The sequence below is a fragment of the Cetorhinus maximus genome, chromosome 14, assembly GCF_964194155.1.
Source record: "Cetorhinus maximus chromosome 14, sCetMax3.hap1.1, whole genome shotgun sequence".
NCBI classification, from domain to species: domain Eukaryota; kingdom Metazoa; phylum Chordata; class Chondrichthyes; order Lamniformes; family Cetorhinidae; genus Cetorhinus; species Cetorhinus maximus.
The window spans coordinates 79,847,486-79,969,381 of record NC_135892.1 but is presented as its reverse complement, the minus strand read 5'-3'; the positions used below and the strand labels follow the sequence as shown (position 1 = coordinate 79,969,381).

General features: G+C 43.5%; 1 protein-coding gene across 2 annotated transcripts; it reads right to left on the bottom strand.

The window, feature by feature from the left end:
• Positions 1 to 1,182: 1,182 nt before the first annotated feature.
• LOC144689765 (extracellular tyrosine-protein kinase PKDCC-like) lies at positions 1,183 to 78,271 on the bottom strand. Of its 2 annotated transcripts, XM_078557145.1 has the most exons (7): positions 77,387 to 78,271; positions 64,574 to 64,696; positions 62,366 to 62,637; positions 58,622 to 58,701; positions 54,978 to 55,085; positions 21,958 to 22,131; positions 20,657 to 20,785 (listed from the first exon to the last, which is right to left on the bottom strand). In XM_078557145.1, the coding sequence occupies exons 1-7, from the start codon at positions 78,113 to 78,115 to the stop codon at positions 20,700 to 20,702; spliced, it is 1,572 nt and encodes a 523-aa protein (XP_078413271.1). In that variant the 5' UTR covers positions 78,116 to 78,271; the 3' UTR covers positions 20,657 to 20,699. The 2 variants fall into 2 exon arrangements, with proteins under 2 accessions (XP_078413272.1, XP_078413271.1); XM_078557146.1 differs by lacking the exons at positions 20,657 to 20,785; positions 21,958 to 22,131 and adding an exon at positions 1,183 to 1,713.
• Between the last annotated feature and the right edge of the window lie 43,625 nt (positions 78,272 to 121,896).

The window sequence follows — 121,896 nt, the reverse complement described above, 5'->3', positions numbered from 1 at the left end:
CCTGGCTTGATGTTAGTAAGGAGGACTTTGTGGGGTCAACAGGATTGGGTTTGCCGTTGTCATTTCTGGTACCTAAGTTGATGCCGAGTGGTCCGCCTGGTTTCATTCATAGTGGTTGGATACAACTGAGTGGCTTGCTAAGCCATTTCAAGGGGCATTTAAGAGTCAACCACATTGCTGTGGGGCTGGAGTCACGTGTAGGCCAGACCAGGTAAGGATGGCAGATTTCCTTCCCTAAAGGGCATTGTGAACCAGATGGGTTTTTACCACAATCGACAATAGTTTCATGGTCATCATTAGATTTTTATTGACTTTCAGATTCCACCACCTGCCATGGTGGGATTTGAACCCGGGTCCCCAGTGTATTACCTTGGTCTCTAGATTACTAGTCCACCACTATGCCAAAAGCAAAATACTGCGCATGCGTGAAATCTGAAATAAAACAAAAAGTGTTGGAAAAGCTCAGTGGGTCTTGTAGCATCTGTGGAGAGAGAAACAGAGTTAACGTTTCCACTATGCTACCGCCTCCCGCAAATTGGGCTAACTTTACAACAGAATTATGCTACCTCCAGGCAAATTTGAAATGGTAGTAGTATAGCTCACACCTTCTGCTTTTTATATTGAAATAGGTTCTCAAGGCATCAGACAGCTGGTGGGCTGAAAAATGTTTACATTCCCTTTTTAGGGCAATTTAACCTGCACATTCCTGTGACAGGCGTGTGTCACAAACCAGTGACGTACTGCGGATGCAGGGAGATTTGAAGGATTACAGTCGGAGTCTCTGCCAGTTCAGATAAGATTAGAGAGACTGATGTTCTGCTGGCAGAAGGGACCACACCAAAAGGGACGGTAAAGGGTGACAACAGTTTATAAAATAAGAAGTCAAGTGCTGACTTTTGCTTTGAGGCTGCTTAGGTGAACAGTAGATAAAATAGGTAAATTATGGGGTGAAACAATGCAGCGGAGGAATTCTCACAAAGCCTTTTTTTTTTCAGCTGGTGCCAGCCAATACCCCTGAGGTTCCAAAAAGTAAAGGTGTGGTCAGTTATTTGAAACTTTTGTTTTAAGGTGGAGAGGAAAGTCTGGGAATGGAGTACATTTTGTTTATAGTAAACAGCAATGTCTATCTGAAAAACAAAGTAACATCCAGGCATTATTATTAGATCAATATTGTTTTTTATTGCTTCACACGTACTTGCTACTTCAGGATTTCTTTCCTATTATGGATGTTGATGTGAAACTATTGATAGGGAGGAGTCTTCTGGAACCACTCCAATCACTTCAAGGGAGGGAGTGCCTTTCAGGCCTGTCTGAGAATGCCTGGCACCCCGATAAAACATGTGTTGGGTAAATTGCATACTTCATTGGTAATATCTTTTCCTGTGGTTGGGTGGATCAGGATCCAGGCTGGCCTAATATTGCAGCCTCCATTAAATTGAAGGAGACACTCAGAGAAAAGCAGACAGTTCCTCCTCATCAATGTATTTTATAAGCAGTATTGAGATAACATCATTAGCGACTGGGAGAAGTCACTGCGTCTGACAGTGCAAGGAAGTTGAGTTAACAGGAAAACTTAAGATGACAATGCTTATATCATCCCCATGTTAAAGACTGGGATCAGTGCTGACATTAAAACAACTCCCTCACGCTCAATACAGATCCGACCCAGTAACTGCTTCAGGGCAGTTTCACTGATAACATCAGCAGCACTCACTGTTGAGATAAAAGGAAATTCTTTTTAAATTGACTGAAATAATCAGGAAGGAACAAAAGAATCTTCATAACCATTAGCTTTGATAGCAAGTCCTAATCTTAGTTGGCACTTCTCACTAAACTTTTAATTTTAAAAAGAGACATTTTGAAGAGATTACGGACACCTAACCCTCAAATTTCCAGAGTCTGGGCAAATCAAGGCAAGGAAATTTCTCTTCCACCTTACACCAACTAACATGGCCATGCAGCACTGATCACAGCACAGTTGCTCTTGCTAGACAGGACGTATTTCGATAGTCTTAAATTGAGGCTTAGGATAAACAACATTTATAACGGCATCAATGTTGAAGAACATCCAGAAATGTATACATTAAATAGCACTCAATAACCAGAAATCTTGTTATTTCTCCTTTGCTTCGTAGAACCATACAGCACAGAAGGATACCCTTTGACCCATTAGGCCCGTGCCAGCGCTCAGGTGAAACTATCCACTTAGTCCCACTTCCTTTTTCTTTCCCCATTGCCCAGCAATTTTTTTCTTTTCAAGCATTTATCCAATTTCCATTTGAAAGTTATTACTAAATCTGCTTCCACCCTTTCAGGCACAACAGTCCGGATCATAACAATTCGCTGCCTTAAGTTTTTCTTCCTCCTCGTTCTTCTGCCAATTACTTTACATCTGTAAAGGATGAGGTGCCATAGAAGCTAAGTGCCTCATAACTGCAGGAAGAGATCTCCTAGCTCTTGCCATTATCCAGAGATCAACTTACAGAAGATGGCGTAATGCAGTGACCTCCTCTCATGCGAAATGGAGGCACTGTAGACAGGACTCCCTGGACATTCCCAGACAGCAGGGACATGGTTGATTGTAAGCATAGGCTCATGGGCTTGTCAGGACAAAAACTTCATTCACCTGCATTTGCACCTGAAGCTGTTGAGTCCTTCCAAATTATTTTTCTTCATCCAGTTCATGCAGTGCCATGAAAATACCGAACTGGGTCCCTATCCTGCCAACTTACTTAGCTGCAACCTGTACTGAAACAGTAATTGCCTGGATGCCAAGAAAATATATCTTAGCAAAATAAAGACTGAGACGTTAAAGTCACAAATATGGAGAAAACAAAATGAGAGATGCTGAACGCATAAGCAGAGAAATGATCATTCCAAAAGGAAGGCAGACTTCAATATTCAATCAAACAACCGCAAACTAGCTTTAAAAATCACAACTACTCAAGACAGGCTATTATTCCTGCTGCACCCACTTTAGATGGGTAAGTAGCATACTCAGGCTGTTTGTTAAAAACAGAATATTCCCCCGCCCCTCCAAAAAATCTAGCCCCACTAATAGTCTCTGGTGTATAGTACTCACCATGCAGAAAAACATGCAAAATTGCAAAATATTTGTCCAATTCAGTTCCTTTCCCCCAAAAGGAACAATTTTCTTTTAAAAGAAATAACTGCAAAAAAAGACCCAGAGAAAGGTCTCATATATAATAATAATTAGGTTCCGGGGCCAGTAACTCAGAGGTCATGAGCTTAAATGTCACCATGGCAAGTTGTGAAATTGATTTCAATAACTCTCACAAGTTATCAGGAAACACCTGGATAAATGATTATCTAAGGTGCTGGATCATTGTAGAAATCCAAATTGTTCAATAATGCCCTTCATGGGGGGAGACACTTTGACTTGGTCTCAGGTGGAATATTCTCACCTTCACCCTTGCTGGAACAATGGGGTCATTTTCAAATCTGGAAGCCGACACACCGAATTGGGCAGCTGGATGCTTTTCTTTCCCAAAGCAAACTGATTGTCAACTCACTTCCATGTTCCCCAACCAATTAAAGTGGGGTGGGGAGGTGGGGGTGTGTGGAGTGGGGTTGGTGGGGGGAGGTGTGGGGGTGGTGGGGGGAGGTGATGGGGGTGGAGTTGGGTGGGTGGTGCGTGGGTGACACGCCCATTCTGGCAAAGGAAGAATTTCTAATTAACGCCGCCACACCATGGGTTACAATGACTCACCAGCATTTGGATTTCTGAGGCTGCAGCAACCACAGGTATGGAGAGGAGGCCCAGAAAGCCTGCTCTCTGGGTCTCTCACTGTGAGTCCTGCTGTGGATTCTGAGGGGCCGCAGTGTGATGATCTCTTCCAAGGATGGGAGCTGGAGGACCACCTCTCCAACCAAACAAGTGTGGACGCAAGTTGGCAAGGAAGTCAGCAGCAGAAATATCATCCCTAGGAGACAATGCACCAAGAGGCTTCAGAACCTTAGAAGGGCATGCCAGGTGAGTGGTGTAACACTCTTTCGTACCAAGATACACATTCTGACTTGCCCCGCATTCTCCTGCACAGCATGCCTCATCAACACACCTTGCAGCTCCACTCATTCCTCTCTCTCCAGGCAACTCATATCACCATCTGAACAAACTCATACTCACCCTCAGCCTTAGCCCCCTCACATCCATGCTGCATAGTCACCCTTCACAAATGGTGTCCTTTCCTCCTCACTACACAAGCCATCATGAACACGCACACCTCTCTGCTTTCCGTGCTTGCAGGAGGAGCAAGCACACAGAGTGAAAGGCAGAGGCCTCGTGCTGGTGGGTGGTGGTGGCCCTCCAGTGACAGGCACCTTGTCAGCTAATAGCAATATGTGCCCACCTGTTCCATTGGGAAGGGGGTCTTGTTTCAGGAGGCTGCAGATATCAGCAGCAACCTGCCATGAAAGCCTAAGCCTCCTGAAGCACCGATTCTCACACATGTTGAAAGAAATGATCCTCTGCCTATAGACCTTGTGTTGGGGGCCTCGCCTTCTTCCAGCTGTATCTCAGTGTCCATCCCCTCTGCCCTGGAGATGCATGCAGCTGAGGGCAAGGCCCAAGCTGGCGCTGCAGCTGCTGTTGGTCCTGCTGCTGCTGGATCTGTTGACAGCAGTGTGGCCCCTGCTCTTGCCCCTCAACATAAGCTGCTCTCATGCCATGTTGAAGGCTGGCGGCAAAGAAGTGCAGCTGAAGCTTAGTGAAGTATTAGACAGGTGAAGTGCCTTCCAAGAAGTTGGCAATCACCTGTCATGCAGTGAAAGCACTGTCTGAAAGAAGAAGTACTTTGAACAGCAGTCTCTCAAAGGCCATGACTGGAACTCTTCAATGTAACTGCTCAAAGCCTTCCCAGCCTGTCATTTGCACTGAAGAAACTTTTCCTCTGTGCACTTGCTTCAGTGAAAGCTGGCAAAGTGTAAAGAGGTTAAGAAGCAAGTCCCCAGGTTGGAAAATCCAGGATTGAGGGGTTAAAATAGATCTTAATTGCTTTCTTAACTACCTCAAACACTTTTTCATTACTTACCCCTGCTTGCCTTCAATCCTGATCCAGGGAAGGCGAAAGAGGAGTTTGAGATCCCCACCAAACTTCAATTTCCTGGACTTCTCCATCCTGCACATGTCACAACCCACCTCCACTGGGCTCGGAAAATTCTGTCCACTATTTCAGTTCCCTAATATCTGGTTGACATTTAATTCTCCTTAAAGTAAGCCACTGACCCATATTTTAACTTACAGCGGGTTTCCAATAGAAAGCTGTGTCAGTGAGTTAGCTGCTCGGGTTTTTAACTGGCGAACCCCATTTAAATTGTGCCAAGTGGCATTGTACCCGTTCCATGCAGGAAACTGGTGGACAGATGTCACCCATTGACAGCAGGTAGAAGTGGTGAGAACTGCTGCAGGGCCATCCCACAACAGTCCTGCTATTGGAAGGGGATGGATTCATGGCAAGGGAGGCCTAAACTTTCCTTGTGGAGCACACCTTCTCCTCTGGGCCCCACAAGGAAAGTAAACATGTATGAAAGCTTAGCTTTTTGGGTTCTTACCTCTTCCCTGGTCCGTTGTCCTAGCGGCAGACTTACTGTGGCTTTCCATTCAGGCCGCTTAGTGAAAATAGCAATCACTGGGACCTGACATGCAAATGTTAAAATGGCTTTGGGAAGGAGAATTTACCCCCTGCTCAGGAGACTAGGTGAAAATTAAAACCTGTTAGCTCTAGGATGAATAAGTAACTTTGGCAATTTTAATATCAGCCCCATTTAGTTATACATCATTTGCTACCAAATAGAATCATAAGGGAACAATCAGTGGAACTATTGTATTGACCAAGGTATTGAATCAGGATAAGACTTGGTCAAGCACAGAGTACCCTGTAAAGTACTCTTCACAGGAACTGTGCAATAGTAACTCCTGTGAGTGTTATCATGGACATACATGTTTGCAAGCAGTGAATCAGCGAGAACAAAATGAAGTAGGCTACTTCCTGACATTGGTTCCATCACCACCTGACTGAGGCTCAATCTAACATCTAGCCAGTGTCCGAGTTGAGAGAACTGTCCCATACACTAGGCAAGTAGTAGCCTCACATAATCATACTCAGAATCATATCAATCAAGCATCATCCATCATCACCATCCCTGGGTATGTCCTGCGCCACCAGCAGGAGATGCACATGAGCGCACAGTTGCATTGAGTCAGGTGATCATGGACATGTGAGTCCTCAACTTGCCAAAAGCTTTTCAAAAGCAATTTGCAGGGAGTACGGAGAACTATATGGCCAGCACACATCATAAACTAATAACTCAGCTTTCAAGCGCATTTCTCATCTCTTCTTTCTACAGAGACATCTGATACATTGATGCTTTACAGAAAATCTCATGAAGATTTCTATGAAAATGGTGGATTCTTGCCCAGTAATGTTTTGCAACCAACCTAAAAAACAGTTAGTGCCTTGAAATGCTATGGTAATGTTGTAAAGCCTTGTATCCCGCAGTGGTACTAACCCAAAGTTTCCAATATGACACAGTACACCAACATGCAATTAGAGGCATTGACAGATTATCAGACATCCTAATATATTCATGAATCCTGCAATTTGCAGAAGTTTTTTCAACGGCGAGCAGTTCAAGTAGAAACTTAAGTGTGTACAAGACTACTCTTATTTTCTCACCTGAAATATGGGCATTTAAAACATTCCTGAAAATCTTGGGGTTCATGAATGAATCGAGTTTTGGTACTGATAGGTTAAGCATCCATACACCAGGTACGTAAGTGAAAAAAGCTGCAAGCATTTGGCATTTTGCTGTTACAAAAATTCCTTTAAACTCTGAAATAAAACTAGAAAATGACTAATGCATAAATTTATCACATGGTGTGGCTTAGGGAGAGCCATTCAATTGTCGTCTGTGCTGAATTAATTGATTTCTTTGGGGCATTGCGTTTAACTTGGTGCCCCTGGCCTAGTTCCTGCTCCTGATCACTATCCAGGGAATCCTGCTTATTGAGCTTGTGAGTGGACATTGGGTGAGTACAGGATCATGTGACGTCCTCTAAGGTTGCACATCCTGTCAACCTTTACTGTTTTAGGTGTCCACATGAAGTCTGGCCGAATTGTATCCCTGGAAAGGTATAGAGAGGAGAAGAGGAATGTCAGAAGAACATATCAGCCAGATCTTTTTAATTTTCAACAAATTGTTTGTGGAATTGCTGTATGCTTGCTACTAAAGCTTCTCAATTATGTATGAGACGTTAGAATCTCCCTAGAGGATTAAGGCAAGAAGATGAAAGCAGATGCTTACTTTTTCAATCAGCTAGTAGTCTAAGGGGTGGCTCCACTCTGCAATTTCTCTGACTTCATAACAGAAGATAAAAAACTCTTACAGTTGTGTTCCAGACAGGTAATAGCACTTTGCGCAAGTGACTAATGGAGAGATACATGTTTAATTCGTTGTGGAAACATCAGTTTTTGTGACTGCTAAGACTGCAAGTTGGAGAACATAAACTGAAGTCTAGATTAGATATTGCCAACAAATTACATAATGAAACCATTAGCTTTCTTTAGTGATGGGCATCTATCCAACTTGGCTGAAAGTTTGAGAACACTAAGCTCCTGGATACCTACAACAAATAATTCAAGCTGACATTTTTCTCTATTCAGCACTCTAGTCATCATCAAGTATTTCATTTCCTAAATCCCTGGCACAACAGAGCTTTCATTTATATTTTGACGACTAATGGATCTCTTATTAAAAATCTGTGCTTTACAGACAGTAACACTCATGGCTTTGATCTTGTGTCAGTACTGAGTTAGCTGATTTCAATTAGGTCAGTAGAACGGACACTACAATTAGCATCAGAGCTCCTTGGCTAAGGAGGAGAAAGTGGTTGAGGATTCTTGATTGCTATCCAGTGACATTTGCTGGAAAATGTATATTTGGATATTGGAATCTAGATTATGCGCTTTTTTTCATTCATTTGTGGGATATGGGCATGGTTAGCAAGGCTAACATTTATTGCCCATCCCGAATGGCCCTTGAGAGGGTGGTGGTGAGCCACCATCTTGAATTATTGCAGTCCATGTTTTGTGGGAATGCCCACAGTGCTGTTACGGAGGGAATTCAAGGACCTCAGGAGGAGACCGAGATGGATCATCCACTGGCTAAAGATGGTTGCATATGCTTTGGCCTTGTCTTTTGCACTGACATACTGGACTGCACCATCATAAATGTTAGGGGTGTTTATGGAGCCTCCTTCTTCCATCAGTTGTTTAAATGGCCACCATCATGGCTGGATGTGGCAGGACTGCTGAGTTTTGATCTGTAGTCTTGTGTTGTAGCTTCTCCAGATTGTGACCTCATTTTTAGGTATGCCCATTGCTGCTCCTGGAATTCCCTCCAACGCTCCTCATTGAACCAGAGTTGGTGCCCAAGCTTGATGGAAGTGGTAGTATGATGTTTATGTCAGACTATAGGCTTACAGACTGAGGTTGAATACAATTCTGCTGCTGCTAAAGGTCCACAGCGTCTCATGGATGCCTAGATTTAAGCCTCTAGATTTGTTCTCAATTCATCTATTTTAACACAATGGTAGTGCCACACAATAGGATGAGCTTAAAATTGGTCTTTGCCTCCACAAGGACTGTCTGGTAGTCACTCCTACCAATATTGCCTTGGACAGATGCATCTGTGACAGATAGGTTGATGAAGTAGGTTTTTCTCTCTTATTGGTTCTCTCATCACCTACCGCAGGCCCAGTCTTGCAACTATGTCCTTCAGGACCCAGCCAGCAGTAATGCTACTGAGCCACTCTTGATGATGAACATTGAAGTTCCCGCCCTGAGTATGTTCCATGCCATTGCTACCCTCAGCGCTTCTTCCAAGTGGTGTTCAACATAGTGGAACATTGATTCATCAGCTGAGGGGAGGCAGTAAGTGGTAATCAGCAAGAGATTTCCTTGCCCTTATTTGACATTATGCCATGGAACTTCCTGGTCTGGGGTCAATGTTGAGGACTCCTAGAGCCACTTCCTTCCTGAATGTGTACCACTGTGCTACCACCTCTGGAGGATCTGCCCTGATGGTGAGACAGGACATAACCAGGGATAATGATGGAGGATTCTCAGACATTGTAAGGCATTATAGTCAGTATGGCTATGTCAGATTTTTGTTTGACTAGTCTGTGGGACAGTTCTCCCAATTTTGGCCCCCAGATGTTAGTGAGGAGGACTTTACAGGGTCAACTGAGCAGGGTGTGTTGCTGTTGTTTCCAATGCCAGATGGTCCATCTGATGTTATTCTTACTTAACTTTTTGGTAGCAGTTTGAAACAAGTGAGTGGTTTGCGAAGCCATTTCAGAGAGCAGTTAAGAGTCAACTATATTTCTGTGTGCCTAATGTCACAGAGTGGTCAGACCAGGCATAATGGTCGATTTCCTTCCCTGAAGGCCATTCGTGAAGCAAATGGGTTTTCATGGCAATCTGGCAGTTTCATGGTCTTCATTGTTTACTCCAGAATTGGAAGTTAATTGAATTTAAATTTCACTAACTGCCATAGTGGGATCTGAACTCTTCTATCTGGAGCATTTCTGGATCATTAGTGTTCAGCAACATTACCACTTTTCTACCATTCCCCACATCAGGAAAAACTGGAATGGAAAAATGTCAAGAGTTTGATTTGTACCTGCTCACTGGAAGAAGGCTGATCCCGTCAGATTTTCTGAAGCCCACCCAATTTGAATAATTTTTTAAAAATTCTTTTCATGGGATGTGGGTGTCGCTGGCTAGGCCAGCATTTATTGCCCATCCCTAATTGCCATTGAGAAGGTGGTGGTGAACTGCCTTCTTGAACCGCTGCAGTCCCTGTGGTGTGGGTACACCCACAGTGCTGTTAGGGAGGGAGTGCCAGGATTTTGACCCAGTGACAGTGAAGGAATGGTGATATATTTCCAAGTCAGGATGGTGAGTGACTTGGAGGGCAGCTTGCAGAGGGTGGTGTTCCCATCTGTCTGCTGCCCTTGTCCTTCTAGTTGGTGGAAGTCACAGGTTTGGAAGGTTCTGTCGAAGGAATCAATGCAATGCAATGCATTTGTAGATAATACATACTGTTACCACTGTGTGTTGTGTTACATTATGCCTTTAAGGGATATGAGCACGACATCACTAGAAGGGAACTGTGTTATGCGATCCTGCCTTAGTTTTACATTTACTTTGCGTTCTGATGTCTTCAAGCTTTATGCCTATGTATGTCTGTTCTCATGTGCCTATTCTTAAAAAATGAGCCCACTATCTGTTTATCCAATCCCTTATAAGTAATTGGTGCCTTGTGTCTTGTACAGTAAGCCCAAGATATATTATTATAATAACATGACACATAGGTGGTGGAGGGAGTGAATGTTTAAGGCGATGGGTGGGGTGCCAAGCAAATGGGTTGCTTCACCTTGGATGCTGTTGAGCTTCTTGAGTGTTGTTGGAGCTGCACTCATCCAGGCAAGTGGAGAGCATTCCATCACACTCATGGCTTGTGCCTTGTAGATGGTAGACAGGCTCTGGGGGGGTCAGAAGGTGAGGTGCCACTGCAGAATTCCCAGCCTCTGACCAGTTCTTGTAGCCACAGTTTTTATATGACTGATCCAGTTCAGTTTCTGGTCAATGGTAATCCCTAGGATGTTGATAGTGGGGGATTCAGTGATGATAATACCAATGAATGTCAAGGGGAGGTGGTTGGATTCTTTCTTGTTGGAGATGGTCATTGCTTGGTACTTGTGTGGTGTGAATGTTACTTGCCACTTATCAGCTCAGGCCTGAATGTTGTCCAGGTCTTGCTGCATATGGATACGGACTGCTTCAATATCTGAGGAGTCGTGAATGGTGCTGAACATTGTGCAATCATCAGTGAACATCCCCACTTCTGACCTTATAATGGAGGGAAAGTCATTGATGAAGCAGTTGAAGATAACTAGTTGTTTGGTAGTACAGAACTTGAGTATTGCTGAAAAAAGAGACAGTTTTTGTCAAAGTTTTTCGTCTTGCACTCATTAGGGCAATTTGCAAGAAAATGCTAATGTTGGGGGAAACAATATACATATTTATACTGTATGAGAAGACAGTGTTGATTGGTTGTGCAAGTGGACTCTGATTGGAAGAGGCATTGCCAGTGTGATGCTAAGTATGTAGGCCAAACGTCCCAAAGACTGGTGAATTGTATCAAACAGCATGTCCCTTCCACTGTTCACAATGGGCAAGGTACAGACCATGCCCAACCAGCCCGTGTTTGCTAAACTCAGAACACAGTGTCCAGCATTAGATATGATTCTGCGATTGGACAACATTTGCTAAATAATCCTCGATGTGCTAAGAATTATGCTGTTAACCAATTTAAGATTGTCAGTCAGGCTCTCAATGTGGCACATTTATGTGTACTGGAAGCTGCATTTATTAATACACGGGTCCCTATTCTTTGCAGACAGAAAGAACAAGCACGCACATTGTGCCTGTTTTAGCTAAACAAAACAAGCAACAGCCTTTCACTGACAAATTTCCCAGGGCAATGTCTTGACCAATCAGAATCAAGTTGCCTGGTTTAAATTTCATACAATGCTTGGCAGTTAACCATCAGTCAAATCAGCTGGTGCATTCCCCATGGCAATGGCTCCACCAATCAGAGTCCACTTGCCAACCAATCAGCACTCTCTTCTCATACAGTAAAAATTGTTGTTTCCCCTGACATTGGTATTTTCTTGTGAATTGTCCTGATGAGTGCCAGACGAAAAGCTTTGACAAAAAAAACTCTCTCTTTTCAGCAGTACTCAATTGAAGATGGTTGAGCCTCGGGTGCTACCCTGAGGAAGTCCTGCAGTCATGTCCTGGGACTGAGATGATTGACCTCCAACAACCACAACCATCATCCTTTGTGATACGTATGACTCCAACCAGTGGAGAGATTTCCCCCTAATTACCATTGACTTCAGTTTTGCTCAAGCTCCTTAATGTCACATTCAGTCAAATGCTGCCTTGATGCCAAGGGCAGTCAGTCTTGCTTCATCTCTTGAGTTCAGCTCTCTTGTTCAGGTTTGGACCAAGAGGTCAGGAGCTGAATGGCTCTGATGAAACCCAAACTGAGTGTCAGTTATTGCTGACTAAGTGCCGCTTGATAGCACTGTTGATGACAACGTCCCCTTTGCTGATGATCTGGAGTAAACTGGAAGTAATTGGCCAAGTTGGATTTGTCCTGCTTTTTGTGGGCAGGACATACCTGGGATATTTTCCACCTTGCCGGTTAGGTGCCAGTGCTGTACCTGTACTGGAACAACTTGGCTATAGTCATGGCTAGTTCTGGAGCACAAGTCTTCAGTACTATTGCTGGAATATTGTCAGGGCCCACAGCCTTTGCAGTATCAAGTGTCTTCTGTTTCTTGACATCATGTGGAGTGAACCATATTGCCTGAAGACTGGAATCTGTGATGCTGGAGACATCTGGAGGAAGCCAAGATGTATCATCCACTCAGCACTTTTGGCTGAAGATGGTTGCAAATGCTTCAGTTTTATCTGTTGCTCTGATTTGCTGACCCCCATCCCCCGCCCCCGTATCATTGAGGATGGAGATATTTGTGGATCTCCTCCTCCTGTTGATTGTTTAATTGCCCCCCACCATTCACAACTGGCTGTAGCAGGACTGCAGAGTTTAGATCTAATCTGTTGGTGTGGAATCACGTAGCTGTCTACTGCATGCTCTTTCAGCTGTTTGGCAAGCATGTGGGTGTTGTAGCTCTAGTGTTACAGCTTCACCAGGTTGACACCTCATTTTTAGGTATACCTGGTGCTGCACCTACCATTCCCTCCTGCACTCTTCATTGAAGCAGGGTTGATGGTAATGGCAGAGTGGGGGATGTGTCGGACAACCAAGTTGTGGCTGAATACAATTCTGCTGCTGCTGCTGGCCCACTGTACCTCAGGGATGCACAGTTTGAGTTGCTCAAGACCTATCCCACAACACAATGGAGGGTATCCTCAAAATGGGACTTTGTCTGCATGAGGCCTGTGCAGCGGACACTCCTCCAGGGACAGATGATTCTGCAACAGGTAGATTGGTAAGGATTAGGTCAAATTGGCTTTTTCCTCTTGGTCCCCTCACCACCTGCCACAGACCCAGTCTAGTAACTATGTCCTTCAGGACTCGGTCACTCTGTCAGTACCCAGGGTGCATTCTGTACCGTTGCCCCCCTCAATGCTTCTTCCAAGTGGTGTTCAACATGGAGGAGCACTGATTCATCAGCTGAGGGAGGGCAGTAGGTGGTAATCAGCAGGAGGTTTCCTTGCCCATGTTTGATCTGATTCCATGCGACTTCAAGGGGCCCAGAGTCAATGTTTAGGACCCCCAGGACAACTCCCTCCCGATTGTATACCACTGTGCCACCACCTCTACTGGGTCTGTACTGTCGGTTGGACAGGACATACCCAGGGTTGGCGATGGTGGTGTCTGGGAAATTGTCTCAACACGTTTGAAAATTGACTGAATCCCATTATAAGGTATGATTCAGTGAACATTACTATGTCAGGCTGTTGCTTGACTAGTCTGTGGGACAGCTGTCCTGATTTTGGCACAAGCCGCCAGACGTTAATAAGGAGGAATTTGCAGGGTTGACAGAGCTGGGTTTGCTGTTGTCATTTCTGGTGCCTTGGTGGTGCATCCTTTTTGACTTTGTAGTGGCTTGCTGGGCCATTTAAGCACCAACCACATTGCTGTGGGTCTGGAGTCACATGTAGGCCAAACCCATAAGGACAGCAGATTTCTTTCCCTAAAGGACATTAGTGAAGCAGATGGGTATTTATGACAATAGACAATGGTTTCATGGTTTTAATTTAGCTTTTATTTAGTTTAAAATAGCTTTTAATTCCAGATTTATTAAATAATTAAATTTAAATTTGTCCAGTTGCCATGGTGCAATTTGACCCTGTGTCCCCAAAGCATTAGTCTGAGCCTCTGCATTACTAGTCCAGTGAGATTAACACTATGCCACCGCCACCTTCTTGACTAATGGTAATTAACATCCTGTATCAAGGACATAGGGTGCTCATTACTATTTCTCAATTTGACTTTGATATTGTTAGGTTCACCACTGAGTCTGTGGAAGTATTTTTCCAGAGAGACAGAAGCTATTGACACCTAAAGTCACAAGCCCACAAGGAGATCAGCACAGTAAGAGTGGAAGGATTTGGCCAGGGAAACCAGTGCCAACTCCAAAACTCTGTGTCAACTTAGTGCCAGGAAGAGTTTAATAACCTTGCCAAGGGTGGCAAGGTAGAATGAGCCAGCTACATCCTTCAAGACTGTACAAACGATTGTTTGCCATTTACAATCATCTCTCCCTCACCATATTAAGGCCCTTGAATGACATGCCAAAAACATCCATGAGGTTATACGATGCTCCTTATACTTCTGGCTGTCACCTGCAAAAGTATTCTTCCACTCGCATCCTTACATGATTTTAGCCCTCTGAAGCATCATGTGGCGTGTAATTGTTTGGTTCATCACCCCATTACAGGCTGCATGCAGACATCTGGGTTTGACTGCATTTTGGCCAGAAGTCATTCTCACCTTTTGGAATATGTTCTTTGGAGAAGACCACCCATAACAGCTGACAAAAATTGGTAATAGGCAGTGAACCTCTAAACTGCTGCCTACTCATCCCAAAAAAGAGGAAACAGCAGAGCACTTGGGAGTGTGGCCATAGTGGGAGAGCCAGATGGAGAGCTAGCAAGGCAAGTGCCAGCTGCAGATTTGTAATAATATTCTGCCTCACTTTTTTCTCATCCTATTGCACTGAACACTGAATAATGTAACAAAAACCTCAAGTTACTCGCATTACTGAAAGTGACCCATGAGCTCTTCTCTCGGCATTTTGGCCTATTTTCTTTGTCGAGATGTGTTTGAGGAAATGGAGAAGATTCAGGCCCCTGTGCATCTGGCCCTGTCGGCACTTCAGTGTATGTTTCATCACTCACTCACCCCTCTTTCAAGCACTAACTCCGAGACATTTGAGGAATAGGAGAATGTGTCAGAGGGGAATATATTAAATTAAACAGGCATGAATGAGTAGGAACAGCTGTCAGTGGAAGGTATTGAGGAAGACATTGCTAATTGGAATGTTTTCCCCCAATGGAAGACTAATTCTCACAGATCTGCTTTTAAAACGAGTATTAAACTCACATGTAAGTACTGAGGAACATTCTAGACAGTGTGAATAAGTGGTACAGTCCACCACCTGTATGAATAGTACCATGGTGTATGCTTTGGAGTATGTGGAAGCCTCCATCAGATCTTCACTGAAATTCTGTAAACCAGAAACCCAACAGTTATCTTGCTCAATGGATGCCTTAGGGGCCTGGGGCATCAAACTGGGGAGAATTATCTGTCTGGCCCCAGAGTGAATCACACTAGAATACACTTACCTGACTTTACTGATCTCATTAATATTATTAGGCCCTCTTTTCCATGGACAAATGGCCATGGGAAATCTCCTAACAGTATGAGTGTTGTGGCAAAAGTTAACACAGATGATGTTGCTTTCTCTCATGATTGCAGTACCCCAACTAACCTCCACTGACCCCACCCCCGCCCCATACCTATATGTTTCTGAAATAGTCAAGCTGGCCATGGAGGTGTACAAGTGGTATAGAATTCAGCAAGTCCTTCTTTCCATGAGACAGGGCCATCTCAGTTCCAAGAGCCTCATTAAAGATCACAAGAGAGCCATTTCCTGGATTGCTACTATTCCTGTAGTACTGAGTGGAAGACAAGATTACGTTTAAGAGTTCACAGCGGTACCAAGGCAAAACATGGTGATAACAAAGTATAAGGTATGCACACTATTTTTTTTTTATTAAAACTATGGCTCCGTTGTATTTGTTCTTGGCAAGGTTGAAAGATTTCTTTTATCCAGGAATGGGATTTGTGTATTTTGCAGCGTGCGTGGAAATTTCTATCCGTGAGGGCATGTCATTGATGGGAAGGAGAGAAGATCAACACAGGACTGTTGATGGAGAGCTTATACGCCATAGTGAGCATGAGGTTTCCTATATTTTTGTTCATGAATGCCCTTTCAGGGGACTAAAGGCTATCCTTCATAATATCTTCCATTTACTGCTCTTGCTCATAGAATGATAGAATAATAAAGCACAGAAGGAGGATATTTGGCCCATCATCTTTGTGCTGGCTCCTTAAAAGTACCACTTTCCTGCCATTTCCCCATAACCCTGCAAAATGTTCTCCTGGTTTTTATCCAATTCCTCTTTTGAAAATTCTTATCGAACCTGCTTCCATTGCCCTTTCAAGCAGCACATTCCAGATTGTAACAACTTGCTATGCAAAAATAAATTCTCCTAACTTTGCTTCTTGTTCTTTTGCCAATTACTTTAAAAAGCTCCTTAGGTTGGTCGAAGTGCCTCTGCTTTATCTCCTGGAGGTCCATTGGGTTGGTGCCATGTATTCCCACTGCTGCTTCACAAGCCTGGCTTCCCACTGCTGCTCCTCCTTTTTCTTCAGGAAGAAGGAGTAGAGATGATGACCCAAGGAGATACCGATTGCAGCTTCTTTTCGGAGGGAGAGCTGGGATATGAGTTATAGCCCCACAGCAAGTGATAATAATTCAGTGCAGAGTGGTTGCATTGAAAAGAAAGGTAAAAAAAAATTTGTAAAGCTTTCAAAGATCTGTGCTTGGCTTGTTAAAGTAGATGGTGACTATGCCCAACGCGCAGCACCCACCCCCCCCTCCCCCGCACCCCTCAATGATTCCCTAGTTTTCACTCCGGCATCACATAAAGCCTGAGGCGTTAAAATGGGGTCACATTGGGAAAAAGTTTGTAAAGCACTAGCCTAGTGATCATTATTTTACAATCATAATCGCTGCTGAGCACAAATGCGGTACAAATGATCAAAGACGGAATGCATGATGTTAGTAAGTCAGCAAGTCATTCCACCTTCATTCAAATGCTGGAAATGACAGTGGAAACTTGATGAGAAGAAAGGAGTCAAGGGTCCGGTGTAATGGTCCCTGTGTCCATGTGAAAATCAGGCAATACTTGGCAGAAAATCCAGGCTGAGTGAGTGCAAAATCTGGACAGCCCACAACACCTCGTGGAAGAATGAGCCTCCAAAACCTAAGGGGAAGATTTTCCCCTCGTCGGGAGGGCGCGGGAACGGCTGCACAACAGTCCGCCGCCCGCGATCAGGCCCCGACCGCGATTTCACGCTGGCTGGCCAATTAACGGCCAGCCAGTGTGAATCGCACGCTGAAACGCTCAGCGTTGCCTAGGTGGGGGGTGAGGAGGGCAAGCGCGGAAGTTGGCACATGCGCATGGATGCACTCAGTGAAAGCTCTCCGTAGGCACAGAGCTGCCTCAGGGAGCTGAAGAGTTTTCACATTAAAAATAAAGTTTTCAAAAAAAAAGGAAAACATGTCCTGTCATGCGACTCTGTTACATGAGCAGGGACATGTTGAAAACGAGTTCTAAAAATTTTTATTTTATTTTTAATTGACATCGGAAACCTCATCGCGTCCATGGATGAGGTTTCCTCAAAAATCCAAAGGCCACTTGGCCTATTCACCCACCCGACAACTGTAAGGTTGGACAGGCAGGGAAAAATTCTATTTAATTAATTGACTGATGGCCTTAACAACTCTCATAATTGTCGGCAGGTGAGCTGCTGACTCCCTCGCGTGCCCGCCGACCGAAATATCACACAAGTGCGCGATGACATCAGGACGCTCGCCCAACGTCATCGCGCGCTATTTCCCACTCATGCTTGTTAGGCACGTGCCCGCAGGCCAAGCTGAAAATCCAGGCCTAAATGTTTTTGGTTCCCGTGTGAAGAGTGATTGGGCAAGATATTAAAAAGGCCCTTATCCCTTTGGGAACTCTATTGCAGTACGTACAAGTGTTGTCAGAAGATGGGGAAAACAGGAGGCGGGGGGTGTCAAGGGGAGAAATGTAATGGGCCGTGTAAACATCTTGTTCAACATTTCGATGAACGAGCATTCTAGTGCTGCCCTCCCCTCAACAACTCCAACCCCCTCACCTCAAAGCAGAATTCGCAAAATTTCCTTCTCCAGCCCTTATTAGCGAAATGGGAATTTTTATTCTGTAGCTAAAGACATTTTTAAACATCAAAGATTACCTTCCACAATACAGAGATGTCAACGTGGACTGTGTATTAAAAAAATGCCAGTAGCATTCAGAAGTTTGAGGAAATGGATACTAAATCACCCTGTGTTCCTATTCCTATCATCCCATTGTCCTACAGTCACTTTTCATCAATGGCTGCTGGTTTTGTACTGAGTAAATATCATTCAGCTGCTTTTTATTTTCAGATTTGTTTATCTTGTGCTCTGGGTCAGCCATTCAGCAGACCCTGGATCTTCTTTCAGAGCAAGGGTTAGAGCTTCTCAGGTCTGAAGTAGAATGAATGGATGTGTTTGGAAAGGCAAAAGGGCAGGTCAGCCTGTTTGAACCTCACAGTGAGGATAGAGTAACAAGCAATCCATCACACCTGCCCCATACAACATGGGCATTTCTTTAATGTGAAGCACTGTCCATCTGTTAACTGGCTTAAACACATTATTTGTCTTACAAATTTATCTATTTCAACGAGCAGTTTGGGATGCTGGAACCCTGCTTCTTTCCCCTCCCCCATATTTTAAAAGGCTTTGATGGACTGTGCTGTGTTCTAGTCTAATCAAGTGTGTAATCAAAAATAATTTTGTCCTGGCTACACACAGACCTCACCACACGAAGCACAGCCTTTGTAGATCGGATTCTGCGCTCGTCAGACTGAACAGGTCTGTCACACTTTAGCTTTATGGGATCCACAACACAACATGCCACCAGCAGCCCCAGCTTACCAGCTGCTCCCAAATCACACAAGCAACCCTCACAGAGCATAGGTAGCAATCTGCGAAGTTTCAACTTGCAGTGATAAGAGTGAAAATGTCATTGCCTCATAACAACGCAACATTTCCCCACTGCGTGACTGCATGGTACCCCACAGTTCCCCATGCAACTTCCACTCCCTGAATACCACCACCTCCCATCCCACCTCTGCCCCCATCCCTTGCCTAGTTGTGGCTCCCACACCACACGAAGAAAGTCATTCCAGATGTGGCTCTCAGGCCAACTTATTCTGCTGCAACTGGGGAAAATAAAAGCTGCTGAGAAGCATAACATCTGCCCCTGAGAGGTCCCAGGCCGCAGTACTCACACAGGAACCCACACTCGCACTCAACAAAAGACGCTTGATTTTCACTTCATCAAGTTTAATGCTGTTTTAATACAAAAAATAAATAAATGTTTACTAAAAATATGTATATCACATTTAAAAAAATATTAGAGGTGATTTTCTGACTTTATGCTCTCAGTGGAAAGCTTCACCCATATCAGAAATTCAGGCATGATGCCTTGAAACAATAACCAGAAAACCATGCACAGTGCACACCTCAATTTCCAATATGAGCTCTGATGGGCAATATTCCCTCACTGAAATGCAAAGTTAGAAAATGACCCGTTGGAGCCAGAAAGGATCATGACAGATGTCATTGCATCAATAATACTTTCACTGAAAGCAAATAAGCAAGACAAACTTTGTCCATCAAAAGAAAATAAATTTTAAAATACACCTGATCAGTTGCCACTTTTTCTTGGTGTATACTATTACTTTAATTTTCTCACATTTTTCGGTTCCCCTTCTCTGCTCATGTTACTGAACAGCACTGAATTGATAAACATTGGTATTGTCAAAATAACGAAAGACTTGTGTCATTAGGTAACAGGTTAGTGAAGTGAATGGCAAAAGTTGTGCCTTGGAATTAAATATGAGGAGTATTAGAAGAAACTGGTTAATGCCTCAGTTAAAATAGCAGAAAAAAAGAATTTCATCTGAACGTGTTAATATTCCAGGGGCCTATCTCCGAGGGATAGATTTCAAACCTGAGATTCCCTGAGGTTTTGGGGGGGAAAATTTGGAATGGAGGGTCCACTTCCCCATTGCCCACATACATTCCCCTATCCACTATGAGGAATAGCATCAATGGAAATCTGAGAACAAGACTGCGCAGGAAGCAACTGTGTAGCAAGTAGCATAGGGGAAGGAAAGACAATACAAAGGGAATAAAAACGAGGGCAAATAAAACGCTCTTGTTACGTTCCAATATTGAAAATGCCAGGAGCTCAGTGTGACTGAATTCATTTCTGTATCCTGACATATGGGAAATTGTTATTATTCGTACATTAACATTTTCAAAATGCCCTCTTCATCTACTTTAAGCAATGCCTTATAGGCTGGCCTATTTCATACAGCATCCTGAGATGGTTTTTCTGCTTGCTCAGTGACAAGAGAAGTGGAGGGGATTTCCAGACCGAATAATGTCTAAACAAAATGACAGCGACCTTGCATTAGAAAGCCACATCCACGTGTGGAGTTTTTCTTCGGTTCACTTTCCCCACCCTCGCGGTATTGCACGTTTTCCAGGTGATCCTGATCACCTCTCTTTCATCCCATCTCATGACACTTTAGTGAGAAAAACACACAAGCAGCAGTGCAGGGGCACTTAATCCCACGGTGGGCCTTGCTTTTTAATCCCTGCCCGGGTCGCTTGTGCTCTTGAGTGTCCAAAGCTCCTCTGGTGCTCAGCCTGTCACTTTCACAAATGTTATCTTCTCCGCAGCAGGAACCATGCGATTCGAGCTGGTTTTGAAGAAAACAAGATGCCGTCCTGTGAATGGAAGAGAAGAGATATCTGGTCATAATTTCACTCAAGTGAGAAAACAAATTCTGAACTGCTGGAATCCCACTCGCGCTTGTTTCAGTAAAGGTAGTCAAATATGCCAAATGATGAGTTTCCTTCACCTGTCCACTTTAATTAGACGGGACTTTATTTTCAAAACTTCCTGTTAAATTACAGAAGCAGCGTATTATGCTGACAGACACGCACCCATTACAGTCACTGCTACGCTGGTTATCCTTCTGCAGCTCATAGAAGTAATTAAAGCCATCTTTCAGTAGAGTGTCATTTGCAGATTTCATCAGTGCCTGGTGTTTTCACACTCTGACCTCGTACAAGCTGAACTGAGCTCCCACTCGCATTCTCCAACAGCTGGACTTGATCCCAGCCTGTGCTGGCAGTGATCACTGATGCATGCATCAAGATATGACAAGGAATGATAGATCAGTGGTTCATGCAGCTCACCATTGGAATGCACATTGTGGCTTGCTGTGACTTTCTTTTTAACTAAACTCCCTTCCTCCTCTATGCCATCCAATCATACTGCACAGCACTTTTTCTTTAGAGGTCTTCTTTATTTTTAAAACAGTCCCTTCATTTAAGGGTTTTCTTAAAGCCTGTCTACATACATATTTTAAAAAATAACTCATAAAACTCGCATCCTGTTTGAATTTGGATGCTCTACAATTTGGAAAAGTGATTACTCTCATTCTGGGGTTCCTCGAGTACTCTAAATATTGTTATTACACTGTTGGAAACATGCCTTAAATTAAGATTGTCATGGTGCTGTGCATTTTCTCATTTAAATGCAATAAAACCATATCAGTGTGACAAATAGACATGGCAATGCTGGGATCCCCCTGGGAGTTGGTGCAGTAAGGTTTATCTTCCACTTTGAATAACAATCTTCAGCAAGACTGAGGAAGAATATGAGCAAGGCCACCATTTTATCTTGTTTATGAAAAGACAAATAGAATAGAAAACTTTGGTTAAGACTCGGAATCTCAGTAATAAAAACCCCATTCGCGAATATTGTCAGGAAGGTACACCTAGCTCTGACCAGGCCAATATTCTCACTAAATTTGCCCCAATATGGCGAGTTTTTCACCCACCCATTGTCATCATACTGGATCGGATTTTGTCTGGACCAGAATAAGGTTTACCTGTCCAAGTTGTCTGATTGGTTAGAACAAAAGCATGGCACTGGGAATGATTGTCACATATCTCCATGGCCTCATGAAGATCATAGACGGACAGCAGGCAGCCTTCGTGGTGGTAAGATGGCCAACACCTATAGTTTTCATCTGGTACAGCAACATTGGCTAATTGTTTGTATTCTGCAAACCAAGCAAATAAATGATGTTAGCATCATTAATCTATGAACCAAACCAAACTGCATGAAACTGGAGGAGCAAATCTTGGTTTTCAAGCATGAACAGTGTGTGTGTTAGGTATCCACTCATGTCAAAAACAAGCTGCATCATGGAGATTAATTGATCTTATTCACCACCCTCTTATTTTATTGTCCTTCTCCCTATTCCTATAAATCCTATTAACACTTGCCTCCATGACTGTGTCTTGCTTTCTTGTGTTCTCCAGCAAGAGAAATGCCATAAGTCATGAGGACAGTTCACATGCCAAAGATTGGCAATTCCTAGGAGGTCGCTATTGTCCTTCATGATACTCCCATGGTCTGGAGGAGAGCTAGTCGGCCTGGTAAAATTCCATATCAGAGAAGAGTGCAAAAACGCTCTAACAACCAGCTAATCAATGATCAAGTGGTCTATTTGTTATAAACAAATTACCCGTGAGATTACATTAAATACACTTTCATGTATCATGGAGTCCAGGCACAATCTCAGCCTTGATCAGGGCACAATCCTTTATGCCACTAGAATTCCATTCACTTTGTCTTTGGTCTATTTTCCAGCAATGATGCAAGTGTCCACCTCAAACATCCTGGCACTCTATTTAAATATTAATTGAAGGTTTGGAATGCCCAGTTCCCACCATTCTGACATGTAGGACATCAGATGTAGATCGTGCCCCATGTAAGGTGAGCACCCAGGGTTGCTGCACAAGGTTATTAAATAGCACAATGTGGAAAGATACAGTAAAGCTGAGGTAATTGTATTTTCAGCCATTTTTTGGCCTTTTTTATCATCTTCCACTCATGCCACCCAACCCCCTCACCCCACCCCCACCTCTGCCATTGAGCCTTTGTGTCAACTGTTGTACGTTTTGTTTCCATTACTGGCACCAATTTCTTGCCCAATGGGAATTCCTTCATCAGGCATAGTTAGAAGATAAGCACCAACACGGATGTCAAACAATTTAAGCCGTTTGCTGATACCTGCACCATGCCCCTATCCCCACCCACACACTCACAACCACCTCCCCCCCCACCGCAACCCACACCACCCTCCCCTCAGCCCCAGGTATCTCCAGACACAACATACCACCCTTTAGCTGAGAATCCTTTTCCGATAGGAAGCTGGTATGGCGAACTTGGTGGCATCACTAAGCTATGTGAATGCCTGGCTAACTGTACTATCAGATTCTTCTACAATTTTTCATGTTGTTAATATCACAGGAAGAAAGGCGCCATGCAAACGTGAACAACACCAATGTAGCATGATTTCATTGGGCATAATCAACCTGGATTTATGAATGGGAAATCATGGGCAGAATATTACGCTCGGTGTGTGGGCGCGTGCCCGACACGCCTGAGCATAAAATGACGCGCGATGATGGCGGCCGAGAGTCCCGATATCATCGCGCAGTCTCGTGATATTTCATTCGGTGGGCACGCGCCAGAGTCAGCTGCACGCCCGCCGACAATTGAAAGGCCTATTAACGCCATTAAGAAGCTAATTAAGTTCAAATTTACGCTGCCCGTCCAACCTAACGGTTGGCGGGCAGGCAAAAAGGACAAGCGGCCTTTACATTTTTTTAGGAAACCTCATCCACGGGCGGTTCACGTGCTGAAAGATTGGCAATTCCTAGGAGGTCGCTCATAAAGCAAATAAACATCAAACAAAAAATTTATTTTTGAATTAAAAGCACGTCCCAGCTCATGTGACAAAGGGGACATGTTTTATGGCAACTTTATTTCCTTTGTTTCTTTTTTAAACAGCGGCTCCGTGCCTCAGGGAGATTGAAGCACTCTTTCGCGCGCATGCGCGTGCCATCGCACTAGGCCCACTCACACTCCTCCCCCCGCCCGCACAGTCAATGCTCAGCACTGCCACTCACGTTCCACGCTGGGCGGGCCTTAATTGTCCCGTCAGCGTGAAATCACAATGCGGAGCCGATCGCAGGCTGCAGTCAGCTTCCTGAGCACCCCCGCCAAGGGCAAAATCCTGTCCCATGTTTGACAAACCTGTTGGAGTTTTTTGAGGATATTGCTAATAGAATTGATAAAGGGGAGTTAGTGGATGGAGTGGACTTGGATTTTCTGAAGGCTTTCGATAAAGTTTGGTAGGAGGAACAGATGTGCAGAGCATTTCTTAAATAGTGAAACATAGAAACATAGAAAATAGAAGCAGGAGTAGGTCATTCGGCCCTTCGAGCCTGCTCTGCCATTCAATATGATCATTGCTGATCCTCTATCTCAATGCCATTCTCCTGCTCTCTCCCCATACCCCTTAATTGTAAAATTCTTCAGCTCCCTGAGGCAGCTCTGTGCCTTCAGTGCACGCTGCCCCACACATGCGCAGACTTTAGCGCTTGCACTCCTCTTGCCCTCCACCTCGGCAGCACTGAGGTTCTCAGTGAGTGTTTCACACAGGCTGGCCATTAATTGACCAGCCAGCTTGAAAACGCAGTCGGCGCACGATTGCAGGTGGCGGTCCATTCCCCGGCTGCTCCCGGGCTCGCCCGCCACGCTCGCCCAACGAAGGGAAAATCCTGCTCAAGATGTTGGACATACTAGGAACTCCCTTCCTAATAGCACTGTGAGTGTACCTACATCACATGGTTCAAGAAGGTAGCTGACCACCGCCTTTTCAAGGGTAGTTAGGGATGGACAACAAATGCTGGTCTAGCCAGCAATGCCCACATCCCATGAAAGAATTTTAAAAATACTGCACACAAACAGGTTATTCATCCTGACCATTTCATGTTGGCGTTTATGCTCCACTGGAGCCTCCTCCCATCTTTTTTTATCTAAATCTATCATCGTAACTGTAATAATCTTGGAGTGCAGGACTGGTTTCTCGTAAGAAACAGTGAGCTTTATTTACAGACTCCCAGATGAGGCTACTTGCTTGTTCCAAGACCAAGGTTAAAAAGCTCCACCCCTAAGACTCCCCACGCTTAGGGCTGATTGGTCTATACAGTCACATGGTCTCCATAACAGTAAAAAAGGGTTTAACTTACAATCATTACAGTGACCATCCATTCACTTATTCTTTATGTACTTACCTGGCTTCCTCTTAAAGCATCTGAACTATTTGCTTCAACCACTTCTCATGGTATCAAGTTCCACATTTTCATCACTCTTTTGATAAAAAAGTTTCTTCCGAATTCCCGATTGGATTTCTTGGTGACTGTCATAAATTGATGGCCTCTATTTGTGCTCTTCCCTATAGTGGAAACGTTCTCCCTGCATCCTCTCCATCACAAACTTGCACAATTTTAAAAGCCTTTATCAGGTTACCCGCAGCCTTCTTTTTTCAAGAGAAAAGAGACCCAGGCTGTCAATCCTTTCCTGATATGTATACCCAAGGCATTTCTGTACATTTTCTCTGCAGCCTCTCCAGTGCCTCTATATCCTTTTCATAATATGGTGACCCTGGCAGACGTCATGCTTATTTTGAGGAACTGACAATGATGATGGTAGCAACCAAAACTGAATGCAGTACTCTATGTGAGATCTAACCAAAGTTCAACACAAGTTTAGGATAATTTCCCTACTTTTCAATTCTACCCCTCTAGAAATAAAGCCAAATGCTTGGTTTCCTTTTTTTTTAAACAGTCTTGCTGACCTGTGGCGCAACTTTTAGTGATTGGTATATTTGGTCTTCTGAGACCTCTTTGTTCCTCTATCCCACCTAGACTTGCACCTTCCAAGTTATAAGTGACCTCCTTACTCTTCATACCAAAACGTGCTACCTCACATTTATCTGTGTTGAACTTCATTTGCCAATTATTTGATCATTCTGTAAGCTTATTAATGTCCTCCTGTAGTTTTTTTCAGTCTTCCTCAGTAACACCACCCAACCGCCCCCAATTTGGTGTAATCTGTAAATTCAGAAATTGTGTTTTTGATTCCAAAGTCCAAATCGTTAATGTAACGTATGAACAGCTGTGGTCCCAGCACCAAACCTTGTGGATGAACACTTTCCACATTCTGCCACTCTGAATAACTAGCCTCTATGCCCAGTCTCCATTTTTTTTACAGAGCCAGCTAGAAATCCATGCTGCCACTTGTCCTCTGACTCTGCATTCTCTGACCTTTTCATTTGTCTAATATGGGGCACATTATCGAAGGCCTTTTGAAAACCGAGATAAATGTTTTTGTTGATGTTGTTTCATGACATGACTGGACATGACCTGGGCTTGCAGTAATTTGTAGCCTGGACTACCCGAGTATGACAAAATGCTATTTTTAAATGAGATTTTGTTGAAATGTACTTCTTTGGAATGTTGCTTTAATCTCAGTGTAGTGCTTCTGCTAATCAGATACAAAGTCAGAAGGTTAAGATGAACTGCAACAAATAATTACAATTATAGTTGCGTTTTTTTTACCTCCTAGTTATTTATAATTATAAGAGCAAGTACTATATTCATTCTTGCATGTGATTCTGATCTACCATCAAATAGTGCCATACTATCACAGATCAGGACATGGAAAGATTAAATATCTGTAATTACCTGCTATAACCAATGGCTCTTTGAACTTGGAGGCCTGGTCTGATTTTGATTTCAAAAGAATGTTAATTGCCTTGCCTTTATCACTCAATGAATTTTATTGAAATTTCTTTATCCCTTTTTAGTGAGTAGAGTAGCAATTTTGGAACATAGGAATACAGAAGCAGGAATAAGACCATTCAGCCCCTTGAGTCTGCTCCATATTTCAATTAGATTATGGCTGATCTGTATCTTAATTTCATTTACCACCTTAACTCCAAATCAATTTACCTGACAGAAAAAGAATTTACTGTTAAGCATTTAGCGTAAACAATTTGCAGTCTAAATAGAATTTTTTCACATGAACTTGAGTTGAAAACAATTTTACAGCAACAGGAATTGCTGAATTTTCCTAAACAGGAACTACAGTACACCCAACAGTATAATAAGCTTACTCATCACAAACCCCTAAGTTAATGGTATATTTTGGGGTGATCCATATTCTTCCTTGATCTTCTCTTTTCTAGGTGCACTCTCTAATATTATTAAGGTTCCATGATGCCAGTAGTCTTTATGAACTTACAGCAAAAGGAGGCCATTTGGCCTGTCCTGCCTGTGCTGGTACCTTATTCAAGTGGCTTTTTTTTTCATGTGTGAGTTTCAACAGTGTTTTCATGTCAAGCAAAACTGCCACAATTAGACAAATGGAAAGTGGGAGATTTTCAGATGAGAGCCATTTATGTGAGACAGTGAGGCCTGCATTTTCATCTTCAAGGCAGGCAGTAGCAGTTAAGAAAATTCCAAGCTCGGCCCGCAAAGGTAGGATCTTCATTGCCGGGGCAGGTGCGGGCTGCAATTGGGCCAGCCCACCCAGGAAGAAGTTCGGAGGCAGCCACAGGGGCTGCTGGGTGCAGAGGTGGGCTGTCAAAAGACTTGCCTTGGCGCCATGGGACTTTGTCCCAATTAGAATAAAAACACAAAGGCCCTCCAGCCCTCACATCCCCTCACCTTCCAAACACTCCCCATGCCCCGTCCATGCCACTTCATGCCCCTCACCCAACCCCTGTGGTCCCTCATGTCCTCTATGCCATGCTCTACCCTTCCAACCACCCCCTATGGTCCCTCATACACCAATGCAAAACAATGACACTTTCATGCTAATTGACACACTGTCTAGAACCAATGAACCCTAAAGTGTATATGGGACAGCTTTTTCCGGTCGGCGAGCGGGGGGCGGGGACCGCTCAACGACGTGTAAAACGATGTCGGGCGTGCGTACCGACGTCACCCCGCGTCATTTAGATTTTCAGTTCGGCGGGCACGCAGCAGAGTTGGCTGTGCGCCCACTGACCTGTCAATGGCCTATTAAGGCCATTAAAAAAGTAATTGAAATGATTAATGGACCTGCCCGTCCAACCTTAAGGTTGGCGGGCAGGCAAAGAGCCCAGCTGGCCTTCCGAAAAAGCATGAAACCTCATCCATGGGCGGGTTGAGGTTTCATGAAGGATTTAAAAATTTCAGAAAATTTTTAAATAAAAGTAATGGATATGTCCCAGCTCATGTGACAATGTCACATGAGGAAACATGTCAGGAAAATTTTTTCTACCCTTTAAAAGATTTTGAAACTTCCACCGATCTCCCTGAGGTGGCGCTTTGCACGAAAGAGCGCACTCCCGGCTTAGGGAATCACCCCTGCCCACACAGGGAGCGCTCAGAGCTTCCGAGCAGACGTCACGCTGGGCGGGCCTTAATTGGTGTGCCCCCGACCGGGACGCCGATCGGGAACCCACCCACCCGCGCCCACTCCCGCACATCCCCCACAACAGGGGTAAAATGGTGCCCATGGTCTCTGAAAAAAAACTTTGGGGAAAATCTTTCTTATGGCAGGCGGGCTGGGTGGGAGCGGAGCTGAATGCCGCCCACGATCGGCTGCGTGCCGCCATTTTATGCAGGCGGGCCAATTAAGGCCCGCCCAGCGTAACGTGCGGCCAGTAGCGCTCAGCACGGAGCTGCCTTGGGGAGATTGAATAGGGAATAAAACATTTTAATAAATGATGTAAAAATGTATTTAAATATGTCCCCTCATGTGACAGTGTCACATGAGTTGGGACATGTTTGTGAAGTTGGGAAAAATTATTTATTTATTTTATAAAAGCTTCAGGAAACCTCATCCCGCCCATGGATGAGGTTTCCTGAAAAACGCGAAGGCCGCTTGGGCTTTTTGGCTGCCCACCAACCTTAAGGTTGGATGGGCAGTGTTCTCAACTAGTTTAATTACTTTCTTAATGGCCTTAATAGGCCGTTGACATTTCGGCAGGCGTGCAGCCGACTCCGGCGCCCGCCCACCGAACGAAATATCGAGGTGATGCATAATGACATCAGGACGTACGCCCAATGTCATCGCATGTCACTTTTCACGTTGGCATGTTGGGCCTACCCCTGCATGCCGACAGGAAGATTCAGACCTTTAAAAAAGTAATTCATTCATAACTTTCTCCTATGTTAAAGAAGTAATTTCACTAAAAGCTAATAAAAGTGTCAATCTCCATCCAGATCTTTTAAGGTATCAAGCACAAAACCCACAAACCTTTGAAATCACTTAATGCTGTGTAAACAAGCACTGATAAATTGACAGTATAGATCAGAGAAACAATGATTTTTCTGGGTGCAAGTGTTTTAGTACTCTAATGGTTGTCTGGGCTCTCAGCCAAGGACACATAATACATAGGAGAAAGTTATGAATGAATTACTTTTTTTAAAGCTTTTTTTATATATCCCACTATATACTATAGGGTTCATTGCTTATAGACAGTGTATAGTGGGTAAATGGGTGTGGAAGTGGCATAGGGGGCATGAGTAGCCATAGGGGGCAGGTGGAAGGGTACAGCTTGGCTCAGGTGGCAAGAGGGGCCATAGGGATGGGTCGAAGAGCAGAACTTAGCATAGGGGGCATGAGGAGTCATGGGGATGCGTGGAAGGACAGAGCTTGGCAAAGAGGGCATGAGGGACCATAGGGGTTGGCGGGAGGGCAGCGCTTGGCATAGGGGTTTGAGGAGGCCCTTTTTAACTGACTTTTCAAAAGATACCCTCATGCAGACTAGGGATCACAACTCCTCTGAAGGTTCATGAACTACGACTCTTTAAAAACCTGACCCGAATCCATGAAAATTTTGGAGGAGTAGGAAATGCCTATCTCTGCAATGGAGACGACTAGGTTGGGAGTGCCAGATGTGGGCTTCTAACAGGGACAAGCTTACATCCTTTAAACTCCTGAATATCAGACAGCCCAGGAATGAGGTTGGGAGTCCCAGATTTTTTTAAAGGGCTTCCAAATCATCACAACTCAGTGAAAATCCAGGCCTACGAGTTGCCCTAAAAACATATACGTGGCTAAAAGCAGTAAAATGCCTCTGTCACATATGCTGCAGGCATCCACCAAATGGCATTAACCTACTCTTTTACCCCATTCTCTTTTCCTTCCCCACTCTTCTTTCATTCTCTCTCATGCTCTCTTCATACCAACTGGCAGCAGAATTTGTGAATGGGTTCTATTGCTTTCACCAACTGGAAGGCAAGAACAATATTGAGATACACTGGCACAGTTAATGCTGAGGACACGATCCTGAAACAGGGGGGCAGGAGATTGTAATCTCACACGTGAAACCCCTGCCAAATGTGGGAAAGTTTCTAGGTCTGTAACTAGGGCCAGGTTTTTTGCGAAGGCAGTGGCACCACCTGTTGGATGAAAAGTTGGGGGCGTGCCCACCTCCACTGGCCTGGGAAGCCATGACCGTAATGTAATGATCCTCAGGTAGTTAACTGCCTGAGGTTGTGGCCTCGGCCCCCATGTGGGAGAATACCTCCAAGAGCTGTTGACAAATCACATGGCCAGCGCAGCTCCCCAATCCCAGTCAGTTCCCGATGAGGAGCCATGGAAGAGGCCGGATAACCAGCTAAGTGGGGCGGCTTCACCAGGGCGAGTAAAGCAGGCTCTTGCGAGGTAGGGGAGGGGGTGACCAGCAGAGGTAAACATGCTTGAGTGACCCTTTCCACTGGGAGGTGGTGGAGGGATGGAATCCTTCATGGGGCACAGGGTGCCCAAACAGAAAGGATACCCCTACCCCAACCCTGAAGCCAGGCCACCAGGGTTTACCTGGTGGCTTCACTACTTGGTGCAGGTATCCCTTGCCACTGGCAAAATACCAACAACAGTAGGAGTCTTTTCATTGGCAATTAAGGGTCTTAATTGGCTCAAGGGCACAAGACTCTTACCCCGCCACTGATAAAATCTCAGCAGAGGCAGATAGGTGAAAGATACGGCAACCCCACCATGCCACTAGATTTTACACCACCCCTCCTTCCCACTCTGCTCTCTGTCAACCTACTCCTGCGGGAGTGGGAGGGTGGTGTTGGGAAGGGGGGATGCATAAAATTCCAGCCTAGGTTTTCCTTCCAAATAATTTGGACTGTAAAGAGACACACAACATAGTGGGCTAATTGAAAACAGATGTATTAGTATATTGTGGTGATTTTCAAGCGTGTTTGAAAAAGAAAACTGGCTGTAGCCTGTCCAGGCTAGAATGGAAATTCTTCCTTTCGTTATTTAGTGAAGCATGCTCTTTAGTAAAGCAGTGCTGACTTGCCACGTGCAACTTAAATGGACAACTAACAGATTTATAGCCATGCGACCAGGCCGGTCACATTAGTTATTGGCAAACAGATGTTTTGTACTGTCAGTTCAATGCCATTAAATAGGGTTCAAAGTATTAAAAGATGAACTTTTAAAATTTGACTAAAGAAAAAAGCAGTTAACCGCTTGCCCACTGAACTTCATAGAAGATGTATTTCCTCTTATAAAAAATTGTTGATTAGCTGTATATCCTTGATAAATATACCACCTAGGAAGTTCTTGTGAAAGTTTAGTTCCTGGCAAAGTCAGTAAAACCCTGCCTAGGAAACCCAGTGTTTGACAGCAATGCAAAATGATATATAGATCAGATTTGACATATCTTCTGCTTGGCAGTGTGATATCTCTATTTACTTCCCAATTTGTCAACACTTTCTAAAGGCAGTGAATTGTGCTAGTTCATACAGGTTACACAGTGCTGCAGCATCTTGCCCAGGTGGCCATTCTCTATGTATGAACGGCTTAGCCGGGATTTTCCGGTCCCGCCTGTGGTGGGAATCGTCGCGGGCGGGGCGGAAACTTTGACAGACCAGCCAAAGGTCCCTTGACTTTTGGGCGGGAATTTCCGGTCCCACAGCGAGCGGGACCAGAAAGTCCCGGCAGTATGAACGGACTATACTTCCTCACAGATTCTCTAGACCCTGTTCACACGCAATATCCATGGATAAGTATTTACTGGACAGTGACCAGGACGGTAAACCTTAGTTGATCTTAGTCCTTCCCAACACAGGGGTGTTAAGGAGAAATATAGCAACTCTAACACCACCAACAAGCTCAGCAGAACAAGTATTAGGCCTTGAACCTTCCTAATTTGAGTGACTAAGTATAATATCAGGTGACGAACCTATGTAGTATGCCATTATTGGCAGAGCATATCAAGTTACTTTTCGTTACACATTTTTATATGCACCATTGTATCTAAACACAATAAAAGTGTTTATAAGATACAATTACATGGGACAGAAATTTTCCCTTGTCGGGTGGGCTTGGTGGGGGTGGGCGGGGGCAGTTAGGAAACCGACCGCCGCCCAATTAAGGCCCGCCCAGCGTGAAACATGTGCTCAGCGCTGCCTGTGCAGGCGGGTGGGGGAGGGCGAGTGGGGGAGGGCGAGCGGGGAGAGCAGGAATTTTGAGTATGCGCATGAGTGCACGCTTCATAATCTCCCTGAGGCACAGAGCTGCCTCAGGGGGATGGATGAAGCATTTTCAAAAAATAAATAAAGAAATAAATAATGTAATAAAACATGTCCCCACATGCGACTCTGTCACATGAGCAGGGACATGTTATTAATTAAATTTTAAATATTTTATTTGCTTTAGGGAACCTCATCCCGCCCGTGGATGAGGTTTCCCAAAAAGTAGAAAGGCCGCTTGGCTATTTTGCCTGCCCACCAACCGTAAGGTTGGGCGGGCAGTGAAAAATTTAATTTAATAACCTTGTTAATGGCTAAAAATTTTGCCCATGGTAACACACCCCCTTAAACTGTTGCTAATGGTATTAAGAATAACAGCAGCCCAATCACAAGCATTTTCACTTCGCTAAGTTAACTCAGCTTCTCTTTTTTCTAATGTGCACATAGTGGCAGCATTGTGACACAGTGGTTTAAAAGCACAACATGCTTTGGACATTTGCTCAAGCACAGTGGTATTTCTGGCAGTTCAGATTTGGGCCATACCAGTGGAAGGAGGTATCAGCTGGAGGCCAGGCGCTTACTTAGAGGAATGGAAAGTAATTGCTTCATCGTAATCCATGCCCTTGGTCATTTTTGTACAAAACTAAAGACCTGCATGTCAATCTCCCACCTCCACAACACAGGGACATTTCACTGACCCCGTGCTCCCAGAATAACGACAGGAATCTGAACAACATTTTCAGAGATAAAATGAGAAACCGGGGAAATATTCTGAAATAGAAATTAGAAATGTGTGAAATATGCTGTTGAGACCAAAACATTAATTTGCCTTTACTTTTTCAAAAGCTGACTGACCTGCTGTGCACTCTCAGTATTTTGTGTATTTATTTCTTCAGAATTCAATTTGCTCTGCAACTAATGATGCTTTCGTAAATCAAGCAGCAGATTGAAAGCAAGTTTCTCAAAAGCATGCACCAAAGAAAGGGACAATATGACATGTTTAACACACTTCAGCAGTCAAGTGTTTAAATGTCTAATCAATGACTTTTCAATTATTCACAAGCAGGAAAAAGGTGTTTTTGAGCCCTTCAACCATCTCAAAACAAAATGTAAGAAAATGGCAATAACTGCAACTTCAAAAGTTCCTTTATGATTCACTGCACAAAGCTCTATCTATTAAATCTACAGAAAGCCGACATACTTCTGAAAAAGATGTTGCAGATAAATGTGGTTCAGCAAATTCAATATCCATTACTCTGTGAGGTGCATGTCTCTGTTCTATTCAGTTCTCACAGAAAGAATGCAGCTTTTAATAAGTAGCATCCATTCAACTGAACTATTTCTAAATCAAATCCTAAACACTGAGTTTGATTGTTGCTGTTAGAGCTGGACTGGCGTCTTCTGCCCCTCCCCCCAAATCAGAAACGCAAAACTATTTTGCTTTTTTTTTCTCCCCCTTCACATGAATGGTGCAGAGGCTTTTAATTAACAAAACGTTTCTTGCTCTGTTTGACAAAAAAGGTTTCTTGATGGGATTCTAAGAAAGGAGTACATGAAGCATGTCGGTTTGATACTTGCCCAGTTCTTCTGGCCTGCCCTATACTGCACCCTTGGCTGCCATTCAGTCTCGCTTTCCCTTCATGAACTCCCTCTATTCTATGTGGTTCAAGGGAAAAAAAAATGTGTCCTGTCTCTCAACTCCCCAGCTGCCTCTGAACTTTTAAGCTAAGCCATGCAGCAGCAAATTAAAATAATCACTAATGAAGATTTTTTTTATTTGCAGCTGTATGTGGACTCCACCTTTTAACCTTCCTATGTTGTTTGAAGTCTTCTGTCGAACTACATTCTCAGCAACAAGTATCCTTATAATGTCACATTCATATTACCAGAATGACTTCCACTTGAAATGATTTCTATGGCAACTTTGGCTGCTGCTGTATGCAATATGCCCCATTTACGTCACGGCTGATTAAATAGCGGTAGCACCAAACAATAATCACAATTTTAATTTCTTGTCGTGAGTCCTCCGCTAATGGCTGGGATGATCAATACTAGCCACTGAAAATAAAACTAATTTGCTGCTGGCCAGAGAGGGGACTGAACAATTAAACAGCCTATGGACATGAAACAACATGGTGAATTGCATCCTATAATCAACAAAAACAATTTATATTTGTATAGCACCTTTAACATAATAAAATGTCGCAAAGCATTTCACAGGAGCATTATAACACAAAATATGGTGGAGGTAATTCTGATGTTGCTTGGGTGCCACTGTTGTTCTGAGAGCTTCTATCAACAACAGGAGCTGGGTTGAGATGACTCAAACTTATTCCTTTCTCTTCCCAATTCTCTCCTGTTTTGAAAGCATTTACTTGCGGGGAATATGATTTAGCAGCTACCCTGCTACCTTATCCAAGTGATCAATGCTCAAATGTTCTCATAATGAGTACTATCAAGTTATTGGACTGTGAAAAGTATCATTGATCCACATACAAACACTTTTGGGCAGTGGTGATTACATAGTGATCATGAATGAGAACGTGACTCACCAGCTAATTATATCCGTTATACCCATCAGCAAACTGACTGAGATCAGTTCGCTCAACAAACTCCCAAGACTGAACTGAAACTTCCTGGTTCATGTGACTCAGAATCATTCCAGGTGGCACATTACTCCAATTGAAAGAGCTTTAAAATTGATTTTGTGCAAGACCCTCACAGTTGCCAGTGAGTGGAGGTTTCATCCCTCTGATCTGAGCCAAACCTAAATGCAGGTCTCAAAGGTGCTAGGGCAGCAGACTAACCTACTGACCCACATGGGCATCCTGGAGCCTATTTATTCAGCCATGCTGAAATTGCTTTCTTGTCAATCCTCATTGTGGCAGCTGAATTGACAGATCAGAAGAATGGTACACTTGAACCCGGGTCATCAGATTTTGTTGTATCAGTTAGTTGTTAGGTTGATAAAAGCCTTCACAAAGAGGCCAGGAAGCCACTGCTAAAAGCAACTTCCTCTCATAGTCCTTAAAATATTGGCACCAAGTTTCAGAGGTAGGCATCCAAATTTCAATTAAAGTAGTCATCGAGAATCACAGCAATTCCCTACATGCATTTCATACATCCAGATTCCAGAATTGAGAAGCTTACAAAAAACATTATGCTGATCACTTTGCATCAGACACAAGAAAGCCAATTCGTAGCTTCAAGATAGCAAGAACAAAGTCAGTCAAAAGTTGATTAAAGGGCTCTGTATAAAGTAAAATCAAATCAAGTCTCAGATGTTCTGAAGGAGCTTGATTTGGAGCCATGACAGTATCTCCAAACCTACAGAGCAGCTCCTATCACAGTCCTGCTTGTAGAACACAGCCACTTTCCCAATAACTCAATTGGTACAGGTAGTGCATAGTTCAGCCATACAGACCAGTCAGTGTGTGCTAAACTAGCTGAGCTCAGCCAAAGTGGCAGTAGAGACATCACAATTAAAATGGTCTTGGCTCATATCATATCTTAACACAATCGCCCTGAGAAAGGAGGAAAGAAAACAGGCAAGAAGGAGATGGCACTCAAGAAAGGATACATTTATTCATTAAACTGCCCACTCCATCATTAAAAATGATTTACAGTTAGCATTCTTAAAGGTTTCTCAATGGGGATTATTGTTCAAACAGGCACAAATAAATGAGTTGCACAACTCTAGTTATAAATAATTTAGTGTGAGCCATTTTTTAAAAGGTCTTTCATCACTAGATGGTCTGATCACTAAGACACATTTCAGAGCATGTCTCAAAGCTCTGGTGCAGGCATCGCTGCAAAGAAGCAGGAAGTTCCATGAAGCCAGGTGTTTTCCCTAATGGGAGGGAGGGAAAACTGAAAGCAGAATCATCCTAAATTTGCTGTTACAGAGCAAACAGTGGCTTGTTTCAGAGGGGCATTGCTGCTGTTTGGAAAGCTGGACACTCAGTCACCTTTTTGAATTTGGTGTGATGCGGAAAGGCTCCACTGGGGCTAGAGATGTAAATCACATTTAAAAAGGAATTCTTCAAAAAAAAGGTGCTTCCAAATTATACCCAGAGACTATTGCTGATCATTTGCTTATGCGGTAGACTATCATAACTAAAGCCACTATTTACAACCTTTCACATGTGTGAAAGCACTTCTGCACCACATGGTAATGCAATTTCCCAACACTTTCATCATCATTTACTGCACTTCCCTGCACATTGTCAGTCAGCATGCCTTCCCTTTGCATTTAAACTGTTTACACGGAGCTACTTGAGGTTGCTATTAGACTGGCCTTCCAAATCACATTAAAGTGGTAACATGTGTTACATGGAGTGCTAGAGTCCACAGCTGGCCAGGTAAATGGCAAAGGGAAACTAAGATTTAAATACAGGAGATATTATCATGTGAAAACTGCCTATAGTTACTCCATAGTAAAACACAGTACATATATTACACTATTATTAGTCTGCTACTTCAACTTGCACAGTTACTAATTTCATTAATTTAAAATGGATAATTATCTGTAATGATTATATTTCATACCCTGTACATTAGATAAAATAGCCTTTATTTGACAGGTGCCCATCCACATGCCTCAGTGATTATTTCAAAACATCCTACTTTTGATTCTGATACTTAACCTATTGATTGGCTGAGCTACATAGACCAACAAAGTGGGTGCTGAATTTGCTGACCTCAGTAAGGGATGGGGGTAGGAATATTACAAATAGCACAGCGTTCTTAGCTTAGGCAGAGGAAGCTAGCCAGGGATCCTGCTCTTCATCACAATCCAGCAACTCCTGTTGAAAGCACACATATGCTGATCTTCTTGCAGTGAAGACAGCAGTGTGTGCATGTAGCCCACTCCTGAGCTCTCATGGATTCTCCTATAACCAGCAAGGGGTTAAGCAGGCATGAATCTCAGTCCAGATTTCCTCCCACAGCCACTAAGAGATGCCACAGCTTTACTTGATGCATCCGTTTTCATCACAATCGAAGCCTGTTTGTGTCCTGCAGTAATGCTGCATAGTGCCTTTTTTTATAGACAGTAGCTTGTTTCCTGCAATGAGTAAAAATTTCCTGCAGTCCTTCAAAGTGATGCTGTCCAGGTTCATGGACGAGGACAGCAATTCCATTATAAAGGGTAAGTTTGCAGTTTAAATAGGTCTTTTTTTAAGTTGCCAAGTAGAGGTGACACTGAGTTGTCCCAGTGACACCAGACAGAAACATTACGACAAGTGCTGTGATAAAAAAAAATGGATAGCATTATACAGCAGCATTATACAAATAATAATTGAACTATATGTGACTGCAAGGGTCAGTTAGGAATAATAGGGTTTATGAGTTATTGCAACTTGCTGGAACTTTTCTTGATTGCCTCACGAGTTAAGGAGGAAATTCGCAGGGTTTAACCTGCAGGTATTCTCACTTCTCCTTGGAATTTGTTTGACTATGAGAATGGATCAATGATATACACGTTTGTACCATGGAGCAGTCTGGATGGGCTGTGTAGTCTTTTTCCAATTCTCTATTTAAGTATTTTAACCGTGCAAATAACTTAGGAAGTACCTTCAGTTGCATTAAATTGCTAGAAAGAAAGAAAAGTATCAAACCAGATGAGCCACTTGTTTGCAATGTAAACATTGTAGGACACAGCAAAGGCGCACCCAGCCTACACGGCCCTGCAAAGTCCTCTTCACTAACATCTGGTGGCTGTTGAAGACTAGCTAAGCAATAACCAGACATAACGATGGGAATCATTCCTGTTAGCCAAAGTCCCAGACTTCTCTATCACCGTAAGAACAATTATTGCTATTGAATCTCTCGAGCCTGTTTCACCATATCATGATATTGATCTGTACCACAATTTGATTAACCCTCCTTTGTTCCATATCTCTTGTTATTCTTACCAAAAAAAAAAATCAAGCAATCTAGTTTTTGAATATTCCATCTGACCCAGCATCCACAGTTTTTGAGGGGTGGTGGAGAGGGGGTGGGGGGGTGGGGGGAGAGGGGCGCGTGGTGAGTGGTGATAGCAAAGTTGAGATATCACTGCGCTTCATGTGAAAAAGTACTTTCTGATTTCACTCTTAAATAGCTTAGCTTTTATTTGTTCTGAATACCCCACCAGAGGAAATTGTTTCTCAGTATTTACCCTATCAAATCCCTTTATCATTTAAACATCTAAATTCAGTCATTCCTCAATCATCTAACCTCAAGGGAATATAAGCCAACTTCATGTAACCAATCTCCATATTTTAACCTTTTAAGCCCTGATGTCATTCTGGTGAATCTGTGCTGTCTGTCTTTCAAGGCCAAGGTATTCCTTCCTGAGGTCAGTACTGAAAACTGAACGCAGATGGAGTCTGATCAGGCTCTGCACAACAGAAGCATCACTTGACATAAAGGCTGACATTCTATTAACCTTCTCGATTACCTTTTGTACTTGTGCACTAGCTTTTAGTTATTAGTGTGCATGGACACCGAAATCCCTTTGCTCCTCCACAGCTCCTAAGCTCTCACCATTAAGAATATATTTCGATTTCTTTTTCTCAGACCCAAAGTGGATGACCTCACATTTTCCTTCATTAAACTCCCTCTGTCAAAGCCCACTCACTTGGTCCATATATATCTGTTTGCAATTCCCTGGTCCCATCCACATAACTTACTCCAGTGAATGGAGTCATTGGAAGATGGCTTTGATCATTGGAGGTCAGCAGCTCAGTTTCAGGATATCATTGTAAGAGTTCCTCAGGACAACACTCTAGTCCTAACTATCTTTAGTTGTGTTATCAACAATCTTCTCTCCATCATAGAGTCAGAAGTGGGACTGGTCACTGCTGATTGCACAGAGTCAGCTCCATGCGCAATTCCTCAGATAATAAAGCAGTCTATGCTGGCACACAGCAAGATCGCGATAATATCCAGGCTTGGGGTAATATGTCTCAAGTAACAGTTTGTGCCACACAAATGCCAAGCAATGACCATCTCCAACAAGAGAGAGTGGCATTCAACAGCCTTTGCCAAGTTCCATGCCAGCAACATTCGGAGAGGGAGGGGAACGGGCACCACTGAGCAGAAACTCAAATGAAACAGGCACATAAATGCACATCGAAAATTTATGGCACAGAATGAGGCAGATTAGGGCCTACGGATATTCTGTGGCAAGTGGCTCACCTCCTGATGTCCCAAAACCTTTCCAACCTCTGCAAGTTATGTTGAGAGTTTGATGGGACACTCTCCACTGGCCTGGATGGTTTGGGGCTGGGTCACATGGCTGGAAGCATGTCAAAAAGAAGATCCTCCACTACCATCTTGGAAACAAGCACTGATGGGCAATAAATGCGAGCGATGCTCACACCCCAAAAATGGATGAAAAATATTAATCTCAATTCACTTTATTTTGTCCAATATACAATCCTGTCCCAGTTATTAAGAGTCACTTTCTCGGAGCAGCAACATGTTGATGAAAGATCACCACCCACTCTGCAAGATCTTTTTACTTTAAATATGAATGGTTCTGGATGTTAGCCAAGACAAGTTTGGCAATGATCAGAGACACCTGCTGAAGCTCCTAGAAAGGGGGACTTCCTACAACACATCATGCAGGTATGCAAACGGTATGCTTGTGTTGTGAACTTCTGTTCATCTCTGTGCCAAATCCTCCCCCCAAGTCAGCAACTACTCCCATACCTTTCACAATCACTCAAACGCAGCCAGCATGACTGGCTGATCTCAGATAAAGAGACTAAAGATTTCCTGTGAGCAGTGACCAGCCTCATTCAAAACAATATGCAACAAACTTCAATTTTTTAAACATCCAAGCGCATTCTCAACCAGCTGTTACCCCCATTGGAGACATCCCATTGCTTTAAATCTGTTAGAATATATTGAGGCTTGGTACCAAGTTCAGTCCTGTGTCCTGCCAAGAGAAGCCTTCACCCGCAAAATTTCAATAAAATTTGGAGGCTCGCAGCAGTAAATCATAGTACAAATGACAAGGTTATGGTTGATTTACACCTTAATGGCCTTTTAAAATACTAAATACATGTCTATCTCCAGATAGGTGCAGCAATAAAATCACACATTCTCATCTCTTGCAATGTATTAAAATGTGAATCTACATATGCAGTAAATTGCATTAAACATGTAATCAACGTTTGCAAGATAAATTAAATCAGTTATTTCTTAAAATATCATTTGATGTTGATATCAGCAATATTTTGTGAGACTGTGGATAAAATACCATTCAATCAGACCGTTTGATGTTTCTCTCCCTGCAGACGGTTCCTTTCCCAGACAACACTTAAGCAGTTTCAAATTGTAGCCTGCAGTAATATTTCCTGGCAGCTACTCCTGTGTGATTTTGTCATTTCTAATGTTGAACTGTCTTGGCGATCAGGGTACTTCCTTTCGTGCAATTCTTTCTCTTTTACTTTGAAGCTTTTATTTGAAGTGACAAGTATTACAACTTGCAAGTTGCAGCCATGTAGAGAACGACGCTAAAACCTCTGCTTTGCTCACCAATGTTAACTTACAATTTGTACATTTGGATTTTTGTTTCATTTGGGAGTTTCAGCCAGAAAGATTTTTTTATTTCACATGGTCATGTTAATAATTATTTAAAGAAGGGCAATTTTTGATAATTGAACAGGTTTTCAAATCCTTTTGCAGCCTGCACACATCTCCTTTTCCATTGGCTCCTCATCAACTCTGGCCTCTGCCAATGCCAATCTGAACAGCTAATAGGAGTTGGAGAAGTGGCTTCCTTGCTAATTTCTCTTCTCTTCTGTGTAGAAGATTCCAACTGTGCCATAAATTACTCAGCGCAGAACTTTACAGATGGCGGAGTTTCCTGCCCCTCCACCCGAAGAGTTGGCAGGGAGCGCGTCTCCGCCACCGCTGTCCGCCCGAGCCTATTTAACTCTCCAAGAAGCATTAATTGGCTGAAGAAGGGATTTCCGCCCCTCACTCAGGAGGAGCTCCCACCCCATTGAGCTGCCGGCCAAGCACACACTGGAAGCAGTGGCCACTGCTGGGACTACAGGCAGCCCCCAAATTTCATATGCTGGAGCACAGGGTGGAGGTAAGTGTGTGTGGGGGGGAAGAGGGGGGGGAGGGGGCGGGGGTGGTTTCATGGCAGGGCTGGGGGGTGAAGCCCAGAGTGGTTGGAATAGAGGTGGGGGTGATAACAAGACCGGGTGGGGATGAAGCACCTGTGGTGGGAAGGGTAAGGGGGTAATACCATGCCCAATCTTGAAAGGGAGCCAGTAATGGAAGGTCCCCCGTCTTTTCTGCCTGAGGGCCAAACAGGGTGATCTGCTGGGCTTCCCCCCATGCCCTCATCCCTGAACTCCTCCCACCAAAGAAAAATTGTGATCAGGCGGGAAGCGTGTCCCTTAAGTCACCAATAATTTGCCACTTAAGGCCTCAATTGGGACGAGAGTGGACAAGCTACCCTGGGCCTTGCCCGCCCCCTGTAAAATCACAGGCAGGTCAGGTGGTGGGAAGGCCACCCAGGAATTCTTATGGGCCTCCCACCTGCAAACCTGCCGGTAACGACCGTGAAGTTCTGGCTAAAGAGCCAGTACTGGAAAAAAAGACTCCCACCCAAATGTTCAACTGATAAATGCACTCCCTGATCTGGATTTGAATCAGCAGACAGTCTCTGCTGGGTTAGCTGGTCTCAGCTGGGGTATTGGCTCCATAGTTTTCATCACTGACCCTGACCTAACAAGGATAAAAATAATCAAGCAGAGTTGCTGCTCCTGATCATTATCTGCCTGAAAGTGCAAATGTGGACAACAGACAAAATTGAGTTTAGACTCAGCTGTGATTCCTTTCAGTCAAACAATCCGTGCACTCACATTCTAGGTTCAAACATGAAGAATGGCAAATTGTGTCAAGCGCCAGAGGATGGTAAGTTCCCACGGAACCATACCCCGGCACGTTCAAAAGGGGAGAAAATTGGAAGAAACAATACTGTAATAGCTTACATTACTGGCCAGCAGATTCTCCATGACAGTTTTAATACTTAAATAAACAACTTTTAAGGGTGGATAACATTATGCTGCCAAGGTGACTGAATGCCTGTTTAACAGCTACATCAATTCTTTAGCCTAAACAGAAACTAGATCATGTGCCCAATTTGACATTTTTTCTTTAAAAAAATTTCTTGATAAATATCTTAAAATTTGACGATAATTTCCACTTTCAGTTAATGTGTTGTTTGAGTTGAATTAACTTGACAGTCATGCTTCTTTCAAAGAACGAATACCATACATCACATGTAAACAGTCTTGGTGAGTACAAAATGGTCTGTTACAGTTTGCCTCCAGGCAGGTTACTGTGAATACATATAGGTAAAAAACACAAAAAACAATTACAGTAGGCACAATTCACGAGTAATAACTCAATCTTGTTTACATTCTCTGTAAACCCATATCCCAAAAGCCTGTAGGGTCAAACAAACTCACTTTACAGTTTAATGCAGTGTAATAGGTGCAATAGATTATGGTTTCTTTATTCAGGTTGTCTGAAGAACTCCCGAAGCTGAATTTAATCAGCCCTAATGACCATTTACTCTACCCATAGCAGTCAGGTTATGATTTACTGCTCAGTTTAGATCCTGGCTGGGAAAATGCCAGACTTTCCCAAGTTATCACCTGCAAATGCAACATTGTTCCAGAAAATACAGCTGCAACAAAATAAAATGTAAGCCCACATTTAGACTGCAGCTCACAAAAAGGGTATAAAGTCAAGAATATAAAAGCTGACAGAGCATAGCTGCCTATCCTCTGCAGATATGAACTAAACTATTCACCATTTTATTAACATGAGCCATTGCAAAGTCTTCACAATCCATGCGTTCAAATCCCAATTTTCCTCTTATCTGTTCTCTGCTACGTTTTGCTTCCCTTCAATGTAACCGTACTAATCATACACAAGGATTGGTGAAACAATAATGTGGGTTCTTTATTGAAGATAAGATTATACAGATAATGTTCATTGCAAGTCTGGCGCAACACATGCCTGACCTCGACCAATGCTGCTCATAGACTGACTATAAGTCATGAGACTAAGGCTGGGATTTTCCGGCCCTTCTGTGGCAAGACCAGCCGCGGGCGATTCGGCACCCCAGCCGAAAGTCCATTCACCTTCAGCAGGACCGAAAAATCTTGCCCTAAGACATCACATCCTGTCAAGGTAGCAATGATTGACAGTAATTTTAAGATATGCCCCCTTAAAGGTGCATGTCATCATATCCGAACATTCTCCATAGGAAGTGTGAGGTCGGTTTTCGTCTTCACTGAGTGGAATTCTGGTGGGTGGATTTTTCGACCTTTACAAAATTCATTGATTTTAATTGGATGATAAAAGCGGAGGTTCTATAATGGATGGGTGACCTACTCCACTAGATTACTGCCCAGGGAGTGAAGATTCTAATCTACCCTTGTGCCTTCCTTCTCAACACATAGGACAGGATTTTTAGTTGGCGTGCGGGTGTGATCAGCAGGCCAGGGAGGGCTGGGGAACGGACCGCCGCCTGCAACTGACCCCCAACTGCGGTTTCACGTTGGTTGGCCAATTAACGGCCAGTCAGCATGAGGCGTGCATTGATATGATCAGCACTGCCTGGGTTGGGGGCGGGAGGAGGGTGAGCGCTGAACTCAGCGCGGACACAGGGGGAGCACTCACAGAAAGCTCCCTGAAGGCAGAGAGCTGCCTCAGGGAGCTGAAGATTTCAGAAGTATCAAATAAAGATTTTTAAATCCGGGAAAAAATGTCCACGCAACACAAGCAGTCACCTGAGCATAAAAATTCTGTGCATAGATTTTTATTTAATCACAGAAACCTCATCCCACCCTTGGATGAGGTTTCCTGAAAAACGCAAAGGTCGCCTGGCCAATTCGCCCGCCCACCAACCGTGACGTTGGACAGGCAGCGAAAAATCCCAGTTAATTGCGTCGTTAATGGGCTTAGTAGACCTCTTAATTGACGGCGGGCACGCTTCCGAGTTTGGCGTGTGCCCGCCGACCGAACTATCGCGCAAGTGCACGATAATGTCAGGCGAGTGGAAAATTCTGACCATAGCTTCTAAGAGGATGGATGATATGCCAAGTTTAATAAAATCTCGAAATATGATATGACTGACATATTTCACCCACAGAAAGCACATAATGTGTGATCCAATCTCCAAGACAGAAGACACATGCTGCAGGATCCAATTTCCATTCAGAAACTGTTCTAATCCAGAAAACCATGCAGTGAGGGGTAGGACTGGAGGCAATCTCCACATATTTTTTATAAGTTTCTATTCACAAATATACATATTACAAACAAGCATCTCATAACCTAGCCACCACAGCTCTTATTTATTTATTTCCTAATGTAACTCTTTCGAGTTATCAACAGTCACAGATTGTAACTCTTTCGAGTACACTCACAGTTCTTGGTTTCCGGGAGTGGGACATGAACCCACAACCCTCTGATTCAAAGGCGAGGGTGCTATGGACTGAGCCACAGCTGACACCTCTGAGGAGAAACTCTTTCGAGTTATCAACAGTCACAGATTGCAACTCTTTCGAGTACAATCACAGTTCTTGGTTTCTGGGAGTGGGACGTGAACCCACAACCCTCTGATTCAAAGGCGAGGGTGCTATGAACTGAGCCACAGCTGAAGTGATTCCCTAGTTAATGCCCACCACCTGCATAAAATTAAACACAATTAATAGAAGCTCTATCCCATACTGTGTAGCTAAAAGCAAATGGCCTAAATGTACCATCGATTTTCTCAAGCCCTGGCTGTGCCTGTGGAAACATATGCAGCCCTCCCATACTTGTGCAGCACAGTGCATTACTATGCAAGCATTCTGATAAGTGAAAACATCTTTTCAGCCCTCTGAAATTAGTGGTCCGCATTCTCCCTGTTGATTTTATGTCTGACATAAAATTTCTTGTATTTTTAATTTTTGCAATTCACGGATCAAATTTTATGGATTTGTTTTGGTCCCATTTTTATGGCTTATCCACTTTCCCACAAGATATTCACTTATTCAAAGGTGAGAGCGACACAGCAGCTTAGTTACACCAGCAGAAGTGCAATGGGGAAGAGCCTAGGGTCAGCCCTTTAAGTATTGTTGGGTTTCCGCCAGGGATTGAGGTTCAGCCTGAGGTGGGGATGCCGGGTGGGGGGAGGCGGGAGGGCAAATCTTTTACTGCAGCAGAGCTAACCAGTGTGTGATTCTCTCACATTTAGTCAATGTTCAATCGATGGAATAATGCAGCAAGTTCTTGGAGTCTCAATTTTAACTTCTGGTGCAAGTTGGGCTGAGGTGGACAGGAAATTACCCGGTTCTCTGCAGCATGAGATTTTAATCCCAGGCCTCATCAGGACCATAAACAAACCCAACAAGAGGTGCTAACTGGCCAGGAGTTGGGTGGGATTATGGTTGACAGGCGCTACAATCAAAGGCCCAAAGGTACAGTCGTCATCAGTCAGTTAAGAGGTTAGGAATGGGGCCTGGATGGCCTCAATATCAACGTGGGGAAGCCTGGGGCAGGGAGGCCTAAGCTAGTGCTGTTTAGCTTGGAGGTGCACTTCTGCGCACTGGACAACTTGCAGTTTAGAGAAATTTATGTTATCTTAGTACCCAGTGTCACATATCATAAAAAGCTTAGAGCAGCTCATGGGAACCATACTGCAGAAAGATGAGTAAGGTGGAATGAGCAAAAGTTAGAGAAAGAAAGAAACAGAAAGGGCAAAAAAGAGATGGAGAGAGAACAGGTCTGATTGAGAAGAAAAAATTTAAAGATTTCAAAAGACAGATTAGAAAGAAAGAGATAAGGGGCTGAATTTTCAATTGCCAGTAGAGTTGAGAATGGTTGTGGGTATACCTAAAAAGCTGTGTTCCAAGGTGTGTCTGGATCCTGCGCCTCTGGGCGCAATCCAATTTTCAAAGGAAAGGTGGGAGGGGTGGAAACAGGAAACCCACTCACCTTCAATTAACAGCCAGTTAAGCTCCTTGAGGAACTTGTAAAAGGGATGGGGAAGGAGAGGACGGGATTTTCAATTGGGAAATCAGCAAACCTGAACAGTCTGGTGCATGTTAGTGCACAGCTACTGGATTCAATGTGGTGGGCAAGTGAAAGTATTTTCTTTACATGGTGGATAACGTCGGGACCTGGTCGATCTTGTGCTGCATCGTGTTATTGCCTCTCATTTGGACATATAGCCACTTTCATGCGCAGTTAGTGTTGTGTTTTATGTCTCGGAGATAGACAGAGATGACACACCAGTTTGACCATTTACAATGCTTTTAAAATGCCTGCAGTCACAAGCTGACAGTTTTCTGTTTCAGTTTAGTTTATGTTTTGCTCTGTAACCACATCCAGGGTTGACTAATAGCACACAGAACACACAAAACAGACTCACATAATCAACACCGACTTATTGAATAATTGAATACTAATGTTCGGCTGCTGGCCCTCCAAAGTGCTACCTGTTCTCTTCTGTAAGGAAGCATCAGGCCCCCATCTTGGCTACCAGCTGCCTTTGCTGCTCATGCTCTGCAGGCAGCCCCCGCCTCCTGGTAACACTTGGTGCCCCTAATTAGACACGAGCTCACCTCCGGCCCAGTTAGGGCATTTACATTTTAAAATAGCACGGCATGAGAGACACAGCTGAGGTGCAGGGTCGGGACCCGAATATTACCTGGGATTCAGGTTCCCAACCCTGATTTGAAAATCAAGCCCAAGGTGTGAGAGAGGAAGATGGGGGAAAGGGGAAAGTAAGGAGACAAGGCAAACAGGGAAAGAAAGACAAGAGTGTGACTGGGAGAACAGAAGGGAGACAGAAAGAGAAAGAAAAGAGAAAGTACAAAAAAAAACTGAGAGACAGACAGAGGGAGTGATAGAATGTGATAAGCAGAGAGAAAAGGAGGAAGAGAGAGTGTGACAATTAAACACAGCCCGAAACAAGGACAGAGAAAAACTGACCATAGTTTTCCTGCTGTTCCTAGCCTCTCTTTTCTAGTCATCAATTTTTAAAAATCAAAACAATGCACAGCAGTTAATCCACAGCACCTCAACGGTGGTTCCGATTTGCCACTTAAACTGGGATCAACCAGCACCAGGGAAACCACAACCTTCCTAGCACTTTCTCGACAAAGGAATGTTTGTATTATTTATTGTGGTGCTGAGAATAAATTTAATGTGTTGACAGGCGTCAGTCAGCAGGGAGCATGACGGATATCAGAGAATTAGAAAATCATCGGAACACCTGTGCAGCTTTTCATGCTAATTATGAAGCAAGGTAACTACAGACAATCTGGGGTTATTTCAGTTCTGTTTGACAATGAATGGCTTTTCTGTCCTTTCTATTCCCCGCTCTGAACTCCGCAATCAATCATCACTCCTCTCCCTTTGCTATACAGCTGCAGTGAAGCGGTAAGCGACAGACGCCCATTTCAAATCAAACAACCATCAACCAGCCAGAAAGACTGGACAGCTCGACTACAGTCGGCTTAGGGCCTGCCCACAACCCAAAACTGTTCGGAATTCTTCTTTACAATACCCGAGTGTTTTTATTTTGTCTCATTATCCTGGTCATGTGTACCAGGAATGTGACAGATTTGAACATTACTACATGAAACAGTCAGAGAATGCTAAAACACACAGGAAACCCAATTTGAACTTTTGATGTGTTTGATTATTTATTTAAAATATGGATATTCCATGTAGCAGAGTTAACAGGAGCAACTGAAAGATAAAGGGATAGTTTCCAATGAAGAGACCTTTCCAAACTGTTGAGCTGTCTTTTCTCCTTCTGGTGCGGACAGACCTGCTATGAATTTCCAACATTTCTGTTTTTATTTAGGCTGAACAAATTTGCTGTTGTGCTGCTCAGGCTAAGTCAATGGATATGCTGCTTTATAAATAACGCAAGGCACATTCAGCAGAACTTACCACCTTAGTTGAAAGCCCAATGGTTTACAAAGTCTCTCCAGGTACACAATCTTACTGGAGGAGCCAATTAACAGGCTGCCTCCAGGAGCCCCTTCCATTTAAGGACAATGGGCAGGGTGCACAGCCGGGGGTGGGGGGGGGCAATGGAAGCACCCAAGGCTCTGGGCGGCTGGCAGCCCCACCGTGAAAGATGCCTCAAGATGGAGGTGCCTGCTGAAGACTTCAGCAAAAGCTTAAAATAAACTATGGGCACAGCTGGCCGGCCACCATTGGGCATGATAGGATGGCTTGCAGCAGCAGTTTAAGTCCTCTGGTACCTGCGACTCTGGTGGGATGGGGATAAATGAAAGGAGGTCTGCTGCCTGGAGGCTGCCTCCGTTCGCCTTGCGGGCTTCGGACTCAATGTGACCTGTCTGTTTCCAGTAAGAGGTAAGATCCTGGCCATGTCACCAATTTGCCCCTAGTGGCACTTAATTTCCCTAATTAGTGACCTACTGCTGCTGGACGAGTAGCTGATGTCAGTCTTGCGACATCATTCAGAAGTGGGCATGCATCAGGTGCCACCAGCCTCCTAAGCTGCCTTTGCGATGCTGATAAGATTCCGTCCATCAATCCATGTAAATACAACGGGCAAGAAATTTCACTTCCACCCCCAACAGTGGCACAAAGTCTCCAGAGCAGCAGTTCTGCATGTCGGTCCATGCCATCCCAAGGCCTGTGCCAAATATGGCTTTGGGCATCCCTTGAATGCCTACAGCGAACTGTGGCTGCCAAGCAGCTGCCCTGTTGCAGCTCACCAATCAGGGAAGTCAGTTAATCAGCTGACAAGCCAGTTCAGGGAGGGACAAAGACGTAATCCTGTGGGAGGGGGTGGAAATGGAATGACTAGCCAGTTTCACTTCAGTGGTGGGAAAACTTCTAGAAACAATTATTCGGGACAGAACTAACAGTCACATGGAAAAATGTGGATTGATTTGGAAGAGTCAGCATGGATTTGTTAAAGGAAAATCATGTCTAACTAACTTGCTGCAGTTTTGTGAAGAGGGAACAGAGATGGTTGATGAGGGCAAGGGCGTTGATGTGGTGTATATGGACTTCCAAAAGGCGTTCAATACAATGCCACACAACCAACTTGTGAGGAAAGTCATAGGTCATGGAGTAAAAGGGACAGTAACAACGTGGATACAAAATTGGCTGAGGGATAGGAAAAAGAGAGTAATGGTTAATGGGTGTTTTTTGGGCTGAAAGAAGGTTTGTAGTGAAGTTCCCCAGGGTCAGTATTGGGACCCTTGTTTTTGCTGATATATATATAAATGATCTAGATCTTGGTGCGCAGGGGACAATTTCAAAGTGTGCAGATGACACAAAACTTGGGAGAATTGTAAACTGTGAGAAGGACAGTGTAGAATTTCAAAAGGACATTGACGTATTGGTGGAGTGGGCAGATCGGTGACAGATGAAGTTCAATGTAGAGAAGTGTGAGGTTATACACTTTGGTACAAAGAACATGGAGAGACAGTATAAAATAAAGGACACTATTCTAAATGGTGTGCAGGAGCAGAGAGACCTGGGTGTATATGTACATAAGTCATTAAAGGTGGCAGGACTGGTAGAGAGAACTGTTTCTAAAGCATACAGTATTCTAGGCTTCATTAATAGGAGCATAGAATATAAGAGCAGGGAGGTTTTAATGAACTGGTTAGACCTCAGCTGGAGTATTGTGTACAGCTCTGGGCACCACACTATAGGAAGGATATGAACGCATTGGAGAGAGTGCAGAAGAGGTTTACGAGAATGGCTCCAGAGATGAGACACTTGAGTTATGAGGAAAGATTGGAGAAGTTGGGACTGTTTTCCTTGGAGAAGAGAAGGCTAAGAAGAGACTTGAAAGAAGTTTTCAAAATCATGAGGTGCCTGGACAGAGTAGGTAGGGAGAAACTGTTCCTGCTTGTAAACGGACCGAGAACCAGAGGGCACAGTTTTAAGTGTTTTGCAAAAGAATCAAATGCGAAGTGAGAAAAAACATTTACACACAGCGAGTAGTTAGGATTTGGAATGCACTGCCTGGAAGTGTGGTGGAGGCAGGTTCAATTGAGGTGTTCAAAGGGGCATTGGATGATTATTTAATTAGAAACAATGGGCAGAATTTTCTGCCTGCCGGGTGGGCAGGCCTGACCCAATCTCCGGCGGGCAGGGAGCCGATCCCCACCAGAGAAGTGGGCCCCGCCGCCATTTTATGTGTGTGGGCCAATTAAGGCCCACCCAGCGTGATGTCCGGTGGGAAGCGCTATGCGCTTCCTGTGCGGGCGGGGGAGATTCCCCAAAAGTGAGAGTGCGCTCTTTCACACATGCGCAGGGAAGAGCGCACATCTCCCTGAGGCTAAGTGCTGCCTCAGGGAGATCGCTGACACTTTTAAAAACATTAAAGATAGAAAAAACAAATCCTTAACATGTGCCCCTCATGTGACAATGTCACATGAGACAGGACATGTTCATAAATTACACTGAAACTTTATTAAACTGTTTAAATCCCTACATGAAACCTCATCCCGCCGTTGGATGAGGTTTCATGTTTCTTCAGAAGCCCGCTGGGGCTCCTGGCCTGCCCACCAGCCTTAAGATTAGATGGGCAGGTCCTTTAATTGTTTCAATGATCCTGTCAATGGCAGGTCGGCAGGTGCACAGCTGATTTCTTCCTGAAAATTTAAATGGGGTGGGATGACGTTGGGGGTTCCCCCCCCAATGTCATCGTGCGTCATTTTACGCATTGGCGAGCGGGCCCCACCCCCTGCTCGCCGACGGCAAAATTCTGCCCAATGTGCAGGGTTATGGGGAAAAGACAGGAGATTGGCACTAAGTTAAAATGCTCAGTGAGCCAGTGCAGACACAATGGGCTGAATGGCCTCCTTCTGCACCATAACAATTCTGTGATTCTGTGAATGAAGCAGCAAAGAGTCAGATTCTGGTGAGCCCAACAGGAATACTCCTGCTTTTACTGAACTCACAAAAGTAAAAAGATAAAATTTTCTGCCCATTTCTTTGAGCGGCCTCCAGTAATCCCTTTTAGGCCAATCAATGCCTGGCATAACTAGGCAAGCTTTACCCATTTTTTAACCTTGCTTGTACGTTTGGCAACTTATAACAGTTACACCTGTCATGGTTCAGTAGCTACCAATTTCTCCCCTGTGTCAGAAAGGCACGAGATCGGGTCCCACTTCAGAGTCTTGAGCACAAAATCTAGGCTGACACTTCACTGCAGTACTGAGAGGGTGCTACACTGTTGGAGGTGCTGCCTTTCAGATGAGACATTAAACTGAGGTCCCATGCACCCCTTCAGGCAGATGTAAAAGATCCCATGGCACTTTTCAAAGAAGATAATCTGGCCTTATTTCATTGATGTTTAAAGGATTCAGTCATGCCCAAACTGGCTGCTGTATTTCTTGCATTACAAGCGGGAGTACACTTCAAAATTTGTAGAGCACTTTGGAAGTCGAATTGCTATATAAATGCAAGTCTATTTTTTTTTTTGCAAATCCAATTTGCATATTTAAGGAGCAAGTGCCTGGATGACTAAAAGTTACCCAAGGCAATATGGCAATGAGGGCATTTCCAGTGAAGTTCAGATGAGACAGACCACAATGCAGAACTTATCAGCCAAACACTTTTTATGTCAAAAAATGGGAAGGGCCTGAGTTGAGTTTCTCTCCCTGCTGCTAAGGGCCTATGTCCCTTTTACAACAACAATAATCTACCCATGATTAAGTAAACACTGGGCTCATACAAAGAGAAATTAAGAGGTTGTTACTGTTTAAAAACAAACATGTTGCTACTTATAGCAGTCATGAGGCAGCAGATATTCTGGCTCGGGTATTTTCTGTCCTTGATTTTCCTTTAATCTTTAAAATTTCTTTTCCAGTGTGACACAGAGAGTTGAAGTGTGACAGGCAGGAAATATGCACTAGTTGTACCATTTTTACAAGATTTAGTTATACATATATCATGTTCACTGCCTTTCAAAGGTTTGCACTAGCATCTTAAAAAAAGACACTCTCCCAACTAGAGAATACACGGAGCTGAAGAAAAAGCATCCTGCAGCGTGACTAACATGAGGCACACCACACTGGATCAAACAATTCTTAGACTTACAACTGAAAACAGGAACTTATTTGTTCACATTCTGATCATGAAACATCTAACAAACCGACCGCAATTATTTTTTACATTGAAATAAGATAACTTCAAAGCAGAGCAGTTGAAAAGTCTCTGATTTGTGGACACAAACTACAATGTGAGTATCAGCTGTGAGGGGCTAGAATTAATCCATAAATATCTGTTGTAGAATGATATTTGGATGTGATTTGTACACATGTCAGATTAGCACCGTATGGGCAGAATCTTATGCCCTTTAAAAATTAATTGTGGGTCAAGACCATTTCCAGGCCCTGACATTGCACTTGCCAGAAACGCAGAGGTGGTCCCTCTGCAGCTGACATCCAGGCAGCTTGCTGACCCAGTCAGAGGGCCTGCAGCCCTGGAAGGACAGCAGCCCCATTAGCGGAGGTGGACACTGCCGCTGCAAGGTGGCACTTCCATCTTGAGGCGCCGTCTGAAAGTGTATTAAATTTTTGAAATTGAAATGCGGCCACAGTTGCCAGGCCACCCTGTGGAGGGGAATGCCCACCCTCCCAGTAGGATGGCTCGCAGCCGCGTTTGTGGCCCCCTGATCCACATGCCTCTGGTGGAAGGAGGAGCCGAAAGAGGTCCCGTGGACTCCCCCAAGCGAGCCACTGGCAAGCTACCTCCAGGTACCTGCCGTTTTAGGTTTCTGCAAGGGTCTGCCTGCTGCCAGGATCCTCCTGGCAGCATCTCCAATCTACCCACAATTGGGCACTTAAATATGGAAAGTGGCTACGTGCTGCATTGGGCAGGTAGTCCTTTCCGATTTCACCCCATCTCCATCAAGATCAGCCAGAGGCAGGAGCATGCCAGACCGCTGACCCGATGCGGTCATTGCAAAATTTTCTCCTGGTCTTGCCCTCAAGCCCACCTCCATGGGATCAGGAAGATTCTGCCCTATATAAGCATTTACATTTCATTTCAACCTCCTCATTAAAGCTAATTTTTGTGTTTTACACTCAGGCTCCCCACTGCACACTCATACACATGCACGGAGATGCATGCACACAAAGGCATGTTCACACACAGTGCACATGTCTTGTATTGTTTCCCAGATGAAAGAAATGATTAAGAAACCTGGTCTCAAGCTTCTGCCATTCTTCAGATCAAGAAAGACTGGCAAACAATGTTCATTCTAATCTATCTTTGTAGAAATTTGAATAATAAATTGAGGGTGCACGCACATAACTTAAAGGGAACGTTGGTTGTGCATAGCTTGCTTGTTGACTGCGCAGTATGTTTCAGATTGCTGGTCAGCTTCGCACCCGCACAACTTAGAGGGAACATTGCTTGCAATTATATAATGCTTTCCCAACCTCAGCAAGTCTCAAAGCACTTTACGGTCAATTAACTGTTTTTACGTGGCATTAGCCGCCATTATAATGTAGGAATATGCACCAATATTTTGCACACAGGAAGGTTTGAAAACAGAAATGAGATAATGCCAGATAATTTGTTTGGTGACAATAATTGCAGGATAGTCAGGACAGCAGGGAGAGCTCCTCTGCTCTTCTTCAAAATAATGCCATGTGATCTTTTATCACCACCTGAGAGAGATATAACACCTCATCTAAAAGTTTGCACCTCTGACAATGCAGCACTCCCTCAGTACTGCATGGTGTTTCATCGTAGTTTTTTGTATTTGTTTCTCTGTAGTGGGATTTGAACCCACAAGCTTCTGGGTCACCACTGAGCAAAAGTTGACACCTTGGAAGAGGGCAACTCACATTCTGCATTTCCTTTCCTTACAGCAAAGAGACAGATTCTACTCCTAGCGATTTTGATGTTCACAAATGGTGGACAATATGCTGATTCATGGACACACAGTAAAATGGTGTTGGTCTATTACCCTCCTCCCCCTTCCCCTGCCCCTACCCCAATCCACCCCCACATTGAAAGGGGTAGGGAGTATGATACTGTACCGAAATGGGAATTTCTCTTGAGAAATACTAGAGTGTAACATGGATTATGGCACCAAAACAAACCAGAGTCTTAAAAATCTCAAGTTGTTACTTCTTTACACGGCATCAATCAAACAGCACTACCCTACAGGGACTCTTAAATAATAAAATAAAAGATATATTTCATAAGCTACCCTCAGCAGAGGACCAACACAGATGTCACGTAGCTCCACCTAATTGCATGCCAGGATTAAAATTACTTTATAATTATTTTTCTTTATACAACTCTGCCCTCGTACAGCTCAAACCACAGACTTTCATCACAGTACTTTGAACATTTGAATCAATGACACAATCTGTGATGAATCAAAGTTTCCCTGCCCCCTCCATTTAACCTGATGCTCAAACAGTACACAGCATGTTTGGAGGTTTGGCAGTTAATGTAATTGAGGCTGTCTTACCCGAGGTTCGGCTTCTTGTGACATTCTGCAGATATAAACCACTCTTGAACAGGTACAGAACCTCCTCTAGCTGAGTCAGTGTCTCATCTATTCCCCAGCGCAACTCCCCTGCAAAACAAACAATGTTTCAGTTAAATGCTTTCTTGTCTCCTTCAATCACTGGAGTACAATGTGACTTTCTCTTTCCATTTTAGCTTCTCAATACGGCCATGGTTAGTGCTGCCCTGAACAGTTTTCTCTTGTTCTGCTTCGACCCCCTACATTCAAACTGTGTTGAATACTCATTGTACTCATTGTACTGTCCAGCTAATTCTTTTTTTTCTTCCACAGGGCCTTACAAACTGTGCAATGCCAGTTTTTTCTCCTCCTACAAACCATACAATTCTCAAGCTTTGAAAATCCAAACTTAAGAGTTACTTAACCACTACTATCTGATATCCATTATCTTCACTTCTATTCTTCTCATCCTTGCACTGCAGGCCTCAGACCAGCATCTAGGCTTCTCAATTTAGAACACTAGTAGAACTCTGATGACCAAGGCCATGTAATGGCGCAGAGGGTGCCAAGAAACAGGTTCTCTCTGCAAGTCCCAAGACAGCAAGTTGCTGATCTCAATTAGGCTTTTGCATGGAGGTGCCCAGGAGAATGCAGGCACATGCCCACAGGAAGGAAGGGGCAATAGAATATTAGATAATAAGGTCAAACTCCTTACTTTCTAACTGAAAAATGGCACTTGGCCATTCCTTCAATTTAGGTAGCAAAGGTACACGATATGGAGCAGAGTACAAGAAGGGAAGTAGGGGAGCTGGGTAATTACAAATATACCACATATGATGTTTCGAGCTTTATGTGATGTTCAATTAGATATCCTAATGTAATAGGAATATCACAAACCAGCCGTTACCATTAGCAAACTCCACTACTGTTAAAAACCTTCTGCTCTGACAGTCTCACTTATGTTGGCCATTTTACAATTAACACTAAGTGAAATGGATTTGTCTGAGCTGTAACTCCAGAATGTGTTTATTATGTTGTTGTGGATGTGTCATTTATAAACTTGAGTGTGGGACTGGCACTGTGAGTATGATATCTAGCAACATTGGTGGGGCTGGGGCTGTAAAATGCGACGAGCCATTCTAAACTCCATTGACTTTGACAGGACCGTAAAATCCCGTTGGTGTAAAATTCTTCCATTGTCTATTCTTTCACAATGATGCAAATAAACAGGAAGAAGGCTGGGTCCCATCTCTGCTCTTTTCATGTTGCAGCTTGACACCACAAATCCCTCTCTCATCCAAGTGGGGATGGAGGAGGGAAGGTGGCATGTGGGGGAGGGGTGGTATAGGTTGAACTTAGCTGGTTCAACTGCCATCTGTTGAGTCAAACAACAGGGGTGTGGTGACAAGAGTCATTGAATACACAATGGCATATCCTACTGTCATCCTCGAGAAACCAAGCTGAGAACAATGTGATCAAGTGCCAATGTACGTGCCAGTGGAAGGAGTGGCTCCTTTCCTTTTTGCTGTGGTATCACACATACAGGAGATCAGGACATTAGTGACAAGATGCATTTATGATCATCTTGTAAAAAATTAAACAAGTTTGCACCTGTTTTCCAGTAGGCAAGTATGGTCTGAAATACCAAGGCACTGATAAATACTAGAAAGACTTTATCTAATCCACAGGATCCATTCACTGAACAGACCATTTCCAAAGAGCTAGAGTTTATACAGGTAGAGAGTTGCATATTTTTGTTGTATTATCATGATGGATCTAAAAACAATGTTGAATGAGAATGAATAGTTCCAGGTAAGTTTTTTGTTAAACATATAATTGAAACAGAAAACAAACATTATGGATTGGTAAAGCCCATAGCTCTCATCTGCAATGTGTTAAAAGAGGAGAATTTAAATTGGTACTTGGGACAGGTGTATGGTTTTTGCAGAATGTTTTATGAGCTCGGGCAGTTTTGCTCTTCTTAGGTAATGCTGTTCAATGCTGGATGAGACAATAAATGCAGAATATTTGAGTGATTTGGTGAAGCTAGTCAGTTTTGGAAAACATTTTCAGCAACAATTTACACCCAGCTGCAGCACAACCAAAATGAGGTGTAATTTACTAATTTGCATTTCTAGCTAATACAAAAATCTACTTATTTCCAATAATTTTACATTACGATTCCCCCGACCAATCATTGGCTGTTCTTCTGTTCCTACGCAACTCTATAATACTTGCAAATTCCTATGAGCTATAAATGAAAATCCCAGGATTCTTCCATGACCTAATCCCCTGGTTGGACTCTTAAAAAAGAGATTTGAGTCTCCTAATTCTGTTTTAGCCCTTGGTTTCAAATAAAAACAAGGGGAAACATTAAAACACAATGGGAGCAGCGCTTTGTATGTGTTCTGCTGTGAGGACAGCCTTTATTGTTCCAATCCATCCCTCATATTGCAGCCCACACTATCTTAAAATTGCTGCTTATAGCAATTCAGAAGATATGTTCTCTGAAGTATGAAAGACGGAACTTATTAAATAAGTAAATTGTCCAATAAAATGCCAATTTAAATTGCTGGAGGGTCAATCTTTCATCATAATTATTTGCTTGTTCTTTGTGCAAAGATATGTTAGTAAAACCACACAGAACAATTAATCACTTTCATTTTCAATTGATTATATTTCTCTAATTGATGAATTCTGCTGCCCATATAGGCCTGTGAATTCACAATCTCATTCCCTCAAACCAGATTTCTGCCTGTCTCACCACTGAAACAGTCCCAAAGACATGAATAGCCTTCTCTGTCAAATAACTATGGCTTTTTGCTTCTAATACAAACTATTCCTTATTGACAAAGATTAATCATTGCTCCCCAGTACCTCAGATTTAAAGTTCTCCATTTTGTGCTAAAATCCCCCCATGGCCTCACTCCTGCCTATTTCTGGGGTCTCCTCCAGCCCTACCAGGCCAGCCCTATCTCCAAGTTCTTTGCTTATCTATCTCCAGCCTCTTCTGCACTCCATCCCTTTGTCCCACCATTGGCAGCCATGCCTGCACAAACCAGGGGTCTCACACTCTAGAATTACTTCTCCAACCCCTTCGCCACTGCACCAACATCTCTTCCTTTAAGGCTCTCCTTAAAATGCATCTCTTTGCCCAAACTTTTGGTCATCCTTTCTCATCTCTCCTTTGGTTTGGTGTCCAGTTTTCTCTTACAGCTCTGTGAAACACCTTGGAACATTTTTTTCTAAATTAACGGCAATAGATAAATGCAAGTTGTCAGCATTATTGCTTTCTTTTGTTAAATTCAGGAGATCAAGTAAGATAAAATGACAAGCAGCTGGAAAGCAATCAAAACAATATTCATGGTAGTAAGTGGTTTGTTTTTGTGTACAGAGGTACACTCAATAAGTAAAGGGTGTATGTTTAAAGTGTACATCAATGAAACATATCTAATGTGTTTGACTGTTTCATCAGGATTGGAAGGCCAATTTGGTTTTAAGCAGCCCAGTTAATTGCAGCTTCTACCCTAATCTATTATAACAGGGTTCTGGTACCATACCTGTCAAACTGTTTCTAAAAGTATACTATGTAAACCGAAACTTTCAGACAGAATGAAGCCAGTGTAGTAAACATTTCAATTTCATACCTGTAGCATTCACTACAGTATCCAGCAATGACCGTAGACTTGATGGGGCACTGTGTGGCAAGAGATAGGTAAAGAAGAACCTGCAATGGGAGAAAATATTGAGCTGTGTTAGAGGTCTTTTTAATAGGCAAGAAACTTAGGTGGCACAGTGGCGCGTGCTGCTGTGTCGCGTCCTGCTCTAGGGACCCGGGTTTGATTCTGACCTCTGGTATCTGTCTGCGTGGAGTTTGTATGTTTTCCCTGGGGAGAATTTTCTCCCCATTGGATGGGCGCAGGTGGGCACAGAGCCAATCACTGCCTGCGATTGGCTGCACACCATTTTACGTGGGCTGGCCAATTAAGGCCCGCCCAGCGTGACGCGCACTTGAAAGCGCTTAATGCTACCTATGGAGGCAGGGGGAAGAGGGAGAGTCAATGGCATGAGCTACCTCAGGGAGATTAATTTCATAATGTGGATTTTAAATGAAGAGGCTAAAAAATCATTTACATGTGACAGCATTACATGAGCTGGGACATGTTTTTGAAATGTTCAAAAAATGTTTATTAATGTAATAAACACTTCATGAAGCCTCATCCCGCCCGTGGATGAGGATTCATGAAAAATGTGAAGGCCGCCTGGGCTCTTTGCCTGCCTGCTGACCTTTAGGTTGGACGGGCAGTCCTAACAGTTAGGTTAATTAGTTTATTAATGGCCTTAACAGGCCTTTGACAGTTTGGCGGGCACGCAACCGACTCCAGTGCGTGGCTGCCAAACGAAAGATCGGAATGACGCACGGTGACATCGGGACGCATGCACAATGTCACCGTGCATCATTTTATGCGTCGGCATGTGGGGCCCGCCCCCACACAGTGAACAGAAAATCCTGGCTCCTGTTTCTGCTGGGTGCTCTGCTTTCCTCCCACCATCCACATATATGTTGGTTAAGTGGATTGGTGATGGTCAAATTGCCCCTTAATGTGTGAGTGTGTGCCCTGTGATGGACTGGTGTCCTGTCCTGGCTGTACCCTCCCTAGTGCCCTTTGCCATGTTGGGATAAGCTCTGACTCCCTGCGACCCTGAATTGGATAAAGTGGTTCTGGAAGAGTAAGGTAAGAGATTTATCAATTTTCTCCCACTTCTGATCTCATCTGACCTCAATCAATCTCTAGCCCAAAAGTCAGTCAGCCAACTTTCTTACAGGCAACTGCCAATGCCACCCTGCTATGAATTAGCATTCATTATGAATGATTCTTACACTCTATTAACAGGATAATAGTTTCAGCTAAAAGCTAGGATTTAGGCTTAGTCACAGATGTGAGATTGGAGTCATTGGGTGTGAAATTCAACTTTGGCAGAGGCACAAAATGGGTGGAATAAAGTCAGTGGAAAGGGCAATTGGGCACAGTTTGGAATGAACGATCAATCCATTACAGCCCACTTGTGCTTCAATGAAGTTGAATTTCACCCTCATTATTTTACTGATCAGCTCCATAAGTCTTATTTAAAAGATATCCTGTTAATGTTATATTAGGAATAAGTTGGTTAGAATTGATCTGAGGTGAAACTGCAAAAGGGACAATAAAAAAATCGGCAGACTGTTTTACAAATGATCTAATTTTATTTTCCACTGAAGTCACTTGGGTGGGTGTAAAGCAAACTGTTCATTCACTATCGCTTGCTTCACATTATTACTAAAAAGCGATTTCCCTACCTTACCCCACCCCAGCCCCACCACATTTTCTATTATTTTGCACTTCATTAAATTAAAAAGATGTTAGCAGAGCTGAGAGTAGCCTCACCCTGCTGTTTCACAAGAGCACATGAAGGGGCAAAAACAAGGATGTAGATTTTTAATCTGCCCACCCCAGTGTAACACTGGCTTTGTGGATCAGCTACTCTAATAGAAGCCACTCAATTTCAATTTCCACTGAAACCAATGGAATTAAAAACTGGGTGGTTTCTATTCCGGGCAGCCAAACCACACTGTCAATTTTAGGGGCAGCCCACCAGAGAATTTTTTTTGAGCCTCCTGGCCCCATCAAACAAATTAAAAGTTTCCTGAGTTGTTTTGTGAGCAGCCTCCCACAGTCCCCTTAAAGACCACTGGTTAGACAGCTTGACTCCTGAAAGAAATGTGCAAACACGTGTGTGAGACGATGTGTACGCTCATTCTGTTTGTACCTGAAAAGATGCATTCAGGGCTCTACAACCAGCATAGGACACTGATTTGCATATTTAAGATGTATTCCACCTGTTTAAGGTGGTTGAGCTGCTCCCCCATTTCCAGGCCTGAAAATTGTATCCGTGCAAAGCACGTTTCTGATTCCCAATCTTCCTCTGCCCAATTTTTCAGGCTAGAAATGTGCAGCTGGCTGGGAGTTGAAATCGGATCCATGATAACATGGCATGCAGCAAGAATAATCAAAATACTAAGAGCAAATAAAGCAATGATTAAATTGGACCTCAGCGCAGCCAAGTTGCTTCGAACTAAGCAGGTGCTTTAGTACCATGCAAGGATTTCCACAGAAAATTTAAAAGAAAAGGACTTGCAACTCTTTCATGAGGTCAAGATATCCCCAAGCACCTTACAACCAATGAAGCACTTTAGAGGTATCATAACGTAGGAAACACAACAACAAATTTGCAGAAAGCAAGTCTCCACAAACAGTGGTGAAGTAAATGACCAGATCATCTGCCTTATGTGTTGGCTGAGGAATAAATGTTGGACAGGATACTGGGGGAACATCCCTGCTCTTCCTTGAATTGCACTGTGAGATTATTTACATTAATCTATGAAGGCAGACAAGGCCATTTTAACATCTCATCCAAAAGATGACACCTCCAACATTGCAACACTCCCTAAATACTTCAATTAAATGTCAGCCAAGATTATGTGCTTGGGTCTCTGGCACTGTTTCCTGTTTATGACTAGGGATAACAGGAAATCACTTACAGCCATTTATTACAGTGTAATACAGTATCTCTAGTTAGTCAGTCAGCAAATTAGTGTTGAATCTTTTTTAATTTCTCCCATTATGTTCAGAAATTTTGCACAGGGATCTGTGACCTTTGATCAATATTATTCTCAACTCTGGAAAGAATCCCCCCCTTCAAACACACCATGTGCCATTTCTATAGCAGTTCTGTGGCTTTGCAAGAAAGTGAAAACGTTTGGCAGCAGTTTCCAAGGTAGAAAAACATGCATGTCCATGTTCTACATATCTCATGTGAGTTCAGCTCATATCATGTGCATTGAAGTTCAACACAGATCCCACAGAATCCTGGAGAGCCATATTTTTGTTCTGTAACATATATGTTTCTTATAGCAATGCTTGTGTTGGTGGCTAAATGATGTTTTGTGCAGAATGCATGCTTCTGAAAGGAATTAAATGGGGCAAACTGCACCTATCTGCAAAGATTGGTATAAATTGGTGTTCGTATATGATTGCTTTTTTGTTGTTGTCTAGATTGTGACTGAACTGTGTAAAAACATTGGGATCATTGCAAACTCTCTCACCATTCATTGCTTTTCTTCTCTTGTCATAATAAACACCAAGTGCATATCAGACTGTATCATGTTTGGACATATTATCCCTTCTGAGAACTATAGAACGAAGTCAATTACACAAGTTCTTTACAAAGTGGAATGCAGTTTCAAAGCAATTTTGCATAGTGATGAAACTGACAAACAGTCGGTTTCAGACAATAGCAGTGGTTGCAATCTGAGCTCTTCCGACACGTTCAGCAGTGAAAGAAGCAATTACCTATACGCGTTGTACAGATTCCGCATCTCGTTCATGCTTTGACATCTGCCCTCCATGGAACAGATTAAGGTGAAATTTCGAGCGGGAAACTCCATAAAACAATCACTGTTGCTTGAGCAGGGTGTTTCATTGATGCTAGCATCATCCAAATCTGTCACTTTTAGTTCACCATCCACAATAACAAATTGACGAGGACGAAAGTCCAACAATGTCACTGAGCCAAGAGGTGAATGGGCCAAATAGTGTAATAAGCGTATCAAACTCAAACATATCTGCAATGAAAATAGCACAAGGTACACTTCATATAGCATGCTTAAGTTTACAAAAAGAAAGATCCAAAAAGACAGAGTTCAGTAAAATATAGCTTCACTTGCTCCCCGTTTAATTATATATATGTATATGTATGAGGATGGAATTGCACTGAAATTGCTTAGATTAAGAATAACTGGATAACATGGCTGATCCTAAGGCTTAATGTGCTTTCAGGTAGCTATACATTCCATTTTGGTTTCTCTCTGTTGCTGCAAATAATGCCTCTTGCTGCAATGCAGTTCCTCCAGTATCACTGCACAATGGCAGCACAGTCCAGAAGGAGGCATTTTTTCTGGAACCAGTCTGCATCTCACCCAAGTGGCTACTCTTTAAGTATGAATGAAATAGGTTATTCAATTGTGTAGGACATATAGCCGAGTCCAATCCTGTCCTTGCTTGAAGTTTATATGTCTGCATTGGGAGGTGATCAAAAACAAGACTGACTGATTTCCCTCTCTCTAACCAGGAGCCCCAACTGTTGCCCTGGCTAAGCAAAGCCTGAAAATTGGACCTGAGATGTACTGTCCTGTATGACTACCATACAAGCAGTGTTTTGACATCACACTTCCATATCATTTAGTTTCTTCAAATACCAGGTGCAGCATGGCACTGCAACAGAGGAAGGTTCACTGTGTTTACATTACACAAAAGAACAGACATATTTAATGCATCTAAGACTGTAGTGTAATTTCAGGTATCTGAACCCTTTGATTTGTTTGGCAGCTTGTAGTTCATTTTACTTAACAGTGCTTCGAAAACAAAATAACACATTAAAGAAGGAATACTAAGAAAACAAGCCACTGTAGAGCTTTACATTTAAATGTAGAAATCCACCGAGACCTGGTAAGAGAGAGCTCTTCAATTTTTTAGAATATTAATAAATAAATGGAAAATGCAGTCTGTAGTCTATAACATTAGAGCACTGGATCACTGAATAAAATGGCTAAAATTTGCTTTTGAAATTTTCTAGGAGACAAAGCTTTGCTGGTCTCATAGAAAGAAGCCTTTTGGGGGTGGCAGATAAAAGAAACCCCCCATCACCAGCTGGTGCTTCCTGCGCCAGTGCAGGGTGCCTCCCAGGAGGGGACTGAAGAGTACCATTGATAATGTCAATAGCAATGTCTCTCTGCTGGCTGGACTTTCCATGCTGACAGAGAATACTGGGGGCTTATGTTAGGGAGAAAGTAAAAGAGAAAAAGAGAGTTATTTTCTAAAAAAAAAGCAAATTAAATTTAACTTTGTTTTTATCCCCCTTGAAAATTCCAAGAATTCATTTGAGAATGAAACACATTAGGCAGAGTAAAGGAAATCAGTATAACACATGTTATTCATGGCAAACACAAAATGAAATGTGTCGCACTGCATGTCTCTTCTTAAAATGCCTGTTGTGTTTGAGGCCTGTCTCTTTCTGGATGCTTTTCCGCAACATTTGAGATTCTGAGCCTCTGACAACAATAGGAAGTACAGTAGTTAAAAACATTTATTGTAAATACATCGAGAAAGATACAGACGGCATTGTTTTTATTTTAAATATTGTGGTAATTGGAATGTTAAGCCCAAGAATTCTAAACAAAAGAGAGAAGCACGATTATCTCATTACGCTTAATCAGATGAAAATAGTTTGCTTTGACCAACAAACTCCTGACTAATTAGAAGACTTAAAAAGGCTACCTTGTTTATCCAGCAGGTTTAAAACCCCAGAGAACAAAAATTGTTTTGGAAACAACATTCTTTTGTGGCTGAGACATTTTCTTTCCATGCTTTCCAGCACATTTTCTTCCCTCCCCACCTCCTCCCCCCTCGCCAACACCCACCACCCCCCCACACACACACACCCCCCACCCCCTCCAACCTCCACACCTTCCCAATCAAAGCTCCGAGACCCTCATTACTTACTCGGAATCTCTCTTCCCATGAAGTCTGCAGAAGCTGAATCATCTCTAACGGAGATCCAAGCTCTGTGATAGTGGTCAGTGTGTCTGCAATATCATTGCTGTCCTGATAACAATAACCATATAGCTGCGGAATGGAAGAGGAAAAACACGAGAAAGCAATATGTTAAGCTGTTTAATCAAAGTTGGTGTATAGAATGATGATATTGCTGCAATACAATTAATGAATTAGCAAAACATGACACCTGGGGGCTTCTCACATCATATTTGATCACATTTTACAGCACAGAAACAGACCCTTTGGCCCAGATGCCAATGTTTATGCTCCACATGAGTCAGTTCCCACTTTACTTCATCTAGCTCTATAAACTTCCATTCATTTCTCCCTCATTTGTTTATGTAGCTTTCTCTTAAATGCATCTTTGCTATTCACCTCAACTGCCCCTTGTGGTAGTGAATTCCACATTGTAACCACTCACTGTGTAAACTGGAACCTGTTTGCTAGTGTGTTTCTGTCATAAAGTGCTGATAAATGTGAGCATTTTTCACTGCAGTAATAACGAATGTTAACGAACCCAAATGTCATAATTAAATTGAAGTGGTTGGATTTCTTGGAAATCCTGCAACTTTATATAGTCCAAGATGAAGTTTATTTTTTGCCTTATGACATGCCCTGTCACATTAGTAGCTAGACCTTTAAAGATAAAATAAAAATTAATCAGATCAAAGGATTTTTCACTTCCAAATCACAGGAGTTCAGTTTAACTGAAAGGAGCAGTGGTTGTCGGTGCAAAAGAAAATCAGATGGGCTGTAAAATGGATGGGAACAGTTAAACTTGATCCCATGCCTTTGTAATGTTGCTCTTTAACTGTTTCATAATTCAGTTGCTCCATAAAAGAATGAGGAATATTAGCAGTCTCAGACAAATTATTTTGATGGTTAGCTTTAAGTTTGTCAAAGTGAGGGATGGATGGCAGTACTTTCCCCCACTGTTTTCATCTAGAATCAGGGTCCAGAATGGAGTCAATTTATTGAACAGGTTACGTGCGGATTAAAATTTTCTTTACGCAACCCCAACATGTACCTTAGCCCCAGTCTCAGAACTACACATTTCATCAGTATGACATTTTAATTATCAACGCCAGTTTCCTTGCAGGATCGCGAGATGTTAAATTGACAAGCTGATGGTTAGTGATAAATCATAGGCAACTTGTGCTTTTCATTCATAGAAGGTGCATCACCCAGCCCCCAATCATTACCATTTCTTAAAGTTTACTCTTGTGTAAAATGGAGTGAAGCCTGAGACTGTTATTCTGGATTTGTACACAATTTATCTTAGTGCCTCTAAATACTCACATTTATGGTAAATTCTACACAAGACCTTTCATAATTAGAGGAAAAGAACACTTTGATCAAAACTTTCAAGTGTGCGCCAAAAATAGTCCATTAACATAAATATAAAATCTGTCAGAACCAAATAGAGGAATGAATTGATTAAAAAAACATAAAATAAGATTGTAAGGGACTCAATCACTACCTGTATCCTGTGCCTAAAGCAAGATTTCAACCTACTAACATTACCTCAGGTTATTAAAGAACAAATGAAGTTTCAGAAAATTGTTTTATCCTACATTTCACAAATTGCTTATTTACAACCAACAATGTTCCCCCATTATGTATATCTGTGTGATTTTCCCTGTACCATGATACTTAGTATTTTGAGACAAAATACCCCCTTTTCAATAAATTATTTTCGGCCTGACTGCTGAGATTCCAGGTTGTACACTGCTTGCTGTCTATTTCTAATCATCTTAAAGCAGGGTTTTTTAAATTTATCAGTTTAGTATTTTGAACACTTTCACTTTTAACAAAGAAAGCTACATTTCACAGGCAGAAGTTCTTTTTTAAAAATCAATTTGTACTTCTTCACATCACTCCTGTTTGTTTCTGAAAACAGTACCTAATCGTGTAATCAAAGCTACTGAATTTACACGCTGCACCTCTCTAACTGTTAAAAGTCCCTACTGTAATGCGGTTTGCACTATTTTTAAATAATGGAAACCTAATCATGTAGGATTTTATATGTGTGACAACCTCAGTACAATCTGTCACAGCCGTGGCCTCTCAAAAGTCCTTCATTCTTCTAAATAATAGTGACACAGCTGCCCCTTCCTCAGAGAAAAAAGGAAAAGGTTAGCCTGCCACACAAAGCTTGACAAGCTCATTGGGATGAAACACAAAGTGAAGACCTTATTAAGCTGTCATCAGCAAGTTAACAGCATGCAAGCAGCAGCCCCTCATGAATGAATATGCAAGAAAAATGGGCCCTGTTTTGTTGTGTGAAGTGAATAGCAAACAGAATCACTGGGGAGAGAATCCCAGTGCAGTTCATAAGTGGTCTTGTGCCAGTCTCCAGTGAAGCTTTAACTCAAAGTGAGAGTTTTTCTTTATAATTGCACTCTATAGAGTTGTGACATTTTCCTGAATGTCTGTGAGCGGACATTTTTATGCTGCAAGGAGTTCACTGGGAAAGTTTCAAAAAGGGTTTCAGTGGTGTGGTGAAGTATCTTGCAAAACACTCTAGTCTGTAAATGGTGACAAAATCAGTGGTAACAATTATATATGTTGCTGTTCATTTTAGTATCTCAGCTTTTATTGAAAAAGTATTAAAGCTCTCCTCAAAACTCAGCAGGTAAATAAGGTTATGTAAGGCTTTGCTACATTCACACTTAAGGTATTTTGGTCTACACATCTGGTGATATATATCGCTCAATAGAAGGTATAGAGGAGGGCAACAAGGATAAACTTAAATTTTTTGGATTTAGAAGGCTTGGAGATAGCATCTAGAATTTTTAAAAATATGGCAGAATAAGATATAGTAGATCTGGGTAAAATGTTGAAAATAGATTGTGATCGGATTAAAGAGCATGCCTAGACAATATGTAGACAAGATGTCAGATTAGTTACCTGACAAAAGTTTCTTTTTTCAAAGGGTTGAAGCTCTGTACAACAGTTTCCTTATGGACATGGTAGGTACGGGAATGCTGTGGTTCATGAAAAATGTTGCTGGTGGAGAACACTGGGGCAAACCAGGGGTGTGTCAGATCCATTTGCCCCGTGCTGCATCATGGGTAACCATGGACACCTCTCACTTGCTTCATTACCTTCTGGAGTTGGACAGGAATTTCCCACAGATTTTTTTTTAAATCGGTCACAAAGTTTGTCCTTCTTTTCCTCCCTTGTCCATATCAACAATTTTTAGGGAAGGCATTGTAGGAGGATGTGCTCATGAAGGGAAAGACTAAGAATTGATTGTCCTGACAGTCTTTTGCTTACCCTTCAGAAGTGCATGACCGAGTGCATATAAGCCAGAAAAAGGTGTAAGTTCACTCCATGCTTCAGCTGATCTCAGCCAGTGAGATGCCACAATAGGCCCCTACACCTCTGACTTGGAGAGGAAGAATGCCAGCCAGGTTTTCTTCTCCTGGTTCTAGCCAGTGAGCCCTGCTAGAAAGTGTGCATCTGTGCATGTTATCAAGCCCAATTCTGATGCTCGCTGCTGTCAGGTAGCCTGCTAACATTCACTGTTTAGGCTTACACTTGCACAGTCATCACATGGGGGAGTTGCTGGAGGATCAGTATGCCTTCCTAAACATATCTCAGCATGAGTCCTGCAATCCTGCCACATCCAGTCGTGAATGGTGGTGGACAATTAAACAACCCACTGGAAGAGGAGGCTCCACAAATATCCATGATGAGGCAGCCCAAGATAAGGCTGAAGCATTTGCTACAATCTTCAGCCAGAAATGCCGAGTGGATGATCCATCTCGGCCTCCTCCGGAGGTCCCCAGCATCACAGATGCTAGTTTTTAGCCAATTCAATTCATTCCACGTGATATCAAGAAACAGCCGAAGGCACTGGATAGTGAAAAGGCTTTGGGCCCTGACAATATTCCGGCAATAGTACTTAAGACATATGCTCCAGAACTTGCCGCACCCCAGGCATCTATGTTATCAAGCGGCACTTGCTTAACAATAACCTGCTCACTGATAACTCATAACATTCAAGGCTATGGGCCAAGTGCTAGTAAATGGGATTAGGTAGTTAGGTCAGGTGTTTCTCATGTGTCAGTCCAGACTCGATGGGCCAAAGGGCCTCTTCTGCACTGTGTGATTCTGTGATGCCTAGTTTGGGTTCTGCCAGGGCCACTCAGCTCCTGACCTCATTACAGCCTTGGTTCAAACATGGACAAAAGAGCTGAATTCCCGAGGTGAGATGAGAGTGACTGCCCTTGACATCAAGGTCGCATTTGACTGAGTATGGCATCCAGGAGCCCTAGCGAAACTGGAGTCAATAGGAATCGGGGGGGAAACTCTCCATTGGTTGGAGTCATACCTAGCACAAAGGAAAGTGGTTGTGGTTGTTGGAGGTCAGTCATCTCAGCTCCAAGACATCAGTGCAGGAGTTCCTCAGGGTAGTGTCCTCAACTCAACCATCTTCAGTTGCTTCATCAATGACCTCCCTTCCATCATAAGGTCAGAAATGGGATGTTCACTGATGATTGCACAATGTTCACCATTGTCACTCCTCAGATACTGAAGCAGTCCATGTCCAAATGCTGCAAGACCTGGACAATATCCAGGCTTGGACTGACAAGTAGCAAGTAACATATCTGCCACACAAGTGCCAGGCAATGACCATCTCCAAAATGAGAGAATCTAACCATTGCCCCTTGATATTCAATGGCATTACCATCTCTGAATCCCCACAATCAACATTCTGGGGGTTACCATTGACCAGAAACTGAACCGGACTAGCCATATAAATACTGTGGCTACAAGAGCAGGTCAGAAGCTAGGAATCCTGCAATGACTAACTCACATCCTGACTCTCCAAAGCCTGTCCATCATCTATAAGGCACAAGTCAGGAGTGTGATGGAATACTCTCCACTTGCCTGGGTGAGTGCAGCTCACACAACACTCAAGAGGTTTGACACTGTCCAGGACAAAGCAGCCCACTTGATTGGCTCCACATCCACAAACATTCACTCCCTCCACCACCAAATGCACAGTAGCATCAGTGTGTACCATCTACAAGATGCACTGAAGGAATTCACCAAGGCTCCTTAGACAGCACATTCCAAACCCATGACTCCTACCATCTAGGAGAACAAGATCAGCAGATAGATGGGAACACCACCACCTGGAAGTTCCTCTCCAAGTCACTCACCATCCTGACTTGGAAATATATCGCTGTTCCTTCACTGCTGCTGGGTCAAAATCCTGGAACTCCCTTTCTAACAGCACTGTGGGTGTACCTACACCACATGGACTGCAGCGGTTCACGAAGGCAGCTCACCACCTCCTTCTCAAGGGCAACTAGGGGTAGGCAATAAATGTTGAACCAGCCAGCAAAGCCCACAGCCCATGAATGAATTTTAAAAAAGAGTCTGTATATTTGACAGAGGAGGCAAGAAATGGGGAAGGAAAATAAGGATATTGAAAAATCTAATGCTACAATGGAGATAGTACAGACCACATCATGGGTATAGAGAGCAGTAGTGACTTCCATTGACACTGTTTGATGCATTGCAAATGGCTGACTTCTTTGAAGGTCTTTATGAAGCAGGCGGAATATCTTAATTACAGCCATTTCCTGTCAGCATGAGCCTCCTCAGGTATTGCCCTTTGACATGCAGTATGTCAAACGTCTGGAATAATACCTGCAGTGAATCACATTCCCTTGTTTATAAAATCATTATCAGGATGTCGGCACCCTTGGCATGGCCGACATTTATTGGGCATTCCTTGCTGGCCTAAGATGTTGATGGTGGCCCTCTTGACCTGCTACAGTCTATTCTTTGCGGCAGTTTGATGCAACTGAATGGTTTGGGAGGTCACTTCAGAGGGGAAGGAAGAGTCAAATATATTACCACAGGACTGGACTCACACACAGGCCAGTTCAGGTGAGGGCAGCCGGTTTCCTTCCCTAAAGAAGGTTAATGAATCAGCTGGGTTTTTAATGACAAGCCAATAGTTTCATGGTCACTTTTACAGAGAGCAGATTTTTGATTCCAGATTTTTAAAATTCAATTTGAATTCTTACACTGCCATAGTGAAATTTGAAGCCCTCTGCCCCTCTTCTCAATCTCCCTATAAATTTGCATCCCCTATATCTCTCACTGGCTGCTACACTGGTGCTCTGGGCTCTGGGGCAAAACCTCTCCTGTACTATTCACTTACGCAGCTGGTGAGCTTACCAACTTGAGGCCTGACTTAAATAAAATGTTCACCTTTCGATTTGTTTCTCCAGATGCAGAATGGGCCACACATAATTATTCATGATTTTCCTTCAGCAAAATTATGACTTCATTGTCATTTTGCTATGGTATTTTAAACTCATATTAGAACCAAATATGTGAAATTATACATTGGGGCTTTCTCCTTACATTTTCTTGCATTTTGTGTATTGTTTTCATTAAAATTACTGAAGGCAAGAATGGAGGCAAGGCTAACCTTAAGTGTCCTTTGGAAATTTGAACTGAATTGAAACAGATCCTAGGGAAAACTACAATTTCATTTAGATTGGATTCAGGAGACCAGGTCCAGCCATGTGCATTTACAACATTAAATCCTAGTAGGCCCAATTGATTTCCTCTTTTAAAACAAAGCAAAGAGTGCTGGAGTTAGCAACATAAATGCTGAGAGCTGGTTTATGGGACAGGTCTCCCAGATTCTGAACAGCACCAGTACGAATATAGCCTGTGGGAAGTTAAAGTGATCTGAGGAAGCCTTTTGGAGAGGATCTCACACTTTATAATTGAAGTGGACCTGGTGATCTGCTGAGTTTTAATACACACTTGCATTGATCAGCAAGCAAAACCACTTTGCATCAATGAATGTTGTAATATAAATGAAGCTTAAGAAACGGCAGCTTTATCCATTCTGTACCTTGTTTGGTATCCAAATCTCAATTTCATTTGTTCCCCTTTAACCCAATTTCCCCCTCTCACTCTCTCACTCACACACAGCACATAGAGTGTTTAGCCCACTGAACTCTCTCCATCTTCTCAATTTGATGTGACTATGACTTTTTATTCTTAACCTACTCCAAATCTACAGGATTGCAATCGATCCAATGACTTTTGCAATATTTGATCTGAATCGTTAATCGTTAGTTGACTGGATTCCATAAGTCAGCAACTGTAAGTCGACAAGAATGTGTCCCTGTGAATTGAACTCTTATCACCCCCAACACCTCCCGCCTGCCCCGGGCATTCTCTGCTTTCCACACACAATCTGTAGTAGCCATAACAGGCACTTCTCGCCCTTTCCTATCACTGGAACGAAATAGAAGAATAATTAAGCTCACAGAAACTTCCCTCCAAATCTTTGATCCGCAAACACCAGCGCCCCACACACACAAACACAGAGTCTAGCCTCAGTGCAACTCCCCTCATGTTGATCAGAGGAGCCAACAGCCACCTACACCCCAATTTATCCTCAGCAGTCACCTTCCTACATGTGATGTCGCGGCTGCGATTGTCGTTCACCTGAGTAACTGGTTTGTCGCGAGTTAATAATTCGCCATTAGATCACCAGGACAGACCAAATCTGTGTAAAATGCTTTCATTCGATGGGAACATTCAGACGATGTCTTTCCTGTCACATGGTTTGAATCCGGACGGTCCCTGTGGCCTGCGAGAGACTTTTTATATGTTAAGAGTTGGGGGTCAGTAATTTTTTTTAATTTTTGACAGCTGAATACCATGCTTCAGCAATGCAGAAAATATTACAACTGAAAAGACCAGGCTTATGCTCTGAGTGCAAGTTACTGGGGTTCCGATATTTGTTCATCTTTTGTAAAGGAGCTGACAGCCACAGTGAGGACATGTTTTCATCGCCGAGCCGTCAACTCCGACAAAGAGCAATGAGCGGGCGGCTGGGCAATGACCCTCCAGGGCTGGACAGCCGCAAGGACCGGCGAAACACTGCGCCCCGTTCCCACAAGAGGTAGAAAGGTGGCCAGAGGTGACATCGACGAGCCACCCACTCACACTCCCCCCTCCTCCCTCAGAAGTGGAGGGGCAAAGATCACCCTCAGTAGTTGGTGAAATGCAAAGGGGAAAATGACAGGCAATCGATCAATAGCAGCACACCAAGCGGAAAGTAATGAGGTCAAAGAGCATCTGTCATCATAGATAGCGAGTCCGGCCTCATTCCAGTCTGCAACCAGAATCAACCTGAAGAATTTAATCGGGATTTTTTTTTTGTTGCATTTCTGCTTCTAACATTTTTCTTTTTATAAAGTAAATGCTAATTTGACACATTCACAAAAGGAATCATTCGAATAGAAGCTTGCTGCATTAATTACAATAAAATTAATTCCAAAATACACAGGAAAGCCACATCCTGCTCGGATGACGCCTGTAATGTACAGAATGGGTGACCATTTATTTTCTCTTCCCACCCTTCGAGTCTGATGACAGTTTTTTTTTCGACCAGCCGCTCATTTTATCGACTATGTTGATACTTGGCCAGCCTGCTTCGTCTGCATTGTAGCATATACCAGACACAATGACAATGTGAAAATACATAATTAACTTGTTTCACTGACAAACCACTCCACACTGAAGCAACACTAGTGAACCCTCGACCGTCAACTGGGTTTGCCAGTCGACCTCGTCCATCGATTACATTTTGTTAACTCCCGGCTTTGAGGTGCAAATTCTGTTAAATAAATAGAAGGCTGAATAAGCGTCGGATGTCAGGAGCGGATTAACATCTCCTTTCATTAGATAGGAGGGCAGCTAAGGCAAAAGTGCTTCGATTTCTTGAACGTAGTAGTGTAGGTAGATCCACAGAAGTGTACAGATAAATCAAGCAGTGTTAAGGGACGCTTACGTTGCTGCTTATATTTCCATCCCTCTCAAAATGTTACTTAGTGATTGGCTACTCGCCCCTCTCAAAACCGGGGTGCGCAATAATCCGTTCACCCAATGGGCATTCCTGTGAGTATCTTGGGATACCTAACTGAGTGCAGTAATTACAGACCAGGGCCCATCACCTTGTCTATGTTTAGAAACACTGGTATTCCGGGGTCGATTTTTTTTTTAAATCCACTGAAGGAAGTCAGTATGCAGAAAAAATAACTAATAGCAAGGAGGGGAAACGACCAGGGCGTTAATGAGAGAGAGAGAGAGAGAGAGAAAAGCTCTGGGGACAGAGAACATCCTCGCTTTAAGTGCTACAGCGAGTGCAATTTGTCCCAGCTTTGATTTGATCTGGCCATATCGATCTCACCCTGCCGAATTTCAGCTCCAGCCCTTTTTAAATGAAACAGCCCTCACTGAAACGACATGTCCCCGCCGTCAATAACTCCAGTTTCTCAACAACCCTCTTTCCATGCTACCACCTGTTCGGGGTAAGAGAGAAAATGAAGAGATTTCAACACGCGGCAGGAGTTCATGCATATTCAAATCCCCTTCCAAAGGACAGCTTTCCCAGGAAACTTCTATATTTTAATGAGCGGATGGACAACGAATCAATTATTTACGCAGCCCTCCTCCCACCACCCAGATCAAATAAATAATATGGTTTGCATCTTATTTCCAGTAATAGTCATTCGATATCTGTCTCATTAAAGCCCAAACACACTTTATCAAAACTTCTGACGCTAAGCTTTATAAAGCATCTCCCCTGTACCTTCTGAGAATCCACCAGGTATATTAACAGAGAGACATATAACTGGACAGTGAACCAGGTGCACCTTAATCTTTACTGGTTACCCGCGTAATGTACTTGACTATAGGTAAACACTTGTTTTACATAAATGTCTCGTGAAATTACAAAGTGGAACAGTTTCGCTGTTTCGTGTTCCGTGTACGCGGGTATTGAGTCTGTAGATTTAATGTTGTGTTGATCTTTCTTGCCAAATGGGGTGGGCTCTCGAATTTTCAGTTACCTTGAAGTGAAGTAAATTACATTCTGCAATCACTTAATGAACTGGTGCCCGTTCATGGGGTGTTTCCACTGTTAAGTTTATGAGAGCGACAAGTTAAAGGGCCGATCATTCAGTGCTGTTACAGGGCACATTTTCCGATCATTCAGTGCTGTTACAAGGTACATTCTCCGGTTTTACTGCGCTACTTGCAGGTCAGTGACGCAGTCAAACTATCGTCAGGAAAATCTGATCAATTTAATCAACTGTGATTTTTTTTTCAATTAAAAAAAAAACAAATATTGGCTCACAGACGGCGCTTTCCATGACGTTCTTTATAAACCCACACCAAGTTCTCATTCCAGTGGTCCCAGATAGGGACACAGTGCTGTTCTTATTAATTTGGGGGTAGCGGGGAGAGGTGGAGGGTCGGGTCAAATGTTATTGCTGAGCGCAGCATTTAGAATCCGGCTCTTAATCTTTTTTGGAATACAGTTTCGGAACCAGTGGGTGAAGCAGAAAAGAAATTGGATTTTTGACATACTCTGTCATTTCTGATGTTTGCCATCTTACATTACTGCACCTCCTCACAGAAAAGATAGCACTCCTTTAATAACGGAAATTATTAATGTAAGCGCCTGCATAAGAAAAGCGGGTGTGCCGAGAGAGAAAAAAAAAGCACTGCTTTACTTTCTAGGTGAAACCTTTCGGCCGTCGATGTGATACATCCAGAACTTCGTTATACATTTAAAGCAGGAGCCGGCCGAGGCGGATTGTACAGGACTTATGACAGAGCTGAGTTAGATCGGGTCTTAGCAATGCAGAACATGTCTGTTATCTTGTAAATTACATTTAAACCTGCCATCTGTCCTGGGCATGCCACAAAATCCCTTTCGCCAGTAAAGAACCGAAACACGGTTACTATAGAAACTGGACCGACCGTCCTGCATTTGAAACCTTTCACTATCCGCCACACAAATCCATCTGTCTCTTCAAAATCATCCCCATTCACAACTGTATATGCGCAAATACTCTCTTAAATTACAACCTCCTCGCCCCCTCTTTCTGTTTGTCATGTTATTGATTATAGGGTTATAGGTGCCCCCTCAACCCGCAAAGTTCTGGAGAAAGCCATTGATCTAAATGGTGTCTGAGAGAAAATAATACCGAACAAACCCGTTCTGGCTGTCGGGACAATCGACTAACTGAATGTTTCTATTCTACATTATTTTCTGGACACACACACACACACACACACAATCATTAATCGTGAACAAAGGCCGAGATAGACACGAGGATATAAGCAAAATACTGCAGGGTGCTGGAAATCTGAAATAAAAACAGAAAATGCTGGAAAAACTCAGCAGGTCTGACAGCATCTGTGGAGAGAGAAACAGAGTTAACATTTCGAGGGCTCTGAAGGAAGACAAGCCCCTCGAAACGTTAACTCTGTTTCTCTATCTGAGATAGACACGGCAAGAGGTTTGTCGTTGCGGTTGGCCAGAGAGAGAGTGAGCACACCGAACAGGGAAGCTGACAAGCCGGGGGAACAAGTCGGAAACCCCGTCTCTGTGTAACACAGTGAGTGGTTTCACAAAACTTGCAAAAAAAATGCAATATGTCCAACTGCATCATGTCTGTGTGCTTTTCAAACTATCACGAGCCACGTGGTGACGATGAGCGATGTGATCGGCTTTATATTCTGTGCAATGTTCCAAATGCACTCTAAGCAGGCTGGTCATTTTTTAAATACTGCGGAGATATAATTTTAGAATCAGTTACATTATAGCCCGCCCCCGTGTTAAAGTCGGAGCAATGATTCACTTGCTTTCCATTTTTAAGCTGTAACAACATCTGTAGCTGAGGCAATGCCCGGTGCCGTTTGAAGCCCCGGCGATAAAACCGACCCCAACCCAGCCGGCGACAATCTTACACATAACGTTTGCTTCAAACTCTGCGGGTTCAAAGGTCTTGGGAGCAAATCCGCACTCAGCGCTGACAATACATTCCAGCTTCTCAGCCAATGTGTTTTCAAACATAAGAGTGACCTCGTCTCGTCTTCGGCTACCCCAAGCAAGTCCCCTTAAAGCAGAATGAAGCAGGAAACTCGGAACCTGGAGCAGAAGCCAGCAAGAGCTCATTTAGGCAAATCTCCTCCGGTAACTCAGTGCCGGCATTCTTAGGAGGGCTGCAATCTCCCCCACCCAACACCCTTTCAACTATTTCAAAAATCCACAAGATCATGCAGAACAGAATAACGCAATCAAATACCTGCACAGAGGGAGACAGTAAGCGGAGGACAGAGATAATGAAAAACAAACACCTTTTAACCTAACTTCATTTCAATAACTTTCATTTTTTAAAAATGTGCAGCGCATAATTATGTTTTCCGGAGTTTTAAAGGTGAATTCTTGCTAAGAAGTACAAAACTGCTAGCACGTTAATACCGCGGCCCAATTCTACAATGGCATTGATCTGAAATGATGCCGAATAACTGGCCGGTCTTAATATTGAATCATATGTAGTTTAGTGGCACATATACCGTCAAAAATAAAAAGTGTTGTCACAGAATATGAACTAAATATCTTTAATAAACTGAACTGTTTGCTTATGCACATTTTTTCGTTCTGGATAATAGGATACGCAAGGTACTCAGAAACACTGAATCAGTTAAGATGAGTGGGGTTGTGGTGTTTTCAATAAGCGATCGGTACATTTTTTCACGCGTGTTTTTGACCAAAATAGATCAGGATGGGTTCTGAATATGACTCACTGCACAAAGAACTGAACCCCCAAATAAACAGAAGATGTTCAGTTCTCCCATTAGGACATTGCTCCATGAGTAAGTTGCTGGTGGGCAGTGCCTGGCACTTACCTTAAGAATGTTAGGGTGCTGCAACCGTTGTAAAAGTGTCATCTCTTTGACAAGTTTGCACGACGCCAGTCTGTAGCAATCTTCCAGTGTCCCGTATTGTTTGACACAGTTTTCCATGTCGTGTCCTCCAAAGTCCACCGACTTTAAGGCCACTGCCAGCGTTTCGTTCAGGACCGCTTTGTACACCGCTTTTGTGTATCCAGAGCCCAAGTAATGGACACTGCTCGCGTTATTGATATCCGGACAGCCCAGGGAAAGCGAATGGAACCGAAATGCACTCGTTGGGCTGCTGGAGACGAAGGTGTTTTCTCCTGCCACAGTCAATGGTTTGTGCCTTTGCAAGCCGGGGCTTCTCTGTTGTTGCTGTTGCTGTTGCTGATGCTGGGCTTGCAGTTGATCAGGAGAGCTGTTCTGGGCTAGGTCCATCAAGCGCCTTTCCAGCGGTCTGGCGAGCCTCCCTGCAGCCGCCGAAGAGCCTGGCTGCTGCCGATAGCGGACAACCTCCTCGTACCTTTCTCTCAACTGCTTCAACAGGTCCTGGTCGGTCACCCGGTTGAAAAATACAGACGGGTCGATGCTGAGGCGATCCTGCGCTGGGCTCTCAAAACGTTGATGCTTCTGTTGCTGATGGTGATGGTCAAACCCAGGGATAAATAACAAATTCAGCAAAGTGCCCAGGAAGAATGAACAGCAGAGCCCAGCTGCGATGGCAATCTTTCTGCGTTTCATTTCGTTGTTAATCTGCCAGAGGGAAGTTCTGTGAAACACTATAGAGGGCGGCTGTTTGAAAGTGAAGTTTTCACATTGTACAGTAAAATTTCTACCCTGCAGGGAAGATAACACTTGGGGATTTTTTTCCCCCTTCCTTATGTATTCTTCACATTGGCTGCGCTTCCCCCACCCCCCCCCCCCCCCCAACGTTGATAAGCAAAGCAGCGTGACGCGTGCTGATTGACAGGCTTAAAGCAGCCAGGCGACCGTGCCGCGCGGCAGCATGGGAGCTGTAGTCCTTTCAGTTTGACCGCTGACGGCCCAGGGCCTACAGGACCACAGGTCCCAGAGAGCACCGCGCCAGCGTTGGGCGCAGGGAAAGCTGGCAATAGGGATTCCCGCATCTGCATCTCGGCCAATCAACGCCGTCAACGCCGGAGCTCTGTTGGCTAACCCCCATGGCAATCACTCAAGAGCCATTATGACGGAGGCGCTCTCGCCCCGCCTCGCCAGACAGCGCACGTGACAAATCTGTGCGCAAACACTCCGCCCCGCGCCGCTGGGAATATGAATGAGTGGAGTGATTGGCAATGACACGGTTATCCATCAAGAGCACATTACCTCGCTATTAGCGACTAATTAACAAATGCAATCATGCTTCAAATTCTAGAAGAGCCGGAAAGAGGCAAAAAATAATAAATGTTTTGATTAGTGCGATAATTGATGAATGGTAATAAATGACGGGTGCGCAACCTGGATATCTTTAAGGCAGCTTTTCACGCAGGTTGTTCATTATTGTTGTCAGCGAATGTTACAGTTTACTTGCTCAAATATCTATTTAAAGTCAATGGGTCACGCTGGATTACTTCGTCCTGATCCACTTAACGATGCGCCATTTATCAAATCTAAGAAGCAAATAATAGAAATGAAGAGCAGCAACTAAATCAAAACTTTTATCTGGTGCCTTTAACCTAATAAATCGTCTTAAGGCGATTCGTAATGTTATTTTATATAGTGCACAATCTTCTTTCGGTTTCTTCAGGTTAAAGCAAAATAATACGGATGCTGGAAATCTGAAATAAAAACAGAAAATCCTGGAAAAACTCGCCAGGTCAGGCAGCATCAGTGGAGAGAGAGACAGTTAACGAATCTGAATGACTTCATCAGGGGTTTTTCAGCATTTTGTTTTACTTACAATATGTAATATTTACACAGAAAAACTCAGTATTTTCTGCAAAATATGGCTGGGCCATTCTTCAGGAGGCATGTTTCACCATCGCAATCCCAATCAAACAGAATTCTGGTGAACATGCATTTCCTCTCAGTTGCATCGTTCAGATGAATCTGTTTCGAAGAAAATTAACTGTATGGTGGGAAAGTAACGGATGGGGTGGGGGGGGGGTTACTTAGTTTGAATGAACACTTGACACGTATTAGCTGAAGCGCCCACACTTGAAATGCTTAGCTCTTTCGTTTTCTCTCTCCACAGTTGCTGTCTGGCTGTGAGTTTCAGTCATGTTCAGTCGCTGTTTTAATTTGTGTGTGTGTGTTAATTGTGCTCTAACTCCAAACCATTTCTTAAATCACATTGGCGACTTATTTATGAAGCCCAAAGCATTGCACAATTAATTTCTTGCAGTTGTTTCCTGGCTGTGTCCTTCAAAGCCGTCTTGTGGGATAAATGTGTTGTCACTTTTCTGATTGATGCGCTGCTTCAAGGCGACCTCTGCATTATTTTCCAACTTGGAAAAAACTGCTTGTCTTTTTTTAAAAAATGTTGTAGTTTACTGTGGTTAGATCTATTTTGTAGAAATGCTGCTTTACTGTGGTTAGGGCGGTACTGCCAAAACAAGTAACACATTTCGGAGACCGAAATGACATTTTGCGATTAAGAAATGCGCCACCTACTGTTTCACGTTGCTGAGAACCGACAGGCTCTCATTCCGGGATTGACTGGCCAAGATGATTCAATGTAATAAATCCAGCTCGTTATAAAGAGACACCATTTCCACCGCTCACTTACCCAGACCATGTCGAGCTCCTTTACAGATATACACGGCGCCCATATCCCTCATAATATAACCGAGCCTTCAATGTTGCCAACTGTATTATAATAGGATCATAAAATACACGGCTGTGTAACATAATTTAACAGCAACGTTATTCTCTTCCCCCACCCCATGCAAACTTACGCGAGAACACGTACTGTAGCTTAAAGAGCGGGGAGAAACTTGTTACATTTGAACGTAACTATTGAAAGTTTATATAATCTGCACGTGAACCGTCCGCTCACGTTCATAAATACAAAACTAACGAATTAGAAAAGCCCGCGACCCGACTAAGCAGCAATCAAAAATCGCCTTTTCAAAGTGTAAATTCCTTTAAAATGAAAGGGCTATCGGCCGACCTCTCAAGAGTTAATATAAAAGGAACACGACTTTAATGTTCGAAAATGCAATTTCTGTTAGTGAGGGGAAAACTGACACACCATGCCCAATGCCACACGACTGGTGATCTATCAAACCCAATGTGACTGGGAGTTTCAGACCAGCCTCTGTCTTGTTAGTTTGCAAGTGAGAAAATTGGCGATCTGGAGGCTATTTCCAGGGGTTTTACTGAGGCCGGCACACGTTCCGCAGTTCAGTGTAAAGGAAAAGGTCTATTCAAATGGAGAGTAATATTAGCAATGAGAGCGGGGAAGAAAGTGTCAACAGAGCGCACAGAAAGAGGCAGCAAGCCCAGCACTTATTGTTTCTCTACTTCTTAAACTTCGCTAGGGTTAACCTTCCCTTTGTGTGTCTCAGTGAATGTTCCGGCAACACGAGCACTGATTCCCAAAAAAATAGATTTTACAGGTACAATAATTCATTACTATAATGATGTTATGCACTGCACGACCTGGCCGACTGTTTTATTCCGTCTCGTCTGCAAAGGTTCACAGCGCAAGCGGTTCTGAATTCCGGGAATTGCGGATCTTCCGCCTATCCTTCAACAAGTATTGAATGTACCAAATTTCAAGCATTAATCAATGTTCCTGTGATTCATAATCTCAGCCCAATATTACCCTACGACAGGCATGTTGTGCACTGGCGCGGAGCTAATCAACTGGTGTAAATAGTCTGCTTCCCGCATTATAGATCAAGAAACCAGAGCTATTAAACGAAGGGGGTTTGACAATGCCGTCAGTTTACTAATGAACCAAATTTAACACTGTATTGGGTTTCAGCCTCTAACCTGCCGTTTATTAATAGATCAATAACCCGCAGCATGGTGGATTTTACAGGAGGCGATTAACACAGGGCGACATTTCATTCTAAATGCCAGAGACCTTCATCCCTAGGAGACCCGGCTTTCCCCCAGTGCAGTACGTGCTGCGGAAAAACCGTTTGTGCCACTTCGGTTTGTTTAACATCACTTTATGACAACTTATGACAAAAGGCTGGATACAGTGAGGCCACCTATCATGGTTAAATGTTGGGTTATCAGTAATTTTATTGGGTGGTGACTATAGATGGTTAAAGAGCCTGATCCTGTCACTGTTGTAAAGAGGAAATTTAATTTACGAATTAACTTGATATTTGCCGGGAACGCGCAAATTTCAACAATACTTCAATCTTATGCTTGTTAATATTGATTAAGGGAAGAATCATACAGGCTATTCAGAATCCATTGCACATCACACAAAATATAACTTCTACATATATACAGTAAACGTCCTGTTACCAGAGGTCAAGGTCAGACGGAAGGGATTCCTTACAGCGTGAAGAGGGGGAAAAAAGATTTCTAACTGGAATTGCATGTATAATTGAATGCTATTCAGTTGAAGTACTCGACATCGGAAATGGAACTAAATTCACAGAGGAATTTTCCCGAAATATCGAAACATTTCCAGCCACCAATTAACAGAACGATGAGTACCAGATCAGTTTCACACTGCAACAACAACCCGTTCAAATATCCACCACACTGCCCCATGCAATCGGGATAGGGACATTCAGATAACCCAAACTATCGCTATTTACTTCTGTGTCTGTCTAGATAACCACAAGACGCTTTGGTTTATTTAGTGAGTGAGAAAGAGATAAATACTAATCGTACTTTTATTGTTTCCATTTTTATTTTTGTGAGCTGTAATATATACATTGAATTAATTTGTCAACTGTAATATATACATTGAATTAATTGATATAATGCTGATCATTTTAAATTTCGAAAAAAATCGATTTTAAATAATTCTATGAAATAAACATTTTCTTCCAATAATTAAAAGCGAACATATGGGATCCTAAAAGCGCCAGTATCAAGCTATGAAGGCGTGAAGACGAACACTCTACCTGGCTAAAGCAGTCAGTACATTGACTGCATTTCAGTTTTTATCATCAACTTTGAAATATTCTGCTTTCCCGTCCACACATCTGCTTCTACCTCTACATTGCTAGTACTGTGGTAAAAAAATTGCTATTGTGGGCTATACTGCAGAAAAGCTAATTTGCAGTGGAACAAAACTGCGGCTAAAATTCCTGACATTGCGACCACTGTTTGCAGAACATCACACAGATATTTTAGAGAGCAGTTTTGTGCTACAGTCTGGAGAGAGAATATTAGGTAAGGTGGAGCGGAGTTCCTGTTAACACATTATTTCCCAGCAGTTGTACTGGAGCCAACCAAGCAGTTGTAAAGGCTTGGTTTAAAAAAATTGAGTAAATAACTATGTGCTCCAATGTTTTTCCTGTGTTTTGTTTTAAAACCATTGCTGTACTTGTCAAATAGATATAATTAGTATTACATTGTTTAATTTACAAGTTATAACTATGTAATATTGCACGGGGCTTTGATTGTAAGTTGAAATAATGGTCTTTTTCAGAGTGTAATTAAAATTGTGTCTGCCTCTTCCCTTATCTAAACAATATTATTTCAAGTCGAAATAAAAGTGCGATTGCACAGCACTGTGTAGATGGGGAAGGCACCGGGGATGGATGTAGCGCCTAGAAGCTATTCAGCAGTCTGCTTGGCCAGACTGCTTTGCAACTGTAAGTGTTTCCGTCGTGTTCATATTTTTCATCGACATTCATTTTTTCCATCGCCAATCTTGTGGATTGCCTTTGAAACGATCAAGCTGTGTTTTTTTTTAAATTACTGTGCATTGGATCTGCTCCAACTCTTACCCCGTCAGCACCCTGTAGCCTGATTGGGTTTGTCCCAGCATAAATTCATCACAAGTGCAGCTTTGTAGCACGGTGCGCTGCAATATTTTTCTTTAAATTATTCTTGTTTGAAGTTCGGACAAATAACGTATTCACTCAAAAACAATTTACATCAGTAGCCAATTCTTCACCGATAGTCAGGGGCTTGGGGAGTCTTATGACATTTCGCTGATATGATGTCCTGTCCCTTTAAGGCCATTTCTCAGGTTCTTCCGGTGTAGCAGCGGTCTGAACAGGCACAATTGGAGGTTAATTGCTGAAGGAAGTTTTCGTCGATTGGCTGGTGCTCTGGGGGCCGGGTGAAGCCAGGTTATCAAGCTTGGCAGGGGTGGGGGGTGGGTGGGAATTGAGCTGGAGGTGACTGGCTTTCATTCTATACCTCTGCTTTCATTGCGGTTTCTGAAGTGAGGTGAATGTAAACATCCATGTACAGTGAAAAAAATAAAATACTGCGGATGCGGGAAGTTTGAAGAACAGAAAAGGCTGGAAATGCGCAGCATATTGGCTTGCTGGCTAGTGAAGGCATCTGTGTGGGATCAGAAAGACGTGGAGATGGGTGGCACGGAGCCTTGACACAAAATCTACCTGATGTTGTGGGCAAATACGAATTAAAATCTAAGTCAAATGCAAAACCTAAGGATTGAAAATACAGGCAAGCAAGCAGACATTAGTTACAGGCCAAAGTTTAGGCAGATGCAAGAAGATGTTGTTCAGTTCAGTGAGGAAATGGAGCGGGTGTATTGTTCCACCAGTATGAAAAGACCTATAACTACACCACTACACGGATTGATTATATATTTGACTTATTGTTCGCCATAATGTTTCTGCAGCTGTGAATTTGCTCAACTACTTCCTGATCATTAATGGTCTCATCGCCAGCGAAATCTTTACTCACAACCATCCCAGTCTTTCCCTCTGGTATGGCCCTCATCTTTGCTCCCCTGTCCAAGGGGCACTCGGGCATATCTGGTGCATAATTGATTTAGCTATGCACACCAAACTCCATCAGGCCTCACTCTTATCTTCCAGGAACATCCACTACTGAAGAATCATCCTGAAGTGCAAAGCTAAGTTCTGGCTTCACTTCTGCTCCACCAATTATCTCCTTACACTCCTCTATTCTGACCTCTCCACCCTCACCTCTGACAACAAATGCAAAGAGCTCCAGTCCTTTTGGTCACAAATGGTTAGACCATCAGATCAGGTACATCTGTTACTTACCCTTTTCCCCTTCCCACCAAGCTACATGTCCCCAGGCCTCTCTCTGCCCTAGCCCTGAACCCACATCTCTGTAGTTTCTCTCCTATCTCTCCTTGTGCCCCTTGAGTTTATCATGTCCAGGAATCCCATCTCCTGCTCCCTTGACCCCATGCGCACTAAGCTGCTGACTGCACAACTTCCTTTCCTGTCTTCCATGCTCACTGAACTGTTCCCTTCCTTTCAATGCCACTGTCATCAGCCTTGACCTGCCCGTCCTTGCAAATTATTGCCCCGTTTTCTATCTTCCTTTCCTTTCTAAAGTTTTTGAACATGTTGCCACTTCCCAGATCTGTACCTACCATTCCACAGTTTCTTTTTTGAAGCTCTCCAATCAGATTTTGATCATTACCATAGCACAGAAATGACATGAACCAAAGTCAGGAATTTCTTCCCCTTGTTAGTGCGATCATGGCACATTTTCCAACCTCTTCCTTCTTGACCTCTTTGCAGCGTTTGGCACAGTCAACAACACCATCCTCCTCTAATTCTCCTCAATTGTCCAGCTCAGTGGAACTATCCTAGCTTGGTTCCATTCCTGCTGTTAACAGGGGATCTCCATAAATGGCTTCTCTTCCTGCCATTCTCCCACCCACTCCCCCCCCATTACATCTGAAAATCAATCATTTGCCTACTTCTCTTCCTCAGCTAAAATATTCCCCTTTGGCAACATCATTAAAAGGCATGTGGTCAGCTTCAGCTTCCGTATGTATACTGATGAGTCCCACCTCTCTGTCCATTACTTCTCTTCATTAGCTCTGTTTTATCAAACTGCTTGTCTGATATCCAGTCTTGTATGAGCACAATTTCATTGAGTTAAACATCATCTTCAGCCTCCACCACAAATTCAGTCCCATTGCTATTGATTCATTCCTTTCCCCAGCCACTGTCTGAGACTGAAGCAGAATGTTCACAACCTCAGTGTCCCATTTAGCTCCAATCTTCTTATTCAATCTCTTTCTCCATCACAAAGACCACTTACTCCCACTCCTGCAACATGTGTTCTTCAGCTCATCTACTTCTGAAACCCTCGTCCATGCCTTTAGTAATGTCCAGACTCACCTATTCCAATGCTTTCCCAATGGCCCCCACCGTTCACCCTTTGTAATCTCCAACTCATTTAAAACTCTGCTGCCCAAACCCTTCCTTATGCCATGTCCTGCTCACCGATGATCAATGTCCTCACTGACATACATTGATTCTAAACCCCCCAAAATCTCAAAGTTAAAGTCCTCATCCTTGTGTAGAAATGTCTTTGTGTCTTTTCCATTCCCCATCACTGTAACCTCCCTCAGCCTACAGCCCCCTGAAGATCCATTCCTCTAATTCTGGCCTCTTGTGCATAGTCCCCCTCTATTCATTCTGCTATTGGTGGCTATGCTTTCAGCTACACATCCTGGAGTTATTTTCCTAAACCTTCTACCTCTCAACCGTCTTCCACCTTTAAGATCCCCCATAAACCTGCCTTTCTAACTAAGATTTTAGCCATTATTCCAATCTCTCCTTCTTTGGTTTAGTTTGCTTTTTGCGTCAAGCTCCATGAAGCACTGTGGGATGTTTTCCTACACTAGAGGCACGACATGAATGCCTGTTATCATCTTAAGTAACGTTCTAAATGTTAATTAAGGCATTTGCCATTGTAAGAGTTGACATGAAAAGGTAGCCAAAATTATGATGTGGGAAGTAATAATAAATGCAATAAATTGTTGCATACACAACACTTGTTATAGATTATATAGATATGTAACAACAACAGCTTGCACTTAAATAGCACCTTTATCTTAGTAAGATACCCCATGGTACTTCACAGGTGCATTATTAAGCAATATTTGACACTATGCCTCATAAGAAGATGTTAGGACAGATAACCAAAATCTTGGTCAAAGAGCTAGGTTATAAGGAACATCTTAAAGAAGAAAAAGGTGGTGGTGAGGCAAAGCAATTCAGGGTGTGAATTCCTAAACTTAAGGCGTAGACAGCTGAAGGCAGGGAGGTCAATGGGGGAGCAATGAAAATTAGGAATGTGCAAGAGACCAGAATTGGAGGAGCGCAGAGATCCCAGAGAACTGTAGGGATGGAGGAGGTTACAGAGATGTAAATTTGATGAGAAAGAGAGGAAGGAAAGGAAAGGAGGAAGGGAGGAAGGGGGGAGAGAGGAAGAGAGTGAAGGAAAGGAAACAAACTGTTTTAGTCCGCTAAGGAGGAAGGCAATGCTGGATCTAATTCTAGGAAATAAAGTAGGGCAATTAGGATTGGGAAACATAATTAGATTCGATATAAAAACTGAAGAGGAAAATTAACCATCAAAGATTAAGGTCTGTAGCTAGATAAAAGAACATTTCAATGAGGCAAGAAGGAAACTTACCCAGACAAATTGAAAAGAAAAATGAGAGATAAGACAGTTGACAACCTTCGATGAAGGAATCAACAAGCGTCATCTGCTTCTTGAAGCTCTATGACTGAGGTTGGAGTGATTTTGGTTTTAGATTGAAGGCAGCGTAGGTTGAACTGTTTCCGATCTGTTCTGTAAATGATCCCCACAGCTGTGGATAACATGCCAGAGGTAAGGTGCGGTACTGCACCGTGAAAAATGGAGAATAGGGTTGGTGTGATGACACAGGCTTGATTGACCCCAGACGTACTGGAATAGGGTTGGTGGTGGTTCCATTGGTGAGTATCATGGTTTGTATGTCATTGTGGAGTAGGTGAAGGATGGTGACAAATTTCTAAGGGCAGACAAATTTGAGGGGGATACTCCATAGGCCTTCAGGTTTGGCAGAGTCAAAGACTTTTGAAGGTTGAAAACGGCCATGTACAGCGGTTGGTGTTGTTTCTTGATTTTTTTCTCTTGGATTTGCCATGCAGTGAAGATCATATCTGTGGTGCGTCTTGATGGGTGAAAACCGCACTCGGCCAGTGGGAGGAGATGATTGAGGTGGATCCTTGTGCCTGACAGCAAGGAGATAATTACTGCATGATAGAGATAGTGTAGAGCAGTAAAATCACCATTTTCTGCAAATGAATGACAACAACAAGAATGCTATTTGTGATGTTGTGCAGGCACTTCCCATTGTGTCATGAAGTAATATTGACTGAAAAATAAGCCATTGAAAAATAAAGCAGTAGCTTCCAATCCACATATGTGTTTTGTGGGTTGCTGTATATGACATTGTTGCTGTGGTGACATATGCAAATTTAATTCCAATATTTATAACTGCTTTAAAGACATGTCAGCAGCCCTAAAATTGGTGGGCCTAAAAGGCTGGAATAAGAACTCACTGATTTTGCCTCAAAAATGTGAAGACAATAGAATATAACAGTATATTTTAAATCAATCATAATTTTCAAAACATTCTGGGGTCAAAATGCTTCAAGCCCAACTCCACTGCAACAAGTCCTGTGGGGCTGGGCGTTAGGGTACCAACATAACCAGCTGTTGATCTGGTCCCAAATATTTTATTAACATTGAAGGGGTGAAAGACTCTGTCATTTATGGTGTTTCTGGGCCATTAGTCTGTGGGGGGAATCAGGATTATCTGACTGGCTTGATTTGTGATTGATTGCAATTGGGAAATTGATATAAATGCCCCCACCATGCCCTCCCCACCACCATGTTTGTTCAGTAATATACCCCTGCTTCATGTATACATATGTTAATTTAGCAGCAGGAATGGTGGAACTGTTGAGAATTATAGTGATGAAATGTTAACCTGTGAGTCCTGTATTTGACTGATGGGGGAAAAGGCAATTTGCACCCACCCCCTCCCAAGTACCTCCAGAAACATGAGCACATAATCCAGGCTGATATGTGCAATACTGAGGGCGTGGTGCACGGTTGGAGGTGTCATCTTTCAGAGATTGTTAAATGAGGCCTATCTGCTATCTCAGTTGGGTGTAAAAAACATCTCATGTCACTATTTCAAGAAGAGTAACGGAGTTCTCCCCAGTGTCTTGGCCAATATTTATTCCCGAACCAAAATCATTGGAAACAGATTACCTAGTCATTATCACATTGTTTTTTGTGGGACTTTGCTGTGTACATATTGGCAACCATGATTCGTACATTACAACAGTGACTGCACTTCAAAAGTACTTCAATGGCTGTAAAGTGCTTTGGGGCATCCTTAGGTTGTGAAAAGTTCTTTATAAATGTAAGTCTTTTTCTTTACCCCAATGTGATTTCAGAATATATAGAAAAAGGGTGGGCACTTAGCAGAAATGTGTCTTTTCCTGAATTCCAGTTACCTAGCTCAACTTGAACCCTTGTTCCAGCCAGGTCCAGGAATTTCCAGGTCTCTACATCATTTCTTTAAAGTAGCTATGAATATCGCAAATTCAATTTCAATATCCATCAGAATGCCTGCTGGGTGGTGCTTGCAATCTTGACAGCTTTCACTAAAAGAGTGAAAAATATAAGATTCGCTGACAAAGACAGACAACATTTACTTTAGCGATTTTTTTTGCACATTTTTTTGCTGAAGTCAAAATGAGGGACTGTAAACTAAAATCAGCTTTGTGTTTTTCAGTTGCCTATGCTGCTCCTGTTGCTTTTGCCTCCCCTCCTCCCATCTCCCTTCCACCACAGGAGCAGCCTGGCTGAGGCTTATCCAACTGTACACAAGCAATAAGTATTCAGTCGATTCTTTGTGGAGATTAAAATCTCGGTGCAAGACTTTGTGTCTTTTCATCAGAGCTTTAGGAGCTTTATCAGTTAATTGTGTAAACGCAGAGGAATGTTTAATGATACTGAAGAGAAGCCTGCGATTTATCTAATTTTTCACTTTGCATGGGAATCCTACCTGGGGAGGCCTAACAATAAGGTGGCCAAGGGAGTAAGAGAATGCAAAGCAAGTTTACGGAAATCTTTTTTGTCATGTATGCTTTTGTGTACTACTTATTGAGTGAATACATTTGAATAGATAATTAAACAGCTCACACCAAAGCGCTCAGCCAGCTGTATTTAGCCATTGCAGATACTGTCCTTGAGAGTAAAACTTGTGTACAACAAACTGTCTCCAGTGTGGTCATTATTTACTCGTATCATGCAGTAACCTCCTTATATATCTCCTACCGTGTCTAAAGTCAAAGGAAAATTATTTTCCTAAGCTAGTAATGATAAGGCAGCAGCAGTGCTTTACACTGAGAATTGGTGAAAGAGTTGTTCTTTAACATTGCTGTACTAGGCACAACCCATTTTGTATACAAAATAAACAACGCCATTTCATGAGATTACAACAACAACTTGCATTTATCTAGCTTCTTTAAAGCAATCAAACATCCCAAGGTGATTCACAGGAGCATTATAAAACAAAATATGATGCTAAATCACATTAAGTAGATATTAGGTCAGATGACCAAAAGCCTGGTCAAAGAGGTAGGTTTTAAGGAGTGTCTCAAAGGAGGAAAGTGAGGTATAGAGGCAGAGACATGCAGGGAAGGAAGTCCTGAGCTTAAGGCCTAGGGAATTGAAGGTACAGTCACCAACAGTGGATCAATTAAAATCTGGGATGCTCAGATCAGAGGCCAGAATTAGATGAGCGCAGATATTATGGACGATTGTGGGGCTGGAAGAGATTATAGAGACATGGAGGGTCAAGGCCTTGAAGAGATTTTTAAACAAAAAAGAGAATTTTAAAATGAAAATGTTGCTGGACCAGGAGTCTATGTAAGTCAGCGAGCACAGGGCTGATAGTGAACAGAAATTGGTGTGAGTTAGGACATGGGCAACAGAATTTTGGATGATCTAAAGTTTAGGGAGAGCAGAATGTGGGGGAACCAACCAGAAATGCATTGGGATGGTCAAGACTAGAGGTAACAAAGGCAACAGATAAGCAGAGGTGGGGCCAAATTGGGCAATATTACGGAGGTGGAAAGAGATGGTTTTAGTTACATTACAAATATGTGGAAGCTCATCTCAGGGTCAAAAATGACACCAAGGCTGCAAACAATCTGGTTTAGTCTCAGACAGTTGTCATAGAGAAAGTTAGAGTTGGCAGATAGGGAATGAAGTTTGGAGCAGGAACAAAAAGACATTCAGTCAATAGTCAATATTTAATTGGAAGAAATTTGTGCTAATGCAGCACTGGAGGTCAGATAAGCAGTCTGCTAATTTAGTAACAGTGGAGGATTTGAGATAAGTGAAGTGAGGTAGAGCTGGGTGTCATCAGCATGCATTTGAAAACTAACCCCGATACAAGATACAAGGTAGATATGGATGAGCAGAGCAGTTCAATTCACCCTTATCCATTCAGAGATACAGTTCTCCATCAGTGCATTCAGTTATTATCTAATCAAATTTAGAGGCCAATAACTCAAACTTCGGTTTTCAAAGTAGTGTTGATCATCAGGCATGGGTCTTTAAAGTGTGGACACTGAGGCCTTAGTGCACATAACATTCTGACTTGGATGTGGCTGAAGCATTTGTAGCCCAGTAGTGCACTATAGGCTTGTTAAGGTCTAATTAACATGCAAATTAGGAGAGGCCTCCAATAAGCAATTAAAGTTCATGAACAGTGTCCTATTGGCTCAATCCATATTAAATGGATATTGCATAGGATGTCTGCTCCCTTAGGTGTGCCCTTGCTCTCAAAGATATATTACTTGTTTTTTCTATTAACTCATTGCAACTTGGCAGGCTTTCATTGAAAGGAATTCGCCCACTTCTCCATGAATGTGTGGCTAATCTTTGACCACAGTAACTTAATTAAGTGCGTAAATGCTTATTATCATGGCAGCTCACATAATTGTTTCATCCTTTGGCAGTCAATGGTGCCAGTCTTCTTTGAAGGGCTCACTTGGTTGTTACTTTGTAAGTGAGGCACTCTGCATAAATTGTTTACACACTTCAGTGTGTTTTATACAGATGCCATAATAAACCAATGTTCCTACTGGAATGCATGCAGTTACAATAACAATTAAACTTTTCCAGCTGTCAATAGCAGTGTGCCAAATGTTACAGATGTTCAATGAATGCATATTCTGTCTCTCCATAGCTGTTCATCAGAGATCAGGAACCGGACTACTTCAGTCAAATTGAAAAATATTAGGTGATTATTAACTGAAATAGAAGCACAGGTGGTGTCTTTTTTTTTAATGGAAAACTGGTTTAATGCTCGTCAGGGAATGGTTCCTGCAGGTAAAAACCAGAAATGACTTGAACCTGGGTTGTAGAATAGCGACCCAACAGCAGAGTTTTTGATTTGCGGTGTAGTTGGGAGGGTTGTAAAATTGACTTCAGAGAGTGGCGTGCCTGTTTGCCTCTGGACTACTTTGAAAGTGGATGGTTGGGATGGGGTGGCAGGGGGAATAGCTAACCGCCCGCAAGCGACAGGTCGCCAATTAAAGGCTCTTCAAGTGACCATTGAGGGCAATGGGAGACACCCAGTCAATAGTTGGACCTCACACAGAGGCCAAATCCCAACCAATGCATGGAGGCGGCCTCCCAACGGCAGACTGACGGGAGGGAGTAACACTCCAAATAATTTTTTAAACCTCCCCACTTTGGCCAAGTCTATCAGATGGCAAAAGCTGCAGACACAGATCATCCTGTGGAGGGGTTTTCCCTCCAAAGTAGTGGCCTGGCAGCTGTGGCAATTTAAATTTCATCTTTATTAATAAGTCTTCAGTGGGCACCTCCTTGTTAAGGTTCCCTTTCTGTCTTACTTACATCTGCAGCTCCCATTTTTGATGGTGGTTCTGTCGATCTATCAAGGCTTGAAGGCTTTTTATTGGCTCTCCAGCCTCTGGTGCCCACCCACCCATTGTCCTTAATTGGATGGTGACCCACGCCCTGGCCATTGGTTGGCCAGCTGTTCAAAAATTGTGCTGGGTCTCAGGAGGGATGCGATGTGGAGTTGGGACCAGATGTGGTCCCGATGCCATGGTCCTGACCCCAAAACAAAATCCAGTACATTAAGTCTGTCTATTGTCAGCTGGATTTATGCATACTGCAGATGAACTTTTTTGTATGACGGTACATTGGAACTCTGCATGATTAATTTAAAAAATAGTGGCTTTTCTTCACCCTGCAGCTGTTTCTCCTATTTACATTGCACAATCTTTGAGCAAAGTCGTTTATGTCTTATGTAAAATACCATCACCTGGCAGAAGGAGCAAAGGCAACTGACATCAATATTTGCACTTTAATAATGTGTAGAAAATTGTAAGATAATCAAATGAAGACAGTGTTACACTCAGAGTACACCAGCTTATTGTGAATGTGCCAGACATAAAGTAAAATAACCCACAAAAATTATCTCTGGCTACGGAAGCCAAAAAATGCAATGTGGTTTGGCTGCATGCATATAGGAAATGAAAGAAGGATAAAATAAGGACATTAAATATTATTAGACCATTTAGAATTACAATGGAAATTTGTAGTGTTTTAAAAGATTAGACTTCATTATTATCACCATTAATATCATTATGTTAAAGGGAAACGGCCCCACATGCTTCACCATGTATTACAAAACTCAGCTGTGCCTCTTTTACTCAGTTGTGGAATGTGGATAACACTTGCAGGGTCACATTTATTGCTCATCACTGGTTTCCCTGTGTTCATGTTGGTAGGCATTCTTCTCCAACCACTTAAGTTCTGTCTGATGGTGTGTTGACAATGGTGTTAGTTAGGGAATTACAGAATATTGGCCTGATGGCAATGAAGGAACTGTGATACATATGCTGATTTTATAATGGAGGGAGGGTCATTGATACATACATCCACAGTTTATGAAAATATATGTGCAGAGTAAGTTTTCATACAAATATGCAAAAAAAAACACAACCTTTAAATAATTGGTTCAAATTCCAGAATGAACTTGCATTCAGAGAAAAGGTCCAGTTATCTGAAGTGACCTGCGCTACCGTGAAAAAGATATGACAAACTCAGAAAAAAAGTCCTTCAATTATATAAATAGACCAACAGTAGCAAGCATAGATGTAAATATCAAATCCTTACAGTTGATGAAGTGAAAGAACGAGCTCTTCAGTAGAAATGGCATAGGTGTTAAATTTTATAGATAGTGGTCCTGAGTTAATTCAACTGTGACAAGTTCAAACAATGAAATGCTTTTGTATTTACCAAAGAACCAAAAGCAACAAAATCCTAATTTCAAAATAAATAACTCCAAAACTGCACATTCTGGCTGTCATAGTTTTATTGTGTAGTAATTTATCTGTCTTTGAACCAAAAGAATCTGAGTGACAATCTTGGGTGACAAACATAGCAAAGGTTGATGCTCGTGAAGTGTGGTATTCAAAAAATGGAGATACCAAATGAATGAAGACCATTTATTTTATGAGTAATTGCCAAAATTTTAAGGGTGATTCTATGGTCCTACACTCTTAAGGGTTTTCTCCATGGGAACACTGGAATGTGAAATCATCCCTATTGTTTCAAGTGAATATGTATATGCACAGACACATATCCAGTTTGGCTTGGACTCTGAGTGCATATTGAATTACAGATTTAAAAATTAACAAGCTCCCTCTAAAACAGAGAGTAGGAGAATATTTTTCCCATAAAGAAATGAAACGGACTTCAGCAAAATAAAGTGATGGAATATTGTCACCTGCAAAGAGGTGTTGAAATACTTACACTGGGAATTTCCTCAGGATATTTCCCACTCCACTATGTAATTCGGTGGAAATCTCACTTCCATCCATAAACTGGATTTTCACCCAACATCTGGCAGTGGAGCAGGAAAAACCCCAAAGAAATTCCTGGTGCTGGTTTGGAGTGGAACTCGAGGTCATGGAGTTGGATGTGAACTTAGACAACCCAGGGGCTATTGATAGGTGTTGTAATTGAAAAAGGCTGCAATCTTTGTCTATGTATTAAGAATGAGAATTCCAGACATAGAGGAGGCACTGCAATTACAAATTAATTAAAGGTTAAATCAACACACTCACAGGCAAAGTTTGGTGTAGAATGTCATACGTTACAGTCCACAAGGTGCACTGCAGCAACTCACCAAGACACCATCCAAAACCGCAACCTTTACCATCTGAACAAGGGCAGCGGGTGCATGGGAACACCACCACCTGCAAGTTCCCTTCCAAGTCACACACCATCCTGACTTGGAAATATCCCTTCACTGTCGCTGGGTTGAAGTCCTGGGATTCCTCTCTCATAGCACTGTGGATGTACTGACATCACATGGACTGCAACGGTTCAAGGCGGTGGCTTCTCAAGGGCAATTAGGGATGGGCAATAATTGCTTGCCTAGCCAGTGATGCCCACAGGATGCAAATAAAATAAAGTGGCTGAACTCAACTTTCAAAATTTGCTGCCTCCTCTTCCTCCTCCTTCCCCTTCCTCCTCCTCCTCCTCGTCCTTCTCCTTCTAACTCAATGTTACAATCTTTCCATTTTTGTATCTTTCTACCATTTGTTGTAATTTTGCAATTTCAGGACCTTTATGTGCTCAGCGATTAATCCCTTATCATGAAGTTTTAAGCTATCTAAACATCTATCACCTGTGGTCCCAGAGACCAGCAGAAGCAACCTTGTTTAGGTTTGAAATAAAAGATAGATTGTATTTCTGGCTATACCATAGAATGATAGCTTTACCACAGATGAAGTTAGTCTCTGAACATGCATGAATTATGAGAAAGTTCAAAATGAAATGCAATCAATGGGAGAACAGATTTTCTGTGACTTATGCAAAGACTGCCACTGTCAGCAAAGTTCTCCAAACTTTTAACCTTAAAGATTTAAAACAAAATGGATTCTTTATTTGCAAAATGAATTCCCTATTTGCTCTCAATCTCTTAACAATCCCCCCATTGTAAGGTAGATTGTATGTATGGAAGGAGTAGGCTTGAGGGCTGATCACTCTTCCCTCATTCCATGTTTTCTTATGATAGAATATGGCATTTTGGGGATTTTTTCAAAGGAAATATGTGCAAAGAAGAGAAGCTATTGATATGGCGGATAAAGAACTAAGGTTAAAGGATTCATGGGTGCTGAGGCCATACAGTAAAATTTAGGAACATCACTCACTTCAGATTGTTAATAGTTGGCAGTTCCACCCCAAAAATAAGCATAATGGATAACTTTCCTAACTAAATTTGGCATTTGGACCTTATTGTTAATTATGTCATACAGAACGCAAAGCCTAAATGGAAAAACACTTCCTGCAAGGGAAGTTACATCAGAAACAGATCACAATAACTGGATTCATCATTTACTTCTCTTTACATGAATACCTAATATCCTATCAATGGCACAGAGTTGGGGCAATGAACTATAAAAGCTATGATGCATGTTGATGAATCTAGAGAATTATGGGATTACGTAGCAAGTGAAAAGGGTAAAAGTACAGTAAATTATTGGAGTTGGTTAGTGGTAGGTTGACTAATTAACAGAGATGTGCTCAACGGAATGCCAATGATATACACCCCTAGCTGTTAAATGAATCATGATATTAACCCAGAGTTCAGCAGACCTAATAGCTGAGTGAAAAGAAATAATTATGAACATTTGCATTTGTTGTAATCTTGCAATTTAATGAGAAACTTATTGGGATGTAGATACAAGCTGTGAGGGCGAACGTCAATCAAGAGCTGCTGTTTTCTTGCACCACAATAGAATATAGCAGCAGCAGCAACAGACTGTAACAACCGGGTTTTAAATTAATCCAAACTTTACCCTCTTTCACAAGATAGGAACATCTGAGACAATCAAAATATCTCACAAATGTGACGCTGCTCCCCAGTAGCTGTGCTGGCTAACTGGTTAAGTGAGTTGCTATCACATATAACCCAGGCAAGTTGTTAGTTTAATCGCTGGCCCCTGCTGAGTTTGTTAATCTAAGTGGATAGTCTTAGTGACTCATTTGGCTCTGGTCTCCTGAGATTTTAAGAGAGAAGGAAGGCCAGGCTTCCTGCCCTTGTTCGTTATTGAACAATCCTTGTTGGAAGTCCATGGGCAGGATTTTATTGTTTCCCACCGGTGGGTTTGCAGCCGTGGTGAGGGGGAAAGGCCTTTCTGCCACCCTCCCACAAGCACAATCTGTCTGAAATTTTAAGGTTGGGGGCACACATGCCTTAGGGTGGCCTGCCTTTGCCCCAATTGAGGCTGGTAGGAAGAGTTCAGGGGTGTGGTTTAAACCTGGCAGGTCACCCTGCTTGGCCCTCATGCGGGAAAGGCTGGGAGCACCTCCCCCAAGGGCCCTTTTCCACATCAGGCATCCCGCCCCCGTGGTCTGCCCCCTGTGGTGCTCCACTCCCTACTGAGCCTATCCATCAAGACTCCCACGCCCCTCTCTCCCCAGCCCTGGGTCTCAGCTCCCCTCCCCACCATGAGACCCCCTGCACGTACCTGGTCCTGGCCTCTGAGGCTTAGTGCAAATCTGGGACGATTCTGCCCTAAGTGCGGTAGTGGGCATGACAAACGACATTTTACCTGCTGGTTGCAATGGCGGATTCTTGCGCCATTTTGTTCAATTCCCAGCGCATTCTGCCTCAATGCATTCACAGGATACACGCCAGACGGCTGCTGGGCGGGCTCGGGTTTGCCTGCCACACTGTGACCTCAGCACCACTTCGCTCTGGGTGCCATATTTAAAGTGCACCAGGGCACAGCCTACTTCATGCCTACAGGGCAGGGCTGTCCCAGGCAACAGATGGCCCCTAAAGCAAAGGTGACGACAGACCTCAAATTTAGTGACGCCTCTCTGGGGTGCCTGCTGGACGTTATGGAAGACCACTGCAAACTCCTCGACCTCAGCTCTGGCCGCAGGGGGTCCACCAGAGTCACCAATCTGGCCTAGCAGGTGGTGTCAGTGGTGGTCAGCACCAACAGAGCACAGAGGAGGTCAGCCATCCAGTGCAGGAAGAGAATAAATGCTCTAATCCGTTCGATCAGGGTAAGTCAACCACCTCATCACTCTCAACATACACTCACAAACCCATCACACACCTAGAGGGATCTCACACCTCAAGGGACAACACTAACTCTCACACACATCCTCACATCTCCATCAGGCTCATATCCTCTGGAGCTCACATTCTCATCCCATCCATGGCTCCACTCACCACACAAACATTCCACACAGTGCCTTGCATCCTGCTCACACTCTCTCCATCTGTTTTCATGCAGGAGAAGCTGGCTCACAACAGTAGGAAGAGGTCCCAGACAGGTGGGTGGAGGGGCTGACATTAGGCCCCTCACTCACTTTGAGGAGCGTGCCATCACGCTGACTGGCGAGGACGTGGACCGTGCCTGTGGTGACAGTGAGGTTGGCGAAAACCAGCCTGAGGATCCTGCACCAAATCATCCCTCTCTCAACCCAACTGTGAGTGCTCTCCCTCCTGCTTTGGACTCTGCTGCCAGGCACTAATTATCTCTACTTTGGTTCACAGGGATCTCTGCCAAGCGACCGATGCCCTCAGCCAGCCAGTCCCTCAGCTCCATCCACGTCCTCTCCTCCAGCCAAAAGGACACCTCTTCCAGTGAAGAGCTGGAAATAAGCAGCCTGGAAGACCCATCACAACGCTTACCCACACCCTCCAGCAGCACAGACACACACCTCAGTGGGACTTAGATTTAGAGCAGGCTTGGGTTCACAATCTGGTGGTCACTGCGCACGCATGTCTGCAGCAGGAAGAGGCAGGTTCAGCTGATCCCGCTGGCACTCAGAGGACTGCTGGGGAAGAGACATCTGTGAGGTCCGAGTCAGAAGACGAGCCTCTGGATTTGGCCTTCCAACTCACCATGGAGAGTCAGCAGAAGGCAGGGCAACATCACGCAGAGCTGTTGGAAGCCCTCAACAGAGTGACACGCAAGTCAGAGGAGTGTGTCCACCTGCTCTCTGATGAAGTGGTGCCCACATGTGCAAGCATGGAGGGCTCCATGGGAAGGATGGCGGACAGCAGAGACCTGGTCCAGCAGAACGCGGAGATGTGCACAGACCTGCACTCCATTGCGGGTGCCATGGGTGAGTTGCTGCAGCGGTAACGTGAGGGGGAAACAGGGCACCCTGACATTCCCTCCAGGTGCTCCTTCCCATCAAGGAGTCAGGCCAGGGCCCTCGGGCACCTGAAGGGATGAGGAGCCGCAGCTGGACACCCTGGGCCATCCACTCAGGAAACTCAGAGGCTGTCCTCTCCGCCCAAGTCCCCTTTGCTTGTGACCCCCTGACCCTCATCCTCTGTCACCACAGAGGGAGAAGCTGGCCCACAGGAGGACACCCAAAGCAAGCCAGGGCCCTCAAGGCCTCGGCTCTCCAGAGGACATACATTGAAGTGATCAGAAACAACAGGGCCAACCATTGCACAGGCTGTCTCCACCCCTGCTGTGGATGTCAGGGCAGCACCTAGAAGAAGTAGTAAGACTAGAAAAGTTAAGAAATTCTGATCACAAGTGGTTGCATGGGTGAACACATTTTGTCACTTCATGATCTGAAAATATATTCACTTTCACTGAAGAATGTATAATGTTCTCTTTCAACCTCATTGACAGGTTTCACGAGTCCTCCCCCTGCATCCTCCTGTCAACTCCCTCCCCACCACTGGCAGTTCAGCTGCATGCAGCCAGACCACGAGTGATTCTGGAGGGAGAAGGGTGTGCAGCAGGGCTGTTTGGAGCCTTGCGCAAGCCTCTCCCATGCACACAGAGCCTTCATCCATCACACTCATCTTACTGTCCCAAGCATTTCCTATGCTGCCTGCTAGGGTTGTTTTTCAGTTGTCCATATGAGCTGACCTGCATCTCCGCCCACCCACTGACCACACTCCCATGCAGCACCTGTGTCCATCCAACAGGAGGCTCCACTCACTTTTGATTTGAACAGCATGGTAATCTTTAAATTTTTGATTAGCTCCCTCTTCTTTTCCCTCCGCCAGTCACCCATGTCCTTTATCCCCTCACAGTCCACCTCCCTAGCATCACCTTCCACCTCCCCACCATTACTCTACAGCCCTAACCGTTGTCATTCCAGGATGTCCAGGTGAACATGCATGTTTCCCACCTTCCTGAAAATCTCACCCCCTTCCTCATTGGCCTCCCGGTCTCCTCCTTCCCACCCTCAATGCCTATGTCAGCCTCCGAGTCCCCACCAACCACCGTCGCTGCCCCTTCTACTTGTACCGACACGTCCTCACCCTCCCACCCCAGCAGTTCCGTCTGCCCCTCTCCCACTCACCATTCCATCCTGCCACGCCCACACTGAGTTTGCTCCCCAGGAGACAGTTATTGACTCCACAGACCCTGCCCCTGGAACATTCACCTGGAACATTCCACCCCTCCTTACTCCTTCCTCCACCCTTACTCCCTCCCCGCCTCCAAACTTCCTGCTTCCCCAGACACCTACCCCCCTCCAAACTCCCTCCTCCCCCTGGGCACCTACCCCCTTCCAAACTCCCTCTTCCCCCCAGACACTTTCCCCCCTCCCTACTCTTTCCTTCTCCCAGACACCTTCCCTCCTTCAAACTTCCTCCCTTACATCTTCCTTCCCCCTTACACCTAACTCCACGCTTGCACCATTCTCCCCCATTACATCCTCCTACCGCTGTACTCTCTCCTTCCCCTTCCCAGCCTTAACCCCCCAACACCTTCGCATCCACCCCCCCCAACCTCACCACCCACCATGACACTTTCGCCCCCCACCCCCCACAACCTCATCCCTTCCGACACCTTTGCTTGGCCCCTCTCAACCTTACCCCACCTCCAACACCTTTGCCACCTGCCCCCAGTACATCGCCCTCTCCCACTGACACCTAGGCCTCCCTCTCCCCACCGCACCCCCCTTCGCCGATCACTTGTACCAGCCCATGGTGAAGTCCGTGAAGTTCCAAAGCCTCAGCCTAAGTTGAAGCTGCTGAGTGCAGACCTCCCACCTTCCGAGATCTGCTCGTGGTGGAGCCATGTGCATGAGCATCCACCCAGCATGCAATGCACACGTTCCTCCAGGGGCCGGTAGCTGTAGGGCTCTAGCATCTTCTCCTCGGATGTCTGCGATCTGAGCAAGGCCGTAAAGGTAAGTCCCGACTCCTGCATGTCACGCTTGTCCAGACGTGATTTCCCCTGGGTGTAACGGTAAATTGGGCATGGGGGGACAATTCCGATCGGCCTTACTTCCCATTAGCGGAATGTAAACCGTGTTCATGCCGGCCTCCAGCGGGATTCCCGTTCTGCCGTGGCAGGCACCATCGGATGATCCGCTGTGATTTCACACCAGCGCGAAACTGGTCTCTGCCCCTCCCGCTTCTCCTCCCACCCCGCCTGCCATAAAGCCTGCCGCCAACGGGAGCGGAAAATTCCGGCCTTAGAATCTGCTTGTAGTCCCAGTCATGGCCACTGCTGCCGTTAGCGCTGCTGGGACTATGGGGTTGCCAGCCAATCAGATTGCCTGACAGCTCTCTGAGGCGGAACGTCCTCCCGAGTGAAAGGCAGAAATCTCATCTCCAGCCAATTAACACTCCATGGAGCGTCAAATGGCTAGGGGGCTGCCAGAGGGCGTGTTCCCCGCTGACTCTTTGGGTGACTGGATGGGAAGTCCCAGCATCTGAAATGTGTCAGGTTGGTCAGCTGACCTCTGATGCCTCCACGATCAAAAGGATTGCTGGCACTCGTTGTCTACTGAAAAGAAAAAGAAAGACTTGCATTTATATAGCACCTTTCATGACCACAGGACATCCCACAGCCCTTTACAGCCAATGAATTAACTTCTGAATTTTAGTCATGTTGTAATGTAGGAAATGAGGCAGCCAGTCTGCACATAGCAAGTACCCACAAATAGCAAAGGGAGAAAAACCAGTGAACCATTCCTGATGGTGATCGAGGGATAAATATTGGTCAGGACACTGGGAAAAATGCCTTGCTCTTCTTCAAAATAGTCCATGGGATCTTATATGTCCACCTGAGAGGTTGTACTGGGCGCAGGATCTGGAGGTGGCAGAGACTTCGGCCCTTAAGTTCCCTCTTCTCGAGAAGGCCCTTGTGCCATTGGCAGGCCATCCCCCAGAGGCCAGCAGCTCTTCTGTATTCAGCAGTTCCATCAAGGGAGGAGGTGACTGCTGCCGGCACTACACCCACCTGAGGCCTGGGATCGAGGGTAGACGGTAGTAGGATGGGGTCACAGGGGAGGGGGCATGGTTGGTCAGCTGCAAGGGGAGGAGGGTGGCTTTTAGTGCCACTGGTTTAAATCCACCCTAACAGTACAAAAAGGGTGGAGGTTGGATATATAGTACCAGCAGCTCTTAAAGGATTACTGCCCTTAGCTGAACCAGCTGAAAGTTCTACAAAATGTTAGAAGGGAAATGGGATCCAGGTGGAAGAAACTGTCTGTAAATGTGCCTTTTGCACAGCAGCAAAATGGGTGAACTGATTAAAATAATTATCTCTTAATATGTTAAAAAAGAAGTAGTTGAAAACAACTACTGGCAGCAAGTCAATCTTCCTAAAATTAAAAACACAAAATTTTGGAAGGACCTCCACGTGCAGCTCATTATTCATGTTGGCCTTGCATAGCTGGAGCACTGTTCTGGTGTCCAACAGCATGATTGAATGGTCTTTAATTTGCAGGCAATTTAGGCCATTCTTAGCCTAATGCACCGTGACCCGGAAGTTTGTTGCGATCCGACCCCAATGGTGACATATCACCAGAGATATGGGGCTGGACTTTCATGGAGCTGGGGAGAGTCTGGATAATTGAAAATGGCAGGCTGGACCCGGATCCATAGACACGTCCCATTCTTGGTGTTCCCGATGTTTGCAGCTGTGGAAAGGGGATGGGCGTGGAGCGCACATGCGGCAGTCATGAATCAGTCGGGCCACTTAAAAAGATAAGAAAGAGCAGGAAGTTGTGATTTTTGCTGTCAAAACATGCACAATTTGCAGTGTGTGTTCCATGACTCGAGGCGTGAACAGCTCTGAAGGCCTCGGGTAAAGGTTTCTATAGAGCTGTGTGAAGTAGAGGCTTAAAGCTGAACTTGCCTCTGAGATAGAGGCTGCTGTATGACCTCAGGGAAGGGGGGTGGCGGGGTGCCTGGAAAGGAGCAAGGCAACATCCGTGCGGACTCCTCTTCATCATTCCTTGCCACGTAAACTAAGTGGGCAACATTACAGACTGCCAGTCTCGATGAGGAGTGAGTGTGCTGTTCATGAAGGAAGGAAGGTTGAAGAAATGGGCACAGCTCACTTCCCACATGCACCATACAGAGGAAAGGCAATGGCAACAGAGTATTGCTAGAGCCAGAGTACCCGGGCAGGAGGTGGCAGAGCCCCCCAGATAGACGAACAAGAAAGAGGAGAGTGAGATATTGCCCTGAGTGAAGGGTATACAGGAGCAGGTTCAGCTTCTCCAACATGACTGAAAGGCCGAAGCATTAAAGGAAAAAACTGCGGATGCTGGAAATCTGAAACAAAAACAGAAAATGCTGGAAAAACTCAGCAGGTCTAACAGCATCCGTGGAGAGAATAAAACAGTTAACGTTTCGAGTCCTTATGACTCTTCTTCAGAGCTAAAGAGAAGTAAAAATGTGATGAAATTTATACTGTTTAAGGGGAGTGGAGCAGATGAAGCTGACTAGAACGAAAGTGATAGGTGGAAGCAAAGGAGGGATTGCCAGAGATGTCATGGATACAAGGACAAAGGGGTGTTAATGATAGTGGCACTGGCTAAAGGAGGTGCTGATGGTGGCATAAGGTCAGAAAGCAGAATGTGATAATAGCAGGACAAGGGTAAGCACTCTGGAAAGAACAACATGAACAAGGGACAGATGGTCCTTGTGGGGGTGGAGTGGGGGGAGGGGACGGTGGTGGGAAAAAAAATTGAAAATACATTGGAGAGACCAAACGCAGATTGGGTGACAGCTTTGCAGAACACCTTCGGTTTGTCCTCACGCAAGACCCAGACCTTCCTGTCTCTTGCCATTTCAACACCCCATCCTGCTCTCATGCCCACATGCCCGTCCTTGGCCTGCTGCAAGTGAAGCCCAACGCAAACTGGAGGAACAGCACCTCATCTTCCGACTCGGCACTTTACAACCTTCCGGACTTAACATTGAGTTCAACAACTTCAGATCATCCATCCCCACCCCCTTTCTATCCCCTTTTTTCAATATTCATTCTCATTTCTTAATTTTAATTTTTTCATTTTTTAACTTTTATTTTTTATCCACTCATTTTTATTTTTATTTAAATTCATTTTTATTCATTGTTTTATCCCACCTTTTATCCTATTTTGAATCTTTTTTTCCAGCTACCGTCCCCACCCCCCACTCCACCCCCACAAGGACCATCTGTCACTTGCTCATGTTGTTCTTTCCAGAGTGCTTACCCTTGTCCTGCTATTATCACATTCTGCTTTCTGACCTTAATGCCACCATCAGCACCTCCTTTAGCCAGTGCCACTATCATTAACACCCCTTTGTTCTTTTGTCCATGACATCTTTGGCAATCTCTCCTTTGCCTCCACCTATCACTAGCCTTCTAGTCAGCTTTGCCTGCTTCACCCCCCCTTAAACAGCATAAATTTCATCACATTTTTACTTCTCTTGAGCTCTGAAGAAGAGTCATAAGGACTCGAAACATTAACTCTGTTTTTTCTCTCCACAGATACTGTTAGACCTGCTGAGTTTTTCCAGCATTTTCTGTTTTTGTTGACTGAAAGGCATTGTAGACGTTGAATGTCTCAGGATATGGCCAGAGAAATCTGTGCCATGTTGGAGGTGGACCTCATGCCTCAAACAACCGGACCCCATGCCCTACCAATTGCAGTCAAAGTTACCGTGGCCCTCAATATGCCGGATCCTTCCAGGGATTCTGCTGCAATTCTGCTCACAATCAGCCACCCACAGGTGCATAACATCAGTCACCAACTTTGCCAGGGAACACATTAATTTTCTGCAGATGTGGCGTCTCAGAGCCAAAGAGCAATGGGGTTCATGTCAGCAGCTGTTTTTCCACAAGTACAAGGTGTGATAGATTGCACACAGATCACCATCAAAGCACCATCACAGGAGGCTCAAAGATATATGAACAGAAAGTCCTTTCATTCCAGCAATGTGCAGTTTGTGTGCAACACAGTGAGGTTTTTCTCCACAATTCCCTGAAAGCTGCCATGACTCTTTCATTCTAAGGGAGTCAAACCTGCTGCACTTTTTCAAGCTTAGACCTCAAGTCTGTGGTTGCTTACTGGGTGACAAAGGTTACCCATTGAGGAGGTGGCTGCTTACTCCATTGTGCCAAGTGGAGACAGTGCCAGAACAGTGTTATAACACCAGCCATCGTCAAACCAGGGCAACCATCGAGCAGGCTATTGGCCTTTAACAGGGTGTTTTTGATGACTTGACCACTCGGGAAGACCACTGCAATATTCACTTGCAAGGGTATTAAGGATAGCGGTGGCCTGCTACATGCTGTGTAATTTGGCGCAGAGAAGGGGTGTACACCTTCAGAATCCAGAGCCTAGTGTAGTAAACCACTCACCGGAGGAAGAGGTGGAGGAGGAGGAGCCATTTGCCTCAGATGAAGATGTAACCAAGGAGGAAGAGCTGGAGGAGGAAGGGGACAATGGGGGAAATGATAAGAGCCGTGCCCGGTACTGTATTCATGATTTTTCATATTCGCCGAATGCCCTCACCACACTGCTCTTGCTTGCCACAATCTTCCTGACCACAGGAGGGTTCCTCCAATCTGCTGGATACAGGGTATCCCTCTGGCACGAGGATCTCCAGGTCTTGGTTGCAGACCCTGGGTGCACTTAATCCATGAGACTCAGACATTCTGCTCCTCTGGGACATTCTGCCACGACAATGAATAAAGCACACAGATGAGTAAGGATTCCCACTTTCTGCAGCACTACTCAATACCAATGTGCAATCACTTGTTGGAACTTTAATCTCCAGTTGTGTACAGGCTGATGTATTTGTGGGTAGGGCCATTCACAGTTTGGGTGCCCTGTGCTTGTGTGTGAGCACCCCAAAATGTCCTGGTGTGTTCTGGGGCTTATAGGACTTTGCTGGAATAATCCATTGGAGTCAAAAATGCCTGTGAGGATAGTGTGGTGATGTCACGGTTAAGGGCGAATCACTTTTGGGTGCCCTCACTTGAAAATGTGACAGGTGAAAGGGCATGTGGCAGGACATTAAGGACCTGCATGAGACCAGGCCTGAGATGCCAGGCTTATTTCACTTGCTGTACAGTGTTGTAACCTGCTGTAGTTGCCAAAATACAGACATTGAGTTGGCTGGGTGTGGTGGATCTTTGCCAATTGTGAATAACTGCTGTGCGAACACTCCTTACACATTTGCAACAGGCAGACCTCATTATCTAAAGTTTCCAATGGAAGGCTCGCCATGGGCCATCTCTCACAGCATTAATAACTATTTGGTCAACTTTTACTCACATGACAGCTTTCTGAAGTCTCCTCCCCTGCAGCCTTGTCACAGTGAGTGACTTCCAGGGCGGCCCTTTACATAGGGCGTGAGTCATGAAAAGTCCACCTCCTAAATCAGTCCCGCCTCTGGCTCCCAAATGTTTCTGGGGTCAGTGGGCAGGACAGCAGCCCACGTCCCCATCCCCACCACCCCAACCCCCCACCCGCAATGAAAATCGCACATCCAGAGCCACCTTTTCCTAATGTGGGTGTGCAAAGCCAGGAATTTTCCCGACGAGCTACCCACTTCAAAGATGAAAATCCATGGTGTCCTGACTGGGCCTGTTATACAAGTTCCTCAAGTTGGGTGACAGGCTGTTAGCTGGAGGTGACTCCCTCCCTCCAGCACTCAGTTTGAAAAATGGAGTATGTCCCAAGGGTGTCAGATCCAGAGGCACCTTCTGGGATCCCGACCCTACCAGCAATTTGCAAAAATCCAGGAATCTCTTGCAAGCTGATCGCTTGTGTGGGGGTCGATCTGTGTAAATGCACAGCAGAGGGTTTTGGCAGGCGTATCTCAGAAATGATGCAACTGGCGGAGGAACTTCACAAGGTAAAACTGGCAGAAGTAGGTTACATGCAAATTCCCTCTTAAACAAATGCCGCAAATCCATTTATATTATAGTTACGCAGAAACTTTCCAGGAATTTCTGTGTCCATATATAAAAAGGAACACTGTTAGCCAAAGAGCCAATGCTTGTTACATTAAAGTTGGCATCAAAAATCTATATAAAGGGAAGTTGTTATGTTGCATGTTTTTTTTTTCTCAATCAGACAAAACCAGAGTAAATTGAAATGAACGCCTAATGTTTCTCATGTTAATGTTCAGACTCAACTTAATCGTTAACTGAACTGGTTATTGTTAGAATTTCTGAATTACTTTAGTTGTTGAATCAAAGTAAGACTAATGAGGTGTGAGTGTGCTTTGGACGAAATAATGTCTAATGTACTTGGGAGCATGTCTGGTAAAGTGAATGCTATCCGTGTGCAGGATCTTTCCCATTCAGCGGTTTGACATTTCATTCCTGGTAAAAGTGAAAGGCTTTTCTTATAACTCAAGATGTTTTTCATCTGGGCAGTACCCAAGTGATGCAAAAGATCTTGGCAGTGACATATTCAGAATTACCTTACCTCTCCAAAGGGTACCTGGCTATCAAAACGAATCCATCAGTTTCAGATCTCCTCTTACCTGGTCTAATCTGCACATGTTGGGTTTCACACTTTTGGCCTACCAAAAACCCACTTCAGCGGAGGCAGCTGGGGATTTAAATGGCCAGCTGACCCCGAAAACCATGCATGCGCGAACCCTGTCTCAATTCCAGTCCCGCTCCCATGAAAATTGGAAATGCCGTGCTTGGGGGCGGGTCTTAGAGTTTCCAGAATTTTCACCTCAACAGAGCCTCTCCGTTGTAGTGAAAATCTGGGCCCCAGTTTCAGCTTCAATTGCTATACAATGGAAATGTCACTTTAAATGAGTGCTACCCCCTTTAAGTAGCTGCTGGCTTCATTGTACAACCTCATCATGTTAGGGTGCTGTGAAGGAATTATATAATTAGGAGCATCCTTGAAAGTCTTGGTGGTTGTGTGGAAACCATCAAGTGGATGGGCTGCTGAGTAACTTTCTCACTCTGAGAAATAAGATATTGGAAAGTTCACCATTCTGTTTCAACTGACATGGTTATTATTATTCTGTTCTAAACTCCTGGAAAGCTATGGTGTAATGTGATAGAAACACTAAGTCAAGCTTATTTTACATCAGCTTGTAGAAATTAATGAAAATAAATGCAATGTGAGGTTATTAAAGTAACGTAGGATTGCACAGCAGTAGAATTAGTGGTGATACAGATGAGCATCAAAAACCCTCTTAAAATCTACGTTGTTAACCATGCTTATATTAGATTTACTCAGATGCTAAAGCCACAAATTCCCGGCATCTATTTTACTGCGTCCAACTACCTGTGAATGGACGTGGCAAATCCAGAAAGCTTGCTGGATTATCACCAGCTGTGAGAGATCAAAGCACTGATAGCCGGCAGTGCTAACCCTGCACTAAAACCAGTATAAAAACAACACTGGACCGTGCCTTCATTGGTCTCCACTAACTTCTCTCACGCTTTCTAATCAGATTCTGATATGTTTCCCTTGAAAAGCATCATAAGATGTTTTGTTACTTGCAATAAAAGTGCTGGTATGTTTGAGCGAATATTATTGTCACCAGCACACAGTCAAGTGAGTAAATCCTCTCGCTCAGTATATAGATCAATAGGGCATGGCCCCACATCTCACTTCTGTTTTTGAAGCATTTAGTATGTACCTTTCCTCCGTATTTTATGATGGCATCCAGGTGAGGTATTCAGGTAAAGACCTATTTAATTTTGGTATTTTCGTCCTTTGTTCTTCTCACACTTGGGCTAATGGCTTTATTGAGAAAATGCTTTTGGGGTATGGGCAAGGTTAACAAGGCTACATTTCCTGCCAATCTCTATTTTCCCTGGAAATGTGGTGCAGGCCCACTGCAGTCCTTGTGGTGATGGTGCTCCCACAATAGTGTCCGGTCAGGAATTTCAGGATCCTGAGCCAGCAACAATGAAGGATTGGTGATGAATATCTAATCAGGATGATGTATGGCTTAGACGGGAACTTGGAGGTGATGGTGTTCCCATAACATTTTTGCTCTTGTCTTTCTTAATGATGGAGGTTGCAGGACACAGAGAGAGATGCTGTTGAAATCAGCTTGGTGAGTTGCTGCAGGGCATCTGGTAGGTCATACAAACTGCAGCTAGAGCCATCCTGTAGGTGGAGCGGACGAATATTAAATCCTGTTGCAAGGGCACCTAGCAAGTAAATTGCTCTGTCCTGAATGGTATCAAGCTTCTTGATATTTGTTGTAGCTGTACCCATATATACAAAGTGTGTGTATTCCATCAAACTCCTGGGGCAGAATCTTCTGGTCGGCGTGTGGGGGTGGGCCCCGCACGCCGACACGTAAAATGACGCGCGGTGACGTTGGGCGTGCATCCCGACGTCACCGCGCGTCATTCCGATCTTCAGTTCGGCAGGTACGCACCGGAGTCGGCTGTGCGTCCACCGAACTGTCAAAGGCCTGTTAAGGCCTTACTGTTGACCGACAGGCGAAGAACCCAGGAGGTCTCCGCATTTTTATGGAACCTCAACCACGGGCAGGATGTGGTTTCATGAAGGGCTTATTAATTAAATAAAATGTTTTATGAAAATTCATAGACATGTCCCAGCTCAGATGACAATGTCACATGAGGGGACATGTCTGAGTAATTTTCTTTTTTCTTTTTTTCCAATGCTTTATTGTGAAATTAATCTCCCTTAGGCAGCTTCGTGCCTCAGGGAGATTTCTGCGCTCTTACACGCACATGTGTGAAAGAGCGCAGGCCCTGACTCTCCCTCCCCTACCCCGCCCGCACAGGTAGCATTGAGTGCTTCCTGGTGCGCGTCACGCTGGGCGGGCCTTAATTGGCCTGCCCACATAAAATGGCGGCGCGCAGCCGATCGCGGGTGGCGATCGGGTCCACGCCCGCCCTTGCCCACTCCCAACCAGCCCGCCTGACAGGGAGAAAATTTTCCCCCTGGACAGCATTCAGGCTTAGGCTGATAAATGGCAAGTAACATTCACGCCACACAAGTGCCTGGTAATGACCATCTCCAACAATACAGAATCCAACCATCTCCCATTTAATGGCATCGCCATTGCTGAATTTCCCACTATCTACATCCTCGAGGTTACCATTGACTAGAAACTGAACACCTGGTCACAGCTGCAGAGAACAGGATCTGTCCCCTTGACTACACTGTCCCCTATCACGTCCACATTCCTTTTTGCACCCCACACCCCCCACCCTGCTTGAATGATATCCTTCACCATGATGCAATGGTCAATCTGCTCATCCACCCTGCAGTCCTTCCACTCATCCTTGCACTTGTTGGTCAAAGTTAAGGGCTCAGGCTCCTCCATTACTACCTGCTGGATGCCCATACATGTCTGACTCATAGTCACAGTTTTGTCCCTATCCATTGACCAATTCTAAAGTTCTTCCTAGCTTAAGGGGTGTGAATGTCTCCTCACTTTTCTGGAGAAAAGTGTTCAGATAACACTCCCCCTCTCTGATGTCCGTAATGTCTGCAACTCAGGTTCCAACTCAGCAACTCTGAGCCAAAGTTGCTCAATCTGCAGACACTTACTGAAAATATATTTGTCTGGGAATGCAATGCAATCCACAGATTTTTATATGTTGCAGCCATGGCATACCATCATCCTTGCCATATGTGTCAAAACTTATTTATTTAATTAGTCAATTAGTCATAAATTTTCACAAATTGCAAATCTAGCATAGGAACAAAAGAAGGACACTCACCATCTACTGGAGGCTGAAAAAAGATATAAAAGGAACACCACTTTCACCCTCTGTATCAAATTCCCACCAGTTCCAAATTCCTGACTTAGCACTCCTTCCTCATCGCACTCAGTCATCGTCTTACTCTGTGCTTCCCTTACTCTGTGCAGTAGCAAAACTTGTCTATTTTTATAGAGAACTGAAGACTCATACACTAGTTGCAACTGCTAAGCTTCCTGCTACAGGTCAGGATTAGATGGGCATATTTATCTCAGAGATCTGTGCAGCTGGAGGAGATTACAGAGATAGGGAGGGCAAAGCTATGGCCTAGGGGCTAGTGGAAGGGAGAGTGATGCAACTGAGGGATTTGAAAACAAGGATGAGAATTTTAAAACACCGAAATGTTACTTGATCAGGAGTCAATGTAAGTCATCAAGCACAGGGGTGATACGGAGAACAAGATTTGGGGCGAGTAAGGACATGGGTAGCAGAGTTTTGAATGATCATAAATTTACAGAGTGTAGAATGTGGGGGACAAGCCAGGAATGCACTGGAATAGTCAAACCTAGATGTAACAAAGGCTTGAATGAGGGTTTCAGCAGCAGATGAACTGAGGCAGGGGCAAAGTTGGGCGATGCTACAGAGCTGGAAATAAGTGGTCTTAGTGATGGCATGAATATGTGGTCAGAAGTTCATCCCAGGGTCAAAAATGACACAAAGGTTGCACACACTCTTGTTTAGCTTCTGATAATTGCTAGGGAGAGGGTTAGAGTCAGTGGTTAGGGAATGGTGTTTGGAATGGGATCTGAAGACATTGGCTTCAGTCTTCCCAATATATAATTGTTGGGAATTTCTGCTCATTCAGCACTGGATGTTGGATAAACATCCTGATAATTTAGCAACAGTAGAGGAATGGAGAGAGGTAGTGCTGAGGCTGGGTGTCATCATTGTGGGTGTGAAAACTAATGCTGTACTTTTGGATGATGTTGCCAAGGGAAAGCATGTAAAAGAGAAATATGAGGGGGCCAAGGATAAATTCATGGGGAATACCAAAGGTAATGGTGCGTGAGTGGAAAGTGAAGCAGCCCAAGTGATGCTCTGGCTGTGATTAGATAGGTAAGAATGAAACCAGGTGAGATCAGTTCCACCCTGCTGAATGATGGTGGAGAGGTGTTGGAGGAGGATAGTGTGGTCATCTGTGTCAAAGGCTGCAGACACATTGAGAATGATGAAAAAGGATAGTTTACCTTTGTCACAGTGACATAGAGTGTCATTTGTGACTTTGATACCTTTCGGTACTATGGCAGGGGCAGACACCAGATTGGAGGGATTCAAACATGGAGTTCTGGGAAAGATGATGGGATTTGGCCTTAACAGTGTTTGCGAACATGGGGACCATAAGTGGAAGTTGGGAGGTGAGTAGTTTAGTGGGAATAAGGGTGAGGAAGCAGGAGGAGGGTCCTATGGACAAAAGGAACTCGGGGAAGGCATGAGTGGAGATAAAAGAGAAAGACGCCAATTCAGGATTAGGTCAGAGGGGATCTTTAGAGAAAGTTTGGTCTGGTTGACTAATGGAAGGGAGGGAAGTGGTAGAGGCACCTGATCGGATGTTCTTGATCTTGGTGACAGAGAAATCCATGAGTTCCTTGAGCTTATTGTTGGAGGGGAAGGTGGAGGAGACAGGGGATAGGTTTTAAGAAGTTGGCTTGCAGTAGAGAAGAGAAGGGGGTTATCTTTGCATTCCAGGACGATCCTGGAATAGTGAGCAGTTTTAGCAGACATAGGACCTGATAGTGCTTTATATGGTACAGCCAAATCTTGCAATGGATGTCTAAACCTGTTGTCCACTATATCCTTTCAAATCTGTGTCCGTTGTACGCAGATGAAGGCCGTAGCAGGGGAATGACCAAGGTGAGGGAGAGTAATGTTTTTACTGGGGACTTGGGCATCAAAAGTGGAGGTGATCTGCAGAAATGTTGTGGCAAATGGAGGGCCAAAGATTAGACATTTGGGATTTTGAAAGCACATTTGTAAGTTATGAACAAAATTTATGGAACAAAAGCTATGAACAAAATGTTTTGAGACACTTTTTTCCACAGAACTATTGATATTGGTAAAACGCCAAAATGTAAATATCAGATGATGACTCCTCTGCCTAAAACTTGACTTGATAACTTGACTGAGGTTCTGGAGGGCCTGTGAAAAGCCTGAGGAAAGATCATTCCTAAACATACTCCTCTCCTGAGCCATCACATGATGGGCAGCCTTCCAGAGAGCTGCCCAATAGATCTTCAATGAACTTAGCAATAAATAGTTCCCACATTTTTCATAATAAAGCATCTTGACATTATCCTTTGAGATTACAAAATATGCAGGACATTTTTGAACCATAACCCTTTAGACCCTAACTTTAATTTGAAAGGTCCTGTAATTTTTGTGTAAAACTCCAGCCCTGTGATGAAACAGGATATGTTATTTTCTTTTTGTTTTCCATGATTCATCTGGAGGAATACACAGTGTCCAATACTTGAAATTTGGAAGGTTATACTAATGTCCCCAGTGAATTCACGGGAGGGTAATAGAACAGGAATGTGGGCATACCACGACTCTTTAGGACTTTTACAAATTGAGTTCTATAGGGTTAGCAGGTATTAATGTTTTATTCTATAGAGAAATATCTCTCTACATCACCCTACAGAACAATTTCTATACCTCAGAAATTTACACTTAAGGTAACATTGAGGAAAAATTCACCTTCAATGGGTTCACAAAATGAGAGGTAGTGGGTCAATTGTTTGTTATACACTCCCATCAATTTCCTCTTCCATTGAATACAATGGAAATGATAATTGGGCAATGTTTATAATGGGTAGATTGTCCACGCCAGCCCACTTCGTGGTCCCACTGAAGCTAAATGTTTGTTCACTTCTTTATCTCTAATATGAACCATTCCAAGACTATTATTGCCAACAGTACATTCTACATTTCAACCTCTCTTTAAAAGGATCAACAGGGTTTCAGTTTAGGCACCAAGATTGGTATTGAAGGTCTAAGGAAGAGAAGAAATCAACTGGTGTTCCTGCTCCTGTTCACTCTGACAACTCTAGTTGAAAAATATAGGGGCAATAACATTTTCTTGGGCAGTAACACAAAATGGGTGCCAGCCAATCGGTACCAATGGATGGCAATGGAAAAGAAAAGAATGGAGGGAAAAATGGGCCATCAATTCAATATTGCTGTTTTCTCACCATTGCCCTAGTCAAAAATATACTATCCCCCTTATGTGTAGACGGTTGGCAAAGCCAAATAGGCACATTTCTTATTGTTTGATAACTATCTATACTCACTGTTGAGGCTTAACATGCAGAACGATTGCTGCCACCTTTAAAGTCTTACCTCAGCAGGAGTCAGTGCCTCCTGGGGCAAAATAGTGAAAAGATTCGCATCAGATGTGACAGTCCAGAATTAGAATGAGTATCAAGTATACTGGACAAAATTTAACTTTCAAGTGACTGTGCACAGACCTAAACCTTCTCTCAGTTCCTGAGAATCTTTTTGATCTTCATCAGTCACCTCTGAGTTAAATTAAACAGTATGATTGCAGCACCAGCCATCTCTATCACTTAGTTTTATGGTAGTTATCCTAAAATCACTGAGCTTGATGTGTCTAGACTTAAATGTGCATCTGACCTTCAGGCTGTTAAGCAAAAACAATTGAACTGGTCCTTTTATTGCAAAGCAATAACAATGTCATTAAGGTCTGGTCTAGACCAAATTCCCACCTACCCTATAAACTAAATGACTGTGGCAAGCATTAACAGTGACAAACTCACTCTGCAGGTAACAAGTGTGTCTTGACCACAGCAGTTCATGTAATTGTGAACTTGGCTATTTACAAAATGTGACCCTTCTGGCCTCGGTATCACAGTAATCTCTATTTCTGACAGTGTTTATATCATTGCTGCCTGCAAGCATCATAGAAGACTTCGGACGAGACAGACCATCTATGTAGACAGTACACATCTTGTTAAAAGCATAGCTGGAAATCTGCAGCCTACATTTGCAGTAAGAAATCAAATAATGGATGACTTCCTGTATATACTGTCTGAACATTTATCATCTACAGTTATACACAATAAAGTTTAGTTTTTTGGTGCACCTATTAAGCTTAGAAATGAATCATTTTTAAAAAAGCACAAGGTGCAAATCCCAGTTTTATAGAAAGCAATGATTACTTAACCCATGGAAACACCTTCAGAATCCATTTATATTGCTTCTAGTGAATGTCTGTATTTTAAACTTATCTGTTTATACTGCAGGGTAAATTTAGATACCAATGAGAATCCTGGCACAACTGTGCAGATGTAATCTTCCACACGTGCATTCACTGAAATAAAAATCATGATTTTAATTTTACAGTTCTGGTGTCAGATGCTCTCTGATGTCAGAAAAACAATTGTGAAGGCCAGAAATGTCAAAAGAATACATGGTTAGCCTGTATGTACAGGCTCATCAGTAGTCAGAATAAATGGCAGGCGTGACAGCAAACAGTGCAGGGATTGACCATATATCTTTGCTGCAGCAATCATAAAAATATTTCTGCTCCCTGCCTTTGACTACTGTCCCTGAAAGTTATCTCTGGAAACAATATTGTAATATAAATAGGATGTGAGACACCTTGCCCAGTCTTTCACATAATGATTTCCAATCAGTGATGCTCATGTCTAACTGTTTAATTAATACTTGGATAAGTGTGCACAGAAATGTAGTCAAAGCACAATAAATGACCAGACTTGAACATCTTGATCAGATGTTCTAATCTATAAATTACCGGCATGTGATAATATACAGCTTACAGTTTGTTCATAACAAAATTTAAAATACTATCTCTCATTTAGTCATAATGATCGAGAGATTTCAGATAGACTGATATAGATTTGGTTATCCAAGATGTAATCCCTCTTTTCCATTACTGTGCTACTGAAATTGGTGTTAGCTGCTGTCATCTCAAGCCTGCCCAGTTTATTTCTCAGTTTCTCGGAAGTCTCACACTTATCTCTGGACGTGCAGGGATGTATTTTATGCAAAATCACAAGTGCAACTCTCCTGACCTGGCCGTGGGCATTTCCTGATGTTAGGAAAGATCTGTACAGGCTAACAGCGCCAAAAGCACCAAATCACAAGTCCACACGTGCAGGTTGAGTGCCAGATGCACCTCTCCAGAGCATGCTATCTCTAATGATTACAGGCAGCATTTCTGGCAGAAGGTAGTGAGTTAAAAACCTGGAATACTAAATGTTTCAATAATTCTGTTGGAATGAGTGCCAGACATTTAATCCACAGGGTTTCTGCTGATGGTGTGTTGCCATCAGAGGTACATTCAATGGTATAAAAGGAACATGAAAATTAGTTAAAAAACAAAGCAACTCGACAGGTTCAAGTATCACCAGTGGGTCCAACCCTCTGTCTCCATCCATCATTCTTTCTTGTTGTATTTCATTATTTGTGGTTAGTTTTAGTACTTCTCTAGTATTACAGTTTTTGCCGATATTAAATGTTTCCTGTATAGCACTGAACAATGTAATATTTCATGTTAAAATTAATTTTGCTGAGCTCTTTATTGAGAGAGACAGCTGATTGGTGTTCTGTGGATTATGTGCAATGCAGTGGAGGGAAGGTGGTGACATAGTGGTATTGTCACTAAACTAGTATTCTAGAGACCTGGCATAAAGCTCTGGGGACCCATCGCGAATTTGAATTCAATTTTAAAAAAATCTGGAATTAAAAATTTGGTGATTGGTGGTCATAAAAACTCATCTGGCTCACTAATGTCCTTTAGGGAGGGAAATCTGCTGTCCTTACCTGTTCTGGCCTACATGTGATTCCAGATCCACGCAATGAGGTTGACTCTTAAATGCCCTCTAAACAAGTGCAATTTGGGCTGGGCAATAAATGCTGGCCTAGCTAGTGATGCCCACACCCGATGAAGGAATAAAAAAGCGTGTTCCTGCCACAGTCTCAGTCTAGCCACTCTTTGTCATATCCAGAAACAGAGAGGAGCAGGATGAGGGGATGAGAATGCACTGAGGTATTAGTTCATGGTTTGAATTCTCATGCTTGCTATATTGCTGCTGAAAATTCACCAAGAAATTTAATAACCTCAAAACCTAATGTCTCCACATCAGGAAATACAAGTAAGTGGAAAAAAATGAACTTGTATTTCAAATTGCAGGCTTTGGTGCCTGGCTTACATTTTAGAAACCTCTAGACAGCCCTCTCAGTAAAAAACAGACCAAAAATGGTGGGGTGGCAACTTCTGTCTTCAGTTCTTTGTGGTTGCATGTATATTCTTCCTGGATGTAATTATCCAGGTTTCAACAAACCTGACAGGTTTAAGTTAGTTTTATATTGCAGCCCAAGTCTTGGGAGAATGAGCTAACTGCACTACTTTCTCACAGTGACCCCTGTAATGGGCAACAAGTTTTCCTGTAAGTCTGGCTATACTATGATGGCTAGCCATTCCGTGAATGCACTGACTGGCTGTGACATTTTAGCTAGTGCACATGCATAATGTGATACCATGGTGAGTTGTGTCTCGGAGTCCCTACAGATGCACAATAAAATCATTACCTTGTGTGATATCACAGCAGCACAGTTACTGGCCCAGAAAGATTGGAAGCACTCAAGAAGACCAATGATTTTTTTTTAAAAAAAAGCTCTTTCTGACATCTGGTCTTAAAAGAAATCCTGTAACTTTATTTTGATGTATTGTCTGGCTGCAGCAGGAGCACTACAGGAGCCGACGAGTGAAAACCAATATTAAAGCTGCTTTAGATGGCCATCTTTAAGATCTGCACTTCATATTGACATTCCTGTCTGTCAGAGTATTAACTTATGTTGCACAACCTTGGCATTTGGTTTAATTACAATGTGTTGCAGATTAATGAACTTGGACAAAGTGATGAGAGCTCTTTTTTATTCACTATCTTGGGCAACATGTCATGATTTAGGTGTTGATAGTTAGCTCATCACTTCATTCAGGATGAGTAACTCACAGATATATAAAATAGGACCAGATGTTAAGATCAGAAGTGAGTACTCAGTTTTACAGCAGAAAGATACTTTTAAAATTGCATTGCATTTTAAAGAAAAGAATGACTTGCAGTGATATAGCAGCTTTCATGGTCACAGGACATCCCAGAACACTTTAGAGCAAATGAAGTACATTTGAAGTGTAGTCACTGTACTAAAGTATATACGACAGCCAATTTGCACATAGCAAGGCCCCACAAATAGCAATGAAATAATGTCCATATAATCTGTTATTAAGTTTTGGTTGAGGGATAAATATTGGATAAGACACCAGGGAGAACTCCCCTGCTCTTTTTCAAAATAGTGCCATGTCCTTATATGCCCACTTGAGAAGGCAGGAGGGACCTTGGTTTATTGGCTCTTTTGAAAGGATGCAGGACTCTGGACACTGGAGTGTCAACCTAGATTTTGTACTCAAGTCCATGGATTGAGACTTAAGCCCACAACCTTCTGATTCAGAGACAAGAATTCTATCAGCTGAGCCGTAGCTGACATCAAAAGGCGAAATAATTGCATAATAAATAAAATTAATAAAATGCAGACAGAAATTTCAGATCATCGGGTTGAATTTGAGTGTGGAAAAGCAGGAAGTGGGGTTTGAAAACCAGAGAAACTGACAGCACAGTGGGAATCTGGCTCGAACCCATCAACTTCTGCATTTTGATTTGACGTTAGGCTGCCCGCACACAAGGCCACTTGGGAGAGGTGGCTTGTCAATTTCATATATTAACCACTCAATGGGCAGAATATTGAGACACTATTTTCACTTTAATGTCGGGTCCATGGATATCTCAGGGTCCCTGAAAGTTGCCAGTGAAACCAAGGGCTATGGCAGATATTAGTTGTGACATTGATTAGGACTATTTCAGAACGGTGTCAGAGTGGAAACCTGACTGGAGTCATTCAAACATGGATTTGTAGGAATGGTGGGTACAGACTTGGGAAGTGACAACACAGTCAAGGATTTTGGAGAAGAAATGGGTGTTGGAGATGAGACAAACACAGATGAATTGAGGGTGGGTGTTCTGAGCAACCTGGCAGCATCTGAAGGGGGTAAGCTCTTTATAATGTCAGCTAGCATGGGGACCAGGAAGGGAAGTTTGGCAGTCCAGATAATGGAGTAAAGGGAGCAAAAGATGGGTCTCTTGGAGAAGATGGGCTTGGAGAGGGCATAAGGGAGGATAGGAGAGTGGCTACAGAAAGATTTGGATTCAGGGCAACGGTGGGGGGGAATGTGGGAAGAGGTTTGGCTTTTTGGGCAATGAGAGTGGGGGAGCAGCAGAGGCAGCAAAGTCCGTGAACGTCACACTCCTCACATCAACGATATTCTGTTGGTGGTTTAGTGAGCAATGTTCACTGTTTTGCTTTGGGCAATGTCAGTGTTCATTCAGCTTCACAAATATTCTAACATTACCACAGAACATTTCCTCCAAATAACCCAAATGCTTATCCCCAGTGTAAATAAATTTTCCTGCATGACAGCTTCCAAATTGTTTAAGGATTGGTCTTACAAGGAGCTTCTCATAGATGGAAATAGTTGACAGCTATATGAATTAGCAAACAACTCATCTCACAAGGGTACTCTTTCAATAATAATATTCATTTTGTGCCAGATCTGATCTTGGCACATTGAAAAGCATAAATAACTGCTCACTTTGTCATTCTCTGTTGCTTAATTGACTTCTATTTCATCACCTACTTTGTCAAATATTCTAAAGCATTACAATAACTCCAAACCATAATATTATTTTTCAGGCTCAATTTATAATTGTCAATTTTACATTTGCATTGTAATCTCAGGTGGCTCAATTTAAATTATCATGATGTATTCAGAGAGAGGTACTTTATATAAACTAATCCCTCTTCATTAACTTGGCATTGTTTCATGTCTCGGTTTTGCAGGAGACAGGGTACTATGTTAACAGAAAAAGACATGTCTGAATTCATTCACTATTGCTTCATCATAATAAGTTAACATTTAAACAACCAGCACTACTGCACCAGATACCAGAGACAAGGCATTTCCATCCACCATTCCTATAGGCCCATGTTTGAATGACTCCAATCATCTTTCCGCCCTCACACCGCACTGAAACAACTTCAGTAAGTCACCAGCTAAGGAGCTTTCATTCAGCACAGACAATCTTTCACTTGGAGAGGGCAGTGAGAGGTTCTGAGGTGTTCTTGGATATTTTCCACTCTCGGAGTGACAATATTTTAATGATAGGGAAAGTAGAACATTATTTTGTTTTGCTGGGAATGGTTGTTGTTAGGGTCTAACTATTTTGCTAAATGTCATGTTTGTATGAATAAATACATTGCTCCCTCCTCACAGGGAACCTAGAACATTGCAGCATCAATGTTCCAAACCATGGTCTCCTCAAGGAGAAGTATTGCATTCGGCTGTGGCAAATTTGCCCAGTGATGCATTGTGCTAGTCACAATGACTAACTTGTTGATGACCAGCTTTGTTTCTCCAATGCTTTTCATGACTTTTCTACTCCTTCTGTGCTGTCAAACTGCTTGCTGAACATCCAATCTTGGACAAGTCTCCATTTACTCCATTTAAACATTGGGAAGGTTTAGGACACCTTCTTTGGCCCCTACCACAAAATTTGCTACTGTGTCTCTGACTGCATTGTCCTTATAAACTGCTGTCTCAGCCTGAACCAAACATTTTGCAAGATCATCTCCTATTTGACTCTGAGCTGATTTTCCAACCCTATATCGACCATGAAAATCCATGATTATTGTGGCATTCTTTGACTGCAGCTTTGGCTGTATTCCACCAGAAATTAGTCCGTGATCTGGATGTGGAAGCTCTTGGCCTTGCATAGAAGTTCCCTCAATAACCTTGGGGAACAGAGCCTCCACCCACCCCAAACATTTTCATAAAAGGGCAGGGGCAGGGGGAACAATTTCCTACATTGGGAGCTCCCAATTCGAAGGAATTCAGTGTATGACTCACAGAAGTAGAACCCACCTGGGAGTTCAGGCTGAGATTATGGCCTGGATCCCTAAAGAACAAGGGCAGCAACCTTGGATACGATACAATATCCCTCTTTCACCTGTCTACATGTTTATTCAAAATTAACAGACCGAGGAAAGTATGGCCACAATGATGAATAGAAAAGTTCAGGGAGGAGCCAATAAATACCCTTTCTTTAACACTCCAGCACTGATAGAGCAGCACCCAGCCTATGCAGGTAAGGAAGGTGCCTCAAGTAAGAGGTGCCCTCTCAGCGTTTTCAAAATAAAAATGTCCATAGCTATCAGGTAACAATTGTGAAGGGGCTCTGGTGGAGCAGGATGGTTTAAATGTTTCTGGACAGTTGCCCGTTGGGAAGCCACCTCCTTTCCTGACTGGAAAATTCAAGTTGGCGGTGTTGAGAGGTCTTAATAGGCCCTTTAACTGCCTTTATTCACTATCTGCTACTTGTGCCTTTTGCACCCTGACCTGGCCTGTTTGAACTTGGTTGGAGAATCAGTCTGTTCCAGCAAGGTAGCATGCTGACTGGAGGTGGGAAATTCAGGGCCCACGCGCCCCTGGTCCCACCTCCATTAATCAATGAAAATTCAGCCCATGGTGCCAATAGACACTCTGGTTACAAATGACCATGTCTGGGATGGGTGGAGGATCTGGTTGGGAACATCAACCTGATTGAGGTGGTCATGAAAACCATGTTGCCTGTGGCCTCAAGATGGCAACTTTGTGGTGGATTAAACAGATCACCATGAGTTGAGGCATGTGCTGTGGCAAATTTTGGAAGACTCCTCCTGAGTGATCCAGGCAGTGCACATTGCTTCAGAATCTGGATAGTTTGCTCGATTACGTTCACTCATTGCAGTCTGGCTCTCATTGCATGGGTGCTGGACACATGTGATGGTATTGTGGAGGGGAGGTACAGCTAGGTGTAAAGTGGCTAGCCCTTGTCACCAGGTAATCACACTCGAGTTCGATGTGGTGACTGGAAGGTTGCTGGTGCAGCGGACTGATGCAGGGTGGCTGCATCATGACTGCTGCCTGGATAGCAGGCATTCATCGGTATGATGTGCTGGGGGGATCGCACTCCAGCTGCATATGAAGTGAGTGGAACCATTTACAGTTGCTGCACATCTCATCATTGAGATGAGGCACCTGTAAAACCGTGTTTGTGAAATCAATGGAACTCTGCAGTATGGGGAAGTCTTCTATTCAGGCAAAAGATTCTGTGCATGCCTGCTTCTCTCTGCTTTAGATGAAGACAATGAACTCACCTCTCCTGGTGTACAGAGCCCCTGTGACCTCCTGTGTGCAGTGATGGATGGCGATCTGCGAGATGTTTGCTATGTCCCGTTCCAGCCTAACGGCCTCTATTCCTCCCTGCCCTGTTTCAGAGGCTGCAGGTCTGGTTGAAAGAGGCTCAGTGACCATCTGCTTGGTGAAGTTCAGCAGTGGAACACACTGCTCTTCATTTAGGTGGAGTTAGAGGAAGTAGCCCCTGAAGATCCTATGTGGCT

What these genes read in the sequence shown, in the direction of transcription:
- LOC144689765 (XM_078557145.1), bottom strand. Translation starts at nt 78,115, where the DNA reads ATGAAACGCAGAAAGATTGCCATCGCAGCTGGGCTCTGCTGTTCATTC. An exon ending in AGCACCCTAACATTCTTAAG is followed by an intron (nt 64,697 to 77,386) that starts GTAAGTGCCAGG and finishes TCCATTCCGCAG; the next exon opens with CTATATGGTTATTGTTATCA. An exon ending in CAATCAGACAACTTGGACAG is followed by an intron (nt 20,786 to 21,957) that starts GTAAACCTTATT and finishes TTCCATTCACAG; the next exon opens with GACGGCATCTTGTTTTCTTC.